The sequence below is a fragment of the Patagioenas fasciata genome, chromosome 16 (assembly GCF_037038585.1).
Source record: "Patagioenas fasciata isolate bPatFas1 chromosome 16, bPatFas1.hap1, whole genome shotgun sequence".
NCBI classification, from domain to species: Eukaryota; Metazoa; Chordata; class Aves; order Columbiformes; family Columbidae; genus Patagioenas; species Patagioenas fasciata.
In genome coordinates this window covers 12,465,737-12,609,915 of record NC_092535.1, presented here as the reverse complement: position 1 = coordinate 12,609,915, position 144,179 = coordinate 12,465,737, and the positions used below count along the sequence as shown (strand labels likewise).

Genomic DNA, 144,179 nt, shown 5'->3' with positions numbered 1-144,179 from the left:
ACGTTAGCCTTTGGGAAAACTCATCACCATTCAACAAGGTATTATAAAAAGAGATAAAGAGTGAATACACTTAGGGCTGAAGAAGTCCTGAGATGACCCTCACAGCTGTGTGCTAAGAGCAGAGCAAGCGCTCTGTTTCTTAATGCACTTATTCTGAATCACATGTGGATGCCTTTGTCAGTGTGTACTCAAACAGCTTTAAGTCACACACACCAGCACTCATACAAAGCTCTGTTAAGGTGTAATATGAACACCTAATGAAGTGAGCGCTAATAGGCCCTCACTACTGCCTTTTCTCATCATAGGAAATGAGTGTTTAGACCGATTCTCCCAGCTGCATCTTTTTGCTGCTTTGATTATCAGCTCACTCGGTATAATGGCCCCTTTGGGGTAGGTTGTTTCTGCAGTGCAGCTTTTGGGAGGTGAAGAGATGCTGTAATTGCTACCCAGTGCTTGTACAGAGTGGGATTGTGTTGAGTGAAATAGCAGGTGTGCACAGACAGGAGGTCTGTAGTGGTTCTGCATCACCTGCAGTTTCTTGTACCTCTGTGAGTATGTAAGTCTAGAAAAATGTTCATTTCTCAGGTTGTCTGCAGGTTTACCTGTGCTTATATTAAGTTAGTGAATTTGAATAGCTGGAAGTGTTTCTGATTCAGGGTATAGGTGTTTATTTAAAAAACCCCACAAGATTTCATCCTGTTAATTTAAACTATGTTAATTGCCACATCAATTAATACCTGGTTATAATATTTGAGTGAATGCAGAATGGTCTTAAGTCAATCATGTTTGGTGTCTGGCTTTACAGCTCCTTTGCAGCTTACCCCCAATATGCATCCTTACAAATGCAGTGATTATATCAGTAATGTGTTGAAAGTGCCTTGCTGCCTATTATACCCATTATGGTGAATGAGGACTGCTCTGTTGTCTTTTATTTTTTTCTAGAATGTTTATTTCTGACCTTGAATGAGTAATAGGTACAGAACAACCCAAAACTGCATCAGTTATGCTTGAAGGTGGATACTGACTGTGTTTATTACTAATGGAGGCAGTTTGAGAGGCAGAATTGTAGATTTATGGATTTTCTAAGTAAATCTCACTTCAGCAATGCTTTGTAATCGCAAGAGAGGAATAGTCTCAAATAAAACCTGTATGTTTTTTTCATAAACAAATACATGAAAACTGTTAAAGTGTTGGTTCAAGTCATCTTGATAAAGTATATACCTCTGGACTTCTGCTGCATTGACCAATACAACATTGCACAAAAAACAAATGTGTTGTGTTCCAGTTGTTCCAGTTTGTGTTTCAGAGACATCTCTAACTTGCCTATGGTATACAAGCCTCCTTGTATCAGTCAGATTTAGGGTTAATTTGCACAGCACTGAATCAGTGAGTGTGATGGGAATATACCTTTTCCTCAAATCAGAATTGGTGCCAGTAGAAAGGGTTGTGTTGGGACCTTATCCAGTGATTTTGGGCTGATATGTGTCTATTATGAGACTGATGAATGAGTGTAGTCCTGTGCTACAATAAAAATGCTTATGAAATATATAATGTCTGTGATGATGTTAAGGTGGTCGGTGGTTATGAAAAGTGGATTTGGAGCAAGCTTCCCTGTGCTGCTTATTTCTGGAAAAATTAATTTGAAACAAGAAGAATAAAAAATGCTTGTTTTCCTAGCAGATTTGAAGTGTCAAAAGCTATCTTTTTCTCTTTGGAGTGAATTGATACAGCTTATTTTCATTCTTCCCTGTCAAGCCTGACCTGAGCTGTGACCCCATTAGGTGGCAGCCCAGGAAGGAGCACAATGAGATGTGCAGCTGTGTTGCTCCCAGGGCGCTGAGCTTCCCTGTGCAAATGGGCTTCACCTGTAGCTCTGGTATCAAGAATCTGCTTTCTCTTCCTTCCTCAATGCCTCTGTCTGCTTAATGTACAGTATTAATTGAACCACTTGAAAACAAGGCTGTATTTTAACCTTTTAGGTTTTAACCTTCAAAACTGAGCAGAACAGAACCATCTGAATGTTCTTCAGAGGGAAGGCAGAAATTTTTATTATTCTCTGTAGTGTTCTTTAAAAGCTGTTTCTTTCCTCTGCCTTCCACCTTGAAAGCCTATTGAAAATGGGCTCTATGTTGTTGTGATAAAGACCCAGACCCGCACCTGTTCCCAGAGCTCTTCTGCAGAGGGAACACCAGAGCGCCCTGTTGTGACTTGGTAACAACATTTACAGTGATATTTGGATTGCTATTATAATAAAAGCTATGTGAGAACTCCTGCCTTGCACTCACTGAATGCTCTCCAAATTTCTACGCCTTATTCAGAAGGGATCGTCTTGTATCGGTTGTTCTGAGTTTAGCTGTCCTTTGCTCTTGGATGGTGGAGATGGGAAGGAACAAGCTGTTCTGGAACTGTTGCATCTGCTGTACCTGTTATGAGTGTCTCAGTGCCCAGGTTACCTGGTTTCTCTCATACTATCTCATAGCTGTGGAACTGAGATTGGGCTGGATTGCGCAGCAAAGGTGTTTCCAGTGCATGTTGTGAAGCAGTATTCCTTTGTGGAAGAGCTTCAAAATCACTTTAGTGGTGTAGGTATAGCTACCAAACCAAACAGCTAGCTCTGGTCCCAACCGAGGCATCAACAAATAGAAACATCTTATTTCGGTGAAGAGGTAATCAAGGTATTTGTGCTGATGGCCCTACTGATGACCTTGGTGGACGGCAGAATTCTGTGCCTAGTGTTGTTGTGTATCTATTAGGACAAATGCTTTCAATTACAAAATATTTAGACACTAATTGATGGGAAAACTGTGTTGCGTAGTACTGAATTTTATACGGAAGAAGCAAATCTGGCTGTAATTTGCAGAATATACTGTGTTGGCTTGACTTGGGATAACTTGTGCTCCTGCAAATTCAAATATTTGTCTGAATAGATGAGGGTTTTCTAACAAGTCTTTGAGCAAATGGTAATCCCACAGTGCTCGTGTACTGCCTGCTTTTTCTTAAAGAAAAAATGAATCAATAAATCCATATAAAAGGCATCTTTAGATGAAAAAGATATCATCTCAGTCTGACATTTCTCATACTATCTAGGGGGAAGCTCTATCTTGTTCAGCCCAGCACTCTTACCAAGGAAGAAACATTTATTCTTGCGAACAGGCCATACTTTGAGCTCAGTAGTTACAACTTGAGAGGTGTTCACGTTTCACTGCAATTACAAATGGGGGCAGATTCTCAGCAGACAGAAATGTTGCTCTGATTATTAGCGTAGTTAAAGACTGCTGCCCTGTACTAGCATGTGTTGCTGTGATGTCTTTGTTCTGCTGTATGTATACATCTATAGCGTGCACTGCTGGAAGATGATACTGTTTGGGGTGGGGAAGGAGGTGCTGCTGATGTTTCAGTCGTTGTGTGTTGCTTAGATGGGTCCTGACCTGAGCCTGGGCTCTGTTCCTGAGGGCTGGGAATGGCTGAATGCCAGTTCTGGGCCTCCAGTTTTGGCTAAGCGTTAAGGTCTGGCCCACAGCAGCTGATTGCAGTGAGGTTTCCTGAGACTGCGGTCCTGTTCTTCCCTTCCATTTCACCCCTGGAGCTGTTTGTACCCATTCACTACCTCCTATTGTGGGGTTCAGTCCCATGGAGGCAGTTTCTCCCCCTTCCCATCACAGACGGGTTTGTGATGGTTCCCATCCTGGCTCCATGTGAGAGGCTGCACCATGGGTTTCCAAAGTATGAGTTAGAGAGCTGGGAATCTGAAACGGGGGCTGGACAAACCCACCACCCATGTCTATGGACAACCTGTGGGGAGGAGCTGCCCCTTCCCTGGCTGGTACCAGAAAGTGGGAGACAGATTTCAAGAATTTTGTGGATTTTCTTTCCATCATGTTTGCATGTGGGTTGGAGAAGTCTGGCTCTTTTGCTCATATTTGTGTAGCTCTGTGGACTGCAGGGAGACTTACAAGGTTTTTTTCCTGTTGTTAGACTCTATTTCTCGTTTTTTGAACCAGACCCCCAGGACCGTGGTTTAACATGACGTGGTGCTCTGACAGAAGCAAACAAGATTCAAAGTGATGTCTTCAGACTGTTTTATTCAACAGGCATATTTTTTGCTTAAAGGCAAAGCACAGTATGAATCAGTCTCATCTAAAAAAAGCACTTTTAAAAGAGGAGTAAATAGGACATCAGGTAGAAGAAAAGCTAAATACACAATAACCTGAGGCAGAATATCATGGCAAGCAGTACTTCAGAGTATAAAGGTACATAACACTGACAACAAGCAGGGTTTTTTGCAACAAGTAGGTAGAGTCTTTCCACACCACAAAAGGCTGGTTGTGTGGTTTCTTATGCTGATTGGTCTTAATGTGCACATAGATGCTGCAGAAGTAAGGCTGAGCTAACTGTATGATTCTTGTACTGACAAAATGTAATTTGTGAGGCACAGAGAAGGCTGAAAGCATTCAGTTTAACTTTCTTGCCAGTTATTGGGGATTTTCTCTGATCCCTATCTGAAATGTAGGAGAAGTTTCATCTGTGTCTGTTCTGCTACATGCTCTGCGGTGCCCAAAGGACCTTGGTGATTTTTTAGTTTAGCTTTTTAAATTAAGGTTTATGAGATTAGGTAAGTGGTGAAATGGTGAGAATATTGGGGAGGTGGGAGGATGAAATTATGGGAAGAAAAGAGAACTCATAAGTCAAATGAGATCTTCTAGATATTTGAAGGCATTAGACAGTATTTGGTCCCCCTCTGCCCTGAGAGTTCCAGGTTACTGCTCTTACTAAAAGTGAGATACCAGAAAGGTGCTAAACAGATTATAGAATGGCTCAGAGTTTTCTCAGCCTGGCACTGTCTGTGATACTGCCTGTACACTGTATTACGTACAAATCACATCAGCCTTTGCTCAGTTACAATATGCTATTTGAAGGCCACTTACATGGTTTGTTCCTATAAAAAGCAGAGATAAAGACTAAATTATTGTAGCTGGAGTTGCATGTTTACGTGCCACGAACTTGCACACAGAGTTTGAAAATGATTGCAAACAGCACATTGTTTTCTTGCTCCTGATGCAGGTGTATCCACCCACTGAACTCAGTGTAAAGCTCTTTAAGTAAAAAGAAACCGACTTGTGACATAAAATTCTTGATGCATAGAAATCATATCTGCCATACACATCCTACTGCTTTCAGGTGCCTAACTTAGCCAAATGGATATCTTCAGAGACTCCATGTAACATTAATAAAAAGCTAAATTCAAACTATTTTGCATTTTAGCTGTTCCTTATGTTCAGCTCAGTGTAGACTTCAAAATTCTCTAGGGATGGATCTCACTGGTGACAATTTATCAAAAGGAGATTTCTGTGATTTGTTTTGTTAGCATACTGAATACTACATAAATCAGTGCATTTCAGTTTAAAGAAAAATAGTTTGAGGATATGATGCTTATATATCAGAATAAGGAATGTAAATGTCTTCAAATTAGTCAGTTCTATCAGACAGCTGTTTAACTCACACTATTACTAATACAGTAATTGTTCCTTTTCACTTAACTGATTTCTACTGAGAGAATAGTTCAGTGCAAGAGGAATGTTTACCTTCACCCTTCAAAGATTGGGTTGCTTTATAGCAAGCAGCATGAATGTTAATCTATTCTTTTAATAAAAGGTGGAGGCATGACAGTAAGGTTAGAACAACGCTGTTACCTGTTGGTGTTTGATTTGTTTTGCAAGTGATTATCTTTCCATAGGTGTAACTAGAGAAATCTTTTTGAAAACACTGACTTGTTGATAGTGGCACAGAGATAAAGCAACAGGTACAAATGAGTGGTAGAGACAATGTTATTTCAGTCTCTATAAGGTAGCATTCACTTTCATGATTCATTTTTCAAGTAAATTTCTTAAGCTATTTTGTAAGCCACTCTGGATTTCCTTCTGTGACAAGTATTCAAATAACTTCATATTATTTAGTTGAATCTGGTTTTCGTTTTGAAAAATATAAACCAAGAGATCAAGGACGAGGTTACTTTTTCATTCCTGTGCTATTCCTTCAAGCTCTGTTTTTAAAGAGGAGTTCCTATGTATCCAGACACGTGTATATTTGTACACCTGTCATATGTATCCTCTTCATTCTCAGTACAAAGGCTGAGGTTTACAGCATGCACTGTCCCGCATTTATGCCATAGCAGCAACACACTATTTCTTTGAAAGTCTTTCTCATCTCCAGGCTCCGGAAAGCATAAATGAGTGGATCAATTACCGAGTTGCACATTATCAAGACCAGATAGGTGTTAAAGTGTGAGGTGTAGCAGGCACAGTACGGATTCATCGGGCAAGAAATAATGAGAATGAGGTGAAGGAAGAAAGGTGCCCAGCAAACAATGAAGACACCAAGTAAAATAGTGATGGTGACGGCTCCCTTCATGCAGGTGCGCTGGTAGGGCACCCCGTCCACGGGCAGGGCTGCGATCCGCTTGACGTGCAGGCGTGCAAACAAGAACATGTGGACATAAAGGGAGGCCATGAGAAAGAGCATGGTAAAGAACATGGTGATGAGACAGACAATGACAGTTTTGCTTTCTGAGTAGGCAATGAACATGATGCCACAGATGATACAAGCAATCCAAATGACCACAATCAGAGTTAAAGCTTTCTTCACAGTCATGATGCTGTGGTAACGGAGAGCATAGAAAATAGTTATGTACCTGTCAATGGCTATAACCAGGAGGTTGCAAATTGAGGCTACTAAAGAAATACAAATCATTGAGTCAAAAACATTGTCCATATGCTGAATAAAGTGGTCATCAATGATCAAGTAGCCGTTGCTCAGGATTGCAATCATGACAGTCTCCAAGGCATTTGACATGCTCACCAGCATATCTGCCACAGCCAAGCTACAAAGGAAGAAGTACATGGGAGAATGTAGGTTTCCATTCTTCAGCACTGCAAGAATGACAAGGATGTTTTCCAGCAGGCTGATGATCCCTAAAGCCAAGAAGACCTCAGCTTTTATGAAGACCTGCTCACAGAATCCATTGCTGCTCCTGTTGCTCAGAACTGAGTCATTGAAGTCTTCGGTGACATTGAGCAGCACAGGCTGAAATGAAAATGCAAAGTGTGTAGTATTCATTGTCAGCAAAGGACTCAAATTCACAAGTGCTTACAGACCTGATAGATCACAGGTTAAAAAAAATAAAATAAAAAAGGGAGGAAAAAGGAAAAGAAGTCCTTCCAAGTTGTTGCTGTGCACATGGGATGGAATCAAGCAGGACTTTTCTTTAGTTGCTTTTACAAGGAGAAGCAAAATCTGCATTTACAGTGAGTTTTGTGTCAGTCATGGGCTGCTCTTTTCCTTTATAAGAAAGTGAGCTGCAAACCTCGCAGGTATCAAACAGTGTTCTCTGAAGGGAAAAATCAGCAGCTGTTTCTAGCTCTCCTGATGCTGAAAAGCAGGGACTTGTCCCATCTGCTCTCGTCAGCTGGGGCCAGCGCAGGTTTGCTGCCAGTATGTTGCAGGCTCGGTGGAGTCTCTCTTGCTGTTTCAGTGGCAAGAATGGAAAAGAGAACGGAGGGATTTATACATGTACGAAAGAACAAACAACTCCTACTTCATCCCCCGAGCGGAGCCGCGGCCACTGAGAGCGAGCAGCCCGTTGACTGACAGCGCCGCATCCGCGCTGCTCCCCGGCACATGGAAGCTCTGCCGCCCTCTGCAGACAGCGGTTAGGATCAATTTGCCTTAAAATTCACCTGAAAAATGAGATTTTTTTTCACCTTTTTCAAACTTTGGTCTTGTCAGCCGGGTCCGCCCGGGGGAGTGACCAGGGGCAGTACTTTAGAATCAAAGCAATGCACTGTCGCATATACTGATATGTGGGGTTTCTATTACAGCTCAAAATGTTACAAATAGTTTCCAGATTCATTTTGAGGCCACAGAATTATCATCATGCACCCATCATTCAATACCAAGAATCAAGAAATCTCAAACTCCAGGTTATACCTTTACAAGGACAATATCCAATGCAGTAATTTTAATCCGAAAAAAATAACCAGAGACTTGCTTACTGCGTTATCCAGTTAATGCTTTAAAGATCTTAATTGGTGTCTCAAAGTCTCTCCCAATATTCACAGTGATGTGTTTCAAAGCAGACTGTTTGTTTAAAGCTGTCTCTCCCATACCTCTAATCCCATGGCAGGGAAAAGATATTCCTCTGTTCAAGTGAAGCGCCTATAGATTTATGCCTACAGCAGCTATCTTTATTTTTGTAGAATCATAGAATTGTTTCAGTTGGAAGAGACCTTCAGGATCATGTGGTCCAACCACAACTTCACCTCATTCTAGCACTAAACCAGGTCCCTGAGCACCTCGTCTAAATGCCTTTGAAACACCATGTGGGATGGCGACTCCACCACTGCCCTGGGCAGCCTGTTCCAATGCCTGACAACCCTTTCCACGAAGAGTCTTTTCCTAAAATCCAATCTAAGCCTCTTGGGTGAAACTTTTGTGCAGTGAGCCCCTGTTGCTTCTTGCCAGCTTTCTTGAGCTGACGAAGTTCACTCAAGATAGAGATTTCAAGGCATCATGACTATCACTGGCCTTGCAAATCTTGTCTTTCTAACTGAGGAGGATCCCATCTTTACAAGGCTGGAGAGATGTCCCTTCCTGCCGGCTCTGTCCTTGGGTACTGTCTTGTGAAGTGGTGGATGGAGGTTGTGTCCTCCCAGGGTGCAGACAGGACAATCTGTCTCCCATTCTTGGGAGAGCTCACTAATGGAAGACCAGCATCCCTCTGGCCTTGGCTCTGGATTCCCTGCTGATGGAGCAGCACTTATGTTTTAGGCGCTCACATGTAAATCAGCTAATGGGAGTGCGTTGCCATTAAATTTCCAGTCCTGTTTCCTCATCTGATTAATTTCAGCATCTACTGCTGAAGTCCTGTAATACAGACTCCAGAATGCTCCGTCCCTTGTTGCCACACTATTTCAAAAGACCGCTACAGATTTCCCCACCTTTCAGCTGAATCTGAGAATAACAAGTCATTAAATATGTTTCATTGTGAGTTTCTGGATGTATCTGACAGCAGGAGTCAAGCTACCATTTGCACTGAGGTGCAATTTGAAGTAGAAATTGAATGTTATATACCAAAGTGGATTAATGGCACTATTAGCTTTGCCATTAAGTGCTAAAAATAGTGGACTAGAGCCTCATGTATCTGATTGCAAGCTCAAACTGGCTCTAAGGCCTTTGCAAAAATGGGGAGAAACTTTGCGCAAAAGACAGCGAGATGTTAGGCCTTTTTTTCAGAAGGTGTAAGGGGATTTCTTTGCTCAGCGTTGGAAAAGTTACATGATCTGAAGTTTTGCAAAATATTTTGTGATAACATATATTAAAAAGTTGGTGCCCCTCAGCTGTCCATTCCTGCTTCATGTCCAGAGATGCAGCCAGTGATAATGTCCATTGCAGTGCAAAGCTGACAGTGGTGCAGTGGATTTATGTCCTGGCAGCTGCTCCATTATATCTGAGGAATGGCAGCTTATTAAAGTGTACTAAAATGACAGCAGACATTCAGATCCTCAGTCTCCTAGAGAGTGAAGTCCACTTGTCTTGGGTATGGGAGTGAAGCCATGGCAATTGTTACAACTCAGGGCATATAAGATGAAATAATAATTGGTTTATGTTCTTCCTCAACCAAAAACTGGTGAAGATTGGAAAGCTAGGAGTATGAGACATCTGTGTGCAGTCCCTAAATTTTGCGTTGTGTATAGCTGTTTCCATCTCTCATACCCAAGGCCTCAAGGCAAATCATTAAACTGGTGCCTGGGATGGGCTCAGGGCTGTTGTTCAGAGGAGATCCATGGTGGAAGTTGAGCAGGACCAGTCAAGGTTTTGAACGATTGGGTTTTACTGGGTCATGGTGAGTCAGTAAGCTCATTGTGACTCTGTTAATGTCCAGAAAGTGACATCTCCTATTTTAAATCAGTGAGTAAAATACTCTTCTCACCTCTCATCTTGGGCTCTGCAGTCCATGATTAGTGTTACATTACAAAACCTTCTCCAGGTGTTGTGAGAGCACATTTATTTCACACCCAGGGAATGGTGGTGTCTTTCTGCCGTGTTCTTGTTTATTCCCTGACTTGAAAAAAATCTTGTTGTTGAAATTATGGACTTTTTTTTTTTTTTTTAATCTCCTGGTGTGCTGAAGGAGAGAAATCCTTGGTTTGTGTCCCTGTAGTTGCTATGCAACTGTCACCTACTCTCTGTGTAGTTCATGATGCCGTGTTTAAGTCAGCAGCTGGGACCATAGGTCAGAGGAGAACAGGTGCACAGGAAGGGAAAGTGTCTCTTGCAGCATTAAGCTCAGTCCCCTTCTGTATCAGTTATCACTGATAACTGTATCACCTCCTTCTCATAGTTTATTTTAAACTCCGGCTGCAAATCCCAGAACTGTACTGTTTCTTGTAGATTTAGAGGAATTCCTCTGTTTCACCAATTTGGTATGACTTGGATTCAATTAGACTATCCTTTCTGTAATGATCAAATAGGTGGAAATCTCTGGTTTTAGCCTCCAGAATTACTCATCTCCTTTTCTGATTTTTTATTAATAGATTTTCACATGCGTAAGAGTTGATAGAGGTAAGGGGTCATTTTTATGCTTGTTTTACTATGAGGACTTCACCTTCTATACCCTGCTTCTGAACAGAGTGGTGCTTTTCAGTCTCCAGAGTGATTTACTGGTGGTGTCGCTTAGCAGAGCAATAGAAATCTTTCAAAATGCACCGAGAGTTCAAATTTTGTATTGGAACTATGTACAAATACCAGCACTTGTGTTGACTGCTACAGTTCAAACCAGTTCTTTAAACAGGTTTGAACCTAAGACAGTTTTTACTGAGGAAAACACCCTTCCGCGCTTCTATAAGCAACAATTTAAAACCACATACAAATGAAGTTCTAGCAGCTTGAAGCCGAGATTGTAAAAATGAATGTTAAATTTCATTATGAAAATCTCTGCCTAAGTCTGGAGGTATTTGAACTCAGCACCAGCATTGTGACCCTGAGTGTTTCTGGACACCAAAGATTTCTGTGTCTCAGCCTGTGTGTGGCTCAGGTTTGGCTGAGCAGCTCCCATGCCTAAGCCTGACCAGGGTCTGGGAGCAGCAGGTTGGCCACCCATGGGTAGTCTCTACCTGTGACCAGGTTTCTTTATATTGTATTTATAGTTAGCAGTGCCCACCACTTTCTGTTAGAGAGGCTTCAGAGGAAACATCTTTGCTGTTTTGTTTTCTGAGCTACTGATTAGAGCTTCTGTCCACTACCTGCAAGATGTAATTTCAATCCCTTTACCTGAAAAGATGAGATGGTTTATCTTTAGGCTCATGTTTTCACATATCACCAGCATAAGCCTTGATTTGTCAGGGCTTTGCTCTATACTCCCAGGGCAGCATAGAGCTCTGTGAACCAACAAACCATTTATTTAATGGTATCCTCTAATACCCACCTGCCATCATCTTATCTGCTGGTCTCAGGGTCTTCCTGCAGTATCTGGAGCTTCCAAGCTTGAAATTATTACCTAGTCCATGAATCTGTAGTGTTGATAATGAATATTACGTATGCTTCATTTCAAGCAGATGGATCCTTAGAAGGATCATGAGTAGCCTAAAATGTCAGGGCAACCTACTCAAAGTACACAATGATGAAGTGGGTAAAATGTGGAAATGAGATCTATCAGGATGTCTGTTACTGAAGGGGCTTTCATTCATGTCTTTATCTCATCATTTGACCCTAAAATAATTCCCTTTCCAAGACAAAAAGCTATAAGAAAGGTGAAGACAGCATGATTAATGGAATATTGGCTGCGATAAAGTTGAAGAAAAAGGTTTAGCTGTTTTAACTACCAGCAGAAATAACCCTTTTTCTTTTGTTAAACACCTCAGTCATGTTTTACAAAGCAGTTACTATCGTAAGGTTTCTTTTTTTGTTGGTTTTTTTTTTTGATATGTTGTTATTACTCAGTTGTTTCTTCACTAGGTGTAATCTACTTGGTCTTCAGGGAAAGATGAAGTAAGTGTGAATAATGGAGTTTTCCAGAGAGAATTCCCTTGTGAGGTTGTTGAATGAAAAACCTTGTTTAGCTTGAATCTCATGCCAAGTGTTAAAAATGGCCGATAAATGCATATAATTTTGCTTTGTTTTCACTCTTTTTCAACATTAGTTTGTGTCAGTTGAAATTGGAAATTTTAAAGGAATTTAGAGGATATCAGGCAGTTGCTCCCATGCAGCAGGTAATTGCTACCCTCCTGTGGTTCCAAGTAGCCAAAACAGTGAGTGAAATACTCTTGAAGACCTCTCCTCAATTTTATCCTTGATAGGAAAGCACTTAGCAGATAAAATATTTGATCTTAGCAAAGCAAAAGCAAAGTACACAGTTTTTGAATTCTCTACACGTTTCTGGAGTGCCCATTACTTTACAGGCTTTGATTTGCAAATATTCATAAACATGTGCTTGAATTTGTCATCTGGGCACTCAATGATGGCTACTCAGTGTTCTACTGACATACAGAGTTATTCTGTCCTGAAGAGCTGCCTTAGCAAAGCTTCAGTTTTTCATAATAGAATACTTGACAAATGCACTACATTAAACTTCAGATCTTATTCACCAAATGATCATTAACCTCTTGAGTATTGACTTGGTTGAAGAAAAAAAAACCTGTTTGGTATTTTTCATTGGAATTATGAAGGTGTCACTAGTTATAATGAATAGTGGAAATGCGGTTTGGGCTGTTTTTCACTTGAAGGTTATTAAACTCCAACAAAGCTGGAAGTAGGAGCCTCACAAGGATCTGGCAAAGAGAATGTACAACTACACCACTTTGAACACTCAGATGATCAAGCTCTGTCTACTATAATGCTGTGATTTTCATGAATGCCTTATTATCAGGTTTCTAAGAGCACTTTTAGTCCTGTCAGATGCACAAATTGCAGAACTACTTGCAATCTTAAGTATCAGATGCAATATTGGAAAGATTTCAATTGCATTCTTCCAAGAACTTGTAGTTCATACACTTCACAGTCATGTCCATAGCTAATAATGTTATTTTATAGTCTGAGGCTCACTGTGATCTGTGGCAAGAATGAATCTGGCATCAGCTGAGATCAACAGAAGTTGCATATGTATGTACCAGATTAAGAGAGGAGATTTTCAAATTAGAAGAGTAGATCCTCACCTGATACAACCAACTGAAACCTTGTTGAAGCAGAGCACTAGTAGTTTGCATCATTTAGGATCAGACACGCTGACTTTTCCTTCCACCCCGGCTGGAGCAAAAAGCACCAGTATTGCGGATGAAGAGGTGCCAGCCAGCCTTTGTGATTAGTGAGGAAAAGGAATGTGTAATAGTGATTGTGGTGAGATGGCTTTCAGGTGAGTGTTTCTATAATTTCAGCCAGTTAACAGGTTAATTTAAACAGACTCAGTTTTTGGACTTGATATGCAATTTTTCCTTCTCATCCAAGGGTAAAGGGAGACAAAGAAGACCTGATTGCAAAACCCTTACCAGCACCTGCAGGTGCTTTGCCATATTCAAGGGATTTTAAGTGCTTTAGATTAATAATGCTCAGTATCAGTTTTGTCCTCTCGTTTACAGAGTGAAAGACAAGCGGAGGTGATTGAGCCAGCTGCATTCTGCTATTCAGCTTCATCAGTGCCAAGAATCCCTGGAATATCTTCCTCATCTAGCTGGAAGCCCTTGTCTTCATGAATGTCATTGCCCTGTGGTGCTGAGTAGTGGGTGCATTTGGCCTTTTAAAGCCTAATAACCTAATGCTGCTGACTGCCCTTGTTCCTGGTGTTACAGATAACTGTGAGACTTTGGAGATCAGCACGCTTTAAAGATGATTTGATGGAGTGGTCAGATGCTGTGGGTGGGTGGATTTTGGGAGAAATTTTTCTGCTGATACTTAGGGCGCCTCAATTTGTTGCTGTGCTTGAAGTACAGTGTTTACTTGCAGACAAAATATACAAGGACAGAAAAAAACCCCTTACAACCAAAAAGCTGAAGCTCTTTATTTCCCCTGATGTGCCACTCATGTGCCAGAGCTGGACTGTGTTAGACCTGCAGAAGTACTGGTTGCAGCTGTTTAAAATGATGTCTGCTTGTGTACCTCCTTGTGTGTGTGGTCCCATGTGAAGACTGCAAAAGAAACATCCTTGTCTGACTAAGCCATATTGTAACAACAACAAAACAAAACAATCAATCAAAAAAAAGGAGGAAAAATAAAGGGGAGGGGGAGGGGAAAAGTCCCACTGGTGTTTACTTGGTTGTACATTCCCATTTCAGAGTTTGGGACTTCCCTGAAATCATCTAGAAAGGCCATGGGATGGGTGGTTTCCTTTCCAGCTTTGGAAGAGAGCTCCTGTAAGACAGCTTCTCTCACTAAGATTGTGGTAAGAACTATTAGAACCTACTCCTTAATTATGAGTTAGATCTAATTTTTACCTTGTTAATTTGGTCCAAGGATTTCCTGTTCTGCTCTTTTTGTGTTTGGAAAATACTCTGCTATGGTTGCAAAAAAAAAATCAGCTTCAGTGCTTTAATCTGCATTGCTTTTTGCCAATAACTTGTAGAACAGAGTGAGACAATCTTTATTTGTTTCTTGTGGTTTAGGGGTAACTGGGAATAGCAAAGGTCTGTGTCTATATGTTAAACCAACTGCGCCTGTGCAGTCAATCTGCTGCCCTTGGAGATGTTGTCCTTTGGCAGTAAAATGGGACTTAAATGCTCTTCAGTGTTGAGATTAACTTTTCTGGGCTCTGGAATTTGTGATATGAGCCAGGTTTGGGTTTTTTGAGTAATGTCAAACTACAGTGTGAATATGGAATATTTTCTGTTAGAAACAGAAGCTTCTTGATTCGGAAGGCCAATATTGTTCATGAAACCTTGTACCGGTTTATAAAGGAAAACAGAAGTGACAACTAGCTAGTTTCATAGCATTTCTTGTTACTTTTTTTTTTTTTCAGTTCAAGTGCACAAGGTTATTTACGCATCTTTCTTTGTATTTAATAATAATTCATGGTTAAGTGTTTCTGAATAGCACGTTTTCCCATTTAACACAAGAAAACAAGCTGATGTTTATGTTTTTGTTTGTACGGAGTATTGTCTTGGCAAGAAAAGGCGTTGTCATGAAAAGGTTACATGGATTGCTCATCTTACACAACTTCTGATGGCAGAAATAATTACATTTCAGCTGAACCCACCAGAACCGCTTTTGTTGACTGCTTAGAAACTTCTCCAAATGTTTTGTAACCTTGATCTTCTAGGCCGGCTCCTCAGAGGGTGCAGGTGCAGGAACCCTAAACCAACGAAGCCTGAGCTCAGGAGATCCCTTTTCATAGTTATCTGAAGGATATTGTGTCACTGCCCAACAAACTTTTGCAGAGGGATAGAGCGAACCTTCAAAACCCTCCTGCTTGCCCCTCTCCAGTCACTTTGAGTCTGTGCTCTATTATTCCCTTTGTCTTCTGGACTGGCTGGTGTTAATTACTTCATATATGTATACACATACACATTAAAATGTGTCTAAATACAATATATTAACAATATATAGGCATAATATTACTAAGAATTTTCTACGTGCGAGCCAATGCTGCCCTTCCTCCTCCAGGCAATGCCAGCTTGAGAGGCTGGTGTGGACTGTCTGGAGCGACCATGTGCTCAGGGTGTCCAGAGATGTGTCACTGCTATAAATACACCCCCTGCCTGGTGGGTTATTGCTCCTGCACTGGCTAATTATATGTCAGATCAGGGAGGGGAATAAAATACTGCTTTTACTGTTTCATGGGGGAGATATGAGATTTAATGCCAGCTTAACCACAATATTTTTTTTTTCCCTAGGTGTAGTTCTCCTTTCCCTCTCACTGAGAAAAGCAGAGAAGCGAGCTCGGTCAGTCTGTGACCCTGAGCTTCATGTTTTCTCCTCTGTAGCTGGGCAGGTATTTTGCTTTAAATCTTTTTTTTCATTTTCCATATTAAGCGAGAAGCAATAACTGAATACGGCCAAGCTCTGCAGACTTCCCCTTCCTCTTTCCGTTGCCCAGCAAATAGCCCGATGATGAATAACTTGGTGACATCGAGGCTGGAATTTCAAAAAGATCTTAGTAATAACCTGCCACTGGCAAACACTGGTAGCTGAGGTTTCTAAATAACAGCTACGGCTAAAAGTACAGAAGAGAGTGCAGCTGAATGCTCCCTGCATTGTAAAATAGAGGATAATGATGAATACTCCCTGGAGGGAAAATTGGCAAGGCAGGGGCTTGATTTAGCCTGTTTCAGTGTTCTGTTGCTGCCGCTCAAGACCCTGCCTGCAGCCTGTTTTCTTGGGATGCTCTTTCAGAGACTGTGCCGAAAGAGCCTGCCCAAAGGCGAGTTTTATTGCAGTAACATTCCAAATTTGAACACCAATTTTGTCAATCGTTTTCTTAAGCCAGCGTCTAGGAATCTGGCTGAGTTTAGTGACATGTAATAGCCCCCTCATCAGAAAAGCTGGGCTTGCAAATATACTTGTTAGAATTCGTGCCTTGCTTGAGATTAAAATTACACCACTTAGCGTGTAAAGAAGGGTGAGGATTTTAGTGAACGCCTGGTCATTATGTTTGTAACACTTCTGTCTAAAGCCTGCAATGGGTTTAACTGTGTGTACAGCACAGATGGACAGCTGCATGTGTAGCTTCGGCCAACAGTATAACTTATGCTGGACATAGTTGTGTGTGGAAGTCATTTGCTTTATTTTGCTTTATTTTTACCCTGTCATTTGTTGACCAAGACCAAAAACAGGGGAGGTAACTGCATTAGAGCTGTCCTGGTACATGGTGCAGCAGTGGCCAGAATGAAATTGGAGGGAGGCAGCTGCGATCTCCGGTCTTTTCCTTTTCCTTTTCCTTTTCCTTTTCCTTTTCCTTTTCCTTTTCCAATATTTGCTTTTGTCAAAAACAAAATATCTTTTTAAATTGATGAAAGGTCCAGAGTTTCAAAAGGAGGTTGCAGGAGAAGAGGCATCCTTTTGTCATAGAGCTCTTTCCAGGATGAAAAGGCCATCCCAGAGTACAGAGCACCCTGACTTCCCTACCCTCTCTGCACCCCATTAAAACTGGGGGAGCAGCTGTGTTTCACAGCCTTCAAAGACTGATCCCATTGTTGCCCTCCGAAGCTTTCAAGAGCCAGGATTGCTTTAGTTCTCTGATCGCAGAGCCAGTTTGATGCTTTTTCAAACCCTTCAGCTTTTACCACTTGCCCCTGCTGTTCCTCAGCCATTCCCATGAGCTGGTGGACACCCTGGACACACTCGAGAGTCCACCGTATCCTGACTCATCCCATTTAAAGCTGTACGTATGGTTCTTCAATTTTAAACTGCTTTGATGTTCCACTTTCCTGGTAGCCTTAAATTAAGGTAGTGTCTGATGCCATCTTGTGTCACAGAGGAGTAAATATATAGAGCTGTCATTTCTTGTAATAATGTGGGTTTTTTTAACTTACTTAGCTTTAGGGTGCATCACTGTGTGCTGCATAAGCATCAACAAGGCGAGATCATCGGTGACGTTCAGAGGTCTAGAATTTTGCATGAAATACGTTGTAGGCAGTTGAAAAAATGAGTTAAAATGTGAATTGAGCAGCCAGCTGGGATGTCAGGTCCCTTGTCCCTGCTGAGCAGAACCTGCAGAATGAGCCGGGATGCACGGGCAGCGCTGCTCTGATGGTGCCTTTATTAATGGCTGTTGCACACTGTGGAAAGCTCAAAGGAAATTGTTCAAGTAGATGAAGAACTGTTATTTTTAGAAACCTGTAGGTTGTTTCTTTTATTTTCTTTTCTGGATGGTGACAATGAGCCACTATAAAAGGCAGAAGACTGCTGGAAACATCCTGTTGTTCAAATTCAGCAACTAAGTAGTTTGTGCATTACCAGTTCACAAAGGAACAACTAATAGCTCTGTTGCTAATTACTGATTTGCTTTATTTATTAATGTATCAAGCTGCCACTCTACATTGCAGAATGTATTGCACAAAGGATAAGAGTATTTGCTTTTATAAAAGAAGCCAAAAAATGACACCTCCATCAATTAGGCACTGTGCACCTACCTCTTTATTTGAATGAATAGATGTATTATCTCTATCTTCTAATTCCTAACTTTTTTTTTTGTTTTTAATTTTCTAGATTGTTCCACTACTCATTCAAAATGTGCATATTGAATTAATTAGAAAATTAGAGCCAAATTACCTGAAAAATTTAGCCCCACATTTCACGGGAAAATAAGGCTTTTACAGTATTTCTGGTGAAACACAAGGAAAATGTTCAAGTTTGCCGTGTGTTCAGCCAGTGTAGCTGGCACGGGCTGCCACTGCGCTGTGGCGGTCCCTGGGAACCTGAGTGTCCTGTTGGGTTTGACATCCAGCTGTGCTGGAGTCCTGTCCCAGCCACCTTCTCCCTCCCACCTCTCTCCTTTCTCCCTTGGGCTTTATTTAAAAATCACGGCTATGAGCTAAACAATAAAAATAAGATTCAATTGATCTGAAGCGTGCCTTTTATTGACCCCGCCAGAGAAGGTTGGACTGGGTTTTGGAGATAAGAGTCTGATTTCAGCAGAAATAGTTGAACATAAACTGCTCATTTTTCATATTGAAATAGATTTTCTTCTTACAGTTTAAGAAGAAATTTACAGACACATTAAAGAAGCTAAGCAGCACGAAGCTGTGTGCCTTGGGAAGGATTTCTGGGTAAGAATACTGAAAAAACTGGCAGAATTTATGCAGAAAACATGTATCAAGCATCACTAGATGTCACTCTTGACCTGAATTTAGTTTCACAGGCTGAATCACTTGACAGAAGTTTTAATTTTAAATTATTCATCTTCTCTTCACACCCCCCTCCTTTTATTTTTTTCCTTGCACTTATTGCACAGGGGATCTTCCAGTTTGGTGTAACATAACCTATCATGCAGAAATATTTTTCTTGCTTAAATCCAGGATCAAAATTCGGTCAAATAGAAATACCTAAAGTTTGCAATACCATCAGTTTCTGTGCTAGATATTCACTGGGGAAATAGAAAAGGCAAAACCCCCTGAAACAGGGTTTCCTTCTAATATGTTTGGTTAGTTTTCCAGTTTTGTTCAGAACTCGTAGGGATAGTTGTGCCATCCATCATGTGAAATGAAGTGGAGGGTGTCTATGTCAGCACCAAAGATCTCATTTGCTTCAAAATATTGGGGTTTTTTGCTTATATTAAAAAGTAGAGGTGACATTTAGGTGCTTTGTGTGATTTAATTTGATAATGTTCTCTTTTGAATTGCAAAGGGTTTCTATTTTGATACTTCTTGACTTCGTTTTTAAATGAATTCAAAGAACATTGAGGGAAATGGCAACTTCAGCTTGTTTCACTCACCTGCATCACCTGTGGAGACAGAAAAAAAATCCCCTCCCTGCACTTCCTCTGTTTCTTGTAAGTTCTTGTAAATACCTTTATTTCCTTGTATCCAGTCCAACGTTCTCTTACACGAGTGACTGCTGCTGTTTGTAACCCTGTTTGTGTCACTGCTCTGGCTGCCAGGACAGCCCCAGAGCTCCTGCTGCAGACTCAGACCTTGAAAGTGAAGTGAGGAAGAATGAGTTGTTCATAAATGCAAGGCAGTAAGAAGCCCTTCTTTACTTTCTTTTTTGAGCTGTAAAGGTGTGTGATATCTGTAGAACCTCACACCTTGAAATATTTCCCGTGGCTTGCTGTTCTCAGCAGTTATTTAGGGGAGAGGGGAAGAAGAGGCTCTATTCATCCTGAAAATATAGAGAATCCAAATGTTCTCTGTCTCTTTAAAAACAAAGGTGCATGTAAGGCACTTAGCACTTTCAGGTGTGAGAAGGACCTGGATAACCACTCCTCCCTTATCCCCTGTCCCATCAGTGATTCCCAGCTCTGCTTGTTGGCATCACTGGATTCAAAGGAGGATCTGGCTGAGGGTCTGGAGCACCCTGGCAGGGCAGCTCGTGATTGAAAGCCCCCAAACCATGAAATTTCTGTGGCCGGAGGAGTGAGCAAGTGCATGGGAGGAAGGAAGGATGTACGGATGGCCAAACGCCAGTGCTCAGCCACAACAATTTAATGTAAAGCGCAAGCCCAGCATCCTACAGGTTGGTTATTTTCCTCCTGGTCTCCTCTGTGCCCAGGAGTGCCTCTCAACCTGCCCTCTCTCCTCTCACCATGGAGATCCAGGCTGTGCTGAAGGCACCATTTTTCTCTGTCACGTTTGCAGTTCAAGGCACCATCTCTCCTGTGGGCACTGAGTAGCACATGTGAGCCCTTTATCGTGGCAACCCTTAATGTCAGGATGTTTTTTATCCAGTATTTCTGTTAGTTCCTTGATGTACCCATTAACCTAGTCCAAGAAATGACACTTACAATTGCAGTATGTTCCCTTTGGAGTAGATACTCTACCCTTTCTGGTCCTTTCAACCTTTTCTTCTGTTCTTCCTCTTTCCATTAGAAAAATGAACTGTTCTCTCTTCAGTTACTCATCTTTTTTTTTCCCCCTCAATCCTTTTTTCTTGGTCTACTTTTAGCATGTCTACCCACATCACTTTCTGCTGATGAACACCCTTGGTATGCTTGCTGTCGTGTTAGGTCAAAACCCCACGTTACAAGATGGAGTCATTAGGAGCTCTGGCTTCCTCCCTTCTCCAGCACAGAAAAAAGAAAGAACCCGTTCATAAAACGGGTTTGGGCAGTAATTTTGAGGTGAAACAAGTTTCCAGTAAAAGGCTTTGTTTTTCAACTCTGTGAGGGCATTCCATCTCTGCTGAAACATTTGTGCTTGAATGAGAGGCAAAAATGTTTCAAGGAAGTTAATACTTTTATGTATTTTTTAAAAAAAGCATAATTTCATTCAAACTAATTTTTTAATCTGAAGTGACTTATTTCATGATGTCCTTGGGTATGAAAATGTTTAAGAATTTTTTTAATGCAATGAAAAAGGGACACGCAAACCTGTTTTGGACTTTTGCCTACTAAACAAATATTTCAGGTTGATTAAAAACATACTGCCATAGCATTTTTTTTTTTTAACTTCCACAAAGAGAAACAAGATAATGAGTTCACACAGGGTTATCCATAATACGCTGCTGGAAAACCCCGTGGTATTTAGCATTTTAAAAAGCAGGTAGGGAAATTTCTGATTCCTGGCACATGAAGTCACTCCCAGGGCTGAGAGGGTCCCAGTGAACAAGGTTTATGATATTCTGAAGTAAAATACACGTTGCTGGTACAACACATTCACCTTGTGCATCAGAGAGACAGTGCATGAAATGTTCTTGTTCTTCCATGTTGGTTCAAGCCCCTTTTCCCCACTCATTCAGTCTTCACTCAAGAGTATGTTTAAGATACCAACTTTTCCCATGTGTTTGCTGCAGCACAGGACTCTGGCATATGTTTGAATCGATTAACCGAGAAGAAAAAGAGAAAATTACGCCAGAGACTTTATTAAGGGAAGGTGTAATTAATGACTTCAGATTAATTGAAAATGTTTGCTCTAAAAGTAGCAATTGAGCTCCATTCTGATTAACTGCTTTCTCACAGACTTTGTAACCTTGCAGAACGTGCTGTTCAGCAGGCACTGAAGGGGAAAAAATGCCTAATATCTCTGCAGAGCCTTTCTAAAAGAAACCTGTCATTTTCCCATTCTAAAGTGTTCTGTGGTGCTAGAATCAAATTATAAAAAGAAGTTGCTTGGGATTCTTTAATTTAAAAAGAAAATCATAGTTCCTCAAGGGCTGAGGACTCTGAAGGGGAGAACGGGTCAATACTAGAAATTTGAGTCTGAGTGAATTAGTTGCTATTTTATTTTAACCAAATGGCTTAATATGGCTGCCAAAGAAAACATGTTTTTAATGATTTTTTTTTTTTTTCCACTTCGGTGAAGAAATTGCCATCTTGTCATGCTGGATATAGAATAGTCAGAATTGAGAGCATTGAAAGAAATACAATCTTTTCTTAAATATTTCTTTGTATTATTTGCCTTTGTTAAGCTAATGTTCTTTCGGAGAATAAGGCTCTTTTTAAACAGTTCAAATTATTTAAAAACTGTTTATAGTAGCGTATATTTAACTTTTTCATTTGCATTGTCATAAGTAATCTTAGGAGAATCCATTCCTAGCCCTTTCCGTCCCACACATTAGCTGTTATGGTCTCTCTTGGGTCCATCTACGATGTTTAGCAAGTGTGAGCTTAAAGGCTCTTGGCTGTGTAGCTGGTGGGTCCTGTGTGGCTGTCAGAACCTGCTCTTAGGCACCAGTTCCAGGTCTGTTTGGGGTGTATTTCAGATCTGCAACTGCGTCGCGCTGCTCTCCGCAGCTTCTCTCTGCTGTCCAGCCTGAACTCGGGCTGCCTGCGCTTGCCTCTTACTGTAGTAGTGCTGTGTTTTTGCTGAGCTCTGGCAGATAAATCAGCTGAGCTCCTCAGCAAAAGCTCCATAACTACAACAGCTTGAAGAGCAGGTGGGTTTTATGCACATGGATACGTGGGGCTGGGCCTGGGGCTGGGTCCTTGTGCCCAGAGTGGTCCATCGACACCTTTTCTGCACTGAACTTCTCAACTTCCTCTCCATACGTTGCTTCTCTCAAAAGAAATTGCTTCTAGTCCAGTAGAGGAAGGAGACCTGTCATCAAAACAAAATGTTTCAATTCCTGTCACTTTAAAAAAAAATTGCTTTCCATGAGATGCTTAATATCTTTTGATCTTCCGTTTCACCTCTATTTGGAGGAGAAGAAATTTCAAAATACGAAGAGTCTACCTTCCAGTCTCTTCTATTCAAAACTTTTGATCTCCAAACTAATTTTGATATGTTTTTGTGTCATAAGAGAAGTCTCCATATAAAGGTGGGGAAACTGAGGTATATTTAGCTGCTGAACAACTTTTGTCAGTCAGGGTTAGATTTCAGGAATGCCTTTACTGATACTTCCTCCTTCTAATCACTTGTCTCTTTCCTCCAATACAGGACTGAGTTTAAAATGCTGTTTATAGGAATCTTGTATATGAACCTGCAGGTGCTTTTGTTCTTTCATCCAATACGCACCTATTCATGCTGGAGTTTGAAGACATACGTTAATGATTGCTGCTGCGCATAAAAATACTGCTGAGAAAATTGTGCATTGAAGTTGCAGTTCCTCAGGGAAACTTTGTTACGTTTAATATGAAATTTGTTTTGGTAACTAACATGTTGGGTGTTCAGGTAGATCCAATGTACAGTAATAAATGATAATTTCAGCATTCATGGCTCAGTGATTGGAGGAAGTCACTAGAACATAAATATCAGTTCAGGAAAAGCAAGAAAACAACTTCTGGATTTTTTTTTTGTCTTTTCACAGAGCTGCTGTAAAGGAAGCAAAGCATCATTATTGTTTCTTTCAGTTCTCAGCATACAAGGAAGTAACACTTAATAAAAGCCATTGGCTGCAAGATTTCATAAGAGAGAGAAGCAGAGAGAAAGAACGAGAACTGTGCTGTGGAAAAGCAAGTGTGATTCATGAATAAACTCTAGTTTGCAACCCTATGGGATACTGATGAAACAAATAGAATCTTCACCAACATGGATAATACAAGAACACAAGACACTTTTTCACAGGTAAAGGCAGAAACTGTTATGGCTTCTGTGAAAATGCTATTTGTTGTGTGTATTTGAAGAGATGGTGTATCAGAAACTGAAAACGACTTCGTATTTTATTGTCAAGGAATTTGCAGTAGATTGTTTAATGTAATTGATTATTATGTGATATGAGCTCAGACTGGTCTAATATATCAGAAGGCGTTTGCAGACAATATGTATGAAACAATATTTTCTGTGTTTTATTCTTAAGAAAGTTGAAATGTATGAGGTTTTTCTGATACAAAAAAGGGACAAAGAGAGAAAAATTAGTCTTTCTGTTGCTATGTTAGAGAAGATTTATTAATACTGTATATTATCTGTGCTGAAAATTTCCATAAGGTAATTGGAGTGGAAAAAAAAGTAGTTGATATTACAGGCAAATACAGTCTTTTGATAATCATACTGGAATTTGAAGTGATTGATATGCTAGAATTGAATATACATCAGCTTGCAGCGGTATTGAATTTGTCTGAGAGTGCCTGTCAGATATATAGTCGTAGCACTCTGCTTGTTTCAATACTTGCATGTTTGGAAGTCTGTTATCTGGAGATTTAAGCACTGGAAAACTCCCTCCTAACTAGAGCTGCTGATAGCGTGTGTTGGCGGAGATTCCCTGGTGTGTGACTGGAGTTAAAGAGCAATGAGGAGAAGGGATGGTTGTGTTATGTGTCGGCTGGGTGGAGTGGTCTGAGTGAGCCCTGGGCAGCTACCGAGCGTGGCTCGGCTTGTGATTGCTGCGTGTTTTGGGCAGAACCCAGCCCCGTTTGCTTGATTCTCCTTTTTCACTGAGAAGTACAAGATGTTAGTTGTAAAGACTTTTCTAGGCGAGGCTCTAGACAAACCCTGAGCAATTTCATAAACCAGGGTGAAACTTTCTCGTCGCTCTTTGTTTTGCCAGAGAGGGAAAAGGGCACCAGACAAATCCCTGCCTTTGGTTACCTCCGTACAACATCAACCTGCTCGGCCTTTGAAGATCTTTGTGGAGGGCAGTGTAACAGGTGATGCAAGGACAGAGTCATTTAGCTTGACAGATACTTTTTACGTCACCTGAAGTATAAAAAAAGTCCCCGCAGGTCCCATCTGGCAGTATTCAGTATAACAACATGCCGAGGTGCTGGGATCTATTTGGAGAAGTTGTTGATGATGGTGATGTTGAAAAGGCACAAATCCAGTCTGGAAACGTTTTCCCTTTCTCTGTCTACAGCTCATGTGTTTATTGCTTGGCATTGACGCACAGGCCTGAGTTGCAGCTTATGAATCACTGCTCTTATTTCTTCAGGTACTGCTGGGGGGGTCAGGGGCAGCACAGATGTGAAATAACCAAATGTTTGCTGCCAAGAAGGACTTGAGTGAATGAGAATCAGAAAACAGGAAACTGTAACCAGATGGTGCCGCTTTTCCCTTTCTTTCACTCCCCAAGGCCTGAAATAAAACATATGCACAAAGCTTGTGTTGTAAGATCACCAAAATACTTGCAAAGCTAAATTGCACCTGAGAAAAGTGTGTTTTAAACTTTTTGTGAACTCCTTTTAAAACTTGCATGTATGTTTTCCCAAAGCCTTTCATCTAAGTCTTTGGAGAGCTGATAAGATCATGGTGCAAGGTGGAATGGTTGTTGGCCCTTCTGCTTTTCCACCCTGCTTTACTTTAATCAACGACTTTAAAGTACTTTATCCCTATGGCTTTCCCAAACAATTTTCGTTAGACTTCTCATTTTAATTTTTACCTCTCTTAGGGGATTTTTTTTTTTAATCTGTGTTCTTTTCCAAGGCAGCTTAAAGGGGTCAATTCCATTTAAATAAGGCCAAATGATTTCATATCTTCTGATGTGTATATTTGTGAACCTGTACCCAGCCTAAGGAGCAGCTCTTGTAGCCTCCAAGATGGGCTATTGTTGTCAGACTACAAATTAGAAGTTTCATGTTCTGCTTCTGATGACTTGATTATGCACATCAAGTGGTCAGTCCAGCACAGATGTGGATTCAGTTAACATTAAATATGACCTGGTGCAGAGGACCTGTGAGATGGTTCAGCTTCCTCGGTCCTCCTGGTGTTCTGCACCCGGGTGTTTGTGGGTTCTGCAGAACTGCGGGGTGAGATGTGTTGGATCAGTGCGTGTTACTTTAAGACTGCTCCTATGCTTGAAGCCAAAATCACCCATAGGCAGAGTATAGCATCAATATAGAAACAGTTTGTGTGGGCATCAGAATGCACCTTAATCTATCTGAAAAAGCCTCAAAACTTGGGAATGTGTTTCTTGTGTAAAAGATTGAAAGACCCAGGGAGGCTGCACTGGATTTTCTTATGTTTGCTGCTTAGTGGGCAGTAGCCCATTAAACAAAGAAATGCCTGTGGGACAGGGATGAAGTACAGCCTGAGATATTTCTTTCTTATTAGCTGGACAAAGGTGAAATCCCGCAGTTAAATTTCCTGCTACTGAGCCATTTGGAGCTCATCTGTCTTGTTTCATTCTCAATACTGTCCAAGTTCCTGAAACTGGGAGTACAATGAATATTGCCGAGCCTCTTTTTGAAGGGAAATGATTTCCTTAGTTTAAGGAAGGACTTAAAGACCCAGACTAGTTAGATCTCCAGCTAAGTGATCCTGAGGAAGCTGACTCTGTTTAGAAAACGTAGTGTACTTTTGTGGGGAAGTATTAAGAACACAGCCAAAACATTTACACAGACAGGGATTATATTATGCTAAATCTGTCAGAGCTTAGGAGGAGAGTGGCAAGGAGAAACAGCCTCTTTTTACCTAAATATTTTGCCAGGGTGATTTACTAACAAACCAGAATCCTGGAGGATAAAAAAGCCAGGTCAGAATGGTACATCAGCAGATGGATGCTCACTGGGTTTTTTCCTTAAGCTCTCAGACTGTGTTTTGATTAGAACATAATGAAGAGTTTGTTTATTAAATGTTCCAGCAAATTAATGTAGAATTCATGGAGACCCTGGATTCTCACTTAAACATCCGTGAAATCAGTGTTGCGTTCTCTATATTGTGCTTCATATTTTTTGCTTAGCAGGTGCTAACTAATGTGATCTAATAAACCCCAAGTATAATGAAATGAGTCGTGTTCAGCATTTAATAATTTTAACAACCCAATTCTTGCCTGATATGTATCTTTCCTCTACAAGGCACAAGATGAGATCGTAAGCCTGTGAACAGAAAGATGCACGATTTTCTCCAGAATAATTAGATGTCACTGTTAAATAGTCTGGTAATCTTTATTTCTTTGCAAGATGAATTGGACTATCACATTAATAAGCAAATATGATAATCCTTGATAGTTCTTATTACTGTGGATTATTTTAATTACTGTAGCTAAAGGCATAGAGTATTTAATTTTTTAGTAACAAACTGAAATGCTTCCATATGAACCAAATTATTTATTCTACTTCAGCCCATTTTATAGGATAGCATTTAAGTTATATCTCAACACAAGAAGAAATGGCTAGGTAAATTCACACTTAAGTGTGAATACATCGTGCTTTTAGATAACCAAAGTTCTCACTTATAAGCAATTGGACTGAGATATAAAAGAAATTTGAGTAGAAAACTCATAATAATACTATTTGGAGGCTGCTTGATCAATGTGCTTGATTATATTTGATCTCCCTCAGTATTGAAGAACCAAAGCACCGTAGGCTTGGCTCTGCACAGCTGAGAGCTTCTACATTCCTGTGCTTTGTGTGAGACAGACATATAATCAGTTTTCCAAAGGGAACTTTAAGAAATATTTAGGCATTGAGATTCCTCAGTATGGTGATATTTTCAAACCTGGAAGTGGGTAGACTAGTTTGTATTGTATGCTGTATTATATGCATGTCATGAGGCACCAGTTTATATTTTAGATTCTGAAATATTTTTGAGACTATTGAGTTCTTTGAGATCTTTGTTGTTGTACTCCATCACTGCATACCTTTATACCAATAAAAAAATAATTATAAGATATTTTCAGGCTCTTTCAGCTCCTATTGAAAGTGGCAGAATTTCCAGTGTTTTCCAGGAAATCAAGCTACTGTTTGATGAATACCTTCTTCTTTGAATAAATGTTGACAGATATTATTCAGCCAGATATAGATCTCAACAAATAATGCAAAACATTATTACAGATGGATAATTTATTTGATGAATAGCAGCTCTGTTTGACAAATAATATTGGTCTATCTCTATGACTGGCTACAAAAGAGGGTATTGCCACATAAAAATATCACATCAGTCATCTATATTGCTATTTCATGTAAATGAGAAGTGAAGGCTTTTCAGATACCCCAATCATAAAGACAGCCACTCCCCTGTAAATATATGGGAGCACTCGGTACACTTTGAGCCAAGTTCAAACCTCGTAAAAGGGAACACATTAGGAGATGAAAGTTGACAACACCAGAGTGGAACTCTTAAGGCAACCCAGATTGTGTTGACTACATTTAAAGTCGCTTACATGACATGTTCAACATGCAGGCAGATTGCAGTTCTGCGTAATATTGTGAGGAAGACAAATATCCATAGTAAACTATACCAGTGCCTTTGATTTAAAGAAAAAAAAAAAAAAAAAGGAAAAACATTGGAAAAGGAAGTTGCTGCTTGAAATTTCATCACAGGTCAATCACTGCATTATATCCTGGCACTTATTTTTAAGCTTCTACACTGCTCTTGCTTTGCAGAATGTGTTGTGCACTGTAGCTGGAAGGCACTGAGTCAACAGAAAATCCCCAGAAGGCTTTACCTCAAAGTTGCTTTATCCTGCTGTCTTGGACAGAAAATAAAATCTTCTATGCTTAGAAGATGAATCTAAAAGACTGGACTCCAAAATGAATGACAATATGACCCTGTGCTGAATAAAGAAATGCCAGGCATGTATGTTAAACCAGCATATTTATTTTTGTGTGGACAATGAGACCATTCAGTCAGATTTATGCCTGGAAAGTCAGGAGATATCTGTAAAGCAATTTGCAGCCACTATTTGGCTCTTCCCTCTTGAATGGAGCCCCCTTGGCCCTGAAGCATCGATCCCAGCTGTGCTGAGGGGGCGATGCTGCTGTGGAGCACGGAGGATGAAGCAGCTGCCCTCTTGGTCCAGCCTTCTCTTCTGGGTCCCCTGGCAGCCAGGAGCTGGTTTGTCACGCCTTGCAGCAAGGAGATGAGAATGTTTAACACTGTTAATGTTTAATAAGGACAAGTGTAAGGAATGCTCAACAGTGAAAAGCTTGACTAGACTTGAATGAAATTTTCTGCTCATTTGTAGGGGGAGCAGGATTTCTGCTTGACTTGGTTTTGTTGTCACAGGAAACGATAGAGCTCAGTGCATATTAGCTATGGCCTTCACCTGAGTAAACTTGAAATAATGTCTCACTGAATTGTACCAGCATTTGTAATAATTGAAATCATATGTATAGCTGACTGACAGCTAGATTTCTTGTTTTACGTCTCCACGGGTGTACGTGCACACATTCTAGGAGTCTTTTTGCATTAGATTGCTGTCATATTATTATGATTCAGGTAGGATGGTCCACAGAATAAGAATAAGTTGAGCAAAAGCTACATAGCTTGAATTTCTCTGTAGGTAACGGAGAGAAAGAGTTGTCAGAGAATAAGACGGATCTTACACATGGTGAATGGTCACCTAGAGAAGCCCAAGTATCTCCATTGCCTGTACAGGAGTCATGGCAACCCAGTGGTTGGTTGGGGAATGTGACCTGGTGTGTATTAGAAGATGAGGGTCAGAAAGAAGAGACACAGGAAGACGTTAACCTGTCTTATCCTTGAACGGTTACCTGTGTTCTGCACGCCTTCCACTGCTCTGCTCTATCAACCATAAATGACTCAGATGACGTGGCTTTAACCCCTCTTTCTTGGGAGATGCTCTGAAGGTCTGGGGACCTTTTTTGGAGTCATGAGTGTAATATTTTCACAGCATGGAGACCACATGCAAAAACTTCCACGCATCTTAGGGCCCCTGTGAGACTGTGCTGTGTAAATGGAGAGCAGCAGGAAGCCCTGGAAGGGGTCGTGTAGAGCACTGCATGGGCAGCCACCCACGAATAAGCTAGAAATCTCATATCTCATCACTAAACACATTTTCTACCATGTCTAGACCAAAAATATAAAACCCTCACCCTGGGTTGTGTGGAGATGTATGGAGAACACCTGGAGTCCTGCACTCTTCCTTCCATTGTGAGCGCTGAGTTTTCTTTCAAATCACTTACATGGCTATATTGAGTTTTGGGTGGGTGATGAAAACTTAATCTGTTTTTTTTAACCTGACAGGTAAATGAATGCATTATTCAGGCAATCTCATGTATTTCCTTCATGTGCATGCTTTATAATGTAAAAAAATTAAATGCTTCTATGTTTTGCTACCCAAGCTTGCATAAAAACATTCTGTTTGGTTGCACCAGTCACTTTTTATTAGGCAATATAGCACAATCTGACATAGTGGCATTTTGGCGGATAATATGACAAAAATGGTTTCTTTTTAAGAAAAGCATGTAACCAAAACAAACACAAGAATAAGCATTACAAAAATTGTGACATGCTGAGAGAAAAGCCCCACAGATATAAAATGATAAAGGTCAGGATCTGTTTCTCAGGTCTTGTTTGCAAGTAAAAATACCATGCTAACGTGTGGCTGTCAAAAACCTAAGCGAGGCAGACAGACTTAAGACAAATAATTTTGACAATTCTCATAAGCTGAAAAGTGCCTTTTTGCCTCTCTTTTGAAATGTTTCCCTCCTGCTTTACAGATGTACAGAGAGAGACTTAACAAAGACATTAAAACAACAGGGTGCTGTTAAAAATAACCTGTACCAAGCACTGTCTTTTTTGGGCTCTCTGGGGAACGCATTAACTGCCAGCAGTCTAACTTAGTAACTAACCTTCCTGAGTTCGCAGTACACAAAATGATTCGCTTCTCTCTTTCAAATGTACGTCTCCATACATTATTAAGCAAATTAAGAGATGTTCCTTGTTGCTTTCATGTCTTGGGCAGAATTTCATTCCAGTCTAAGGGAGACTTTGGTGAAGGTAAGCAGAATGAAGAGTTGAATGCTTCATAGAGTCAAAATGCATTCATTTCTGCAATTTTCGTAGAAAGCAAAAATAAGAACTTTCAAAAATTTTCAGCAATGAAAAAGAGTAACACAGTGAATTACAGGAAAATGTTTTGGTTTTGGTAGAGATGTTGTAGCAAGTTTTCTTGGTCCTAAGTAGAATATTTGGCCAGAAAGATAGACCTTAAAATAGCCACTGCTTGGGGCACTGCAGAGTGTGGACCCTGCTTGTACGAGAACAGGGATGGTGACCCAAATCACCTATATCCTAGGGAAATCCCTGCGGATGTGCACGATATATTGTGCAGCTGGACAACATTGTGAGATTCAAATGAGAACTGAGCTTGTTCATTGAATTACTTGTGTACTGAAGCAAAGGAAATAAATACTTCTCTGGTTTATGTTAATCAGACTCTGCCTTCGACATGAGGCTGTGATGTAATCTTTGTCATCCTGCTGCAAAGTCTTTGAATTATTCTCCATACAAAAGAGCCTAACAGTTGTAAAAAATACTATCCAACTTCTATCAAGAATTGCTATCCTGTATAAATAGGATCTTGCACTTTAAAACTAGCAGAGCTTAGCCTTACGAAAACTATATTTTTCAGTTCAAATATATCCGTATTCTTGTTTGGTTACACAGAGCCTGTTCAGTGAGGAATTATCTTGTTAAGATCTAATCGTATACGGTGTATGTGTGGTGTAAATATATGGCCATTTAAAATTCAAATACAGAATGTGGAGGTCATTGTAGGAACCTTCTGTGCCTCGGCAAGTGTGAATGAATTATCAGACCGCTTTCATTCTTTCCTCACTGTTCGCATGACTATTTGCAGCTGGGAGCTATGCCATAAGTTACTTTTATATTAGCAGTGAAAATTCCAAGGCTTTAAAACCAACATATTTCTTCTTCTTTTACTCTTAGTTTTTATTTGTAGGCTGTAAAAAAATACAGTGTGTCTGCTGATCAGAAACTGCTTGAGATGTTAGAAATTTGGTAAGCTGAAGTGCGTTTGGCGTAGTGTGGCTCGGAAAAAGAGAACCTGGGGATTTACTGGTCCCTGACCTCTGTGGTGTGACTGGTTATTTTAGAGTTGCCCGTCGCACTTGTCCTGTGTGACTGGTGCTCGGATGGTCAGAGAGGATCTCATTCTGCTGCAAAGCTGCGTTGCTGGGGTGTTTGGCAGAGAAGCCGCTGCATCTGTGGGGAGCTGTAGGTGTGGGTAAAGCGGTTGGTTAGGACAGGAAGGTGCTGGGGGTGGCAAAGCAGCTGCAGCTCTGCTGCCTGCCCTGCCTGCATCAGGCAGCAGCTTGGTGGCTGCTGCTGGGGGCAGCAATCCTGAGTCTGGGGTGGCAAAACTGGCAGCTCCCAGTGGACCTGAGTTCTACTCATCCCAGCTCTCCCAGGCAACAGACCTGGTTCTCTAGGGATACCTGTGTTTAGCTCTTTGCCTTCTTTTTCCTATGGCAGGAACAGCAAAACCCACTCCAAATCTTGGTGCCTCATCCTTGGAGCAGCCAAATTCAGGTTTGCTTGTAATGCTGAGATGCTTTGAGCTGCCTTGCTCTGAAGGCGTTAATCCCCGCAGCAGCCCCAGCAATGGAGATGTAGGGGAAGCCCCATTGCCATTGTTTGGGACATCTCCTGGTCAGCCTGGGCAGTGCTGCTGAGGGGGGGCTCTTCACCAGGATGTCCATGTGGAAGAGTTTTCCAACTCTTTCAAAAGACACAACAGAAAGATTTTACTGTAGTAACTGGTGGTGACTTTGTTCTCTGGGGGTAGGAACGTTGGCTATTATAATTAATTGGATATTGTAGCTAAGCTACTGGATAAAATCACAAGTTCCTCAGCTCTGGCTGTAAAACCTACACACTCCTTCCAAATTCCCAGTTCTGCTACTGTTGAAGAATGGATATCACACAAGGGAATTCTGGTTTGTCTCGAAGGGAAGTTGTTTATTCCTTCTACAAAGTCTGTGAAAAAGCTTTAGCAACAGTGTGAGCAACTGTAGTTCTGGGTCCCTGGTTACTCCACTTGCCTTTTGCTTTGCTTGATTCCCATTTGGCATTGCAATCCTCATCTGGTTCACTTAACAGTGCCATAACATTTTAATGCAAGCCTATTGGCAGTGCAGCCTCCTTTTTGGGTAGAAGAAAGTGGCAGTGTAATGCTGGCTCATTAATGTGTTTAGATAACTTCATGTGACAGCTATACCTATTGGTACCCACACCAACTTTCCCCCTTTCACCCTGAAAATGTCAAATGGTCCTGATTTTGCTTTGATGTTGTCTGTGTGCAGTACTTTACACTAAGGGTAAGACACAGACAAGCACACAATATTGAAGTTTTTGCTTCTTGCCAGGTTTTCTAACTAAAAAAGGTTTCCTCTCGGCAGTTCTCTCTCCAGATAATACCACCCCATCTTCTCAAATTGTAAAAACCCCTGTATATTTGATATTTTGTGGATTGTCACCTGTTTTGAAACGGAGATTATATTTACTGGGCATTTTCTTGATAGAAGATAAAGTATGAATGAAATTGTGATTTTATGGCAGACGCCATAGCTGTAACTGTCACAAGTGTTCTGTATCCACAATAGTAAGATGAAAAAAACCCCAGTATCTCAAAACATTTAATTGATTATTTTTTTTTTTTCCAGTTAAGCCAGGAAAAAATCCTCAAAATTATGAACATGGTGAAAAATAAAGAAGTGAGTATTGAAGGAGCTTTGCATTTGGCACAGAAAGAGGTGTTTGCTGCAAAGGTAAGGTCACTCGTTTGATCTATTTTGCAATACATTCAAATGTATGAGCATGCTCTGGAAAGCCTGGATGAGTGTCAGGTACATGGTTCACTGGGGGAGGTTTCGCCTGAGAACAGGATCGGAGTTGAGTGGACAAAAAAATAACATCGTGGACATGTTGCTGATTTCAGTTGTTTTTCAGGATTCACAGGATTTGCTAACTGGCTCACAATTTAACTTCATTATCTACAAATACAAACACTATCGGTGGCAGAAACGAATTTTACAGGTAACTTTAAAAATTCTCACTTTCGAAGAAATACATAAAAATTAGGATGCTTATGTTGCTCAATAAATGTTATGTTATAGCTTAATACATCCTGTGGTTTGGCAACCTGTCAGAGAGGTACAAAATATTGATCAGCTTTCTGCCTTTTACACCAAAGATATTCTGGGGCGTAATATCTGAAAATCCCTCCACTGAACCCCTGGCAGTGCTGTAGAATGGATGTGATTATCTTCGAGGTTATTTCACCTCTAAAACCATTATTTGTCACAAAGATGCCTGATTATAATTGGCTCTGCGTGGGAGTTGTTCTTATTAGTTAGCAACAGTAAATGTGATTTAGAAATACTTAGATATCTGTCCCTCTTGACAGGACATGACTTCAACTGCTATGTCTGAACCCTTGGGAAGCAATGTTCCTGGGAATATGCAGAAAGTTCCTTTGACAGGCTGTGTATTTCATCTCTGGTTACTGTTCTGTGAATTCTTTTTTGACATGATGGACCCTTAAGGCTTTATTGACTTGCTATGTTGTAATGGGACAATACTTGGACCAAACTAAAGCAAGCTTCTGTTGATAACACTTGCTGGTAATTTCCTGATTCCATGAAATCAGTGAAAAAGTTTTTGTACTGTTTCCAGGAATCTGGTTTTCACTGAATTTTTCCTCCAATTTTCACAAAATTTGATAATGAGTAAGTCCAAGTCCATGCTAGATGGTACATACATCTCAACTGTAGAAAGTATATTCTCCTTATTTCCCTCAATATCCACCAGTTTTTGGAATTGAAAGATTATTCATTTAGACATCAAGGTAATGGAGAAAGCTATATTATATGTGGAAGTTATCAGCTTGGGAACCTGGAGTAGTTTAGTTCCAGTTCTCTAGTTACCAGTATCCTTCAAAAGTCAGAGATAATAACGAGAATCATTCTGCTTTGGAGATTTCCTGCTATAAACAATGGAGGGAAAGGCCATGGTGTTAGCATTTGGTTGACGTGGTCTGCGCTATAAGAATGAAAGGTGCCAGGAATCATTTGTGACCAAAGGTAAATCTCTAACTCAGGCAAGATCTGAGACTCTTTTGAATTCGTCTTCTCTGTGGGCTGCGTTCACTGAAGCTGGGCCGCCAGATAATATTCACGTCTTATTGTATCAACAAAGCTGTTTCTGCTCAGCAGGGACTGACACATAGAACAGATACTGGAGTCTGCTGTACCAGTTTTTAACTCTGCAAATGTAGATTATTCTTCCACTGCACAATCTTATTTTGAAGCAAAGAATTTTTAATTGCCATCGCTGTGAAGCAGCAATAAAATCACTTCATTGGCTATTATCATTCCTCCTTTCATCTATAAAGGCACAATTGTATATACATATGTACAGACAAAAAAAAACTGTGTTAGAGAAGATCTAAAATAAAACACAGTAATATTTATATCAGAAAGTAATCTCTCAGTTGTATCCTCTTCCTGACTCAGAGATGGCTGTTATAAAGTAATCACTTTCATTTTAGTACTGGGGCAGACGTTGAACCTCTGAACTGAAATCTCTGCTGAGATGGTCCTGCTACCACTGCTGCTGAATGGGATGTTTTTGCACTGGATTATTTAAGACAGGGAGAATTTAAAAAGAAATAATAGTTCAGGGTGATAAATTGATGCATATTAATCAAAGAGACAAGGAAAGAGTTACAATGAATATCTGTTTGTTTTGTAACTAAAACAAATATAATACAGTATCTTGATGATGGAAGGTCATTTTTTATTCTATGCATCGGCAAGATAGATACATATTCCAAAGTGGTACTTTATCCTCGCGTGGTAATATCGGGGATGCTGTCTTTCCCTTTCAATGAAGAGAAGTGACGGAGCCAAGTAATGAAGAACTTTCTATTCCAGATTGATTTCAACACAGAGACCATTTTTAACATTGAAAAAGGAATTATTAAGAAACAGTTCCCTTTCTCACAAGTCAAAGCCTGTGAAGATACTGAAAGGAGGCGCTTCAGCATTGTGTTTCATGGGCGACAAGATTATGAGCTGGAAGCAGTGTCTCTTGATGATAAAAGGAAGGTAAGTATTTACCGTGTCATAGACAGATTGCTATAAATAACAGTTGATGTTATGGTAGTACCCAGTAAATCTCAATCATAAATGGGACTTCTTATGCTGTGCATTGTGCAAGCAAAAAGTGTCTTTATTCTGTGTATGTTTGTACATAGAACAAAGGAAATGTGAGTTTGTGATAAAGTTTGGCCTTAGGATTTTGCCACAGTTCATTAAGACTGAAGGTGTAAAGCCAGCTCAAGATGTGACTTGAAAGTTGATGCATTTCTTCAACTGTACCTTGAATACAACTGCTCTGAGATTGTATAAAAACAAGCAAAGAAAACTGATGACACACACAGTTCAATCTTAACTGAAATTTTCTAAGCAGTTTTTTTTCTATATGTATTTATCAAAATGCATGCTTTTAAGAAGAATGAAGGATGCCATTCTGATGCTGTGGAAAGAAAAAGACCTAGTAGTCAACCTTTTACCATCAAAATATGCTGAAATTATAAAATTTCCAGAGGAGGACAGCCTAGGTACAACTAGATATTTGTTTAGTTAAATAATTCAATATTCTGAGACTTTGTATGAGCTGTTTCATTTTGAGGTCTCAGCTCCTTTTGAGTTCTAGGTTCAATTAAATATTCCAAGGAGTTAGTGCGAACAGACTCTAAACTGAAACTTGAGAGACCCAAGTCTTGACATGAGTGCTGGCTTTTCACCTGAAGGCAAATATCCCGGTTGTTCAGGGGTGACCAAGTCTTGGAGTTTGTGTCATCCCACTTCTGAGGTGCAGGCATCTGCACAATTTAGCCTGAGATAAAATGTCTTGAAAAGCATGGAAGTGTTTGCATTCAAACTTCTGATGTGACCATTTTTAAGGGTCTTTTTGCAGAGGGATTCATCCATTGTGAAACTTAATTGTTCACTCCATGTGCAGAAACTTATACTCCAGATGAACAGCACCTCATGGTTGATTAACATATTTTTCAAACTGGATTACATTTAGGAGAAGAGCTCAAAAAGTTGCATATATTGTGTAGTAAGAACACTCTAATATGGCCCTGTGTAACAAAAAGAGAGACTGTAAACTTACAAAAAGTGAACATATTTTACAGTAACCTCTCCAGAATAAAATTATGTTACCCTTATACTGACGGGTTTAGAACTGTGGGCATAAAACCAAATCGTGGTTAAGTAGTTTAGCATCATAGAAAGACCCTATTTATTTTATGTTAATTTATGTTACCTATTTGGCTGCTGCTTATAGTATTGTCTATCATTTTTATACTTGAAAAATCCTCCTATTAATGTCTTATTCAAGGGAATTAACATGGAAAATATACTCTCTGCTCCCATTTATTATATAGATAATATACCTTCTGAGCAGAGTTATACAGAGCAATTCACACAAGAGACCAGCGGAGTCCTACTCTGAAAGACCTGCAGAATGTGACGTGATACATGAAGGTCTGCTGGATTTGCAGCAAAACACTTTTACATCCACCGAATGGGTGAAGTACGAGCTGCACTTTTGTAGACCTCTGGGTTATGGATTTTGTTAACATTTCTGATAAATACTTTAAGATTTTAATTTTTGGATACTAACTTAATTATTTAATTGCAAAATTTAAACTTAGATGCTAGATCTGCATGAGATGAAAACATTTAAATTGACTGTTAGTGTAATAGCGGTACCCAACAAAATGAAGTTTTGGGGTGTGCTAGAGGCTGCTTTGTGCATTACTGAGGCAAATATATGATGGTGATGGTGCTCAGAGAGATTTTAATGGTAGGACCTCTTTATGTTTACCTCTTTGCTTTTAACTCCATTTTCAATCATAAGGAAAATGAGAAAAAGACTCGCAAAGCAGACAAGTAGTATTAGAGCCCTGACTCACACTGGCCAAATGGCTGCTCCAAAATTCGCTATTCATTTTTGTAACGTTCTGAACCTCCCCCTGTGGGGGTGACCAGCCATGGGGGCCTAATGGGGTGGTGGTTTCAGAGGCAGGAATCATTATTCAGTAGGAAATGGACTGTCACCATCATTTTATTCAGCCCCTAAACCATCACAGACAAACATGACTTCTGCTTCCACTTATTCTATTACTTAACTAGTGAACCAGCCACAATGATTTTATGTAGTTTACTACCCATTCTACAGATAACCCACCCTTCCCCTGAGCCAGCCTCTAAAACACCTGGAAATGGTTTATACTATCAAAGGAGAAAAAGAGAGTGAGGAAAAAAAATCTGTCTAGCAAAAACTAATGAAAAAAATTCAGCATTGTAATAATCTGTACAGGGCAATTATCTCAAAAGACTTAGTTCACTGAGAATTATTTTAATTGTTCTTAAAAAGGCTGTCACCGTATGTCTTATAAACACTATCCCCAAGTGTGTCCCAGGATTTGTTACCTTGCAGCATATAACAAGTTTGTTAACAAACAAAAATTGATTTTTATTTATCTTGTGAAGCAAAGCCCTTGTTGCTTTGTTCTTGATATTAATCCTCTCTTTTTTTCTTTTTCTGTTTTTTTTTTTTTTTCAAAGTAAATAATGGTGGAAACATCTGGAGATCCGATTAAACTATAAGTCCCTGCTTTAAAGAAAGAAGAGATCAATATAACTGCCAGTTCCATTAAACAATTCTTATCACTTTGACTGTTTATGTGGGAATAGATGCAATTTATATTTTATGTTTAATTCTTCTGGAACCTCTAAACTTATTTAAATTCCTCATAGAACACCTTAATCAACTAGCCACACCTTGGAGGAAAAGAAAGGTCTGATAGAACTGTCAGAATGATAAAGAAATGCAATAACCTTCAAGAAAAATGAGAATGCAAATGCTTAAATAAGAATGAAAAGCACATACAGTAAAGCCCCACTTGTTGAATGGGCAGAGCAGAATCCTAGAAGAGTGACTGAAGCATTTTGCTCTAATAGAAACTGCATACGGGCAAGCAATTTGTGCCAGGATTAGTTTATCATTTAAATAGATAATACCTACACTTTGGCACAGTCAGTTCTGATGGAAGCCTCAGAGAGCAGAATGTTTTGGCCCCTTCCTGCCAAGTGACTCGTGGGAATGAGTTGGGACCAGGATCAGTCCTCATGGAGTAAGAGCATGTGAAGGGGCATTTCCAAGACAGGGAGTTATTGGACTATAAGGTTGGGCACTAACTCATATGGTGGTGACTTTTTTATAACTGGGTGGCAGTAAAACCTGGAAGACACAGAAACTCTGAAGCCTCATTGTATTATGCTCAGTCACATGGTGAAATCCTTCAAAAGCTCAGCATCCAACAGACCCATCATCGCAAACAAACAGGAGGAGTAAATAGAGAGGGACAGAGTGTAGCCAACAAATTAACAGGACTTGTGTGACTTTTAGTTGTTAGTCAGATCTTAGTTTTAGCTCTCTTATTAGGTATGGCAGGCTGGAAGTTCATATTTTGTGTCATAGTTTACTTACATGTCAGATGGGAATAAGAAGCCCTAATCTCAAAGGTTTTATGCTTTGGTATTAATGCTTTTTGTCTGTTCCACGGAAGATGCTATAAAAATGGAGAGACTTATTGGCATTAGAAATTTCTATAACAATGGCAAAGCTTGTGTAAATAAGTAGTCAGTGAAGAATGAACTGTATCTCCGTTCCTTGGCCTTCAGGTACTTGGTACAACTACGTGAAGGAGAATTGACTTTATATTGCATAGGTCTGGGAAGACACAACAAGAACGCAGACCCTACAAGTACAGTTAATTTGTTACGTGGTGATGTGAGTGTCAGCAAGGAGAATGGATGCAGCACCTTTTCAGTCCAGACCAAAGAACACAATTATTTGTAAGTATAGTTGTTAATCATCAATAATTTGTTAAAGCAGAACTCCTGAAAACAAGGTCAAGCAACTGATAATCTCAGTGTTCCAGAACAAAATACAAGAGTGGAAGAATGAGGCCATCAGAATTATATAGATAACCCCTCCCGTGGTGATTTGATGAGTGTTTTAAGGAGGAATCAAATGTACCTCATTGTGGAATTGAGAAGATACATTGAAATACTGCCCACAAAGATTTGTCTAGTTGTCATGTCAGGAGCCAGTGAAGAAATATACAACCCAGCTTGATAGGACAGATGCACGAACAGGTCCTGGCTAGCTCATGCAACAAGCACAGTAAGACATAGCACATTGGTCATCTTTCCCCAAGGTGGAGAAGAGGAATTACGAAGGAACTGCGCCACAAAGTCAATATATGGCAAAACTTCAGCTCTCTAACCTTAGACATGTAAGCAATTAACTCTCTCTGAAAAGGTCAGAGTCAGCAGCACTGGGCTCCTTTGACAAGTAAAGCTGCTGAACATCATTCTGCTGAAATAAGAAATATCAGTGGCTGTATTAGCATGTTATTTACACTTCCTTGCGTTTATATATGACACTCTTAAATTTCAGGTTTCGAATACCCTTTACTGTCCAAAATAACAGGACAGAGGATGTTAGCAAGCTCCAGAACGAATGGGTGTCTCTCATAGAACGGTACTGCCCACCATGCAAGGGTGCCTCGCCGCCTCAGGAGGGATCTCAAGGGTGCACGTCCTCCGAATCAGATTATGAGGATTTGATTGTACCTCTGGGTGAACAGAAAGAGGAGGCTCTCCACTTCAGTGTGAGTTCTGCAACCACCAGCCTGAACAAGTCTTCAAGCCCCCAGACAAAGCTGGCAGAGGTGGATACAGCCCCAGCATCACCATCTCTTCCACTTCCCATGAGTAAGGCAGAGGTTCCACCCGCCCCACCTGCACTCCTGAAGCCCTGTGGCCTCTCTCACCCAACGAAAAGAACCAAAGCCTTTCACTGGGATGTTGTTCCTTGCGATAAGGTGAGAATTAAACTGATGGTAACAATTGAAGAAAAAAAAGATTGTACCCTGTATTAAATGTCTATATCTCAAAAATACAGCTGTGCCACAAAACAACCTGGGTGCCCTTCTGTATGTTTGGATAGAACAAAATGACTCTGCTGTTTTGGCTTTTTGTTCACCCTGTCACTCCTATATTTTTAGATTCAAAAATCTCTCTGGGGATCGTGTGACCCATGCAAGAAAAAAATTGACGTATCCAGACTCTGTGATCAGTTCCAGATCCAGGACATGGCAGTGTTTTCGGGCAACGAATCTTCAGTGAATCAGCACATCATGTTAGATCAAAAAGTTGCACATAACTTCAGTAAGTGTATTACTAAGAACTGTGTACTCCTATCTGGAAGCCTGGAGTGCGTGCAATTTCTATTTATATTTTTTGCCATTCAATAGGCAATGAGACAAGCTTGTGTCTAAATCATCTTTTAAATCAATGCCCCTCTACTCATTTATAAAAATAGACCTCATGACTTAGTAGCTCTTAATGTTGTCCTTAATGATATACCGTAGAAGCACCAAGCTACTCCTACTCTTGTACAGAACACGTGGATATACCATCAAGCTGTGATGCTGTTATCTTAGGACAACCTTAAAATTACATATTATGCCTGCAAAATCAATGTTAAGTCTCTGGTTTCAAAGACTTTTCAAGTTTTGTGGACTGGCCAGGTGAAAGAAGTCAACAGAAACAGCTTGGTAGCTGGAACTTTGAGTACTGTCCTCAGTCTCTCTCCTACATGGAGTTCAAGAATATTCAGGTAGGGGTAGATGGGTTGGTGTAAGTAACCTTTGAGACAGCTACAAACCAGGTGACAGGAATTCTCTTGGCCTTCCTCTGCTGAGAGCTCAGACTGTGAAAGGCTGTCTTGAATGATCATGAATATCCTTGACTCTCGTATCCCAGGTGTGATTCTGCCGAAGGCCTGACCTAGAACCGTATTTCACAGCTAAAGAAGCAGTTCAAAACATGGTTCTGGTCTCACTAATAAAATGATGTAAAGGTCTTTCAGTTACTTTGGTGCAAAGTGGTAGATATTCAAGGATCAAGAGTAATTGTTCTTCAAAGACTAATCTGAATTCTATTATGGAAATGGTTTTCCAAAAAAAGTTCTATAACCTAGCGCTGTTTTAAGAAATGTTACATGTGTAAAGAACTTGGGGCAGTTAATTTTGAAGTTTTAATGATTTCATCTTTATGAATATTGATAAGAAAGAATATACTTTGGAGATTGTATAAAGTTTTAATTTGGAACTGTAAATGGAGATAACTTGTTGAAATTATTGCATCCATTGACTCACAATTTGAAGAGTTAAAAGTGAGTGATATGGAAGTGCTGTTGCAGATAAAAAGAATCCTGTAATAGCACTTTTATCTACTAAATTATTGCAGTTTCTTTGAGGAAATTTATTTCTTTTGGTTTGCAAATAGCACTATTTTTCCTTTTGATCCTATTCCTTTTACAGCTTTTTTTTTCCTAGAGACATTCTACATCCGTTTCTTAATCTTATGCTTAAAGTCCCATCAGTGAGATTTTTGGCGTGTACTTGCTATAATGGACATTACTTAGATCAAAAGTTAATTTGATCCTGAGAATTCTGATTAATCTTGCTGCAAGTGCTGCAAACCACAGTTCTTAAATTAATGAATAAAAAGATGAAGCTCCAAAATGTCAGTAGGTTAAAATTTCTTGAGAATTTGAGTGGGTTTCTGAACACAAGAAAAAATAAGAGTTCTGAGAGAAGATGTGCACACTAAATTCAAACTCAATACATGAGAAAATGAAAATAGCTAGGTTATCTAGAGTCTTTTTGTAGACAAAATCAATTTCTGCCATACAGAGAACAGGTATCAGAAGGAGAGAGACAAGAAAAACATCCTCAGATTTCCAATGAAAAAGTTTTGGGAGACACTATAATGTATGTATATCTTAGTCCAAGAATGTGGGATCTAGTGGGTGAAAAACTGTTTAAGAGCCAAAATACCACCTTTGATCACTTGATCGGTGCCTGTTTCTCTGTCTGGGACCCGGTTTCCCATATTTTGCCTAGGAAAATACTTCAGTGAAGTCTGATGACTCAAATTTGTTCAGTGGCTCATTTCAACAACTGAAATCATTCAAGAAAATATTAAATACTTTGTAGACAGGTTGTGAAAATTTTAAAATCAACATTTTACTATGAGTTATTCACTCTGTTATGGTCTGCAGACATCGCCCCACCTGAAGTGATTTATAGCTTAAAAGGCACAGGGAAGAAAAAATATATGAGGCATAAAAAGCATTAGAAGGAAGAAGAGAAGATTCTGCCAGATTTAGCACTAATGTTAGATCTCATAACAAAATTAAAAGGGTGGAAAGTGTCAGAGGAAGCATAAATGGTATATACTGCATTGGCCATCAGTCTCATGAGAACCATCAGGAGCTGATTGGAGCCACTGTAGGTTCCTAGAACCTGAACAACTTGGTTGTTTTTAAGAATTGGAGTGGAAAAAAAAGTCAACTGTACACATCCTTCTGAGTACCTTCTGATAACAGTATCTTGATAGTCCTGTCTTAAGCATTGACCATGTTCTGACAGACATATACTTTTACTTTACTACTACTATGTATATTTAAAGAAACTACAAACACTGAGTTTTTGACTTAGCATTAGCAGCTACTTTTTTTTCCTTTTTTTTTTTTTTTTAAGTTTTGGTGATATTTCTTTTTCTTTCTTCCCTTGGGCATTTTATTCCAAGTAATCTAAGAATCATTTTCCTCCAGACATTTTTCTCAAAAGTTTCCATGTGAAACCAAGCGAACTGAAAGAAAAACTATACATTATACATGAAGAGAGTGGTGGACTTACAGATGAGCAGCTAACAGCACTAAGAAGGTAATCTTTGAGGTTCAATTGTTTGTTTATAATATATGTTACCTTTTGGAGAAGGCACAATCTTCTGTAAATAATGGGAAGTTCAGGAAAGATGTTACGGAGACATTGGATCTATCCTGACTGTGAATAGAATACTCGAGTTACACACAGAAATCTGGCCTTTTCCCCATGCTGTATATTATAGTAAAGTGGATTGCAAGAAATGGCACCAAATTGTCATGATTTTGTGAACTAGTTACAAGGAGCAGAGTTAGTTGAAGAGTAAGTTGTGGCAGTGAGCCAGTGTAACTTCATGATAAAACTTTACAGTATCTCTTACTACAGCATTACCGTCTACTGTGAGACTTGAAATGAAAGACTCAAAATTGGTTTGGTGAGGAGGAAGGCAGACAAGTCTTAAGGTGTTGATAGCATACTAAGAATATCAGTGTTTCTGAGTGGCAGAGATTTGTGGATTTAAAGCAAAATGCAAATTTCTGTACCTTTAAAAAAAATGAATTACTATGTTGAGAAAAATAGGTTTCCAGGAGTGTAAGCAAACTATTGGCATGTGAAATTTGTGGGAACTGGACTGTATCTCTTTGAATAGATTAAGATATAGAAAGGAAGGAAAGAAGTGGGATCACAGAGTAGTATCCATTATACATTCCAGTTCCCATATGATATTTGGGCCTTTTTATTAAACACATTCATGTGAATACTTGATGTTTCTTGATTCAAAAAGAGAAAATATTTGTGTGTTTTGTTAAAGTGAGCTTGGAAAAAGATGATGCTGGCAAAGAAAGTGAGGAAGTACACAACTGACGTTTCTACTTCTTGTGATATGAGTTTAATTATGGCCTCAAAATCCTGATCTTAATCAGTACATCAACAGTAATTGTAAAGTCTGCAGAATCATGTCTGTACTTAGAAAGTGATGTGAACAAGAAGAACAGACAAACAATACATAGAATCAGTGTCATTCTGTGAGATTGCTCATACAGAACTTGCCTGAAGTATGAAGAAACATGGACAAGACACTGAATATTTAAATGTTTTGTATGTACCAGTGTTCTGGGGGGGGTAGTTTCCATGTTGCCCCAGTGCTTTACCGGTTGTACTCCACGCTGGTGCACAGCAGATTATGAGCTGGTGGAGGGTGTGCAGCCCCACTGAAGTTCATGGAGCTCTGTTGCCTTTCAAAACTGACCTTAAAGGCTTTGTTCAAAAAAAGAAATATCTTCCTGTGGTTCCTAATTGCAGTGATGTAATTGATCAGGAGATAATTGCAGTGAAATGTCTTGGGCATTGAGGGTGTTCCATGGTTACACACATGGCTGTCTCTGAGGAAACTGCTGGTTGGAACTGGTAGAAGTGAGGAATCAGATAATAATAATAATAATAATAATAATAATAATAATAATAATAATAATAATAATAATAGTAGTGAAGCTTGAGAGATTTTTGGTTTTCCCTTTAAGGTTTCAGAGTCTTCCTTTGATAGAAATAATGCTGAGGAAATTTTTGTAACAAGGGAATGTGTAAGAGATATCGGATGCTGTATTGCCATGTAGGATCAAGGGGTTTGCTCTTGGTATTCTTATTTATTGCCAAAATCTAGGAATGCACATACAAATCTTGTAGTGAAAGGAAGCTACTTTTCCACCCCAACAGTTTAAAAAGTGTTACTGAAACACATGAGATGCGTTTCAGAATTGAGGGTTGGATTTCCAAGGCTCCCTTTCAGGGTTCTCATTGAATGAGCAAATGGTTGTATTGAAACATCAGCACTCACAAGTTTCTCTTGCACAATGCACTGTAGTAGACTTGGCATAATACATGTGGCAGGACATAATAGCATTTTTTAAGACCTTTCCACTTGATTTAAGTACCACGGTGGAAAATTTTACTGTTGAAAGCTGGTCGCCAGTTAATTGAGAACCTGTGGTTATGACAGTTGAAACAAGATAGTCAGGGGCTGGAAAATTCTTCTCTGTGCAAATTATATTTGTCATACTGTCTTAACCTGAGCAGGTGGTCTAAATTATACTACTGTAGAATGAAAAAAATCTAAAGCCAAAGCCAAGATTACAGTTTCAAGACCGTGACCAATGGGTAAAATGTTCTTCTCATGTATCCAGTGCAGGTTAGTGGAGGCGGAGGCATATTATTAGAAACTTCAGGACTTATTTTGATATCAAAACCTTTTCATTTAACAGTTCTTTGAATGATTCCTTATCCTGATGTATTAAAGTCAATGGCAAAACACTCTTTGTCTCTATAAACTTAACGTTTCAGAACAGTGTGAGATTTTTCATTGCACAAATTCCTTTAGAATTGCATTCATGTAAAAAGATATTTATGGAATGCATGCACATATTCTTGTGCTTCCTTTTCCATGGCTTCCATTGTTTAGTGATTTAAGCTTTAAATCTCCCAGATAATCTGATAGTTTTGTTTCATATACATAATACATTAAAACAATCTAATGGAAGAGCAGGTTTCTGATTAAATGAAGATATTTGCTGTCAGCTTTAACAAAAACATTCTTTGCATTTGCTTAAAAAGTTAAACCATTTTAAACAATAAATAAAAAAGCTTTCATTTGCCAACAGATAACTGTTATTTTTAAATGAAAATGCATTTTTTTTCCTGATGATGAAGGGTGATGAATGGAATATTTTGTAATCTACTTTAATATAGATTTAATAATTCAGACCCCAACTATTATTCAATTGAAGTGTCATATTAAATTATTGACAACAGCAAGAAAAAACCTTACTGTTTGTTCTCTATTTAACATGCTAAAATATTTGCTTTATTTTTTCCATCTTTGAATAAATTTCCTTACTTTTAATGAAAGCGTATATCTATTCCCATGAATGTTTAATCACACTTGCTATAAATTTAGTAGGTTGTTTGCAGAGAAAGAAGAGAAGCGAGTAGACCTGAATACTTATTTAAGATTCTTAACACTCCTTCTCATATGTTAGCTATAACATCGATTTCATTTTTCTTCTTTAAGATATGCTATGATTTCCCGTAGGGTATCAGTCAGACAGGCAGGAAGATCCCCAAAGGAGGGGAACTGTGGTGGTGTGAGTTTATTTTTCCAAGTGTGAAGGCATGTTTAAAGACATCAGGTTTCTTAAAACCTGCACCTCTGGAGTACTGTGGGAGAATATTCTGTTACGTTATGCAGAAGGATGAAAGTTATGGGTCTGTGTTACGTGCTGTCACAACAAAACTGAGAAATGGATCTTGGATGTGATGCAGCACTTAGACAGAAACGCCTCAGCACGCTTTTGTGTCCTTGGCAATTTAACAAGTTTTAGAGGTAGGAGCTGGTCAGACCGTGGGGCCCACTGGTAAATCAAACCATAGCATGAGTGTGCTCTGCTTTTGTGCTGATTTTTCAAATAAGTTATTGCGGGATACAAGCTGAGCTGGCACAGCCTTAACTGCTCAAAATGTATATATAGTTTCTAGGTGCTTCTGATACTTTGTATCCCCAGATAATTTTTGTATTCCATCGTGTAGTTGGCTCAAATGTCTATTAAGTTCCAATAGTTAAAGGATAAATGTGCAATACATAAACCACACTACACAGCAAGAGATTCTGATGCATAGAATGGAGTGATTGTTTTATGTTACAGCAATATAGAATGAAGAGGAAAAGGACATTTAATTTTGATTTGCTGCTTTACAGATATATGCCAACACCAAAAGACACAGAGAGGTACCTGTCGTTCAAGGGCTCTCCTTCAGATCTGCATGTGGTTGATCAGTTCATGTTGGAGGTAAGAGGGCACAGTGTTAAAGACACCACGTGCTGTTTCTAGCACACTCTCTTCTAGATAAAACCACTACAAGAATCTGTTGTTTAAAACGTAAGTTTACAGTCTCAGACAGAATAGGTAGAAGAGGACTGATCGGATAAAGGGTTAAGAAGGATAGGTGTTATGAAGAGATCTCTTTGGATCCCTTTACTTCTCCAAGTCACACACCCTCTCCTTCCTTCAAAGTAGAAGCTGATTTATTCTGAGTTAGATTCCCACAATATTTAAGCATTAAATTATACAGATTTAACTATTCTTGTTCACAAGAAATGACTGTTGTTGATTTTAATAGTGTCTGTCTGTACTAGCATACAGTATTTTCCTGAATTTGCCTATACAAATGCTGCACATTCAGGTATGCGATTTATATATTTATCATAGTATATCTACACACTTGAGGTGTGGAATAAAATTAATGAATGAGCACAGAAATTAGGAAAAGAATAGTGTAGCCGAATTGCCCAATAAATCATGGAAGATCTATGTGCATGTTTTGGTATAAACGTGAGTTTTGATGCCTTTTCTGTTCTATTCTACTCAGATGTGTAAAATCCCCCACTTAGGCCAGAGGTTGGATCTCCTGCTTACCATACGCGAGCTCCCTGTCAGCATGAGAGATTTGGAGCCTGTAAGTGATGCGACTACTTCATAGTGTGTTTGTAATAAAAATCTACCAGTTGGACAGTATGGGGGCCAAGTGGTCTCATTGCATGTCAAAGTGCTGCAGTTCGGGAGGTGTGGTTTGTTTTTTGTCTTTCCTTCCTATGGCAAAATATCTCACAGTACATAATGTCAGAAATTCATAGTTTAATAATCCAGGCAGAAAACGTTTCATGGCAGTGTTCAAAAGTTACAACCAAAAAGATTAAACAATTAAAAAAAACCCTCTATACATTGTGACTTTGATAGCCAGAAGATAAGACAGAAGTGAATTTCATCATTGAAATTCAATTCCTTTTGTGAGGAAGTTCTTGCCCTACAAGCTGAAAGACTCAACCTAAAGTCATAGGTACTTAAAACAAGTTTATTTGACCAGTACCTCATAGACATTTACTATTTTCAGAAGAAGGATGTTCACCCTAAGGATTATAGCATCAAAAAGGTTGCAAACGAGAATTCAAGTCCCTCTCTGCCTTTTTCAGGATGACTGAGGGGTGTGGGTGGGTGCAGATAAACAGTGTTCCAGTCTCATGGACTGGATCTTCCTGTTCCAATCCACTGCCATACCTGCCAGGGTTTGTACGTGCTTTGATTCAAAACAAAGTATTTCAACACAATCTGTTTCTATGAAAGGTTTTGCTCTCATTCTGCATGGGAATGAAAACAAAATTTGAAAGTTCTACAAGTCTGAGTTGTTATCCTTTGTCTGGCTCTGATTAAAACCATGGTACCAGTGAACAAAACTCGGAAGAGGAACAGATGGAAAGCACTGGGGACATGCACAGATTTCAGACCCTACCTGGTACAATGCTTCACCTTTGCTGTCCTCCACTGAAACCAAATATTTTAATATTTGGAAGTTATTATCTATAATACTGTTTGCTTTGAAGGAAATTTAATCTTCATTGAAGAGCTCATTAGTTGTCTAAGTATTTTGTTACTTGTGCATGGTAACACATGTTTGTAAACTGTAGATTATACACCTAAAATTCTATGGGACAATCTGGCTTTCAACACCCTCTGACTCTGTCAAGCGGTATCAATGTTTTAACAATGGATTTCAGCTCTCACGCATGCTTCATCCTTTCCCTGTTTTTAAATTTGTGTGGTGGTGACTGATGAAGAGAGGTGTGGTGCTAAAAAAGAGATCTATGTTTCCTCATTTAAAACAAAGCTACCTCTTGTGTCTATAGCCCTGGAGGGGAGGTGACTTCCCCAGGAAAACAGAAATTGATACTGAGTTTGATTACAGGAAATTATTCTTCTTCCTTATGGGGAAACTGTGCTAAGAATTTTGATAAGATAACAGTCTTCAGCTAGTTTAGACAGAAGGGAAGGAGGTGAAGGATGGAGAACCTTACCCTGTGCTTCGGGCTATCTGCTTCCCCTGATGCCTGACATTTGGTGCAATCTGGTGCATTCAAACAGCAAAATGCTTTTTCTTCATAAGCATTTTTAAGAGATGAGGTAGAAGTTGTTTTGGCAGCCAGAAAGGATGTGACCTCCACTGGGGCAGGGTGAGTGTGCCAGCTCCAGCTTTATCTTGGCAGGAGGCTTTGAACTGGTCCTTCCTGAGAACCCCTGGCCTGTTCCCCCAGGGAAGGTGAACAGGAGAGTGTCCATCAGTGAAAGTGTCACTTGCTTCAGGTGGGGACAATGAGACTTTTGGCAAATGGAAGGTGTAGGCACCATTGATTTACTCACATTTTCAATTTGAACTGAAGGAAGATTTGTGTGTTTCAGCTAATAAACCAGAAAATCCAAGCGAGTAAGCAGCTGCAATCCAGCCAGAAATTTGTTGCTGTCTTGGAGTACATTTTAGCCATTGGGAACTATTTAAATGAAAAGGCTGGAAAAGAAAAAGCTAAAGGATTTCGATTGTCATCTTTGACCAAAGTGAGTAAATATTTTTCTTGTCATTAAAATCATCCTACTATAAGGTATGTTAGTGATTAATATTAACTCAGTTTATCCCTGAATGTGGGGAAAGGCAATCCTTTTTAATGAGTAGCTAACATTTTAACATCTGCTCTTGGTTACACTAGAAACAAAATCCTGTTTAATAATCTATTCTTTAATGTGTGTTACAACAAGCTGCATTTCCCCATTTTAGACAGCAGCACTGGAGAGATGGGAGCACTGTGGTGTTGAACACACTGTGTTTCTAATGAGATAGAACATCAGAATGCTGACTGCCCTGATATTGAGATCCCCTGGCTAGAAGAGGTGTCTGAGATGCAAGCTCTTTGTTAGATGCTAATTCAGATAAATTTTATTCTGCTGTTTTGTGCAGAGCAGTGTTGTATGGATCCTCTTAATTTCACTGTAACTATAGCATTTCTTCCATGGTAGTTGCACTTTTTATGGCACTTGCAGTGATTTCTTAGCACTTCATTTTTACTTCGATGCAAAGGTCTTGCAACAAGTGGTACAATGCCATTTTAATGTAGAGTTTCAAAAGTGGAATGTAAATGAATTCATAAATTCAAAGGGAGTTAAATTTGCCTGCAATGGTTTTACATGCACCCGTCCCCCAAATTATTGTTCTTCTGGATGACTGAATAGGGGAGGAGGGTGGCAGTCCTGATCTTTACTCTTCCCTGATAGAGACCCGCTCTACAAGAAACATCATTTAGATCTTAATTCTTTATCTCATCACTGACCTACCATTCACATAACATAAGGCTGAGTTTTCCATTAGTTTTAAGGAAACTGCTTTCCCCTCTTTATCAGAATTTGCCATAGGAAAATGCTGCTACTGAGCACAGGGTCTTTTTCCCTCCCCTTCCACACAACAGTGGCTGAGCATCATCCTAAAAAGAAAGAAATAAATATACATTTCCTAAGTTGTCTTGTACTTCTAACACTATTTTAGGATTATGCCTGATCTGTAAATAGAAGAGAGAAGAATTTTTATTTTGTTTTTGTAAGGTATCTTTCCCATCTGGAGATTTTAATATGTGAGTGATTTATAACTCTAGTGACAATTCTGAGACAAAACTTGCATTTTTTTTTTTAGTATATATATATACTGGCTGTAACACTACATCTATCATAATGAAAAATGCCTGCAAAATAATTTTCTGCCACAGAGCACCTTCCCAGATTCCATTAAGGAGCTTCACTATCTTCATGAATACAGCATACTGCTTTAAAGTGGAAAGGAATAATAACTGTGTTTGCAGATCCAAAATCAGTTCAATCAATTAGGTTACCTTAAGTTAAAAAAGACCCCTGTGAATAAGAAGACACAAAAGAACAAGGATGGTCAACAAATATGAAAGTGTAAAGCTGATCTTAATCAAGGATGGCTATGAAATGGCAGATTGAAAAGGAGAAGTTTTATTTCATTGTGTTTTCTATTCTTGTCAAATTTACCTGGGAGCTATCAATATCCCTGCTGTTTCTTTTATTTTCTTTCTTTTTATTTTTTTTATATATATTTTTTAATTAAAATAGTCCAGTCTGTCAATTATTGCTCTTTTCTATTTGCAGTTGCCTTTGCTACGGGGTAAGGAGAGGACGTTCACCTTGCTTCATGCCCTTGTGGAGCAGATCTTCTTACATGAGCCTGATTTGGTTAAATTTTCTCAGGAGTTGACAGAATTTGAAGCTGTTCCTGATGGTACGATGAGGGAGGGGAAAAAAAAGAATAATCAAATAAAAAATGAAGTTCTTCAACTTCTGTGGAAACTCCTATCCTCACAATACGAATGATACTTATTAGCATTTTTCCCCCTCTCTCTTCCTTTCCAGCTTCCATGAAGGGCCTCAGTGCTGAAGTTGATGGTATGTAAATGTGGTTTCTAAATCCAGAGAGAGATTTTCACATGTTGTGCAGTCAATTGGAACTGTCTTTCATTGCACTTCTCTAGTTTGTAAAGAGAGGTAAAGGTTCAAAATATTAAGGTAAAGTGTTGCTATGGTGATATTTTAACCTGTCTTGTTACTGTGAAGAATTTAAAAAAAAAAAAATTAAAGTGTGTCCAGGTGGTTTAGAAATATAAAAACTACAGTGCCCATGGCAAATAGAGTTCATCATAACCTACAAGTGTTGAGCGATACAAGTGCTCCATCAGAGTTACGGCTGTATCAGAGTCTCCAGGAGCAGGTGATGCTGCAAGAGAAAACTTCCTACAGTTCAGTCCTGAAGTTCAAGAATTTCTTTGAACCAAACTGGTGTCCTTCTCTAGAAAGGAGTCCAGCACTAGTGAAGTCAACATGAGGGAACAGAATAAGGCTGTTGAAATGCAACATGGACTTTGGGAGACATTTACAACTTGCCATTGAACAGTATCACAAGGTGACCAGCGAAATCAATGAATTTTAGAGAACTCTTAGAGAAGCTAATAGAGGAGGTGTATGAGCAGATTAACATGACTCGTATTGTCTGGAAAGTTTATAAAAAAGTATTTTGAAAATGTGGCATGGATGTTGACTGTAAGTACAGACCAATATATCTTATGTCAGCCTTTGATGATATACCTGAATGACAGTTGCTCTCAGCTTTCAGTATGAAAACCCTTGTGCCTATTCTGCTGGGCTTTGGGAGTCAGCCAGGCATGGAACTTGAGTCTACCAAAGTGTGGTTTTGTTCTGTTCCAAGAAATTCCAATCAACTTTTTAGAAGACATACATAACTAATAATAACAACACTATTTACCTTCAATCACTTGGGTTCTTTGGGAACAATGTTGGTAGTAGTTCAAAATCACTAAATATATTAAAGCCAGTTTTAGAAAGTCATGGGTAAAGTGATGGAATAGAAACTACTGGGAGCTATCAAAGGAGGTGAATTATGGGAAGTGTAGGAGATTGACTGGCCTCTTCCCTCCATGGATTAGTGACAGGTCCAGAGCAAATCACTTTTATCTTCTGAGTCCCATTCTCCAAAGCAGAGAGGGAAAGAGATGGACCAAATGCCGCGAACTGGTCTTTCTTGCCATGTAGTTCAAGGCACATCCTGGGGCTCATGTGGTGCAAGGGGGGAAGATGCTGGACTGCAGCTGGGGTTGGTTCAGGACTGAGCCCCTGGAGCCAAGGCTGTGTTGTCTTCTCCCCCCGTTCACATCAGGCGGGGTCCCTTTGGCAGCAGGCTGATGTATTGCTTGGTGCCAGCTGACAAGATCTTTTGCTCTTACATAGAGTACAATTTTTTGTTCTTTTATCTTTAAAAGAACCTTGAACTTTCTACGCAAAAAATGTAGGTTTGAAGAATGTTATTTTCACTGCTAATCTCAATGCTCAAAGCCAAGAAAGGTCAAATTTACGGCTACTTCATAACTGTACTATCAACCTCTTCATTATTCTGCAGTTGCTTGTGAGGTGATCACATATTACTTTTTTTTCTATAAGACCTATGCCTCTTTTAGGATTTCTGTTTCAAAACACAGTTAACATTCCTAGATGAATGCATTATGGACCCATATTCTCCTAAATTTTCCAAGCATCCTAAATTAGACATTTACACTCCTTTGGGCACAACTGCATGCTACTGAAGTTTCTAATTTTCTTTCTCTTTTGTTAGTTTTAAGAAAAGAATTGGAGAATGTTACTCAGTGCAGGCGGCTTATTAAACACAAGACAATCAAGGCAACACCCCAGGAGTCACAGTTCTGCAAGGAACTAAAGGTAACGTTATCACAACTGTATTGTGGGCTGGAGGTAAAAAATGAGTTATCTGATCAGTTTGTGGTGAATCCTGCCCTGACAAGGGGGTCAGGAGCATTTGAGGATAGTGATTAGGAAATTTTAGTTAAGTTTCTAACACTTTGTTTCTGACTCCTTAAGAAATAGCAACTGGGAGTGTTTGCTTCAGCTGCAAAATGCTAGACTATGCCAATTGCGAGCGGAAATTAGGACCTTATGTTGCTTCCCTAGTTCTGTCAGTTTTAATAGATTTAGATAGTGCCATTGGATGATACAGTAAAAAATTATCTAACATTGATTTTCCTTTTTTTTTTTTTAACGTCTTTGATATCTTAGTACTTGGAAGGAAATGTGTGTGCTTGATGTATGCTTACCTTTTGTGAAATATGAAATTTTTGTGACATGAAAATTTTGACTTGAATTATCTTGTTTTCACCGCTGTTTGATTTCTGCTTTAATATTATGCTCCTATACCCAATTAAGAAGTTTTATTTTATTACAGGATTTAATTCAGAAATATGAAGGGGATCTATCCCAGCTGTCAAAAAGATGTGATGAAATGAAGAAGCTTTATAGCAACATACTGGTACAAATCATATTAAAATGCAATGAAAAGAAATCTGCATTTCTTCAAAGAAAAAAGGAGGAAGAAAGAAGTGCAAGAAGTTTCCATACTTCCACATGTTTTATAGCTATACTGTCCACAGAAATGGAAAAAAAAACCCACATCTAACAGTGGTGGCATGTTTTGAATGGCTTTTGTTTTTCTTGAGGTCTTACACACCACTTTTTAGAAAATATCAGAATGAAAAGTAGGTGATCAGCAACTTTATAAATTCAAGGAATTCAACTGTTGGACGTTTTCAACGTGTTATGGAAAACCATGTGTTTTCTGGTTCTTACCAGCAATTGTGTCTTTGGCTGGTAGGAGTTTGGGCTGAAGGTTTTTTATAGTGACAAGGGTGTAGTGCAGGATATTGATTTATTTACTGTATTTCGAGTGAGAGGGAGACTGAGATAGAGATGTTAGTAATAGCACAGGTCTAAAAATGAGCAGAGCAGAAAGGAAGCTCCATGGGCAGATTTCCGATAGAGGGAACTGTCTCTTGTTTATTCCTATTATGTTCACCCACACTTGTACTGGAGAAGCACCTAATTTTCTCAGTCATTTTGCCTCTGAACAGAAACAACCCATCTCTGTCCAATACACTAGAAAATGCTTTTTTGGGTCAGAGGGTCACACCAGAAGGAATTACAAAAGCTCCACACTGCACTTTTAAAAAATATTGCATGTAGATTTCTCATTTAGTACAATGTTCTTGGAGTGCAATAGAAATTCAGGAGATCTCTGCTATGGTAACAGTAATCTCCAGCAGAATAGTCACACAAGAGGTTTTAAGGAAAAGGACAGATTTGCTGAAATGCAGTGCTAATCTCAAACTGGAATAAGTTCCTGGTACTGGGATTAGGACACAACTTTAAGCAGTGGTGTGTGTTTGGTTGTTTTTTCTTATGAAGGGGAAGTAGATAATCTGATGATAAGCAAACGTTATACAGAAGATACAGTAGGGAGACCTTTAGGGAGACCTAAACAGACATTGAAGATTCGTGTGATGTTTGACCAAGGAATTTTAATCAGTCATATTTTACTAAAAGTAATATTGTAAGAATGTGCAAAGGTTTCTTTGTATCTCTTGCAACCTTTCACAAGTGGGGAAAATGGTTCAGTGTAGAGTAATGAGCCAAGTTTGTGTGGTAGTAAAAGAGCTAGACAAAGAACTCAGTGCCAAGCCTACAAAAAAGGTTGAAGGACTTGGATAAAGCAAGAAGATGAAAAAGGTGGAAAAATACTGTAAATGAGAGAATTAACAATTGAGTTACATGAGTGCAAATGTTGGAAAGTATTCATCAAATTCCAAAAGTGGAGAGGCTTTTGCTGTAATAGCTTTGAGGGATGCTTTTTGCATGGGGTATGGAAGAGTTTCACCCATTTTACCTAAAAGCAATCTTCAGAAGGAGTGAGTGCTGTGTGGCTGGTCCTATTTGTGGAGCTGTGTCATGCCCAGCGAGTGCTGGACGTGCCCTCCTGCCTGTGCACATTCCATCCTAACCCTTGTATTTGTCTCCAGCTGTGTATGTTCAGCCAGGAGATATTGCACATAGATACCTACAGCATCATGTGAGGCTCTTTGCTTTCCTTTCTTGTATTGGAAACTCTCATCTGAGACTCTTATTTGCATCTGAAGCGGATTTCATTTTCTGTGTAGCTGGAAGTTTCTTCAGGTTTTAACCCAGCTACTTTATGTCCACCCTCCATCCCCTGGTCCCTTATTCTCTAAAGTTAGGCATGTGATACATTTCTCTCATTTAGAATGTATTTTTTTTCTTCTGAATAATGTAATTGCCAGGTAGAACTTTTTGCACGTTTATGAAGCAGCAAAAATGTAAAGCAAATATAACATTATATGGGTGATCAAAGATGAGGCCATCATCTCAGCAGCACTGGGAAGGAATAGACCAGCTTACCTGGGGGAGTATCTGATCTGGAAATGTGTTGTAGGTAGCCATGGAAATCATGTTGCACACAAACCAAAAATCCACAGGCCTATCTTTATGATTTTATATTCTGCTTATAAAATCAATAATGACCTTGGCATGAGACATTTCTATGGAATGAACAATAAACTGGGGATAAGTGCCTGTGGTATAGCTGTGGGCTATCAACTTCTCACAGATGGTCATTAGCTCCAGGAAATGCCTCTCTCATTACTGCGTAACTGATGGTGCGCCATGGGTGAGTGGCGAGGCGTGCCAAAGATCAAGGGCTTGGAGCACCCAGGAGGTGCAATTAGGATCACAACAGGCAAAACTATTAATCAGGTGTCACTGGATAAGGTTAAAGTTTTTGTGACTGGATTATATGTCAGTGGTTTCTGTGATTGTGTTTCTGGTTTCCGTGACTGTGTTTCTGGTTTCCAGGCACAGGGTTTGCTTCTAAGAACATGTTAGATGATGTTCAGGTGAACATGTACAGGTAACAACAGATATCTGCCCACACCTTCCTGTTGCAATCTGAAATACAACGCCGTTGCTGTTCAGCCTTGGGAGGGTTGTATCCCCCAATTACAAAGCTGCTCTCGATTACAGTCAAGATGAGAACTTGTAGCAACACACGAAGACTTTTTAAACTTTTTGATGAAGCCTTCAGAGCGTGTTCTCTTGGTTTGTTCTGCTCAATTAGAAAGCTGTTACAGGCAGAGTTACGTTCTTTAACTCATTGGTCCCCTTAAGGAAGAATCTTTGAAAATGATGACAATCCTCTTGAATTAAACCTTAGAAACAGATTTAATATAAAAAATCCTTTCCTAGAATAGGAGAACTTTTGTAGAAATGATTTTATTTAATGCAGGAACCCATCTCCTAGTACTGAGCTTTGCAGTTTGACTGCCTTTCACCTCTTGGGTTATAGCAGAGCAGACACGATGCCAATATTGCTCACGTTGTTTGCAAAACCTTTCCATCTGTTCACCTTTTCAGGTGAAGGAAAGGAGGTAACAGGGGAAGGTTGCTCTTTGAAAAGTTACTTTTTCTCCTGAAAATGCCGTCTTCCCTATGAATATTTTTATTTGCAAAGGAAAATGACAGAAAAGGGTAACTTTTTAGCTTGAACATGCTGCTACGATGCGCACCGTGGAATATAAACCATTTCCCTAATGTCTGTGTTTTCTTTTCTGAATGGGTTTATCTAACAAACTGCAGAGCCAGGAAGCTTCATGATTTACTGATTTTTCTCCTGTTCAGCTGGAGATCTGTAGTCCAGACAGACAGACGGGGTTACCCAGAAACCCAGGTTACTGAGTAATTCAGTGACAACCCCTGGGGCCACTTTTGCTTGGCATGTTTTAGATCTCAGCTTGCTGGAGTTTTAGGCCAGCTCTAAGTTTAATAATAATCATAATGGTATTTAACTTTTTGCTTGCTCTTTTAATTTCATTAAGATCCTAGACATGGTTTAGACTCCTTGGTTATACTAACGCCAAATATTCTTCTCTCTCAAATTTACAGGTAAAATTTGGAGAGCCACAAGACCTAGACTCTCAAGAACTGTTTGGATGGATATCTTCGTTCATTAGTGAGTTTAGGAAGGCCTGTGGTGAAGTCATGACATAAGGACAACACAAAACTTATAAAGAGGTGAGGGAATGAGAAGTCCAGGAAATGATGTTCAAGTCAATTCCTTTGAAAGTTTCTCTATTAATAAGTAGCACATAGGCAGTATAGAGTCTGTAAAGCAGTATACCTTGATTTTGAGAGATATTCAATTCATAATGTGTAATTTGTAAGTGGTATTTGACCTATAAGATCATAGATCCCTTATGAGCCTCTCCCTCATTTTTTCTGATATATGTGCTTTTGTAACTTGAGATGCCTGGATGCTTAGAGAGGATACACTTTCGACATTTTATAATTTCTCTTTCTAATATCGTACTTTGATACTCAGTCTTCTGAGTTTTAAGTATTACTTTCAATGGATAAGTTTCAGTATGGTGATCTAATTTTTAATATTTTTGTTGTAGTTTTCTAAATGATATTTTGCAAGTGTTATTAATATGATGAAATGGGAAGCTGTTACCCACAGAGGAGAATATCTATCAAAAATTCTTCTTTGTCTTTCTGCTATTAAAGTGTTGCAGCCTTAGTATGTAATTGAGAAAGTGTCTGGTTTTTATGGCTAATGTAATGTATTCAGGTAAAATACTATAATAGTCCATCAATTTGTGAGATTTACATTGGCCAGAGAAGAAAAATAAATGTGTCATGAGGTGTCTAAGTAATGGATACTGGAGACAATTGTCCATGGTTTTCAATAGAGAAAATACTTCTGTTGCATTTGTTGATTTTTATGTATTTTTAATTAGAATAATTATCTGGAGCTCAAATATATGAGAAGAAAAGGAGGCCTATAAATGCAAAGAAAAAATGGATGTGTTTAACCTTGAAAGCAGAAAATAGTTCTAGAAGGTCATTGATAAAATTTGGCATTTTCTCTACCAGTTTTGCAAACAGTGTTATTTTAGAAAAAGTGGTTTACTTATTTTTGGTCTGACTGCTCAGGTCTCACAGTGCTTGGGTTTTGGTAGCAGTGCTGAACTCTCTCCCTGATGTCAGTGCTGAAAGGAGTTAGGACTAGCCATCCAAAAGGCTTAAGCACTCGCATCTAAAAATTACATTATCACAACCCTGTCTCATCTGGCATATAAAATTCCCCTATAGCTAGCATTTAATTTGCTGTTCTAGATGTGGCCACTGCTGAGGTATTTGGAGAAAGGTCCAGCAAAGAGCCCGGGCACTCACCTGCTATGTGCTGCAATACCTGGACTTTTAGTGCTGGTCATGTCAGACAGTAAAGAGCGATCACCAGGAATACAGAGACAGTTGGATACTGTCTGGAAAGCAGAAATAAAAGAGGCCCAAGATGTTTTTCTTGTCTTGGCCTCAGTACTTTAAAGGGCATCGCAAACTGCGGTTCCTGGGAGCTTATGGCTTCTGATGTGCCGTGACTGGCAGCACACCCCTATGTGGAAAGGCAGAAGAGCATTCCTGCAGCTAACGTGCTCATCACAAAATGAAGCAAGGGCTTCATTTTGCGTTTCATGTCAACCTCGATAAATCTGCTGCCCTGCACGGATGCTGCCCTGGTCACGAGGGCAGGTGCACATACCTATTCAAAAGAGTGCGCAGGGATCACAAGAGCTCTGTTAAAATTACAGTTGCCACCTCTGTTTTGAGGAGTCACTGAGGGTGTGGAATCCTGCCCTGAAGGATTCAAATCCTCATAACCCTTCTCTTAAGCAAGTGCTTTGACCAAAAGCTGTGCTGAGCAGGCAGCATCTCACTCCTGGCCAGCGAGCGACAGCTCCAGGGAAACGTCTTCAACAGGAGGCATCAGGTATTAAGCAAGTGCTCTAATGAGCAAAGCAGCAACTGTTCTTCCAGCTTTGTGAGCAGCAAACCTGGCACCAGCTGTGAATGCCAATGGGCCTCACTGCTTAACTTCTCTGCCTTAAATCCATCCCTTATCTTGGAGGATGCCTAAGAAAGACCTTCAAGGAAGAGGTTCAACAAACCATGTATGTAGAATGCTTAATATCATCTATGCACCTATCTATCACATAATATATAGAAACTGTCTCAGGTGAGGCAGAGGATGCCTGAACTAGAGCTCTGCATTGCAGCAGCTGGGTGCCTGGTGGGTCTCCTCGGCTCCGTACCACCCGTGTCGCTGCCTCCCATGGGCTCATGCACGTCTGCACTAACAAAGTGCATCATTTTGGCTTCTCAAGAGGCTTGTCAGGACTCTGCTTCCAGTTGAGTACCTGCAGCCATGTTTCTCAGAGGCAAAAAGATTACAATTAAAAAAACAAAGAGCAAAATTGGTATCCCTAATACTTATTTTACAGAAAATTGTTCACAGAAGCAAATAAAGGGATTGGATTTGAATGAAAACATATTGACTATGTTTGCCCCAAGTCAGCATCAGAGCAGTGCCATCTGGTTGACACTGAAGTCAGTGGCTTCCATCTAGGTAGCAGGAGCTACAGCTGAGATCACTCATTTTTGATTGAAAGAGGAAAATTAAATTAATTTTAAATTTCTTGCATCCCTATACCACAATACCCTATAGAGTGCACATACCTGCACTGCAAACACCTGCGCTTTTCGATAAGTGTTGTTACTGCTCCAAAATCTGAACCATCTTCATTTATATGTGAACCATGTAAAATAATCCTGAATACAAGTGCCATTTCCATGGTATCAAGATCCCTGCATCCCTGAACAGCATTCGTGATGGTCATGATAAGTTTCATGTTTTTCTACCATTACCTTAGCTCAGGAGTCCTGGGAAGTCTCTTTTAACTAAATAGTTTTTTCTCTCCTTTTTTTTTTTTTTTTTCCCCATGACTCACTTTTTTTCTTTTACTCCTTTTTCTCTGTTATTATATCTAACAGCTTGTACTTGTTTTATAGCTCAGCTGGCATGGCCTCTTCCAATTAAAAGTATATTCTACACAGTAGTCGATATATGTGTCTTTGTGTGAATATCCTGGAGCATTAATTTTAAAAATTAATGTCTAAATACCTTCTTGGCAAGAAGTTCTAGCACCTTCAGAGATCATGAAGCTTTCCTATGGAGTGGAAGCTTACTGAGGAGACATGTTTCAATTTTCTTAAGCTATTTCTTCAGTGCTTGTGAGTCTCGGTGACCTCCTGATTTATATGTAAAAATAAATGAATACACATTGTTCCCTACCTCACTCTTTTTTCCCAAGTGTTATTTTGCATAAGACTCTGTTTTTCAGGGCTCTTAGTCAACTGTAGTACTAAGTTTCAGTGGTATAAGGAATAATAGTTGCTACGCCTCAACATTTATTTGGAATTATATAGACAAGCTCTAAGTCTACATGTGGATAACGTCTGTGGAATCCTTCCCTAGCAGCTGATAGTTTCATCCATAAACCTGTAGTCATAAAAGTCAAAGAATCAGGTGAGCCTTCTGTTTGTGAAAACTATTATATTTGGGAGCACTACAACAAATGGCAACCCATAAGAACTGTAGTATTTATACATCTGGATTGTTTCCCTACCTAAGCCACCACTTGGCATATTATGAAATACGAAAGCTTAGTGCTGACATTATATGAGCAGTTCTGCTCATTAAATTTGTCTCAGTATTCGGTTGTGTGGAGTAAAGCTGTGGGTCAAATGCTGTGCTGGTTTTCCTTTTGCGGCAGCTCAGCTGTGTCAGAACTGCTTGCTCCAGAAGGAAACAGGGATCTCTTTTGATAGCTTCTTTCCTTAAAATGCACACTACTGGTAGTATGTGCAGCATTTCAGCAAGAACGGGAGAGAGAATTTCTGGATCCCATAGTAAACATTAATTGTCTCCAGCAAAAATGTGACTGAGAGAAGCCCCACGTGCTGGGCTTGGAGCTCCCCAGAGAAATCTCTGACTCCATCCTCTACCCGGTGTCTCTGTGCATTTGAATCTGCCCTGAGAAATGCTGTAGGAAATGGAGCTCGTGTAGACACAGGTCACAGAGCTGACCTGAGCTCCCAGAGGGGCCAGTCTTACATGCGCACCAGCACTCTCAAGGGTTTTCCGATAATTCAGTTTGAAATGCGAGTATCTGCCCCCAGAGGCAGAAAGTTCCCAGGGTTTCCTCCAACCAAAAATGTAAAGAGCGGAGGTTATCCAGCACTAGACTCAACTTCCATAAACCAACAATTATATCCTAGGACAGTGGCTGAACTTTGCTTTCCAATTTTCATTTTGTTTTCTTTCCTATTTGAACTGCCAGAGAGGCACCAGGCAGAGTCCCCTGCTAATTTGTGTAAATGAACAGTAAAGCAAAAACAAAAATTGTGGTCACTTGGAAGGTGTTCTACGCATAAAAGCTTTGAAGACTCTTATGTATGCTGCTCTTCCAGATTGAATTAGTGCTTTTTAAATACAAACACCAATTGTAGGAGAAGAAGAATATTGCGTTAGACAAAGTGAATAAAAACATGGGATCTCTAAAAGGAAACCTGTTGGGTACTCGCTGTACAATAACTAAAGCCTGAAAATATCCTTAGAAAATACTCACTCCTGTGCTTAAGAAGTTGTTGCTAATGATGACTCAGAAGAATCGCAAACAAATTTCAAGCTGCTTGACTTAAAGAAGAATATATTAAAAAATTCAAACTGAGGGGCTGCTTTGACGCAGGGCTGAGGTGCTCTGCCTCAAAAAGCTCTTGGTGAGATCCTTCCCTGCATCGCTCACAGAACTTTTGCTGTGGATATTCATAGAACCAATATCTAATTTCCTGATTTTAAAGACATTTTCATATTGCCAAAATGCTCAACTATTAAAGTTTCTCAGCAAGCTAAACGTAAGTATTCATTTTTTTTTTTTTTACTGTTGCGTCTTGCTACCCAAGTAGAAGGTACCAGAAATTGAACTGTCTATTCCCAGAGCAACAGAGGGAGAGCCTTTTAATGAAAACTCCAACTCAGACTTGTGCAGGTATGAATGCTTCATGCAAATAAGATTCCATTTTGCATTAACTTGAGTATTTTACATCACAGCATATTACTGCAGCTGATGTGACATGTCTAAGAAGCAGGCTGCGCTTTCTTGGCTACACTTTGAAATGATTGCAGGGGTTGATAAATGGGCTTAAGCCTTATACTTGCTGCCTGTTTACTGAGGGACGAATTTTGCCCATTGAGACTATTTTAGTAAAGGACAGTCAGCAGTAATTAAACAACAGAAAACTACAAAGTAGGTAAATATTGCTTTAAGCTCATTTTGCAAATCAGACATTTGAAACAAAAGGTTTCAGATGCTGGTTTTAAGTCTCGGGGTGCAATTTAAAAATGCTGCAATGTCTTGAAACATAAATAACTGACACTCTTTTGATTGCACAAGGATAAAAAACCTAGTGATATATGCTATGATGGTGTCATTTGCTCATGAGCATTGAACTAAAAAAAAGAAAATAACCCTAAAGCTTTTGTCCATGAAGTTCAAGTACTGATGAGCATATTTATACTAAAATCCTACTTGTAGGTCCTAGAAATTTTCCTGAACGAACTCTATAGGACTTGGCCTGAAATCATGTAATTATAAATAGAAATTTGCTTGACTCAGTTTCAAAGCAGGAACTTTTCTCAGTCAGTAAATAATTCCTAGACAATATCCTGAGTTGCTGTCATTAATGCTTAAATTGAAGTTTGTTATTTGTAATTCTGCCACTTAAAACAATCTGATGTCTCACTTTGTTGTCAGGAGTTAAGCTGATTAGGAAAATTAAAACCAGCCCAAATCCTTTTGAGTATGGATTTACTGAACTTGCCCTGCAGAAGGACAACCCGGCTGGGATGCCGAGCAGACGGACGCTCCTCTGGCTCTCGCAGCTTCTCACATAGAGGCACCGATTGATTGTGCCAGATCTGTGGGGGTGCGCTGGGAAAAACAGACAATTCAGGGAATGACGTTTAGAGAAAAAAAGAGTCGCGATTCATTTCAGTCGCTCCCACCTCTTCCCCTTGGCGCTGTGCAAAAGCTGCTGAGTGTATTGAGCCGCTTAGAGAACAGGATGGGCTGCAGATTGGGACGGTCAGTTGGAAGGAGGGAACCTAAGTGCTAATCACTATTTCAAGAAATCTTTGTATATTTTTATATTGAAAATCCCCTGGTTAAAATAAAGAACCAGCACTGGTACAGAGGCCAGAGCTCTCATCTGCCTCCCTTCAGGACAAGGCTGAACCCCTGATTTCTGTGAAAGTGGTGACTGCACTTGGATTTTGGATCCAGTTCTGGGGACCAAACCTGCCGAAGTGATGCAGAGCCTGTGTTTTGGGTGTGTAAATCCTTTTTATCAATTTGTCTCTCCCTTTCTGTGAGTGGGTGAGGCTGTTCTGACACTTTCCTTAAAGGGCTAGAATACAGGCAAAAAATAGCTGCTGTGTTAAAGCTTTTTTTATCTGAATCCTTTGAGACTTGGATAATTGCTTATGAGCATGCATCTCGATGAACTCATCCTGTAGAGAAACTTTGAGCAGCCACAGAGAAAGCTCAAAGCGATTCAGTCAAGTGAAATTTTGTTTACCTGCTGAAAGAGAGCCAATGTTTCAAGCTGAAAATCCCATAGATTAGTTTTGGTGTGATGCTGGGAAGTTGGGCACTGCAAGTTAAGAAATGACTTTTGGAGTCTCAGAGAAGGACACTCGTGCCAAGTCTTTGACCTCAGAGGGATTAGAGAATATTATCAGGTCTTTGGAAGTACTTACTGTTTGGATATTTGTCTAGTTTTCTTTCTGTTTTCCCTAGTATTTCTTTTATATATTTCAGTAGCTTCATTGGAGAGGAAAAGTATAAGGAGTTTTAGCAGAATCACAGAATGGTGGAGGCTGGAAGGTCATTTAGTCCAGAGCATGGAGCCCAAGACCATGTTCAATGTGGTTTTGAATATTTCTGATGATGGAGAAGATAGAGATTTCACAGTTTGTCAGTGAGTTTAACATTTCTAGAATTTATTAGCTGAGGACCAAAATGAAGACAGAATGTAAGATCAGGACCCTCATTTACTTAAGAAAGTGAGCAAAAAAAATGATAACAGATTGTCACTTAGGAAAGATACCTACCCGGCAAGGGAGAGAAGTTGGTGTGTTCAATGGAATTGATTCCTTAGCTGTGAAGCTCATGTGTTGTTTTCTTACCTGCATCTTTTTAAATCATTCACCATGACAAAGGTAAGTAATAGCTATTTATTGTTCTTGACAGCTTTGCTTGGACAGATCTGGTTAAAAATTAGTCAGTGACATGTCCAGGAAATTATTCAAACTTAATGAAAATATACTTTAAAAATACTTTTTCTTATTCCCATCCCAGAGGTGTCTGAAGTTCATCTACAGGGGGTTCTAGGTTACATGTAGTCAATTATGCAATGCTGGGCTCCTCTGGGATGAATTTGCTTTCCTTAGGAAGTTCAGAGGGGATTTGAAGGAGGACTCCTGACCCGGCTCTTGCAGTGTTGTGTGTTCCCATGCCCTGGCTGATCATCTCCAGCAGTATCGTCTGGTTTGGCCTCGATGGGAAATGCATGGTTTGCAGGATACTTTCCGTGAGTCTGGTTTGTGAAGTACCACATATGCTTACAAATAATAGTGAAATGTGCTATTCATGAGCAGTTATGGGAATTTACCTTTTGGATTAATGGAGAAGCCTTGCAGGACACATAGGGAATGTGTTTCATCTTCACAGTGCTGGCACGATTTCCAGATTAAGAAAAGATGGAAGGATAAAAGATAGAAAAATTAATTTGGTATTTCTGTACTGCAGCGGTGATGCATGCAGAGCACAGGGGTACCCCACAAATGCGCTGGCAAGCTCTATAGAGGGTTGAGACTGCTAGAAAATAAGGCTGTATCTAACATTATCTTAATATTTCATTCAAACTTCAGGATCCGGGGATTTTTTTGTCCTTATTCACATGTGATACATCAACAGGGATATTTGGAGGAGTCTCGAATCTGTCCCAGTTGCCAAGGCGTTTCTAGAGATTTGGAGAGCTGTGCCCAGCATTGGAGATTTGCTCTTACGATGTTTATCCTAAAATGAGAGCAGAGAAATGAGCTACCTGAAGGTACCATGCTGTGACTTTTATAAATTTCATAGTGGTTTGTGAATGTAGCAGGGCTGTTTGATATGATCCATGCTGCAAGGAGTCTGGAAACTAGTCTGAGCAGCAAATGGGTGCCATGAAACTTGGTAAGTTAAAACATGAAACCTACCGTATCTAAAAGCCCAGTCTTTTTCTTTTATTAAAGTTGGCACATCTCAATAGATGGCACTAAAAATCCCACTGCAAAGCCATTCCCAGTGGCTTCCTCCCTGAATATCATCACGAGTCTTCCAGTAAATCCACTCTCTTTAAATATCAAACAAGCAATACAATCAATGGACAGTACTCTAATTCACTATCTTAGACACTTATTTTAATGCAAATTATTCCCTAAGCAATGCCATTTTTAGTTTTTTATTGGTCCTTGCTATGAAACCGCTCAGTGAGAGATATATCTGGGACAAATTTTCCTGAGGGGAGGTAATCTGTGTATTGCGATTGATGTCAAAGGAGGTGCACTAAATTACACCACTTCAAGATCTAATTTTTCTGTGGTTTCCTTGACACCAAATTAGTCAACTATATCCACAAAATGTATTCAACAGTTTAAGCTAAATTGATTGCCAGAAGATTGCTGAAAACTTCGCAAACTCCATCCTGAGTTCGCTGTAACCACCTTGCTCAGTGAAATGGGCTCTGGAGCTTGGAGCAAATAACAAACCATGTTCCTTCCCTTTCCCTCCCACTAAAAGGGAAATGTCAGATTGTCCTGCCTATATCTGGTTTCATTCCATTTGGGCAAAAATCACACTTGCACCACTAAAATGTAATCGAAAAACCTAAGATCATTGCATAGGTCACTGTAGAGCTTTGCAGCATTATTTATTTTATAAAATCGCATAAATGTATCAGGTAAATTCTTGTTGAAAACAAGAAAAGAACAGTTGTGGGTTTTTTGTTTTGTTTGGTTTAGTTTTTTCCTAGACATGGACTGAAATGCAATAGTAAAACAAGAATTAAATTCTACTTTATAACAAGTTATATAGCTGCAAGTACCTGCTATAAAGGCAGTTAATGTATGTAAGTTGATTTTACGGTCTTAATCCACCAAAGCCTTGTTTTTACAAGAGGGTTAAACATGTAAATTAGAAAGAGATTTATTGAAAATACTTTGAATCAAGATAAACACAAGAAATATCGAACAATTTGTGGGTAGCCTAGCCAGGATTAATGATGAAATTTACTGGCCTATTGATGTTGCAAACAATTGACTCCTACCTAGCGTCTACAAGGGAGTAAAAAGAACCTACAGGGTCAAAGCTCTCAGTTATGCACTGATGTAAATCCAGATTAAGTCTATTTGACTCAGTATAACTGTGCAATATTTCTATTGAAGGGTAACTACAGAAACATGCCGCTGTAAGGAGTCACAGAATCTGGCCATGGGCATTTCAGACCCTGATTTGTACTTTGTGCTTGGGCCTGAAGTGTGCTCAGGTTTGCAGTATTGGCCAAATAGAAGGTTGGGCTGTGTAAGAAATGCTGAATAGTGACTGCAAATGCCAGTGCTGTCAGCACAACTGAACAGTTTTACCTTCACGCACATGGCAGACATCCTGCTGACTTCATTTTCTCAATCATCGCCTCTCAAATTCACACAGAATTTTAAAATTCTCTTCCCTGAGATGGCCATCAAAACACAAATCTGTTACAGCACAGTGTCAGGGAAATTAAAAAAGCCCAACAAATATAAGTAGAGAACTGTTTTTCATTGGTTTCCAAGTTCTGTGGCTGCAGAAATTTTTAAAAAATACTAGAAGATGGAATGGAATGAATAGAGGTACATTAGAAATAGGCAAACATACAGAAAAAGCTTACTTAAAAAGCTAAACAAGGTTGGCTTTTAAATTAAAATAAACCAAGGGAAATCTAGGCTTGATTCTGCATCTGCCTGAATTAAATAGCAAAAACTTGCGTTCATTTTAGTCTTTCCAGCAATGTACATACATATGGCTGAAGGTTTTATTATATTCCTATAGGATCTCTTTACATTTTATGCCTAAATAAATGAAGTGAAATTTACTTTATAAAATATTTACAGAACCTTCTTAAGAACCATTAAGCTCATTAGCCAGGTGAATTCATTATGGATTCGGCCAACAAACTGTTTAACTAGCTGAGAGCCACAGGACCAGCTGTCTCGGAGACAAGTTAGTCTGTACAGGAGCCAACGGCCAGATGGAGACGACAGCCAGCTCAATATTTAGCCTGAAAGAATGTCAAAAGATGGTAAAAAGTTTGGCCACTCAGCTCCGCAAACACAAATTTGAATCATCATCAGTTTTCTGCCTTTGAATCGAGTGTTTTTGCCTCCTCTGCACCCGTTCACCTCCCGCGTCCTCCTCAGGGTGAGCTCAGCAAAAAGCCGAGTTGAGCAGAACCAGAGCTGGGGGTTTAATCCTGGGAGGAGCTGATGGGTGCTCAGCCAGCTCGCTACAAACCCGTGTTCTACACGCAGCAAACAGAAAGCTCAGCCTGACAGAAGGGAAATATAATTAGGAGAAAGAAAAAAGAAAAGGAGAGGAAGGAGGGCTGCTGTTACCGAGGGGGTGGTAGAATTCATAAGGCCTCTAGACACAAGCAAGAAGCTCAAAAGCAGGAGAGGAAGTCTGAGGCAGATTATTTCTCCCTTTTGTAAGGCAAAATACTAATTACATGGAGCAAGACGTCTTTCTTTTTTTGTTTTTTTCCAAAGAGATTTGAAAGGTATCATGCAATATTGATACAGAAATTGTATTTAATGCAGGTCTACAAGCCAAGAGGTAAAAGAAATTGTAAATGTAAACATGGTGTTTTCTCCTTATTCTCCCTGCAGCTCTTCCCTTTGTCAGAAGATGCCTAGCACGCCTGCCTTGCTGCAGAAAGTGCCCTGTGAAAGGGCAAAATACTTCCAACTGGAGACAGTTTTAGGCTTCCACAGTATGTGTCCAGAAAGGGAAAGAAACTGTGAACTTAATCAAACTGAATTTCCATTCTTGAGCATCGTTGCTATTTCTTTTACTCATTTTTCTTTCAAAGGAACTAAAAAAAAAGATCCCTGTTGGAGGGAGTTGGATCAATACTAAGAAATTCTTTGTCAGATAAAATAAGAACAATCATTAACCTTGCTGCTTATGAATTAAATGCAAACTTCACTTTTCAACTCTTTTTTTTTTTCCCCACAGCATCCTCAGCAAACTTGCCTCATATTGTGCAGCAATTAAAACACAGCCCAGCCACCCAAAACAAATGCTGCTATTAATGACCTTCAAGGTCTCCTCCTGCTACGTGGGTGGGAAAAAAAGGAGGTATTTCATGATATAATTTAGGTATTTTGTTGTCCAGTGCTCTTCAGTTTGTTACCTAGGCGTGGATTTGAGGCTGGATTCTGTACAGTATTTATAGATCCAATCTCTCTGGGAGGATCACGCAGATGAAACTGAGGGTCGTACCAGTGGGTCGATGTGTGGGCTTCCCCGCTTCATTCATGCAGCTGATGGCGGGGTCAGCCTCAACAACCCAGTTATCAGCTTGGAAATTATTGATAGGAGGCTCCAGTACTGATATCTGGTCTCCAGTTAAGGACTTGATCCACCGCCTCCAAGAATTTGTTTTAGCCACCACTGTGACTATCTGAATTGTGATTTGGTGCCATGTCTGAGTAGTCAAAAAAAATACTTTATCTACAGCATCATTGAGAGTGATGCTTTACTTTTGAATGTCTGAGATGCTAACTTTATTATAGGTTATATTAATTTAATTTCCAGGAAGAATTAGATTTTTATTTTCAGTTCATCTCTCCTCCCTACCCCTACCCCTCATGCACTTTCCCTGATGACCTTTATCTTCCTTTCCTTTTCCCAGAGCAAAGGAAATTCATTAGGGTTTCCTTTGTGCTTGTAGGACTTGGATGTTAAATCACAATGGTGGTGTCACATTTTCTTATCCTGTTATGCTGGTGCCTTTTCTCCATCCTGCAAATGGCTTACTGCTAAGGAAAAGTTTTAATAGTCTTATTCAACTCTAATTCATATTGTTGATAAATGTCATCTGAAATCTGAATACCAGTTACTCTCTGGGGAAAAGGATACTTTACTGAACCATAGTGCCTTCCAGTTCCAAGTGTGGAGTAAAGGTTGTGCGTGAGTTGCTGCTGGTTTGCACAGGGGAGGCAGCTCCGTGGTGCTCTGTGGGTATCAGCTCCTGCAGGTGCTGTCTCTGCTCAGCCCCCATCCTTCAACTCCATCAAAGTTGTGAATTTTACTGAGCTATAAGCAAGCCAGAAACAAATCAGGGTCAATAGCACTCTAGAATACGTTTTAGACATGGAAAATTAAATAATAAAATTATGAGAAAGGTTTGTCCATACCATTTTATAAGTAGGAAAATATAAAGGAACATGTCTTAAGTCAAAAGTGCCAAGACAGGAATAGGAACCCCAATGTCTGAGGATTTCCACTCTCTAACACTGCAATTCAAAGGGTGGTTCAAGTAAAATATGAGTTTCAGACCAGAACCATCTACGAGCATCTGCCCAGCATAGATGCAGGCAAAATACAGGGGCAGAAACTGCTCCCTTCTTCATGTTAGCATTATTAGCAGCCTCATTTAATTGGATTTCCTTCAGATTAGGGTACTACTGATGTCAAATTAAATGTCGTCTGCTAAAACATTTTTAGAACTTGTTGACATTTCCGAAAAATGTAATCCGCGCTGCGGGACAGAGTCCACTTCAGTCTCTTTTTGTGGGAGAGATATGACGTTAATCATCGATGTCGGTCTTATAGTTGTCTGTGCAGACTGTTAGTTCTAAGAGAATTTTACTCATATTTTCTGATTTTGCCAGAATAGATTGTACGACACGAGCAGCACTGAGCTTTTGGGGACTGTGATCTCAAAAAAAAGTTAAAAACTGCATGCAAAACGTGTGTTTTCAAATTTGTTCCTAACTTGCATTTAACTTTATCCCAACTGAGCTCTGAAATTAAGTAGCTGTGTTCACAAATGGCTGTAATTAGTTAGCTGCACACAGCTGAAGTAACCTGCTTGCACAGGAATGTGTGCGCAATTTGGGGAGAAAAGTACGTGGGTGAGAGATGCTCCTCATCTTGACTTTGTCTGCACTTCTGCATCTGCTCTGTGCAAAACAGGTCCTTAGATATTCAAGTCAGAGAAGTGGAATGGGAAGACGGTGTTGCCAGGCCAGACTTTGCAGGTACCTCTACCTGCAGACAAAGAAATAGGAAAGTCAACATTTGAAAAATCTGATTGAAAACTTTCTCTTGCTGATCGGTCGGGTTTCTTCGCTTTCAATTTCTTCATCTGAGTTTTTGCTATTTTCTTGTTTTTCTATTTTTTTCCCCACTATACAGACAGTTGATGTCGTTGTCCACAACAAAATGGAATTAAAATAACTCATCTGAAATGATTGTAAACTTTTTAATCTCTGACAAATGATTAACCTTTCAAAATGGTCAGCAGTTTCAAATTTCAAACTAAATTTATATATATATATATATATATATATTTTGCTGATATTTGTGCTGTGTCAAAAGGTTACTCATCAGCATGAGGTACAGAAGAGTTTTTAAGTACAAGATGTTGAAATAGTGTGGAATTATTTATTCATTTGTATTGATTTAGAAAATATTGTGGCACAAAATCTTTTGCTGTTTTCACACAGATCTGTTTTTCAGGAGTCCTCCGAAAGGTATTCCTACGCATTGGCGTAAATCTTTTAATCTGCAGACATCCTTTCTATGAAACGGACAAAATTTTGCTGCAAGTATTTGCTTTATTTCTTGTTTCCTTTTCTTGTTTCCAGCAAGTGGTACTTCTCAGCTTGACTCTCCTCTCCATGTTTGTTGGTGTTAGTGAATAAGAGAATTTGATGCACTCCTAGAAAACAGGAAAATTTCTGTTTACCTCTTGTCTGACCAATGGGATTCCTTAAAATTTGAGTCTGGCTTTCTGAATTTTGGAAGGTATTGTATTTGTTTCTAGCTAAGAGAGCTTTTGGCTGCTTTATGGTTTCTCAAAGAATTGGCTGAGTTCTGCAGACTCATTGCTTCACCCTCAGTTCTCCACATTAACTGAAAAACAGTCGCAGCTCACATTTGCCTGGAGAAAACGATGGTGTTCAGTAGAGAGTGGCTTACAGGGCTTTTTATCCCTCAGCTCAGTTTCCTGTTGCTGCTTTAATTTCTTTTGTTTGTTAGTGTCCAGATTTATGGTCAGCATCCATGAGTGCATGGAGCTGAGGTGCTGTGTGAGCTGTCTGCATCCCAAGCCTCTTCTTCTACAGAACAGGAGGCAGCAAGATGTGCTGGCATTCACAGCTCCAGAGCAGGTCAGCTCCTTTCTCACCTGGCTTTGAAAGGCAGAAAAGCTGCACCGAGGTAGAGGTGCCTCTGGACAAGAAGTGAATGAAGGCTGTTGGTGGTTAATGGTTAACATGGGACATGCTTGTTGCAAAGCTCTTATAGGCACAAAAAAATTGTTGTATTGAAAGGTATCTACGTAAAAATCATGCGCTTAATTTCTTACAAACTGTGGCACTGCGGTGTTGTTTTGAATGGAAATCTGTTTAGCCAATGCTGCTTGTGGGTGCACTGTATCATTTCTAGCAACCTTTGAAGAGGGCTGTGAGACCATTTCAATGGGACCAAGTGATCCAAGAAAGACCTCTAGAAGCCACCAGCAGCACCAAGCCAGTTGCATTTTTAATAATCTTGAAATATGTGGGAGTAGTAAGCTAAGGAGTCTTCTCAGTCTTCCAGTCCTCTCAGCGCATATTAAAAAAAAATGTATGTATACTAGACAGAGGTATCTAATCAAAACGTTACCAGAAGCTGCCATTTGGCAGCACCATGAGGTGGTACCTGGCAACATTAATCCTCAAAGAGCAGACAGTAAATTCCTATCAGTGATCCAAGCGTCGAAGGGACTGGCTTTGAGTAGAGCTGCTTCGCTCCTGGCTGCGTAACAGGGAATCAGCGGCAGCGCGCGCAGGGTCAGGGTGACATGCCAAAGTGCAAGCTGCAAACACGCGCACAGGAGGTCTGTGCCCTGGGAGACTCCTCTGGGTTTAGATGCTGCCTTTCAAGCAGGTTGCAGTTCTTTACCCCTCTTCCTTTTGAAAACAGGGGCCGTTGCAGTGTTTTGATGCTTTCTGCTTGGCTTTGTAGCTGCTTAAGAAGCTGTCTGGGAAGACAAGTGTGTGTGTCTGTGTAGTAGGGGCCAACTCCAAGAGGACGGTCTCTAGTAATGAAGCATCGTATCTGCCCAGCTAGGTGAGAGCTGGGCAGGTTTGCTATGACATAACTCTTTGGGGGGGTTGGGGAAGAGAGTAGGGGAGAGAGAGAGAAGTGGAGTCTGCAGCACCCTGGCAGTGCTATCAGACACAGGATCTGGCAGCTTGGGGGAAGCTCCCAGCTCTCCACTCCACTGCTCAGAGCATCTTGGATCTCCAGCTCGAAGGGTAGAGACAGCCAGCAGCAGCAATCATGGCAACGTCAAATGGTTTTATTTCTTCGTGACCTCTCTTCCTCTCTCTCAACAATAATCCACCTGAGGGCTTTTTTTTTTTTTCCCCTCTTTCCTCACTCCCCACTCCTCCTTCTCACTCTTTTTTTTTTTTGATGAGGAGAGAGAGGAGAAAAGGGAGCACGGGAAAGTGTTTATTTTGTTCGGCAGCTTTTTTGCGGCATGTTTTAAAGAGCTCATGAAAGGACCCAGGTAAAGGAAGAAGGTACGAAGTGGTGGCTGAGGGGGGAGGAGGAGGAGAAGAAGGAGACGAAAAAAAAAGAGAAGGACTCGGCGGGAAGAAGCCGGAGGAAGGCAGACAGACTTTCAGCGCGGCGTTGCCGGGAGGTGCGGGTGTGTGTCTGTGCGTGTGTGTGTGCGCGGGGGGAGCGGCTGCCGCTGCTGCCGGCGGTGCCTCCCGCTGGTGCGCGGCGCGGTGGCCGGAGCGGGGCGCGGAGCTGCGGCGCGGGCGGCCGCGGGTGCGGACCATGGGCTGGCGGCTGCTGCCCGCCGTCCTGCTGGCCCTGGCGCTGGGCGGCCCCGCGGCGCGGGCGCAGAACGACACGGAGCCCATCGTCCTGGAGGGCAAGTGCCTGGTGGTCTGCGACTCCAACCCGGCCACCGACGCCAAGGGCTCGTCCTCCTCCCCGCTGGGCATCTCCGTGCGGGCGGCCAACTCCAAGGTCGCCTTCTCGGCCGTGAGGAGCACCAACCACGAGCCCTCCGAGATGAGCAACAAGACGCGCATCATCTACTTCGACCAGGTAAGCGGTGCGGCCGTGGAGGGGACCCCCGCGGGGCAGGGGTGCTCGTACCCCCGCCGGGACGCGGCTGGGAGCGATCAACAGGTGCCACCGCCCGCTCGCCCCGCGGGAGCCCCCCCGTTCCCACTTCGCCCCTTTCCTTAATTCCAGCAAAAAGTTGGGGTGCAGAGGGCGGCTGCCTGCGGGGACCCCCAGCGTCCCAAAGCTGGAGAAACGGAAGGACCAGGCAGGTGGCAGCTGGAGGCTCGTGGGGAGCCGGGGACCTCCGCCCCCGCGGAGAGCGTGGCACGCCCCGCAGTAGTTTCCCACTTGTCCCCCGGGGATGGGGAGGGCGGAGCGGGGCGTCGGGGGGGGCCCACCCGTGCGGGGCAGCAGCCGTCGGGGCGGCGGGGGCCGAGCGGTCCCGGCCCCTCTGCACGGCTTTCCCGGGGCCGCGGCAGCCTCCGCGGGCATTGATCCGCGTTCCTTCTCGGCGTAAAGCGGGGCCAGCGTAGGCTATGTAGGTTTTAGACGGCTTGTGCAGCCTTTGGGGAGGGAGAGAAGAAGGAATTTTAAGGAAAAAATAATTTAACTTTTCTATGACAATCACAGGTTCATAGTACAGCCCCTCTCACTTCAGTCACTAATATTAACATATAGATGCCAGCACGTACTGCATATACCAGCTCCTGTCCTCGGGCAGGTTCAAAGTAATTGAGACTGATGGTGATTTTTCTTCCTGTATCGTTTTATAAAGAACAGTAAATTGTCGTGACAACTGAAGCCATCACATAGTTGATGCTAGCAATGTAAATTAGCGTAACTTCGTGGACATTCCTAGTTGCTTTCTGGAGCTGTGTCTGGCATAAAGTAGCCTTAAAATATCAGCTAAAACTAAAGCATAACTAAATGGAAAGCAAGAAAAATTCAGTCATTGAAGAAGATATTTAGCATATGGATGATGTACTCATTTAATATGTTCCCCACTGTTACTTGTCTCTGTTTAATCAAACGGGAATTATTATTAGTGCTTACAAAACCAAATAAAGCAGCAAAGGCTCATAGCCAGATTTTGCTCAGATATACCAGGTATTTCAGTAACTCAGCCTAACTATAAACTAGTGAATGAATTATATCATTCACATACATCCTTCCTCTCACAGCTTGAGACTTTCAGGAAGACAGTATTGAGTGGACCATTGCTTTTTATGCCACTCCCTGACTTAGTGCTTTGATGTCATTTTTGGGGAAAGATGAACAAAAATTCCTTTTCTTAATCTCCTCTAAACATGTCTAGAAGAAAAGTCTTCAAGGTACATTAGAATAGTGAATAGATGTTTTCCACCCTAATTTATTTGTACTGAAGCTGTACTATAAATTAAGTAAATATCTATTTGATGAGTAATATTCCAACTTAATCGAGAGCAATGAATACAGCAACACAGATGTAGATTAAAAAAATTTCCATAGGTGAATGTCTTCTAAGGCTAATAGTCTGTATTTTTTATCTAGCAGTGAATACCTGTACTAATTCCCATGCTGTATTTTTTGTTTGTAGATCCTAGTAAATGTGGGGAATTTTTTCACGTTGGAGTCTGTCTTTGTAGCACCAAGAAAAGGAATTTACAGTTTCAGTTTTCACGTAATTAAAGTGTATCAGAGTCAAACAATTCAGGTACGTTGATCAAGTACGGTTATAAAATATTTTACTTATATTGTTTATTTAGAATAGGATCTTGACTTAACACAGGAATATTTAACACACTTTCAGGGAAAAATAGCTTAGTTTAATGTAACCGGTGGTGTAGAGTTCCTAGCAGTAGAGTGAACACATTTAAGCTGACCAGCTGTAATACAGCAGAATTGTCACCTCAGATATATTGCCATAGCTTCACTTCTGCACTGTAAAAACTGAATATCTGGGGTGATATAAAGTGTTAAGTAGAATGAATCACCCTGGAGTAAAACAGGGCTCTAAATTTTGCTTGATTGCGTAAATTTTTTCCAAGAGTCATATTTTGTTACAGGTTAAACTCACTGCCTTGCACACAGGAGTTCTGGGGATATATACTAGATTTGACTATTTTTGTAACCTTTTGTAACCTGGCTGCCAGCTCATGGGGCCAGGTGTCTGCTCATGGGGTCACTCTGCTGTGGACCACGGTTAGTTACAGTGGTCTACTTGTTCTGTAACTATATGGGAATGTTACACCTCTATAGGGATGTCTCCTAGGGCATCTTCTTAGCAGTTTAACTTTTTACTCCACAATATAATACTTAAGAGATGTGTCACATATTAAAAAAAAAGAGTGATTCTGCCTTTTCTTCTGTAGCTTGATAGCAGCTGAACTACCTAATTAACCACAAATATGTACTAGCTTAGAAGAAAAGCCTCTAAGTTCCTGAACATCCAGTTGCTGAGCCAACAGTAAATTCCTTAAAGTACATTCCTTAATCTTCATGCCAGGTCAGGCAATTTCTGTGACATACATGCTGGCTTTCCAGATCTGGAATAACTTCTGTGGCGTCCCTTTTTTCAACCCATGGGACCAGTGGATTCATAGAAGTATCTGATGCTTTTCCCCTGGTCTGTCTGGCTCCTGAACATGGTTTTTAGCCTACAAGGCTGAGAAGAACTGGATTTGTGCAGGAGGAGAGATCAGCCATTTCTTTGTGGCAGCTCTGTCTTTGGGTTGCTGTTAAAGCTCCTGAGAAAAGTCTAAATGGTCAAGAAGACAGAGAAAGCTGGTGCAAGACACATCCACATCCCTGGTGAAATTTACCTTCAGTTTATAACACGATGTCGTGGTTCCATCCAGGTCAATGACAAAAGTCTTAAATGAAATATTAACCTCATGAAAATATCTATAATGAGCTTATAAGCTATTTAATACACTTAAACTTTGTTCCTTTTGCTCCCTTAAATGCTGAAGGTTGAAAGGGGGTAGAATAACTTCAGCTTCATTGGATTTAAAGTAAATATTGCCAAGAAAGGTGTCAAGGCTTAGATTCTGGAAATCCCGTGCAGACTTTGGTGTTTCATGTACCAGATTTTCAGACTGCAGAGCTGGGGCTCTGTTAGAAAACAGGGAATGCCACAACCTGTGATGTGGCCTGAAATCTTTTGTAGATGGAGAATTTCTAAAGTGATGGATGGGTTTGGTTGGCTCCCTTTTGGCAGAGATACTGCGAGACCACCCAGTGCAAACCCGTGGTGTGCCTTCTGCTGTGACTCAGCTGTAAGATGATCTGCAGGGTAATCTGACCTAGTGAGATGGTACAGAGGGAATGTGTTAACCAAAACCAAGCAATGAGTAAACTCCTGATGCCCTTTTTTTTACCTGTGCAATAACTAGAGGGAGGACCAAAAGCCATTGCAGTGGAGCACACCAGCTTGAGTGTCAGCCACATGCAGATTTAAACAACACTAAATCACCTGAAGGCTTCCTACATAAGAGATGTTACTATGCCCACGGAACATCTGTTAGTGCCATTAAATATCATTAAACTGAAATTGTTTCCCTGGGGACATCTGATTAAGTGGGTTTCCCAGATAGGCGAATCCCAAATAAGGGCTAGATTCTGCTACCCTGACTTGTGTTGAGCACTAATTTATTCCATGGTGACTCCCATTAAAATTAATGGGAGCATATACAAGGCCAGCATACTTGATATGAATAAGCATTTCATAATTCACCCCTCTGTGACTGCATTATAGCCGCTTAAAAAGAAAAAGCAGAAGAAAGCTAATAGCTTGCCATTGGGGAAATGAGAAATGCCTGAATCTGTCCATTCCCCCAGTCCCTGCCCATCTTTATTTACAGAGTGTCTGTGTGATGTTTTCAGAGCAGAAGCTGTGCTGACTTTCAGAAGTGTGTCATAGAAAAATGGATTTGCTACCAAAACAGTGCAGTGGTTCATAAAGCTGAAGGTCTGTTCTAGACTTTAAGCTGCTGTTCATAACGGAAGGGACGTGTATTTTCCTCTCAATGAAGTGTAAGCTCCCAGCCTGCTGCGTGCCTTTGACATCTCATTAGGTGCCTTTATTGCATCTCTGGGTGCACAAGTTTCTTGAAAAATGTCTGCTTTTTTGCTTCTTTAGTGTGCGTCTAAATAACCCGTGAGGTAGGCAGAGTGAAACCAACTGAGGTGTAATAATCTCGCAGTTCCATACTACCAGAGTTACAACCATCAATGTTGTGTTGCCTTTCCCCTGGCTTAGCCCAGACCAGGGCAGCATCCCGCCAGCTTCACCCATGAAACTTGAACGTGCTTGCCCCCTCCAACTAAATGTAATTGTCTATTTAAAATAAATAAATTTAAAAAAAGCAGTGAAGATTGGGACCTCAGCAGACCTCTTACACTGTAGTTAATATTCAGTGATAGTTTTTCTATTTTTCGTGTTTTTCTATTAATTAGAGCTTTTCAGTGTGGGTTTTTTTTTTTTAATTTTTCTCTTGTAGGTTAATTTGATGCTAAATGGAAAGCCAGTTATTTCTGCTTTTGCTGGGGACAAGGATGTCACACGTGAAGCTGCCACTAATGGAGTCCTGCTCTATCTAGACAAGGAGGATAAGGTTTACCTGAAGTTGGAGAAAGGTAATCTGGTCGGTGGATGGCAGTATTCTACGTTTTCTGGCTTTCTGGTCTTTCCCCTGTAAAGTCAATTTTCCTGTGACATTCATCCAGGTGTGGACTCATCATTGCCTCTGTTACACGAAGATCATTATAGCATCACGGGATTGATGTTTCTTTATTGGTTTTTCATGGGTGAATATGGATTCTCTTTATGGATTTTGGCTCCATCTGAACTACTCAGAAGTTTCACAGAATTTTGTGTGTTTAAATACAATATATTTGGATTGAGACTAAACAGACAATAAATATCTATGCTTAATGTCACAGTTTAAAGCTGCCTGCAAGATTTATTCAGATTTCATTTACTGGACTTACTGGATTCGTGAGAGATGTGGATTTTCTTTAATTATGAAAAGACTGGCAACCAGGTCTATAATTTAAGAGAGCTTGAGTTCAGACTTCAATCAAGAGTTAATGTGTTGCTGCCAAAGAACTGTATATTGATATGCTGGTCATACATGTTTTTGTCATTGGGACTTAACTGACATGATCTGTTCCATTGTCTTGAGAAAGGTAATTCTTATTGATAAGTGGTTGACTTTGATTCTCCTCTGCGTGTAGTGTGTTGGATGGTTCACCCGTATATTTGTGCTCCATCAAGCTAAGAGGTTATGGTTGCATTTTAGTTGGATATGTAAGGTGTTCCTCTTTTCCACATGCTGTTTTCTAAAAGGAAGCACAGAGTATGACCGCGAAGAGAACTATTATTACCAGGGTTAAAGGTGATCATTCAGGCACAACCCTGCAAAACAGCTGAAGGAAATCTAGCACTTGTTCTTCAATTTTAATTAACATGATTGATAATTGCTTTATTAAAAACCTAAGGGATTCCTTCCTTAGACACAACCACTCTATTAGCTGGAGATGAGATTCCCCTGTTTGTAATTGTGTCTATTTTTCAAACCTTCTGTTGCGTTAAAGGTATAATCTGGTTTTGCCTTAACTCCACAACTGTATATAATTTTAGATCTTACGTTTAACAAATACTAACTCCAAATAGCCGGTACCTAGCTTGGTGCAATATCTTTTCGGCTTTTTGTACAGGTCATATGAATTCATAAACTTATTTATTATATCATTGTTACGTAATAAAGATTAATATATGCTAGCTGAATTTTTGACCTTTGGATTTTGGAAGTCACTTCATGCTATTTTTTTATTGGACGTAATTATTATATGCAGAGTGTAAGCTTTTGGTCCTAGAGGTAATCAGAATGATCTAGAGATAACCTATGCATTTTATTTAAAAAAAAAAAAACACATTTAGACAGAAATCCTGGCTTCACTGAAGTTAGTGTTAAGAATCACATTGATTCCAAAGGATTTTGGATGAAACCTGTGCTTTAGGTTTTGCCATCAGCATTAAACTCCAGTGCAATCAAACTGAATATCAGTTAAAAATTATTTTCACATAAACTGCTAATGAAACCTTCATCCCTCATGCCCAAATTATACACTGAATTGGATGGGTCTTTGTGCCTTGCATGCCATGAAGGATATGGTTCTAAATTTTAGAATGTTTCTAGATGGAAGCATATCCAGCAATCTGGGACCTTCTTGAAAAGCCAGTTTAGGCTTGGAATTGCTCTAAGTGATTTAAAGTCTAATGCATGGCTCACTGATGCTCCGGATAAAAATGTCAGGGAACCAGCGGCACAGAATTATGCTCCAATTCCATATTTGTCTGGGCTCAACATACAGAAGTTTTTGAGGAATTTCAGGAGAGAAGGTGGGTTACGTTTGCACCCCTGTGATGTAAGTTAGATGAGAAGGCCATTTATTAGATATAGTGTTGTTTCTGTTCAGTTTGGGACAAAGTGGAAAGTCATGGCAAGAAGCAAATGAATCACATAGCTGAAAATTAAGAAAAAGTTTTCCATTAAGACTAATCAAAATGTATCACCACTGTACTCCAAAAACGTGTGTGTGTATATATATGTGTATATCTCACCCACCCCTGGGATTGTAGCACATAATATGCATGATGTTATAAAGAAGTTGTTTGTCATAAGAGTTTATTTCAGAGAGGAATATCAGTATTTTGTATAAAATTGGTAAAATCTGAAAACCCACCTTACCCATGGATATATATTTAATGTAAAGGAAACGTTCCTATATAAACAGAAGAAAAATGGCATTAAAGGTGTCAGTATACTTTTCAGACTGATCAAATGTATCTAACTTCTTTAGTTTGTAAACATGATTTTTTAAAAGCTGCCTTCAGCATTCAGCAATAATACTGAACTATCTTAATATGCTGTTGATTTCCCCTTGGCAAAACATTTCTGATTGCTTCAGAGTCATTAACAGTTATTTAAACTTTAACTAGAGAGTCTAGGAAGTTATTCAATTAAAGAGAGACATTCTGAAGGAAATGTCCTAAATTTTTATTCTCCGCCTCTAAAACCGGAATTACTAATTATTTTGCTGGTTAAAGGGAAAAAAGCTTCGGAGAAGTCACCTTACAGCAGCTTGTGTTATCTACAGGCAACGCTGAGCGCCCATTCTGCTCAGCTGGACAACTGCACACCCGTTCTCTCAGCTCACATTTTAAATGATTTGATAAGAAAAAAACATGGTTTCTTAAACTACAATTTGAGCTTCTTTCCAGACCTGGAGCTTGTTTTCATTGTATTGTCCCACACTTCAGTTATGTCAGAAGAGTTTCCTCCAAAAAGGTGTTCTGAGTAGAAAAGCTAACCTAGGTAGAGCTGGGGCTGTAAACCAGACTGCGGAGCCAAAAATGATACTGAAAACACACCATTTGAAAGAGCCTGGGGTATGGAAGGGTTTTTGGAAAAGGCGCTGAGGTAGCTTCAGAAATTTCACAAGCAGTTTTGTGTTTCCTTAAAAAGGAAATGCTGACTTTTTGTTTTGTGTTGTATCATTCTCTAGTGCCTGAGTCTTAATTAAATCACTTTTGCCAAGTCATGGCAGAGTGAGTATTGCAACCTCAGTGTTACTACTGAGAAAATAGAGCCAGGATTGGGAAATGAGCAGCACCAATCCGGAGTACCAACAGGGGTCCTCTTCAGTTTGCTGGATTGCTCCTTTTTCTCATACAACACGTTTTTTAGAAATAAAATATGGTTTTGGAATGAATGGCATATTGCTATCTTCGTCCGTATTATTTAGACGTCTGTTTCTAGAAAGATGAATGCAGTGAAATAGGATATTTTAAAATGGCCTAAGAAACTCACAATTAGTTCTCTCTGTTTTCATGTTATTTTAATTTTTTGTGCAAACCCCCAAAGGAACACATCTTCGGTATGTGTAGTATTTTTACAAGCAGCTTTTAGGATAGAGAAGATAAATGCAAGAAGCAGTATGTCATAATCACAGCCAGGAAGCCGAACTATTAACATGAAATATGTGCTGAAGCAGAGAAGCAGATCTACGTTCTCCTCCTTTTATAAGGGTTTCTGAGCTGGTAACGTGTTTTACCTTAACAATTCATTACAGTTGCCCTTCATATTTTAAGAGCTCTTTTTATATATGTTCAAACTCTCTGCCTTCTAAAGACAGTGTTAACCAGATGACTCAACGTAAATAAATTAAGATCCCCAGTGACAGAATTTATTGGCTGGCACATGCCACAACAACATATTTTTTGTGCTATTGCTGTCCAGACAGAAAAGACTCCTTTGAGAAAAGACATTTTCTTAGACACTGAGCTAAAGTTATTTATCTGTTGCTGGTTAGGAATAGGGAGGGAAAAACAGCTTCCTACCCTAGAGCGCTAAGGGGAATGCATAGAAAGAATAATGATAAAAATCAGTCATTGTTATATAAGTGATGATGAGAATAATGGAAACGTGTCTTGAATAGTCTGCTTAGTGAAAGCTGCGATCTAAGGCGTTTGACGGAAGCAACCACTCTTTTAATCTCCACAGTTTGGGGGAAGGGAAAATGCCAGTTGCATCATTTTTAACAGATCAGAAATTCTAGGAAAATCATTCTATGATTCTATGAAGTGATCTAAGAAAAGTTCATTTCTGAAGAGGGATGGAGAACTTTTTGTTTGTTTGGGTTTTGTATCTGATGTGAGGGGGGAAACACTAGCAGGAGAGGGAGAGGAAATGACAAATTTGGCTTCACCTAAAGACATTCTTGACCTATTGTCCAGTTCAGTGAATTGCCTAAGTATGTTCTGCTTATATGCATAATACTTTTCTACGATGCATGATGCTGACCCATCCTGTTAAGGCCACCATGTTGTAATTTGATGGCTTTTAATCCTGCTGGAGGAAACTAGATGTAGAAGTGTAGTTCAGAGCACTGGAGATCAGCAAATAAAACAGCTTTATCTCTGTATTTACCCGTGTGCCTGGATTTACTCCTACAAAGCAGGTCTGTCATCCCTGGGGCATTTTGGTGCAAAGGGCAAATGTGTGTATGGACGTTGACACACTGGAAAACAAGCTGAGAGTGTGGATATTTCTGAATTACTGCTGAGACGAGGAAAAAGCTGTACCCTAATGTCATTGTGAGGACATTTAAATGCGCTGCATGGTCCAAATGCTGAAAGGAGGCAAAACACCAACGCACCTGGGCAGAGCGACCAAATCTCTGCAGAAGGGACAAGACCTGCGGTGTGTATTGACCCAAGTGCTGGTGGCCTCTGCAGAAGTCTCAGAGCAGAGTTGTGACAGTCAGGCATGCTGTTAGCTGTCCTGGAGTTTTACTCAATTTAAAAATCAATGTTGGGGGTTTTATTTTATCCCTTTCTTTGCAAACAAAGATCTATTTACAGTGAACATACCAGAGTCTCAGGCAAAGGCAGTCTTTAAAATTAACACTGCCTGAAGAAAAGTAAGAAAAAGTTCTTCTAAGCATATAGCAAGGCGAAATTTCTCTTAAGATGAAGGTATGCAATTAAACAGCAAAGTAAATTAAAGTAAAGATACATCTGTGCTCTACTATACAACTAAACATAAAGGAGCAAAATCGATTCTGGCGTCTATCCCACAAACCTGCAAACCAGCTCAGAAGCTCAGTACAACAGTATAAAAACTCATTATACTGGCTATTCCTACCATGCAGGAGTAGAAACAGCCACCGGGCAGCCTCACCTGGCAATGCTGATCCGGCTGCTGCTAATGAGAAGCATTTAACGAGAGGAAGGTTAGTGCTGGTGTTGGAGCATCTTCCTGCAACCACAGGGCTCGATGTGACTTCTCCAGAGCCTCCCCAGCACTCCTGGTCAGCCTTCCTACAAAAACAATAAAGGCTTCTGAAGAAGATAACTCCAAGACCATCTATCTTAGTGACTTGAATTCAGTATGGGTTAAGATAGTCTAGGTTTAGTCTGTTGTATGATTCAGCTGTCATGTACATTTTGTATAAGAATTTCTTCACTGAACGAGTATGGAAGATACTGAGAGACAGCTGAAGGTATATGACTGATTGAATAACAGTGTTAGAAACAGAAAATATATTGAGTAAAAAAATTCTGGCTTTCTGGCTGCAATCCAAGTCCACAATTTATATAAGTTCTATTGAATATTATGCACATATATCTGGTGGAAAAGGTTGCAAAGATTTTTTGTGCTTGTCAGTGTTAGTTCTGGCAAAGACACAGAGTTGGCTTAAGTGGGGTTTTCAGTAATGATGGCATGCAAGATAACAACTGTGAGTATTCCTAAACCCTGATGATTTGTAAAAAACTTACTCTGAGATGAGAAATTTTACTGAGCGCATAGTCTAAGGGTTTCAAGATAAAAGACTGCTCAGGAGAGCTGGACGAAATGTAGCCTCTACATTTTATGGAGAAAAAAAAAAAGATGGCTCATTATATTGTTTTCCTTTAGAGGCAGGGGAAAAAAGCCCAAACCAAAACCCTGATGTACAACAGTATCTGCAAAACCTTAAAAACCACTCATCTGCCTCTTGGAAGGTCACAATATTATCTCAAGTTAGGGCCACCCAACGGATCTAAGGAAGAGTCAGGTAAGACTTTCTGCTTTTCCCTGAGTTTGTGCCTTTCAGACCTCAAATGTAACCTTAAAGCTGCCAGATTATTTGGTGGTAGGTAAAAAGGGGAAAAAAATCTTTGGAGAAGGAATGTCCATCCAGGTCAGTGGAACATTCACCCCAGCGTGATGTGGAATAAAGTTCCAGCCTGTCCTGGTGCTCCTCTTGGCTACTGGAGCACACACTTTGCTGGAGGTTTCTGCTGAAGGTGACAAATCTGGCTGCCTTCCCATTATGGATTATTGTCAATAGAAACGTCCTCATCTCGCATATTGTTAGTGACAATGGAAACATGTTTTTTAAGTAACAAATAAATCAGTAACTGTTTAAGCACTGTGGATTTGTGTAACTTCAGGGGCAAGCCACAGATGCCCGTAAGCTTAGTCTTTTCCTCTATCGTAAATCTGAGTTTAAGGTGTTCAAAAGGCATTGTTAGATTTTTTTTTTCCTGTTTTCTTCTGGAAAGCTCAGCTAAGGAATTTGCTTTTCATCATGCCCCTTAGGGTTCCCACAAAGTAATAAGTCAGCATCATTTTCTAGCTGCAGTTGATAACATTTATTGCTAATTCTTTAAACCCTTCTTTAAAAGAAAACAAGTCTGCAACCTGCATTGCACCCACAGGAATAATCTTTCTTTTCCTCAGTTTGGTAATTCAATTGTGACTTGTAAACTTGTGCAGTTGTAGCAAAAAAAGTATACAGTCAACTCTAATCTATCTCGAGGAAAGTAAAAAGTGCTTACCGCTACTGGTGTAGTAAATCCTGCTTGCTTTATTAAATAAATGTAGAATTTCACTCAGAAGCCATAAGGAAGAGGAGTTTTAGAATATATGAACAATTTAGTACATTTTGAAGCTGAGTAAAGATTGATTCAATTTTGGAGTGAGATTTAAACTGATGGCATACCAAATCCAACTTAAATTAACTGGAAAAGCATAAGCATTATTTATGTCTTCTGAATTGTGAAAGGCAAAGTGGTCTACTGGAGAAATTCTTGAATATCATCATCTTTCTGCTACTGAAAAAATAAAGCCTAGAAAAGATCCCATAGTTATTTATTGTTGTAAATCAGATCTTAAATAGTCTTTTCATAATCATTACACAAGCAAGCAGGACAAGATCCAGCAGATAATTAAGCACACATACAATGCTAAAAGCTGAAGCGATTTCACAGATTTTGGTATACTTGCTCCCATGTCTAAAGTTACGTGTCTGCTTAACTCTTTTTTGCACCAACAGAACAGACTTTACAGGAATAGGTAACGCTTTCAAAGGTAATTCGACATGCAATCAACCAACCAGATTTCTCTTGCTGTGCTAAACTAAGGACATTGCTCAAAGACTAAATCTCTTCTCCTCTTTAAGGAGTCTCTGACTGAACTGTAATAGTGTGGGGGGATATGGGCACCAGACCCCAGCTTAGAGAACATCAAAGATGAACTCACGTTAGTATTCATTAAAAAATTTGCTGTCTTCTAGAAGAGGAAAGGATATGACAAGATAATAAGTATTGGAAAGCTATACTTGTTTTATCATCTCTAAACCTTCTCCCAAATAACCAAGGCTGTTGCCAGTGCAGAAGTACCGGCATGGAGTGGGTTACAAAATACATATTTTCCTTTAATGTATTAAAGATGCTTTCTTAAAATTCATACGGGCATCAGGAATGCACACATTCCCTTTGGCATTCCATCTGATGTCGTCCACACAGACCGAGGTGAGTGGTTGGCATTTATATTTGAAATGGTTTGGGACTGGATCATTTATGTATTTATGCATCATGGTTTCTAGATGCTTATTCTTTACCAACAGATAAGGAGCCCCTCTTTAGACTTCTAAATGTAAGCCTGGGTTAAGTTGTGGCACTGCAGAATATGACTACATTGCTAGGATCAATTTCTGTGACAACGAGCTGCCAGGTCACTGGCCTGGAACATGGCACTGTGGTTAAAATGTAGTTTAAAAAGTACTTTAGAAACAGTTATGAATGACTTTCAGTATTGGTCATATGGCTGCGTTTAAATGACCTGCAATGTGAGTTTTTGATGGGAGGAGGCTGGGTATCCTTGTTAGCTTCTTAAGTGAAACCAGAACTGAGGACCTGAGATGAAACAGGGCTAAATAATCTTAATTTATGGTCAGTCTCTAAATTCAAATCTCCACATCCAGAGGAGCTGTAATAAAACAATGTGTTAAACATCGAGTAATCCAAAGCAATGCAAAATATAGTACACCAACAATATTTTTTTTACTTTGAAGGTGGAGAATTTTGGAATTGGTCACAAAGGAAGTGAGAACCAGACAGCACAGGGACATTTTTTTGCTCCCAGCTTGCTTCCCAGCTACAATGTTTCACAAATATTGCAGAATTAAACAGTGCCGTTTAGCAAAGTTTTCCTCAGCTCTGTGCTCATTACCGTCATTCTGTAGGCTACAGAAATGCCTGTAAGCCACATAAACAAATTAATGTGAGGGTCAGAACTCAAAGTGCTTAAAACCTGGTTCTACTTCAGTCCAAATCAGCTCACAGGTAGGGGACTGATGGCTCCAAAAGCCGTGGGTGTGAGGGGAGCTGGGGCAGGGACAGCTCAAGCTGAGAGCAGAGGGATGAACTCAGACTCACCTTGGTTGCTTAATTTGCAACCCTTGGAGGGTTCTTGACTGTAAAAGGAGAACAACTGCTGAGTCTGGGAGTGGAAATAATGCAAGGTGAAGAAACGCATGAACGAGGTGACAAGACCCTCCGTTACTATTTTCTTTTTTTTTTTTTCATAATATGGCCTCAAGCACACACACACAAAAAAAAAAATAGGAAAAGTTATGCTTTATTGCAGTGCTCTGGCCAGAGCTGACCTAGTCAACGAATGATCTACGTGCCTAACAGATCCTTAAAACACAATGTTTTTACCTGATATAGTAAACTCCCTCTAGAAAGTGGTACACATATTGCAGAGTCGTGTGCAAAGAGTTTTCTAAGTTGCAATCTTGAATTTCAGATTTCTAGTGATAGGGGAACAGAATTCAGCACTAAGAGTCCTAATTCACCTCTGCAATTTTAGTAGAAGTCATATCCAAACCCCAAAGGGAATTACTTCTGCAGAAACTGTGGGAAAAAATAATGCATATTTCATACCGGGACTTCAGCTTGATTCATTCTTATTCCAGTTTCTGCATATTTACAGCTTTGAAAAGCTCTCAGGGTGGACTGGATGATTTGTCTTGAAATATGTAGGATTTTTCAGCAACGATGTGTATTTGAGATGTTAGTAAGTATGTCCATTTACACTGCCTTATGCATCCCATGTCTTTAATGTGAAGCAGCGTGCTGAAGTCTCATTGTGAATGCTCTGTTTAGGGGCAAAATAACCTTGAGTGAATGTAGCTGAATTTCGGAGGAGTATCTGGAAGGTTTATGCTATCCCGTACTTCAGGCACTTTTCTCCTCAGCATTAAACATTTTTAGTGCACTCTTAATCCATATACCTACTTTATCTCCTTGGTTGAGTCTTTTAGACTGTTTCTTTGGTGAAAAAAAAAATGAAAATATGTATCCGCAAATACAGAGGTTGATTCGCAAGAGTACAACTTGCTGACCTGTGAGCTAGGCCAGCTCTGCTTATTTCTGCTTTATATTTGACATGGCTAGAATCACCTTACTTGCTTTTGTGAGACTTTGGCTAAAGCCTTTCATTTACTGGGTCTGCAATTTCTCAGGAAGCGTGTGAGATACTTTCCATTGAATTTGGATCTGAAACCTATATAGACTCAGCCTATTCCTAACCTGGAACTGAACTGTATTTTCTTTCTCCAAACCTAGATTTGATGACAATTCAGCATAAAAGATTTTTCTTTTAATGAGAAGTACTGCAAAGCTTATACAATGGAAATTAACAGGCTTAAAAACAAAGACCCAGAGAAATCTCTTCTAACTTCTTTCTGTGTAAGGGAACTGGCACTTGCCTTCATTGCATGGTGATAAGAAATCTGTTTGCCTTGTCCTTTTTGGACACTTCAGGCATTCAGTATGTGCCGTAGCTTAGAAAAGCTGCATTTCAAGGAATTCTGTTGATAATTCTTTGTTCTCTAAGACAAAAGAAATCACAGGAGCAAAATTAGTCCTGATCATTAACAAAGATATATTGAGTCATTGATGAGCTCAGCATCCCCCTTGCGTCCTGCTGGTGGCTTTCAGAAAGTTCTACTCACTGCTGTCTGCCAAGGTTTTCTGAATTTGTTGTGTAGGCACAGATAATACAGTCTTAGGTAAATAGATGACTGATAATCTTCAGCCTATTTACTAAGGCCACTCTCCTTCAGAGCTGCACACTGAAGGAAGGACGGGGAGGAAGAGGAGGAGAAGGCGAAGACTGTGGTGGACAGGACAGGAAAGGTGTTCCAGAAAACTGGCAACAAGGAATCCAGCTTGTTTCACTATTTGCATCAGCTCATTGCTCAGTGTCTTCAATGGCTAAAGTAAAACCACAGGTAAGCGTATCAGTACATGTTTGAGTTCAGACAGAGCTGTATCTACTACCACATGCCCGACAGTAAGTAATTGAGGCTAAGGTAGCTTATAAACAGCTCTACTTGCTTATGGAAATAGATATTTTCTTATTTGAGAGGGACTGTAAGTGCTCTAAGGACTCCGAACAGACACAGACCTCATATGACAGGAAAAGTTGGTACTCATACGATATTAGGAAAAACTATCTTACAACTAGCGGATATCTTAATGTTGGATCATAATCTGCATATAGTTTGGATATAAATAGAGAGATTAGAGGTCAAAATAGCAGACTAAAAGTAGAAAAATAACATTTCAGGGTAAGCAGCTAAACCCCTTTGTTAAGAACAGCTCAAGGTTGTAAATATTTTCTATAAAAACCTCTGTTAAAATCCAGATTGTTAGAAATTTTCAAGCCAGTGTCAGAGAAACACCAGCCAGTGAGAATCTAGAAATCTGCATCCTTTGGAAGTCATTTATTCAGGTAAAGGCTCGAGTTTTCACCCATTTTCTTCCTGTCCTCACCAGCACCTATGGATTTAGATAAGATCTTTAGGATTCAGCCCCACGTTTGAAGCTGCCGCCTGTCTCAATTTGGTTAAAAATAAACCGCGTCTTATTGTCTTTTATAAAGCAGAGCAGCAGCAACAACATCTGGCAAAACAGACACCGGCATGTGTTGTGTCGCAGCTTTTTCACGTGGTGCGATCTCACCCTTCTGCAAGATGCAGAGAGAAGTTCGTTAACATGTAAACTCTCCCCTGAAAACCCGATTAGACCTTGTTTTTTCTTTGCAGTGCCATAAACTGGGCCATAACCAAGTTCAGCCATGCAGCTGCCTAATAACGTTTAATTGCTTTATAACTCGGAAGCAAATTGCGTGGATTTAACTGTGTTATAAAAGAAGGCTTTGCTACCATTTCTTTGCAAAGGGCAACCCCCTGGCTTGCTTTTTGGAGCATTTGCTGTCTTTTTAAGATTTCTGAAAAAATGTAAAAGAAAAGTATTTATGACATTATCATCTCAGTTCTCATATACCTCAATCTTAGAATGTGTCATCACTTTTTATTCAAGTGTTTTCTTTTGTTCTAAGTTTTCCTTATTCTAGTTTTAATGAAAATTTTAAGAATGTAATGAAAATATAATCCTGATGCTTAATTATGGCATAAGCCTAGTACAATTTATGCATAACAAGAATGTCAAAGCCTGTATATTCTGCTAGAAGCCCTCAGTTTTAAGCAATGCAATTAATTATTCTTGAACATCCTAGGGGTTTATTGCTTCAGATAAAAGAATTCAGAGCACCTTCTTTACTATTATTTCCAGAAGAAAAACAATGTAAAATAAAGATAATTGAAGTATCATTGACAGACAGGTTGTTGGTTTTTTTTGTGTGGTTTTTTTTTAAGGAATTATGTTGCTTTAGCCAAGAACCTTCTTAAACAAATTTATGAGAAGCTACTTTGCATACAAAATTTTGGTTTATGTCAGCCTAGGTCATAATTTACTTTATTCTCTGCCTTTAAATACACCGCCGTACATTTACACTGGTGATCTGGATGCCAGTTTAGTTATCTAATGTCAGCTTCTGTAAGACCGATAAAACTATTAAACCAGAAATTCAGTGCTGGGGTGGAATAGTGCTACTAAAATTGAAAAATAGCCCTTTAGTTCTGTCAGCAATACTGGCACCGCTAAATTTCTTCCCAATGTAAAAGGTGTTTGGTGTAAGTATCGCTGAATGGAAGCCCACGACCATATTATGAAGACGTACAGAGCTAAATCTGAGGGCTGTGCCTTCAAGAATGGTACTAAGCTGGTTATTTTATTGTGGTTAGGATTTTGACACTAATTTGATTGACTGCCATACACATCTTCTGGAAAAGGGGAAAAAAAACCACATCCATTAAGCTGTTACAGTTAAATAAAAGCCCCCAGCAAATTGCTTGCTGCAGAGAGCTGTTTGCATGAGAAAGAAGCAAGGGCATAAGAAGCTTTTTCAAACTAGTGGCATGTGTTTTCTTGATAAAATGTGTAATTCTCTGCTCCTCATTGTGCATTTCAGTCATCGTGTCTAGCTACAAGAAACTCACACTGATTTTTATCAGTTTGATTTCAAAACAATGTATTTTTCCAACAGCCAGATTTAGTAATACTTTCTTATGGAGCAGCTTTTATTTTGTTTAATCAATGATATTGATTTCCCTTTAAATATAAAGATTGCGCAGTTCAACACTGAATGCAACAACAGTATTTTAAAGACGAAGTGACTGCCTGGTTTGTTAAGGTATCTTCTCAATAAATCACTCATTGTTTAACAATTTTGTTTAGAATTAACTTTCAAGAATTAGTAGTTTTTGATAGTGAAAGCTCAACTCTAAGTTAAAACAAAGGTCTTATCAGTGTTCAAGGCCCCCTATATACATTCTGAATTATTTTTTTCTAATTAACTTTTATTTAAGTAAAATATCACTGTATACATGTATTTTTGGGTGTGTATCAGCAAGTCCTAGTTTTCACTGCTTGACCCTGAGTTGCAATTTGTTGTCATCGGTCTCACTTGGTGTGCCAACGCTTCTCAGAGTGATTAAAGGTTATGGAATCCGGCTCACTACTACGTGTAAAAATAACAGACACTGGGCTGAGGGAACTTTTGCTTTGAAACCCCCACTTTCCCAGCTATTCAAGAGAAATACCTATTGCCGTTTTGTTTTATAAAACCTATGATCTGGAATTTCTGGGATTTTTTTGGGCTTGTTTCTCCTGTTCTTTCAAAATATTCTGTCTTTCCTTCTTTCTGTTCTTGAGGGAATGATGAACAACTAAGAGCCTGTGAACAACTAAGAACAATTAAGAGCTCCTCCTTGTCTCACTTTTCCAAGCCTTTCTCACAGAAAATGTTGGAGGATAAGGTCTAAAGAAAGCAAGCTCCAAAAAACCCCAGACCTACCCTCTTATTATCTGTTAAGTGTTTTCATTCAGAGTATTTAAAAATATTCATAAGTAAGAATGCATTCTGAGCCAGTCCCAGTTCCTCTGCCCTTTTTGCTTTCTGCCAAGTTTTTCTGCAGTAAAAGAAGATGCCGAAAAATAAAAAAAGAAAAAGAAAAATATCTTTACACTCTCCTTGTTTCTCTTTGTTACAACTTTCTTTGAAAGAATATAAGAAATGTTAGAGAGTGATAGCAGTGAGGGAAATCTGTTCCCCAAATAACTTTCATTTTCCTATGTAAGAAATTGAAAGGACTCAAGTTTTTAATTCAAATTATTAGACTGGAATCCAGCTGAAAGAAGAATGCCTATTTCATTCTGGATTGAAACTTTTGAGAAACCTTTAATGGAAAATTTCTGACCGGATTTTGATCACCAAAAAGAATTACAGGAAAATGAAAGCGAAGCATTTGACCATCTGCAGCATGAAATATTGAAGTCTGATCTTTTTATCCTCCTTGTAAAGAAAGGCTGGTGGTTGTCGAGGTGAGGCTGTTTCTCAGTTTTTGCCGTTCACTGCTGCTGTTTGCTGCTTTTACCTGAGCACAAAAATCTGCAAAGCTGGTGAGACTCATTCTTAAAACATTAATATTTATTAAATGCAATTAATGCTTTCACACACCGTTTACACCTAATAGAAAAGTTCTGTAAGCTTGCTACAGTGTGTGAAATGCATTTACTTATAGTATCCAAAAATATCCTAATTTCTTTCTCAACATAGTCAGTACCAGAAAGCAGCACCTATAAGAAACTAAAAAGCCCCTTCCAAAACTCTTGATTGAAGTTCACTCCTGTACAGAGGAGCAGTTTAACTGGGGGTTCAGAAACACAAAATCCTTGCGCTGGTGCAATGCAAAAGGGTAAAATTTATGACAGGAGAATTAAGAGGAAAACTATAACATGACTTGAACTAATGTATAGGAAATCGTGCTATGTCATGGAACGTTTAAAATCCAAATCATAATCCTAACATCAAAAAACCCCAAATGAACCAAAATATCTGTTTCTGACAGAGTAATATACTAACAAATTATTGCAACATGAATTACTGAATATTTTGGGTGGAGATAAGACTGGTACAGAGGCTGGTCTGCAGGTTATCCTCCTTTCTCTTGTGGGTATTTTTAGTTTGCTCAATATGCTTTCTCTCGGTCCCTATCCTCTATTATGTCCTATATAGAGCTGAGCTAATTATATTGATCTAAGAATCACTAAAGAAAGCTGTCAGTAAGACATGAAGTGGGAGTTGGAAATGTTAGCTCTCCATACACCTTAATTTGAGAATATCTTCAAGAGGACGACTGTGAGCGAGGGCTGCGCTTTTGGTCCCAGTTATCACGGAACACCGCCAGGAAAGCAGACTTACAGGATGAATGGCAGACACTTATTAGAGCAATTAAGCATGTCTTCTTTCACATTTAGTGTTCTGCCCATTTATTATGAAATAAGAGAGGAAACCTGGGGCCACACACTGTTGTACAGCCTCAGGAAAGAGACCGAGATCCTGTAGTGAGGAGTTTCTCTGGTTCTCAGTTCATGCTGGTGGTTTCATGCCTTTTCGCTTTGTCCCGAGATCCTCAAAATTGTCTTTCCACCACCATCAAACTCTATTAGTATTGCCTCTATAGCATAACACTTTTGAGATCCTATAATGCAATAAAAGTAAACTGGTCTACATTTGACAACTGAATTGTGTTAAGAAAGGAAAATCATTATAAAATGAATATGGTGAACTTCCACGGATGATACTCTACTGCTCATGTGTCACTGAAGCCAAGGAGAAAGAAAGGACATCATAAATGCCATCAAGTTTTTTTTTTGCTTCATTCTTTTCTTCAGTCACAGTGATGATGGAATACGAGCAAATTCTTATTTACTTTGTTCTGTGCCAAAATTAGTGAAAATCAAAGTGTCTGTGGCTGCATTCTATACTGTAAATTATTAGGTAATTAACCTTAATTCACCCTGCTAAGAATCTCCAGCTTTCCAACACAGCTGAGAGCATTTTTCAAATGCAACAATACATATGACTGCATCACTGCTTAATTATAAATAAAATGAGCCTCTAATGCAACGTGAGGGATTTGAATGGTGCTAATGGAGAATGTAGAGGAGGAAGAGAGAAAAAGAGAGAGAGAGAGAATTAAATAATTTTTCATCAGAGCAGAAAGGCAAAGATTCATATCACAAAGACACAAATATAAGAGCAGCCCACCAAAGGATGCTTTACTTGCACACTGATTCATTTCGCTACATTTATTGTCTTCCACAAGGATCATGTTTGTTCTCTTTCACAACAAAAAATGTTTTATGTTTAAAAAACCAGAGATAATTAGTGACTAAACCAAATTATTTATAAATAAAACTGAGATTGTTGGAACCTATATTAGGGGTACCCTTTCTGTTTCTATGGCAGAAGCGGGCCCTAGCAATGTCAGGGACCTTAAGATCAAACCAGTTCTGGAGCTCTAAGTATTTTCCACCTCAGTATGACAGCTGCGTTCAACAGGAGAAAGACTCTATTAATTCTAACTACCGGAACACGTAAATACAGGTGTTAAATATTATGAATTATTAAATATTACTAAATATTAAATGTTATCCTCTGTGTTTGAGGACACATAACTGTTGGCTATAGAAACTTGATTTAGGTTTGAGGCCCTGAAGTTGCAGAACTAGAGTAGAAACCTCAGGCAGGACAGCTTAAGGCAGCTTTCCTGGCAACAAATTCCCTCCACCCTGGGACAAGATGGGGTTTCTCCTCTAGATAATTTCCCTTTGCATTTCCCATCTGTGTCGTTTGGAGAAGTAGATAGACTGGTAATGCAGAATAACCCGGAAAGGCTGCATAACATACGTAGGAAAAAGTGTTGCAGATGAGGTTAGATAAGTTCTAGATTAGGCAGCAAATCACTGTTGGAGCAGAGTCCAGGAAAGCAGACCCATGTTCTCCTACTGCAACCAACGTACCTTATTTTAGACACACGTTCCATCCTGTCTGTGAGAAATCTCATCTTGTTTTGTCAAAAGTGAGTGTGTTGCTTTTCGGCTTCAGCCTTGCAGCTGTTAGCAGAAAGTAGCTAAATTACAACTTATTGCCTAAATGATATTAATGTGAGAAATGTATTATTTTCACAGTGAGTGAAATTGCTGTGACATTATATTTGTATGGAAAAAAATAGAAGGAAAAAAGGAAAAGGACACATCTAGTAACATATTGGCTGATTATGTGACTGTTTCAAAAAGGCAACTATGAATTTTGTATCATCTGAAGGAGGAGGGAGGGGGAACAGGTCTGATGACACATGTGAGATCTGTCATTAAATTGCAGCAGTAGAATAATACTTCAAGATTTCTATGTGCATGAACAGAACTGAAAGGGCTATTTGTCTCTTCATGGGTGTGAATAGCTCCTATTGACATTAACGTGATAGGCTTGAGTTATGTTGAGCTCAGCTCAAGGGATGAGGTTCCTTTACTCTGCATTAAAGTGGTGAAGCCTATTGGAGGAGTATGCATAATCTGAGAGAAGCTTTTAAGTTTAGCAAAAACCTTCAAGTCCTGTGTGCTGTGAGCAATAAAGGGCTATTTAAGCTCTCTAAAGCCGAGCAAGAAGTGCAAACTTCTAAAAACAAGGGAGTTGCGGTGGCATTTCTCCCACTGTGAGAGCATGTACGTATGCGAGTGTCAACGCAAGGGTACAGGGCCGCAAGAAAACGGACAGAAAAGAGCCTTTATACTTGTAGCTTTCTACCATGTGCTGGCATTTAACATGACTGCAAATATTGCACAGTCCGTGCTTGAAAAACACACTGAATAACATTTATAAAACCGTCAGCACTGAGAGACAAAAAGGATCAGGGATAAACTCAGGGCTGTTAGATGTGGATCTGCTCCACACACATGATGTTGCAGATGTTGATGCTCTACATGGCAGGAAGAGCAACACAAACTGGTGGCCCTGTACCAAATAACAGAAGGGATGAAGGCTCCCATTTTCATTGGGAATTTCCTCTGAAGTTCAAGGAATATTTTGATCCAAAACAAGCACTGTTGGCAGGTGAGAGGGAGAAGTGGGGTGGAGGAGCTTTGCCAGTTCAGACAAACAAGTAAAACTACACAACCTTGCAGGAAGCCTCTTACAACTCAATACCAAATGGGGATTTTCCTCTGTCTTTCAGTTGTCACTAAAAGCCAAATCTGACAAGCAGAAGCACCTTGTGAGTCATAACTAAAACCAGCTTGATAGAAAACAGCTATTTCTCTGAATGCTGAGCAGCAGAGGTCAGATCCAGAAACTGGGACTTTCAATGAGAAGGCAAGGAAGAAGAAAAGAGTTTTTTTCCTTGTTATCTTGATCCAGAGTCAGGTGGATTTTTGCTCTGCATAAAAAAAGTACCACACATGTAATCTTTTCCCTCTCCTGCTTCTTCCTCAGAGGCTCAGCATCACCCTCTGTATCAAACAGCATCCTCCCACCTCTAAGGGGAGTATATTTGTTCACCTATCTCATCCACACAAAATGTTTATATTTTCTGAATGGCTTCACCAAGACCAACAGCTAATATTTCATTTAGAGGTGAAGAGGTAGGGGTTCACAACTGCCAGGCTATGTAGCTCTAACAGTCCCGTCATTTTACATCTATGGAATATCTGAACCTGATTTTCCCTAATCAGACACCATTGACTTTCAGCACATATGAATAGATTTTTTTCTTTAATCCCTTCTTTTTATTTTTTTTTTCCCCTTGTAAATAAGGTGTGGCTAAAAGTGTCCCTATTTATGAATGACAGTTCAACACAAATACTTTATATAGCCACCAGATTACAGATCAATACAAGAAGTAGCATCCTCCATGCAAAACAAGGAGCACAGTAACCCTCACCAAGATGAGTCACACTGAAAAAAAAAAAGCTATAGAACTTTGAAAATAAAACATACATATTTTTGATAACAATCACCATTTCGTGTTTGCTTGTAATTATAATTTAATTATGAATCCAATTTTATAACAATTTTTTCAAGTAGGTAGTTAGCATTAAAGTACTTTATATGCAATTATCTGCTATTAAGCATCCTCATTATACGGCAATTGCTACATAAATTTTCCTGTTGTTTAAGCATATTTTTTGCCATTTGCAGATTTCACTTGTAATCTAATAACACAAAGCATACGATCAGAGATCAACAGTCCTGTTTTACATGTTGGTTTCCAATAAAACCGTGTTAAATATTTGATATAATACATATTTTTCTCTTGGAGGTAAATTAACAAATAGCAAAATTTTGGATGTTGTAATAACCTTGCCCACTGCCATAACCATCCATTTGAAAAAAATAAATCTATTTAATGAATCAAAGGCTCATCCCATCTAAAGTCCCCTGCTCTTGAGTTAAACTTCTACCCTGGCTGAGCAGAGAGGAATCCTGGATGAGACAGAGGCCGACTGGAATAAATTATCTCAATTTCACACACTTCCCAAGTGGTGCAAACAGACTGACTTCAGCAAAATAATAGGGCAATTAATGTCATTTGAGAATCTGTCACCTGACTTCAAGAAAGGAAATAAATTTCTGCCTCTCACAGTGGTCTAAAATACCAGCAGAGGCTCCCAAGTCAGCAGTGGATCTCCCTTGGTGAGAAACATTGCCTTCTTGTGGCACAGGTGATGTTCTGGTAGGTAACGTAGTACATTCAGTACATAGAAAAGGACTTGACGTTTCTTGTGAGCTCTGTAAAAATAATATTGTGTAAGGCCTTTCATATGATTACATATCGACTCTTTCACAATATGACAGAGAAAAGTACTTCATTTGAGCTCCCTGAGAGAAAGGGGTGGAGATGGAACACAGATTTTTCTCATCAGGTTTTCCTGAAAAAGTGTCTGATTTCTTATTGTATGTATGGTAATAACTTTGGACAATTTTAGAAAATGGCATGAGGTGCACGTTCTGAGCAAAAGGAGGAAAGCAGGCTTTCACAAAGAAAATTGGAACATATCAATATTTAAGTGTTTGGGGACATTCGTGAGCATATTATAAAATTAGGTGATTTTGCCTAAAACTGGCACATCGTGGTCTACAGGTCTGGAAGCTGCAGTGGCCTTGGTAGGTCCTGAGTGTGCCAGGGCTGCCGGGAGGTACCTGAGCTGCACTAGATGACAGAGCAACTCCTCACACCTTTCCAGATGTGCAGCTGTGCTGGGAGAGGGTTTGGCAAGGCTCCCAGGCATGTCTGCGCTATTGTGGGAAGACAGAGGTAACCTGCGACAACAAATGTTGCCAGGTTGATTATATTTGCAAGTAGAGAACGACAAGGGAGAAGGGAAAGGGTTGGCTTTCCATGTGGCCTTTGGTCTTCAGGTTTTCTTTACTAAACTGTCACATAGGGTGATCTAACAGTATTGCAAAGACTAAAAGAAATTGATTTAGCCATTATAAAAATAAGAGCTCTTGGTGCTCTATCAGATGTAGCTGGAAGGAGAGTTCAGGCTGGCACTAGAAAATTTATTAAATTGTTTGAGTCCACAGAGAAGATGAACTTGCAAAAACTCAGTGGTTGATCTATTTTAGTATTTTTGGAGAGCAGCATAGCGTTCATCTCCTGAAGTAATACCAGCAAAGTATTCAGAGAGATTTTTATACAACCATAGCTCTGCTTTGGCAAGATGATTGATACTGATAATACAGTTCTATAATTTTCTTTAATGCAGACTATGAAAGCCGTGGTTATCCTGGCCTCAGACTGAGCTGCATCCTTTGGCTTCCTGGAGTGGAGGAGGAATTGCTCCTGAATTCCACTGAATTCCTGAATGTACCACAGAGCAGTCACTGGCCTCAGATTTGATAGTTCAAGAGACTGATTTCTGTGAAGTTAAGCTGTGCAGTTCATAAAATGCATGTGTAATTGCTTTCCTAAACTCATTAAGCAATTCCCAAGCTTGTGCATCTCAATCAGGTAATTGCAGACCTAAATTTCCATTTGCATATTTTCTGTCACCCAACTGGCATATACAATTACTGTGCACAGAAACTAAGAGCACTATTTTACATCCTAACAGGCTCAGAATCCAACCTCTAGGTCTTTTTCTTATCTAAGTTTTGTTATACATTTCACATTGTTGTGTTTAGAGTGGGTGTTTGCCATTCCTCATTCAGAACAAATAATGTAAGTTTTTCACTGTAAACTGAGATAATGTATCAGGCAGTTCCTGGAGGTGTTTCAGATAGATATCTCATATAATCAATAAATCTAGAAGAATACACATTGATCCGGTTACTTCTTGTCCACCACTGATAACAGTAAAATATAAAGTTTGTAAGGAAAATGAAATATTTATGTAGGAAATTAATAGGAAAAAAGAAGAATACAACCTTCCTTGTTTTTCATTCTTTTAATGTCTATGAGCTTCTCTTCCTCTCCTACACTCTTTTATTGGCTTTTTCAGATTCCCCTTTTTTTACTGAATTGATTATTAGTTATCTGTATGGTTTATCAGCTAAGGCCTCAACTGTACCTGTGCCAAACTACTTGCAGATAAAAAAGAGAAGGTGGTTTTGCAACATGATTTGGAAGCAGAACTCCTCTCCTCAAGGTAAGATTTTACTCTATCTCATGTAAGCATTAAATCTTTATCCCTTTTTGAAAGGCGAGCAGCTTCAGCAGGGATAGCGAGGTGAGCACAGGCCTGGGAACAAGGAACAAGGCTCCTGGGGCTTTGTCTCAACTCCCCAGGCAGAGGGTGGACATGAGCTGGGTGATGGTGCTCCATCCAAAACAATGCAGATAAAAACAACACTGTGTTTTTTGGCCTCAAGAAAAGCTCCAGACTTGAGACCCTGCTTCAAAATTGATGTTAAAGTGTTGTAGCATCAGCCTTTGTACACACAGGCAGGAGTCAGGTTCCCACCCTTGCCATCATCAACCTAAGGCACAAGACTCTGAACTCACATCAATCAAAGCCGCAGGAAATTTTATACATTTCTAATTTTACCAATCAGATTTTATGGACAGAATAAACAAATACCATCCCTTTTAAAGGGTTCTATATCACTGAGATAGGTAATGCATAAGCCACATTAGTGTTAATGGAAGTAGTGTGCATGCATAGCAGAATAAACACATTAAGGGCTGTTAATCATCACTTAAATATAGAAATCTCTTTGAATAAGAACAGTGTTGGCAGCTCCCCTGACTACAATGGTTTGGGATAAAGAGCCAGAAATGTCTTTCACTTTTTAATGATTTCTGAAATTATGTTATATTTTCATGGATTAAACTCTTAGAAGGTACAAAGCAACAAAAACTGCTTTAACTTTTGTGGAGTAGTCCCAATTCATTCCTTAAGGCAATCTGTCTCTGTATAAGATCAAGAAATAAGATTAAATATAACTAATTTTTTTTTTTTTTTTAGATTTGTTAAAATTATGCATGCTTTCTCACCATTTTAATGAGAAAGTAACATTTTGTGGTAAAATAACCTTTTTTTCCCACAAAAATAGATTTTATAATATCATAATTGTATAGAATTAAGACTGCTCAAAAATAGCTTTTATATCTTTGAAAGTAGCTGCCATCTTGAGTGTTCTTTAGACAGAAAAGTTGCTATGGACATTTACAGCTTGAAAAGTTCAGTTTCATGGAAAACAGTCTACTTAATCCAAAATTAACCTCCTGAAGCACAGACAAGGAGCATCACAGTTCTAGTGGTTATGGTATCTGGGAGCTGCAGGTCAGGACAGAACCTCTCAAGCCATTGCAAGAGGAGCAGGGACTTTATAACTGCTGGCAGCCCTGAATTCTCTCAAAAGCCATATCCCACTATATGAATTTATACTTCTAATCTTACTTGTTTTGCACCATACAGAATCCTTTTGTGACCAAGTGACAGATCCAGTGACCAGCATCAAACACCAGAGTGCGCACTGGTTCAAACGGGCTCTTGATGTCCCACCCCATATTAATGTCCTTCGAAAAGCTGGAGGTAATGGTGTAGCTACGGTGATGGTTAGTAAAAATTCAGAGTTGGTAGGTCCAGTTCCAGTTTTTGCATAGATTCTTATACCACATATTATTTGCCACTAAGGCCTGAACTATGGAGACAGGGTTAACTTCAGCATCTTGCCTATGTCCATGCTGCAATCTGCTTCACACAGCCTAGTAGGACAGGACATTTTTTTAAAACCCATAGAACCACTTTAAAAAAATGCTTTTTTGGTAGCTTACTTATCTACTGGACATGTACTTTCTCCTGGTTTCTCAGCATTACTGGCTAAAGTCCTTAGGAAATAGGCTAGAAGAAAGGTACAAGACACCATCCACAGAACTATTCATCCAGCTCAGCCTGTATCTTCTTTGCTCTTGAGCTATTTCTGGGTGGCTTATAGAAATTTGTGACAGCAAAATTACTTAGGTGCCCAGCCTATGTGTTCAAACAAAAGAAATGATACTATTTTGCTCAATTAATTATACTCTTCTGGGTGAAAAGATGATTCTGTAATTAATTTATTCGTACCAAGCTGCAGAAGTTCAAATTACGCAGACCTTCCTGACTATTTCTCCCTGTTTGAGGTTCTACAAACTTAAAATCTTTGATGTGGTCAATGTTGATTGGTTCAGACACTGCAGAAAGAGAACAAAAAATCTGGTCTTCTGAAACACTGATATCATCTGGAGGCATCAATTGCCACTGAAGGAAATACATTCCCAGATAAAATATTTAATTCAGATTTACCACAGTGTGCCAAGCTGAGAGCTAGCTCCTTCCAGACGAAATATTTCCGTATTCTGTGACACGTTATCAACCTCCAGCTCTTTGAATGAGGTTCAAATCAGGCCGAGACTTTGTCAAATGTGGAAAAATAAATGGAGTTTCAAACTCTGCCTTTCTAATGGGGCCCTGTGCTTGTCAATGGCAGCGCTGAATTCTGTCGCTTCCTCCTGCAGGTCAAATTGTCTCATCTCCAGTCTCAGAAGCTGCTTTACTTGGAGATCAGTGCATATTCGGAGTATAGCTGGGCATCTTATAGGGCTTTAATAATAATCTATTTATTTTGAAGAAAAAATACAACCTTAATGAGCTCTTACTTTTCCTTTTTTCATTCAAAAGATAAGCCTAGCTAGAAGATTTTATATGCAGAGATAGGAAATAATTCTAATGTTCCTTTTCCTCTGATGCCTTTGGTGATCCTGATGAGCAGAACCAGAGCTGCTGTTGTGAGTCTGTATCTCCAGCAACACGAGACGAACACACCTTTGATACACGTGCTGTTTGGAACACGCTTTATTGCCAGTCTCCACTGTGAATTTGCTTGCCAGAGAAGTTATAACACAACTGGGAGCACCAGATTGACTGGTTTATGAGCAACAAGAATTCAAATGTGGTTCTGTTCCACTGGGCTGCTAAAGAAAGAAAGAGAAAGAAATGCCTGCTGGAGTGGAAAGCCAGCATTTCTTGTCTCATACAATCCATTTATTTCTGTATCATTTGTAGGAGGTATTTTAAAAGGACAAATATTTTTAAAGCTACAGTCAGCATTTTATTGCCTTCTCATAACTTATTTAGCGCCTCAAATCAAATGCTTTATCCTACTACTTTACAGAAATATGCAGAACACAGCTATATATCATCTGTAAAAATGTCACCCACTATTAGTTTCTTCTATTTAAGTGCATCTTTATTACCTACTGTAATTATGAGAAATTTAGGCCGGTTCATATATTTCCCAAGGTACAGAAATCTACAGCATCTTATTTTTCCAGTAGACAGCAATGCAATGTGCCTTTCTCATGGCTAAGACTATCACTATATACTAAGACTAATCACTGATGTCAAATACAGAATTTAATTTTAATGAGGTTCTTCTAATTTTATTATTAACAGCTCGAACGATCACAGCAAATTCCAGATGATGTGTGGTAGTAAGTGCTTTTCTGGTTCAGAAATGAACCATCACTTAGCCTAAAAATTCCTTGCAGCTCAGCTGTGATTATATATACAGAAGCAGAGAAAATAGTACTTCTATTAGAATTAGTGACAAGCTGGCATAAGTCATTGGGACACAGGAGTGAAGATCACTCATACGAGTAAAAGCTTTCTCAATTGAGTCCTAAATCTTTAGGATGAAATTCTGGCCTCACTGAAGTCAATAGCTGATCCAAATTGTACCTGCATTGGACAAAGCAGCATCTGCCTAAGGATATATTTATATGAAACCTAGTTCGGTTAAAAGTCTGTGTGATTTTTGTCAACTTCATGAAGCAGATTGAACAGAAAAAAAGATTTTTTTTTTTTAAATTAAACTATTAAACTTTAACACCTTTTTGGTCCTCATGCAAAATATAAATAAAACAATACCACGGTAACTCTAAATTTTGTATTATAATAAAGTCGCTTTCACTCAGTTCACAAGCCCAAGGCAAAATACTGCTCTCAGTGATCTAAACAAGAATCCTTTCAATATACAAAAAAGGTACTGTCCAGGACCTAAACTCATATTTTTGATTGGACAAATCTGATAAAAAAAGCTGTTTTTAACCCTCATAAGATTAGACAAGACCATCATGGAGCTGTCACCTGATAATCTAAAAATATTTATGAGCATTCTGTCTCTCATGCTAGTACCGCAGAAGTACTCCCAAAAACGTTCTCAACATTTTTGATTTAAAAAATACTTGAAAATGTCTTTTCTTGACTGGCATTGCCATATTTCCTGCTTTTTCTTCAGGAGAAACAACATCCTGGAGTGGACGATGTTCAGACAGTCTGACACACTTGTGCAATAGTTGAAGGATTGCTCAGGAATGACTTGCAGCTCACCCTGGTCACGGTGCAGGAGGAGGAGGAACATCACCCACATCCTTGGTGGGTCTGATGGCTTCACGAATATTTCAGGTAGGAGAAGGGGACGGCAGGAGTCTGTAGCACTTGATCTAAGCCTAAATAAAGCCATGGAGAGTTGCTAAAGCATGGAACTAATATTAGCATCTTACAACGTTGACCAAACCCATGTACTCTTGTCCTGTCTAGTAAATACTTCATTAGTCCGCTGTGTAGGTTCTTTGGAATCCCATCTTTGATGGCTCAGATATGTGCTGTCACTGCCATCTACCCCAGAGAGATAGACCCTCTGCCAGAGCTCCCCATGGGTGGGAGATGGGGGTCAGAGAGGCTGGCGCTGGGTTTGGGGGTGCCAGGTACAGTCTGTGTCCAGGACATGGGTCAGAGTGATGAGAGAGGCAAAGCCCATTAGACCAGCAGACATTTAAATGGACCAGACGGTGTTTCCAAATAGAACTTGTCTAGTTAGCATCCAGGGAGGAATCTGACTGCAGCTCTGACAATTTACTAGGTCCTTAATTACGTAAATAATTACTTGGTGATTAATTCAATTAATTCATTCTATCTGAAATCAAGGTGTTATATTATTTTTTAATTTTCCTGGAATCAAACTCAGCTGTGATAGATTCTTCCACTTTGCATTTCTAACTCATTGCATTCAATTTAAGAGAGAGGCAAAAGTTATGTTAAAGCAAATCAGCCATATCCCTGATTTCCTTTTTAACTTTTTCAGCTCCAGAGAAAAAATGTTGCCAATCATCAGGAAATGCAATTTTGACTGTGTGAAAACTGCCTTTTGCAACTCCAGGCAATTATAACAGTCTATTGAAACATTTTCGCTCTTGTGGCACTGTTGAAACGCCAATATTCTTAAAATTACACACTAGATACAAATACTGTATTGAGCAGACTTTTCCCAGTACCTTGGGATGGATTCTTATACCCTTATCCTTGCTGAATAGGTATTTTCTCCAAGAGCGTTTCTATTGACTGCAGAGGTGCTATTTGCAGTATCAAGTTTTAAGAAACTCAGAAAAATCACCCTGAAACTATTTTCTCCCCTTGGTTTCAGCTGGCTATTAGGCAGAACCGAGAAGGGCCCCAGGACCATAACACCCAGAACAGTATCTAGAGCTCCCTCAGCTTCTGCCTTTGCTAATTCAGAAAGTATTTCAGTCAGCAAAACTCTTTTTTTTTCTACTTTTCTGAAGTCAGTATGAAAGTTTTCACACTGGCCTAGAGACTGAACTTCCTTGGCTGTGGTTCAGTAGATACCAGAAAGTGGTGTGTGGCTGCTTTTCAGTGCTGTGGGTACAGATGGGGGTGATGCTCTGGGCAAACAGAAGTAGGAGTAATCCTGTGATCGCTGTGCTCTGACACACCAGCACCGAAAGAGAGGAACCAAACTACTTTGCCCACAAAACAGTGTCTTTAGGCCTGAAACAGGGTGGGGGGGGAAGCTGAACCACTCTTCTCCTTGTGAATAATTTTCCTGATTTTAAAAAAGCTCATTTCCAATGTGATTAGTTTTAAGAATATGTTCAACTCTCATTGCATTCAGTGAGTGCTGAGCGCATACTCAAGGATTTCTAGATAAAGACGGACTTTGCTACCACCGAAGAGGTGTGGTTCGCAGTTGTGATAAATTAGCAGATTTTCTACAATCTCACTGTCAAGCTCACTCCAAGTTCGATGAGCACCAAATTCAGCAATGCTTTTGCAGGCAACGTGCACGCGCTGCTCGGTCAGCACACACCAGCTACTGCTGCACTGCCCAGCTATGAATCACGTATGTTAAAGTGGATGCTTGGTTCATCATAATGGTTGGGCTGGGAGGTTATCGGTGTTAGGACAGAATTTCTTAAATTTCTTAAAATTATGGTCAGGCTGAGATGAGAAACAGGACCAGGAGCTGAAGTCCTGTACTCAGAGTTTACAGGATTAACTTTATCGGGATGTATCTCACTGAAGACAGAGTGGCCTTGGGCCTGTCCTTAATGTTCTTTGTCTAAAAACACCATTTCTGTTTTGCCACTCAACTCCTCTACTGATTTCCAGTTTAGATGTTCATAAATGTGATACAGGCATAGTTTGGATAGGAAAACTATGTTGTTTTTTTCCCCAGTACCTAAAGAGTGGTATTTTATTTCAGAATATCCTTTCAATTAAAGGAATACTTGGATATAACCCAGAATCTTATAATGCAATTCAAGACTCCTTAATCCTCCCCAAGTTCTTTTTTCTGGCTTCTTCCAAAAATTGTTTTAGTTTCTTTTCTTGTATTTTTCCTTTAATTTTCAGTCTTATTCAATTTTATTCTGATTAAGCTCTGAAAAGCCTTTCTTCATATCATATTCATATTGATAATTAGTTTGAAGGTATTCGTTAGCCAAAAATAGCTTTTGTTATTGTACTTTATTTATAAAAAAATAATTAAAATATTCCTACATCCTCACTCCTGAGAATCCTGTAATCCAACTTCCACAGAAAACAGGGAACAGGGTATGAGTCGTGCTTTTATATCTTTTGTGTCTTGGACTCCAGAATAAAAATATATATAGATTTAAATATAAATGTCTGTTTAGTCAAACACTGACACATTTACAGCAAACAAGGGTAATTCTTAATGCATTCACTTAATCTATGGTAGTCAATACTAATGTCCATTCTTACTGCCCTTGCCTGGTTTGTAAATGGGTAATCCAAGAAGGATACAATAAGCTCTCTCCCGGTATGCTATTGTTTGTATCAGGTCATTTTCCCTTCCCTCAGTCTCTGGACAGAGGTTCCCCTAAAGTTATGTGACCAGGATTGGACCCTTGACAGGAGAAGTAAATCGGGTAATCCACCACCTTACTATGCAGCAGCTCAGATACTTTTTCACGTGTTCTTACTACCTTACCAGGGCTTGCCAGAAGACACACTAAAGATACTAAAGCCATTCAGGTCAGTGGGAGCACTGAGGCACTAGGGTTAGATGAAGCACCCCGGTAGCATCACTCAACACCTACCACCTGTTAAATCCCTTTATACGCTGCCATGCACACAATTCCAATTGACTCTCTCATAAGCTAAACATCACACAGGCACAGGATGAGGATTTAGTATTTTCTTGATAGAAAATAATACTGAAGCAGATGGTAAGGGAGGGGGAAAGTATCAAGAGAGATTATTGAGTTTTTATTTTACAGTGTGCCAATAATCAGGATTGGTGTCCTGGGATGAAGACAACGAAAGAAAGCAGGAAAAGAAATCAGAACAACAGGTGAAGTCAGACTTATGAAAGCAGATGGGACAAAAGAAAGGAAAAAAAGCTTTTCTCTCCTCTTCCTGACACTTTAGGAATTGACTTTTTGCTCTGTTTCATCAGAGAAAAGACACAGCAAAAAACAATTAGCATCTAATTTTCTTCCTATCAAACTTTTAAAGAAGCTCCTAATAGCTATTCATTTGGTCAGCTTTATGAACAGCCAAGTGTTGCTTCCCCTTGTTTCATACAGCTCCTGTGGTTAATGCTGAGGACCCAGCTCTGCTCCTGAGAAGATGCTTACAACACTACACACCAGGTGCGTTGTGCTCTCGCTCTGCCAAATTGTCTAAGTGCTGGTGGAATTGGAGCTTCCTCCCTGTACCTTGATTTTGTCCCAAAGGGAGGAAGAGCTGTACAAACCTGGGTTCCCTCTCCTTGTCCCAGCATGGGGGAGGCCATGAGGCAGGACTGCACATGGAACCCAGGTGTCAACGAGTGGATCCACTTGTAGATATTAATGAAAGAATCTGACTTGTACGAAGCTAAGAATAAGAGAGCCTGTGGATTTCATCTGTCCCGATGCTGGCACAAAATGTCAAAGGCTGCTGTGATCACATAGTGAGGAAACTTTGAAAGTAATTATTGCCTGGCCTCTTGAAAGATCAGGGAGTAAGACACAGGAACATACTGCAGCTCTGAACATATGTAAGAGCCAAAATTCTAGCTTCCAAGGGTTTGGGATGTGCTCTAAATCTAGAATAAGAGGTCTGTGTTTTCCCCTTCATGAGAAGCAGATTCTTAAATCCAGCCTGAACGAGAGAAAATGAGAAAAACAGGCAGGTTACTGAGCATGAGAACTAATGAATTCTGATTCCCACAGATTTGTGTTGTCTGATTAACTAATTCTGCCTGAATTCTACTAAGATTTCCTGTCACCTGCATCTACTGGTTTCTGCATGTAGTTACCATCTCCCGAGGCAGCTATAGTGATATCTGTTGATTGTCTGCATTATTTTCTAGCATAGACAAACCGCTGGACGCTGGTGCTGCTGTGCTTACCGAGGAGTCCTAACCAGTCTGGCTTTATCCAGCCTCTCCTAAGTCCCTATCAGTAGCGATTTCTGAAGGCTAAGAACTAAAGCAATCCACTGTCTCTTCCTTCCCTCCATCCCACTGGCCCCAAACATCGAACAGTCCCCAAGCTCACTGGTTTAGTACTTTTCCAAGCCCCACATGTATCTCCTGGTGTGTTGAGAGATTCAAAGCTGTTTTCTCACAGGTCACAAATTCCCCTATGTAGATCTTCAGAGCTCGAGAAGTTGTACGCCCCCACTAAAGCTTTTCCAGAATTTTGAATTGCTAAGTGTTTATAATCCTGCTGGCTAGTGTAGATTCTCTGGTGTCTAATAACCTGCAGACTACCGCTGCAGCTTTTCTCGCTTGTTTGCCTGAGAAAAATGAAATCAAACAATGGGACATTTTAGAAGGGAATTCAGAGGGACAGATGAATATGCATAAACCTTCCACTCACCTCCAAAACCTGAGGATTTCCTTAGGGTACTAGGCTAAAAATGAGAGAAAATATCCTTAAGAAAACTCCCACTGTTTGTGTATCTCTGCAAGAGACTGTGCTGCCTTGAATATAAAAATGGATGTCTACCTCAAAAGCCGGAGGATTCCTTAGAGATTTAAAGGTATAACATACAGTGAAGGAATTTGTAGTAGTTATCCGGCTCAATACAACATTCAAGCCTTTTTGGCAGGATGAATTTTTCTATTTCTGCTATAAAAGCCGTTGGAGAGCAGAACAATCCTTTAGCAAATGTCAGCAGCAAAAAATATATATTCCAGTTTTGATTAAACTAACCTGTGCTAATCTGTTTTAGACACTGGTTTCAAATTGTGTAGCCAGAGTCTTTTTGTGTGTGTGTATTGAGAATGGGTTGATTTGACATGCCAGGTGCAGAAACACCTTTTGCATACTCAGACACAGTCTGAATCTCTGCCAGCACTTAGAGAAGGTCCTGCTGAGACCATGCTACAAAAAAACTTCTTCTGAAGCTGGGGAGTTTCTCTTCCACAGCTCATACAGATGGTTCGGGCTCATCTATTTGACTTGTCAGCACCAGGCACTGTCAGCAGCGCACTCACCTGGAGCTTCCCAAGGATCAGTAAAGGCTGATTGACTATCTGGCTCTTGACTGAGCACACAAGGAAAATTCCTGACAATGTGAACCCACTACCATCTCGTTCCCTCTTTTGACGCGTGTGCATTTTTTCCGGGGAAAGGTGTTTCAGTGCCAACAGGCACAGCCGGCAGCGAGCGAGAAGCCTCAAATTAACTGGAGATCAGAGCTGCCCTGAAGCCAAGTGGTGAGTTCAGTGACCAGGACTGCGCTCCCTGGAAAGCTGGCATAGGTAACAATGGCAAGGGATCCCTATTTCTGTACGGTTTTGAAAAAGCTTGTGATGCTTCTTTTTCCCATCAGGGAGGATGATGATGCAGGGAGCTCAGAGGTGTGATGGGGGTGCCTGACACTCCTCCCCAATGGGTCCATTTGGTGTCTGTGTGACACTGGGCAATCCATGAGGGACAAAATCTTTGTGCAGCTCTGAGGATTCACATCTGTGGCTCTTCATATAGATCAGATAGCTCGGCACATTGCTACAGCTGCCAGTCCAACGGATCTCACCTGCTGTGAATATGCTAAACCTTACTGAAAGATTCACAGAAAATAACTCCATGTTTTCATGACTTAAGACATGAAACTGTCATTCTAAGCAGTCAATAAACAACGTGTTGGGGTTTTTTTTTAAAGTATCAGCCCAGAGCAATGGTTTTGGAAGTAAATGTAAAAACGCTTTAGCTTCTGTCAGATTAAAGTAGTTTATGCTGTGATACAAGGCATTTGTAAAATTCCCCCAAAAATGCCAACTGTGACACAATCTGACTAATTATAGTTTGGAAAATTGGAGAGATTTCTGTTTGTTTGGGAAGGGGTTGCTTTGTATTTTGTTTTTCTTGTGGTTGGTTATTTTCCATCCCATATTAAAAGCGAGATAAAAGTTATGTTTTCTGGCCATCAGTACTGGCTGACTTATGTATGTTATTTATTTTTCTGATTCTACATTCCGTCTTTTATTGCCAATATAGACGCTTCCATTACTGTTGAATACAAACTAAATGAAAATCTGTGGTCCATTGTACATTCCCTTTTCATTGCCTAGGAAACCATGAAAGATTAGCAAGGCAAACTTGTGAAGACACGTAATATCCATCATCTGTATGGCTGTACAAAAACGTATCTCAGGTACTAATACTGCTGTGACAATGAAACAGTAGATTTTTATATCCAGGGCATAAAGGTGTCGACAAATTCCTACTGATATTGTGAAAGTGAATAGTTTAGGCAACAGGGCCTCGGGTCTGGTCTTTATTCCCAGCCTTGTAGGTGTTAGCGATGGCAAGCTGCTGCATCATCCTGAATGTGATCATCTTCCACTAGAATTCTTTTTATCAGAACTTAAATGCTCAGGACTCTCTGTTCTCCTGTGCCTGTTTGCCCCTACTGCAGGTGGACCCTGATTGCGGTCACCTGGAATATCAGAGTGTATTGATAATACTTTGATATGCAAGCACTTTTTTTTTTTCCTACTGATTTCCTTAAAACCTCCCTCCCACTATAGGCATAATTTCAAATAAATTACAGGCCATCTGTCTCAACCCAGCCTTCATCTCGCTGAACTTCTTCATTGTGCAGGGGATCTGGTTGACCAGGGGTCTGTACCAGAACAGCTTTTCCTCTGCCTCATCCTACACTGAAACATGCCATGGGAGCTATTAAAGTCTCCTAAATTATAGTATCTCCTTTTTCAGGTACACAAATATTTATAATTACCGCTAATGCCTAAGGTAATGAATTCTGAGTTTTTAGCAGCACCCATTATATTTACTTCTTATTATGTGTTTTTTGTTGTTGTTTGTTTTCTTTTTTTTACAAGCCAAATATTTGATGGAATGATAGTTCTGGTGTCATGAAAGGGAATGGTTATCTGATACTTTTTCAGTGTTTCCCAGCCTGGGGCATCTGACTTTGCAGATGACAGCAATAACACAAAGCGTTCTCATCCCAGTAACCTGAAGTGCTCTGGATCTCAGACACATTACAGATTTACATTTACGCTTTGTTGGTAGCCTGGCTAAAAAGAACTGCAAACTCATTGTTATAAAGAGATATGCAAATCCCTCTTCTGTTTTCAAAGAAGCCATTTAATTGTCTATTTTTCATCCTCAGATTTTTTCCCAGCAGTTTCATTAGCTGACATGACAAAATGCCAGCTCATTTCATATTTAAATATAGGACCAGTTTGAAATAATATATCTTTACTGTGGGAGCAAATTCATCTGTTATTATTCCATGAATAATGTCCAAAAGAAGGAACTTAAGCCCTTTTCTCCTATTTGCAAGGTTGACAGAAGATTTGTATTTTCTGTAATAAAATAAGGTGCTTTTGGTTGATTTTTTTTTTTTTTTAAATTTTCTGCAACTGTAGATGCTTAAAAAAAGATCAAAGAAACTGAAAGAATCCTACGAAGTCTGGCACCTACATTGAACGACTGCTTCAGTGATCTATGTGGAAAGTGGGCACATCTTAAACCTTAAATTTTGGACCACAGTCCCCTACTGAGGGATATAGGTAGGCACCTTCCTCCATCTCCTTTGTTCCTTAACCAAAAATCATTCTCAGAGGCCCTTGCTACAATAAAATCAGATCTCAATCTTTTGTTTTGAATAACTGTTTCTGATCAGCCACCAGTTCAGCCTTTGACCCGACTTCTGTACAAAGGTATTAATATTAATCTAAAGTGCACATCTAAAATAACTCAGTCATCATCCTGGCACTCATTTTTTTGTCTGTTCAACTGCTTATAGCTGCAAAAATATCTCCATGCAGTGTGACTGATGGTACTTGGGCTTGAAAACAGATGTTGGCAGCTGATTCCCCACTGGTGCAGAATGGTAAGGTAAGTGAAGGCACAGTCACCCAGGACTGGCTGCAGCTCCCAGCAGCTGCTCACAAGGTATCTGCTTTTTCCCAGCCTCTTTCCCTACATCTACTATGGTTTGGAAAGGCTTTGTATCCTCCATTATTGGAAATGCTTAATTCACTCATCCTCCCAGCTTTAAAAGTTTTCTTCTTTTTCACAGCTCCTACAAATATGGGGGGTGTGGATCCTTGGGCTTCTCCCTGCAGAATCATCTTCCCTTCCTATTTGTAGTTCTCTTTCCTATTTAATATAAGTATCCCCTTTTCACGCATGCAAAAAGTAGAAAAGAAATGTAATTACATACATTGCTGCTGATATTTCCATTGAAGTAATGGATTTTTTTGCTAATAATAGACAATAAATGAACACAGTAACAGTGGATCCCATCTGAATTCTCACGCTAAACTAATAAAAGCAAATTTCAATTCCTTTACTACTTTTATAAGTTTATGTCCATGTAAGTAACTCCTGTGGTGGATAATGGTTTCCCATCCTTGCTGGGAGATTAATGCCTTAGCAAAGTCCATGGATTTATAGAGGACATATTTGTAATGTTTGAAGCCTGGTTTTATGCTTTAGATGGGACACAGAGGGCACTTCCAGGTTCATTTACAGTTCCAGTATTATATAAGTACTTAATTATTTATTTCAAAAGCGTTAAAAAGGAACGTGGCAAGCAAATAGGAAACCTATGTCCTCACCGTTTTACTATGAAATTCATCCTGAGACAGATGATCCACAAAATGTTTCCAGGACTCATTTAAACTCTGTGTTGAATATGTAGAATAATTGGAGTGAGGGTCTCTGCGTGGCAGCATTGCCATTCCTTTAAAAAAAACCCAGGGTTTCCAGCCCTAGCCCACATCCTATTTAATTCCCTGAAAACTCCATTAAGAGACTTCTACAAGGAGCAGAGTGCAGACTCGATCTTCTCAAATTCCCTTCCAAGCTAAGCAGGTTTTTCCATGGAAACACAGGTCAGACAGATATATAGCAAGTATAAAAAGTATGGAAAGCTGTTGCCTTGGTTCTGAAAAATCACACTCTTGGTAGTGCTAGGCTAGTTCACCCAGGAGCTAAATATGAGAATTTTCTGTGGAAAGTGAAATAATCTCTGTTCCTCACTATCAGAACACTTTACTTATTGAAACAGGAACATTTCTGAGTTCAAAGTAAAATATCTAATCAAAACATGAGAGAGAAGGAACTTACATAAGACATGGAAAATCTGAGGTCATGTTCACCCTGTCCAGATAAATGTCCTAATTGCACAGCTCTGGGTATCTGGGGCAGATCTCACACTCTTTCCCAAACAATTTCAAAAGAGCTGAGTTTCATTCTCCCACAGAACAACAGTCTACTTCAGAACTCATACTATTTTACAAAATCCATATTCCTAGACAAGTATAATGTCTGAAATCAGGGAGCTTCAATTTATCCTTCTTCAAGGAGGACTCTAAAGTACCAACTACTCCATGTAGTCTCCTCAGTTGCAAAGACAAATGGCATCAACGCATCCAGCCCAACCCCTCATTCACATCGGTCCATTGCTGTGTACATTGCTTTTTGTGTTTGTTTGTTTTTCATTGCCAAATTCTGATAGAAAGGCAAGGTTTCATGATGTAAAGCCCCATATTTAGCGAAGGGAGGCCTGATTTTTTCAAAAGGGTTTGGTGACAAACAGTATTAAAGGATACACCAGACAGTAGTTAGCTTGGTCCTGTTACTCACTGGCTTAGCTTTAACACTGACTATTTTTGTGCCTTCAGTAAGTTGCTGGGAAATGTCTTTCCAGATTAGTTTAGCCTATGGTTGAGGAATGACTGAAAAAAAAGAGGGCAAAAAATCTTATGGGAGCTGTAGAGCCACAGACAGTAACATTTGGGGAGAAATCGAATGGGATACAGCACATGGAAAACAATAAAAATACAATGGCTGTAATAAAAAGGCAACAAATGGTGGTAAATCACTGGAAGGATTCAAGGGAAAGCCCTGCCTTGGTGAGAGGTAGGTATGTGGCATCTGGCTTTGCACAGCTGAACATCATTCTTGGCGGTTCTATGGTGCGTCAGGTCTTGCTTTAGCAGGTCACTGTAGAACACGCTTCAGGCCAATCATGCAATCACGTACTTCCTCGAACGAAAAACAGACCTCCTCCTGACCTAGTAGTTTTGTACCAGAAGGGCTTTTTCCTTTCATTCCTATCCAGAAATGATTTTTGTGTGTGGTGCAGCCTCGAACATATAAATTGTGCTCTTTGGTTTTTGTTCTGCCTTTAATCCCATTGTCATTACCTCAAGCACCTTTCACGATGGCCTTAACCTTGGACACATCACTGTCAAAAAACCCCCGGTATTTCTATAAAAGTGCATTGTCAGTAAAAAAAATGTGCAGCTGTTTTCCTAAATATCTGCAACATGTTACTCCTGACAATGACTGACAAGAATTCCTCTCACTGAGTCTAGAGCAGTGAGACATCATTTCACATTAATTATGGAGAATAACATTATCCCACAGTTTGACCCAAATTATTTGGTATTTGACCAAATATCTTTCTAAAGTATACCCTCTATTTTTAGGGGAAGAAAGCTCTTTCAGGATTGGCATGCATTGAAATTCACAGCTCATTGGCAATGTAATCACAGTTCTGCATTAATTGATCTTACTCAAGATGACTCCTGCATGTCATGCAGGCTGTCCCAGAGCTCGAGTAGACAGTAGGATGTTCCTTGATATATTATTTAGGGCAGGAGAATTCACTTCTGACAATACAAGATTTTATTCTACCTGAGTTTCAGAAGCTCATGTTTGGGAGATATTCAACAATAAGGCAAAGCTTTGATCTCTTTTCTCATGAATGATGGAAGAATTCTTAGATTTACTGCCTAAAATTTCCACTTTATTAAGCTGTCAAGTTTTGCTTGGTGGCCTACTACAGAGTGAAATACTAAATTTGATTTAAAGGTCAGAGGAGATGTGTGGCACCTACAATCTGCCTCTGAATTGTTTTTGTAACACTAAATAGAGTTTACAAGGAGAGAAAATTGGAACTGGTCAGCATAAGTCATTCCAATCACAGTGTCTTTGAAAAGACAGCTCTACTTTTAACTACGCTAAAAGATAAAGGAAACTGATACATTAGCGTGGTACGCTGGGATTTATGGAACTCCAAGCAGAGTTCTGTGACTGTAATTGTTACAGCTAAACAAGGGAAAAGCATCAGGAAAACGTTTCTAACATTAATGCAGCAGCCATAATTATAAGAAATCTTAATTTGGGGAGACACTTTAATTTGAATTTACTAGAGGTCTAAATAAACTCACAACAATAGGTTCTGACCACGCTCCCAACAGACCTTGTTATTATTTCTGTATCGCTACATCTTTTAATTCACAACTCAAATAAGGCCCCAGAAGAAATTACTTTCTTTTAAAATAATTTTACAACTGCAGCCAAATATATTATCATTTTAATTAAATATATGAAGTATAACAAGGGCCAAGATATAAATTTCTAGGAGACTGAAGCCTAATTTAATTTCCATATTTAATATATAAAACTTATGACATCTAGAAACTCCTAATATCCTCATTTTCCTCTTAGTACAGTCCTTTATCATGTACATTTCATTAGTCACACTGACAAAAAACAATTACAAACTAACTGTTAAGTCTATACGAGACATTACTTGGTAACAAAATCTGGTGTTATATTAAGTGGAAATTTCTGTTTCAGAAAAAAAAAAAAAAAGAGATAATTTCCATCTACCTCATTAAAGAAAATAGAAGTCCACTCATAATCACCACTTGATTCTCTATACGGTGTCTGACATTGGTTTCTGATTTTCTTGCTTGGAAACTTAGAAGGAAATAGCTCTTCCCTTAAGAGTCCTGAAAAAGAGCTAAGCCTTCGAGAAACCATTCTGTGACATTGTTCCTCTATATGGAAAAAGAACTTCACCCTAGGCAAGACTGAAATGAATGAAAATATTGACGTTCAGCTGAGAAAGCAGCTGGGAAGTCAAATGGTCCCAGACTTGCTAATTCCACCTCCTGACAGTGAAACACAAAACCCCCCGGGCTGACTGCCTGGTACCGCATTGCTGGGATTCAGCATAATCCAAGAACAGGGGAAGCAGAAATGTGCTATGGTTGTTCTCTATTTTTTGACCTGACAGTTGCCATTTGGGCTGCGTATATAATACTTCACTTTGGAAAGCTCACATGTACCCTCTCCCTACCTGTTTCCTACAGCTTTCAATAAAAATACCTATGTCTCAATTTTTATGGCCTTCTCTCTTACATTAAGGGTCACTGAGGATTAAAAGTACAGTTTGAAGGCAGAAAGTGGCCATGGTTTCCAAGTTTTAGCTTTTGACTTTTTCTTTGAGGTTTCACATAAAACCCTTACACTGAAAGAAAACCTGAACCTTTGATCCAAAAAAGATCCAAGTATAGTTCTAGTTCAGGTCTGTTCAAGAAATATGACATTTCAGAGATAAAGTCAGATAAAATTTAGGAATTCCTTAAACCAAATAGATTTGGCACTTTTTTTTCCCTGTTTTCTGAAGGTCCTTTATAGACTGCTTGGCAGATTAAGACAAGAAGTGCAATATCTGAAGAAGTTGTGCATTGAATACTGAATGATGTGGTTTGGAAATGCAGCGTTTGCATTTGATTCATTTCTACTTTTGTCTTGGATGCCAACCATGGACCAAAAATTCTTTCTGACCCAGCTCTCGACAGACACGCTGACCTAAGACCATCCGGTTCTACTGATGTTGACAAACAGCCTGGGTTTGAGCTTTCCTTCTCCACTTTTCTATTACATATTTTCTCCAAACTCAAACCTGGGTTCCTATCCATGCAACATAAAGAGGAGGTTCATGTCTGAGCACGTGGGTTTGCACTACAAATACAAAATATGAGCGTCTGAGATGGGGCGTTACCTGAGGAAATATTACCTGGGAAAGGAGGAAATCCTGTTGCCAACCACGTGAGATTGGCAAGTCATCCCTGCTTTTCAGCCCAGAATGATACTGTTGTAAAAAACTCACTAAATGCAGCTTTTCTGAAGGTGGTGCTGTGGCTGGAAGAGGTCACCCCACTCAGTCTGCGTGGCCAAAGAGGTTTTTTCCACATACTTTGTGTCAAAACCAAGACACCTTTCAGTTGGGTTGAAACACCTTCAGCCCCAGTTCTAAATATGACCTGCTGACTGATCAGCAAAAGCATTTTACATCTGTACTTAACTAAATTACAGAGAAATGAATCACTTGAAACTGGTAGAGAGCTCTCAGAAAAACAAAACAAGCCCCTCAAAAAAACCCACATTCAAATTAAGCAAGGAAAGCTTGAACTTGACTGCAACATGGCATATATTAGTGGGGTCTGAACTTTTAACAGTAAAGAGGTTGACTGACAAGTATCACAAACAGTGGAGAAAGACAAAAAAATACAAATATCTCTCTTTCTGTTTGATCACTCGGTCACTTGAGATTCTTCTCTGAAGCAGCAAATACAGTATACAATATCTAGAGGGTCCGCGAGAGTTTAAACGACAGTGAGTGCCCACAGTTTCTATTGATCACAGTTCTGTATCTTCGTAGAATATAAATGATGAATTATCTGATTCAGTAGCTTTAAACAAAGGAAGAACCTAGACAGAAAATGTTTAGCAGGATCATTTAATAAGATAGCACAGAAAAGATGGCAAGACTTTCTTCCTACAGATACTTCCAGCTTTAATCATAGAAGCATATCCACAGATTTACAAACTCTCATTATTTTGATGTATTGTTACATTTCTGCCTAAAAATAAAACAAAATGTGTTAAGTTTGGCCCGAGATGAAATACTGAGTTTCCAGTACTAAAATGTTGTAATTATTCATACTGAAATATTAGGAAACCAGCAAGGAGATAAACATTGTTGTTCATATACTGACAAAGCGTGCCAACTGTTTCTACATGTGCTTCTATTTCAGAATAAACTAATTAACATTAGCACAAGTGTCAAGTCATTAACATAGTCTTCTGCACAAAGTTATCAGGCTCTCATTTAAACTTGACTTTCACTCAATTAAATGTATAGCTACTTTTCCCACTGCTGAAGCCATATAATCTTGAAACAAAAAAAAAAAAAAAAAAAGAAGAAGAAAATAAAAGAAAGATATAGAGATAGTCACCCAGTAACTAGCTCACAACTTCAGCTATCTCTGTGATTAATCTGTTTGCATAGGCAGGAAAACACACAGTGAGTAGATTACAAGACAAAGCTGGTGGATAGTATTTTTACTGCACAAAAGTTAGTTACAATAAATTGGAGAATGTTCAATAGATTGGATTTATCAAAACAACAAGAAATAGACAGGTAGAGGCTTCCTGAATGCAATTTTTTTCAGGGCTTAAAGCACAGATTTGAGACTGGATCCTGTTATTAAAGAGAAGGAAAATCATACACCTGTGAGTGAAGGTTTCAAATGTCTCTACCCGCACACTGGTTTCAGGAGCTTCTACCTGAGGTTTTGGTTTGCAACCATCTCCGCACAGGAGTGAGTGGGTGGGAAACAGCCGTGTTAGAGATAACCCTGTGAACCCACTCCAGGCACACACTTCAAAAACATCTCCACGGTGAGTAGCTGAATAACTAAGATTAAATGTGTTGGGTTCTTGTTTAAAGTAACTTTGGGTCTGTCTGTTTTCTGGGGTCTGCTTGGTTTTTTATGTTCTTACTAAACTCAGTGAGAAGAGCCGCTTTCCTTTGGGCAGGGCCACAGAAATTTCAGAAGCAAGATGTGGTCATTACTACTAAATCTAAAACAAAAATAAGATCTAGCTAGGTGTTAAGTTAGCACTATCTATACTAGAAGACAATATTTTCAAAACTTTTGAAGACCGATATTCTCACAGTATGAAGGTATAAAACAAGATTGTGAGGTGGCTGCAGTTAATGGTTAGTAAGCAAACTTCCACGATCAACAATCCAAACTTGTTGAAAAACACATTTACCTGTCTATCTCTATTTATTTATTATTGATATTCAGTAATTATAAAGACACTGACTACTGCAATATCTGACTGATGATTTTTCATTTTTCATGAAAGTCATTAGCTTCTTAATGCAGATATTGCAAACACTTTGAAGTACCATAACTCAACTGCCATACAGATTATCTAATTATACAGCACTTGCCTATAAAGAAAAATACCTCAGATATGAGAACTGTACCAATAAAAGCAAAGTTTGATAGGAACTTCATTTATAATTTGCAGAGATTGAACATAAAACACAAACTTTAACAGCTGGAAATTCAAAAGCAAAGTCCCCTGTAAACTGCACCTGCAATTCAGTACAGCAATGTCCTATCTGCCACCTGTGTTTCGGTATGTGCGATGAGCAGACTGTGATTTTCCTTGAAGCCTGAGTACGGATGCCTCTTTAAATCAGAGTTTGCACACAGCTTTTATGGCAATATCTCAAGAAAAAACAGTGGGGAAATGGGATTTTTTTTTTCCAATTATCTCATAAATGCCATTGATCAGTTCTAGTCATGACTAAGAAGCGATTCAATCTGCAAGGCAATTCCCCCGCAGGGCTCAGAGTTATTTGAGGCATGGAGACTCCCAGCAATTGCACTCACGGGCCTTTGAAGCTTCTCAGTGCCACAGTTATTCGTACAGCAGTTACAGCACTGGTCTGGTTTTCGTTGCCATCATCTAGGACACTGAAGTACAACAGTACGTGCTGTGACAATACTCTCTGAACCTGAAAAGCCCTCGCTGTGGGTACCCGTCATCATCGCTTACCTACTGCAGTCCCTACAGAAAGCAGCTTTTTGTTTGGCTCTCACGCTTGGTGAGATTCTCAGGTAAGTTTGTTATCTTGTGCATTGCTCGTCTTTCTGATGGGACATTTTGAAACCATGCAGTAGCTTCAGGATCCAAATTAAAATTCTCCTGCACTAAATGTATACTCCATACTTAACCAGATGCTAGTTAGGTAACACCTCAAACAGAGAATGGTTTATCCAACCAATGGAGCTCAACCCCTTTACCCTCACTAGTTTGTTTCAGCTAAAAATGTCCATTATATATAATAACATATGCTTTAACTTGCAGCTTAATAACAAGTGACTGCTATGAAGCTCAGCCAAAAGAGCAACTGTAAACCAGTAAGATCCCTATCAAACTACTGAAGCAATGAAATCAAATATATCAGATTCCCAAATGACCTCCATAAATCCTTGTTCACTGACACCGGTATTTGTTAACAACAGAATTAACTTTTTATTACTTTCTTTCTGCGACTGTATTTGCCAACCCTGATTTTTGAAGCTCCTCAGATCAACCAGACCAGATAAATTAGATTAAATTAGGTTTACCGGCCATGATGCGAAGACACAAACAGAACACTGAGGCTTATATTAAGCCATGATCTGAAGAACTTCATATAATGCACTGTACACTAGAGGCTAATAAAGAGAAAGAAAAGGAAAGGAGCTGCTACCTCTGATGCTTACACAACATTCTCTGGATATTTCACACACAAACGGTTACCTCCTAGCCTGACATACAACATATAGTACTCTGTGTGAAGGAAATATATAACCAAGTAAAATTTGGTCTTTCAATCAAGGGGTGTCAATAGAACTGTGTTCTGAGCAAATGCTACGGACTAGTTTCTAAAATGGAGACACAGGTGGGATTCTGAGGTGACAAAACAGCAGCAGGAATAGCATTCTCTTGGCTCAGATGAGCATAAAAAATGCCTGAGGTGCAAAAACGTGCTTACTGTTTCAAATAGAAGGGCAAAATAAGGGTAAAGAAGTGATCAGAAGATGGGAACGGCAACGTCAGTCTTTCAGTAATTACAGATCCCAATTTTGTAAAACATTTTTTTTTTTCTGTCAAAGTTCTGCAGGTGGCAATAGTAAAAAATAATTCCTTTTGGAAGCTTTTGTTATACTGGGCACTGACAGCTGCTGGAACAGCCACAGCCGCGAGCCCTGGGAGTCCCTGTGATGCTATCGCAGCGCTGGAATTGCATCCCTGCAAAGGGTTCACCCAAGGGAAAGTCAGAGCATCTTCTGGGTTCCCACAAGGAGTAATTTCCTGATTTTTCCTGAACCAGGCTGGTTTGTTTCGTCTCTGCTTTTCACACTGATATCTCTGTCTCAGTGCCAAGGAGACAGACTTCAACACAGGGCCAGTGAACACTCACCTTGGCTCTCACTGTGAAAAATTTGCTAAGTAAGATATAACAGGGAGATATGATTCATTTTCATCCCATGAAGATTGTCTATAGGCAGCAGGCAATATGTTTTTATAAGACATTACCTTTATTCTGGAGTTTTCCTTGACAAGTTTGTACTGTTTATGAAGGGGGAGGTTAGCAGCCGTGGCAGAAATGTAAATTACTTTAGTATTTTCTTAACAATTTTTTGGCTTGAATTTATGTGAGAAACTAGATGTGAGGATTTATGAAGGACACCTCTGACAGGTCTACTCTGCAAAAACTGAAGAGGGGAAAAAATAAAAAAACAATAAACAGCATTAAAATAAATAAATAAAAAAGAAAAATTTGAAAGCATCCCAGAATTCCTCAGATTCATCTCTAAGCAAGTTTGCACCAGCATCTCCCAGTGCCCTGGAAGATGTGCATTAATCAAATGAGACCTGACCTGGAGATGTGTTTGCAATTTTAGCTGAGAATGTGAGTGTGTAAAGCTTCTTAAAGGAGCTCATTCCTTAAACATAACTTCTGAATGTGCAAAGGCAAATTATCCTTGAGTCCTTAATTTTAGTGATGGGTGATTTCTGACGTAAGACATGATCTTTGAGAGAAGGAAGTCATTCTTTAAAGAGTCGATGACCACATGTCCTATGTTTTTGCGAGAATCCCAACCTACAGATAAAGGAAACAGAATCCTGCCTTGTGTGCTAGTTACCTCTAAAATTTCTACTTCAGAGTAGCTCATTATTTGTGGTAACGTTAGACCCAGAGGTGTTCTCAAATGTGAAACATTGGAGCCAGACAATAGTTGTTTAGAGGAGAGAAATGTGTGCTCTACACCGAGACTGCAAAGCAGCAGCTGCACTTTTAATTAAAACTTACATCCTATATATATCTCTGTGTGTTTGAGTGTTTCTTTGTTTTTAATGAAATTTCTAGATAAAGGGAGCTTTTTTAATTATACTTCTGCCTCCTGGTGCACTCCTTCCTTATTCACTTTTGCTATCATGATTTTTTTCAATTTGCGTTAACAGATTAGGCCATATCAGAGCTTCTGAGTATATTAAAGGTGACGGCAGAAAAACACAGCTCTGTTTCTTGATCTATTCAGTAACAGTTTCTTCAGTCAACCTTCTTTATCCCCCTCCTCATCATACACACTTTAATTACTCTGACACATACGGATCTTAAGCATATTTGACAAAAAGTAATGAATGAAGTCTCACCACTCATCAAGCAAATGCCTCAACATTGGCATAAGTTAATAGTATTATCACTCTGTGGATCTGCAGGTTAAAATTAGGGATTTTGGACTTGGTGAATTTGACTGGAATAGTGATTCCTGAAGAGCTACTGTTCCACACAGGGCAGTTTGCATTTTGTAAGTGTTGAACTACACTCAAGTCGAGCAGAAGTCAGGGAAGGATTTTTGGCTGCTAGGAATGAAAATCTTAGATCCTTGTGAATGGGCAAATATGAGGAACAAGGAAGCTAAAAGAAAACTGTAATGAGATCCAGAGGTAACGACGAAGGAAGCCAAAAGCTCTAAAAGAAAAGTAAATTATTAACAAGAAGAGTGAACGGTTTGATTTAAGGAAAAGTTACTAAGTTAAGAAGCAAATCACGCGAGGTTTGAAAAAGATGGCATTAAACACAATGCACCCATCACGGCCCAGGTCTTCAGTGGCAAGGTTTTGTGTTCAGTATTCAGATGAAATATGAAAGAGAATTCCCTGCCATTAGCTTGATAACACAATACATAGAGATAGGAATTTGCCTGCTTGACAATTAATAAATAGATACAGGGAAATAACTCTTCTATCCTAAAATGCTGGCAGTTAATTTTCCTGCCATTGCCTTGGTTGCTTCTCCTTGCTTACGCGGAAGACTCCTTTAGTTTTCTTTTTTGCAGGCTACAGCACAGCACAGATTTTCCTCCACATGTAGAACAATTTTGGTAATGTTGGCCCTTAAGAAGCAAGAAAATTTGGTTTAAATTTGGTTCCAAGAAATCAGCCAGGAAAAGGGATAATTGAATGAAGGAGGTTTACTTTCAAGTTCCCAGTCCTGCTTTCAAATTTTGTCTCATAAGCTCCTTTTCTGTCAAGCCTCTATTTTACAAACTGCTTGCTACAGTTTTAATCTTCATGCAAAATAACTGCTGAGCATAAAGTGTGTTTACATCAATCATACTAGAAAAGTAAACAAAATAGAAGCAGTAGAATTATGAATGAAGCGTTGATTAAGAAGTGACAGCAAAGATTTGTGATAATGAAGGGATGAATAGTGCTTGTTTGGAAATGCGCCAGTTACTTGCAATTAATTTTGCCAGCTAGTCAGCAGGATACCTGCTGGCTTGCAAACAGGATGGGCATTTTCTACCCAGGCTGGTATGTATCTGCAAACTCTTGGGTACTAACATGTTTGCAATGTTCCATGACTTTGGACTGGCATAACAAGAGCACAATAGATCTAACAGCCTTGACAGCATTTGATGTTAAATCTAGATGCTCTAATTGTAGACTCTTGTTTCCAGTCCGTAGAGCTCTGGCTTGCAAAAGAACTGCTCCTACCTGCCTGCTGATGGGCACGTCCAGAGCCACCTCTTCACAAGGCAGACAAAGCAAGACCTCAGTCCACAAACTAGTTGGAGGGTGTTCACCCAGCTAAACAGCTAAGAGGCCATCCTAGACTGATCAGTGCTATTTGCTGGAGAAGGGGGAGATGTGGATCCCAGATCCTGCTCCATAAAATGTTGAGTCAGGAGCAAGAAGCCACTTTTCTTTCCCTTGAGCATATTTGCATATAGAAGCAGTTTTCTATGGTGAATTCATTAGTTCTCCTTTATAGAAATGGGTTAACTGAATGGATAAACAGACACAATGTCAGATGTAGTGTGTTTTCTGAAATCATACAGCAAACAAGTGACTGACTCTGACATCATGGCCCTGGTGTAATGACAGTCTCTCTCTTACTCAAATCACAAGTCTGTCTTGCAATCTGCTTAAATAAAAACAAATAACCCCAGACCAAACTTCTAGAAAAATAACTATCACAATATATCCACAGGGTCAATGAAACAATTCCCTTGTGCTCCTTAAACTGTACAAAATGCACATTTTTATCTACTAGCAGAAGCATTTAACTAATCCCAAATGCAGGCTGATGACTGATCAATCCCCATACAGTCAAGCTATTGAATTCAGGAATAACCAGCATCTCACACACTTTGTAATAGCTACTGTATGAGAAGAATTTCAATATAACGTGCAAATCTGAACACCTCAAATATTTCCCTCTATTACAGACAAATTACTTCAACAGATTACAAAGAAAGTTTCAAGGTAGGACTATGGAAATGCAAAGTTTTCGATGGTTATATGATAAGGAGCATGAAGAAAAACCAGGAGGTGAGAATGTGAAGGGAAAGTAATAAAAGAAAGCCAAACGATTAATTTAATTAAAGGGTTGGTTAAACTTGAAGACTTGTTATGCCTCATATTTTTCATTAACAAACATTTCTATTTAGTGGAGGTTTTTGTTTTTTTTTAATTTAAGCTCTTCCAGATGTGGTGTGCAATTCACTATGTGCAGTTTGTGTGCCCAGCCCTGCTCCTTTTGAAATCCACAGGAATCTCTGCATTGATTAACAAAGTCAGTCACTATGCAGGCAAAAAACTTCTTTGATGAATCCTCACTTCAGCCACATTTTTGTGAATCCTAAATGATCTTATGTTAAAAGCTGCTGGCGTCACAAAATTTTAGGAATACCATTAGTTTTTTGCTCTGTGATATTACTCAGATGTAAAAAAAATATAAGATCTACCAGCTGGTATCATAAATTACCTTCCCTGTTATGTGTCCAGGTTCTGTGTCATTGCAAACGCTGGACATAGTCACATTATTGAGATGTCTCTCAGAGGGTCAGTTAATAAAACCATATCTTCTGGCTTATCAGAACAATATTAGAAATTAATGAAGTTGCATTTACTTGGTACCAAGTAATTAAATAGATCATAATGAAGTGCTAAATATATCCAAAACTTTAAGATTTGGTCTTTTAATATAGAACTGTGTGTGAGAAAGCAAGAGAGAGTCAATATCATTTAATCTTTTATGCTTCTGTCATTTAATTTTCAGCCACCCATTGTAACAGGCTAATTTCAGATTTACTCTGTGGTTGAGAACTAGAGAAATGAAATATTTATAAAACATTAGTGGTTACAATGTGTCCTGAAACTGCCCCAGAACCTTGGAGACTTAGCTCACCTAAAACTTCAGTCAATTAAAACTGTTAAAAACAAGGTTAAAACTGTGCATGCACAACGATGATCACAACCATACAAAATAATTGCTGGATATAAAATGAATCTTTCCTCAGAGGCACCTCTGCACACAAAATTTGAAACATCAAAGTCCAGTTTACTAAGTGAATCTTCCCCAAAATCCTTGGTCTGTCAAATTTTGCACAAAAACTGCGTATAGTGAAGCTGTCTATCTTTTACAATTTTCTGACAGGTACAGCCCAAAGACATACTCTTTCTTGGTCCTCAAAACTCAAAATGGAGCAAGAGAAAATCTGGTTCCTGGGATGGTCTAATTCCAGAGTCACGCCTGGCTTTTGCTGGGCAGAAACTGGAAATTCAAAATGCTTAACGTGTTCCTGCCCCAACTGTTGCACATTCCCTACCTGGTCCTGATTTAACGTCTGACAGGGATGATTTACTCCTCACAGTCGAACACCACTATTTAATGTATGTGAGCTATACAGCATCCAAGTAAATATATGGCTAATTGCAGCCACGGAGAAATTCCAATACCCACAGTTCTGTGTTGATTTCAATGAGGATCAGTCCTGCTCAAAGTCCTGCTCCAAAGCCCTAGCTCTAGTATTTGGGAATAAAATGACTATCATTCATCACTTGTTAAAATAAATGCATCAGTAAAGATTCATCAGCAAGCAAAATTTCACAGGTTATATGTGCAAAAATGCACATATACCGGAAGATATATGTTGTATATTAAAAGTGTTAAATAGCACACCATTTTATTGATAAAAACACTTAAATTCTCTCTCTGTCTCTCTCTGCGTGTCTCTTGGGAGCTTTAAACTCAAATGACTCTGATAAAATATGAAAGCTTCCATTGATTTATTGTTGATAGCAAATAAATAAATTTAGGGGAGAAAATGTACTTTGAGACATTATTGTCACTGAGGGACCAACAATATACTCGGTTTCCATATAACTGTACAGAAATCTGTTGAAAATCTCTTTTGCATATTCATGGCCATGGTCATTCTAGTGGGCAATAGCTATAACCAAAATTTTTCATTATCCTGTCTAGTTTACAGGAAAAAAAAAATAATCATGAGTATTTAGCTAAAAGGTTAATATTAAAGGTATTGTTCCTGGAGTGAAGCAAAAGGGATACTTGTACAAATGATTGAATAGGTGTAGAAAAAATAGCAACAGATTCAAGATCTTTGGTTTAGAGATTCTCTACAACACTCATTTTTTTATACTTAATATACAGATGCCTGTTGTGCCTATTTTTTATGGCTACTTTGCTGCTTTTGCTCTTAACTGTTGTTATTTCTGTTGGTCCCCTTGTGCCCCCATGGGCATAGCGTGGAGTAGAGATGTTGCACAGTCCTATGGTGCACTGATGTACCGAGTCAGGTGGGCAGACCCAATGCAGAATGAAGGAAAGCAGAGTCCTCTTGAGCACCTGAGGAAATTATCTCTGGCCTGATTTTCTGAAATGGATGGCCAAAGCAATCCAAACACTATAATTAGTACAGTAAGAGCATGTGGAATGCTGCCAGCTACATGAGATCTGGAGCTAGCAGGCTTTAGGAATTAAATAGTGACTGCTGGAACAGTGTAAGAACAAAACAAAACCAAATCCAAAACTCATCCCAAATCGAGAAGAGACAGAGGAACCTTACTGGCGTAAGCATATTTAGTGAGAGTTACTCAGTTTTCCTGGGCAACTGTTTTTTTCCTACTGATTGACTGATCACATATGACAAAATAATTTTCATCAGGTGAACCTTTGTATGGCAGATGTTCAACAACACATTTTGGCGAAGGCTGGGTGAAGATGACCAGTCCCTGTTGGTTACTCAGTACTTAGCTTGTGCATGAGACCAATAACCAACCCAGAACTGAAGTTTTCCTTTGCCTAGGTCTGTTGAGGAATCTAATCAGAGCAAGGTGTAGTCAGAGCATAATCACCACGCACTATTAAAGCCAGGATCCTGCAAAATCCACTGACTGTGAGAACTTCCTTACTTTTTGGATAGGAGCACTGATTTCTTGGTACAACATCAGAGAAGAGCAACAGCCTAAGTCAGGTTGGTTTCAAGTTGTCTTTGGTCTTCTCTGGCTTTGACACTTTAAAAAATGACATTTAGTATTTTTGTGAATTTGAAAGGATCAAAATATCTTTGAACTTTTTGCCTTTGATGACTATATGCCCCCACTTACCTATCTGTGTATTGATAAAGAGTATCTTTACCTTTGCGGTCTATAGATCAAAGAAACATTTTGAAATGATCCCTAAGAAAATAATTCCCTACTAACTCTAAAGTTAAAGCCCAGATAAACTTCACATTAAATGTGATATTTTTATGATTTATGCAATGCTGGTTTCTTTAAGGATTTCCTGTAATCGACCTACATGTGCTATATGTAAGTCCTCTACCTCCAAACAACCAGTACAATCCAAGGATGTCATAATTCCATACTGCAGATGTGCTCTGCCACGTTATGTCCTGTAAGATGTATCAGATTAAGATGATTTGTGTTATTCACAGGCAAGACCTGCACGCATGGGATAAACCAAGGCAGACTGACAACCTCACAACAGCAGATATTCATTCAGGAGCTGGAATTTTTTTGTAATTCTAATGTTAATAAAGAAGGAACCAAGAATAATCTGAGCAGCTTTACTTGTTAAGGGTATTTCTGACAGTGTATTTGCCTTGATGACAAAAAACCAATACACTACCACGAACTTTCGTTTTCCTTTTTCTTCTGTTGTTTTGTTTATTGCTAGAGCATTTAAAAATATTTTTATTGCAGATTCTGTGCTCAATTTTGGGCTTAAAGTAAATATTATGCTCTACCCTGCTACTAAAATAAACCTTGTAGTATAGAAACTACTAGCATTAGACCATGATTTATATTTCGTATTTCATGAATGTTATGAAGTCTTACTTAACAGAAAATCATGGTTTCACAGCCTAAAGCTTATTATTTAAAATCAACATTTTTTCTTTGGTAAATCAAGCTCAGCACTACATGGTAATAAAAGTTTACTTCCAGTACATCCATAATTCCCTACAGTTGCTGTGTTTTCCAAGTGCTGAATAACAACATGCTATTGAAATACCATCCAGCTTTGCCAAACAGAGGAAAATGCCTCAAAAAGCACTCTTCCTTTCTAGTTTCACAGCCTGTAAATAGAAAACACTGTAGAGATTTATAAGCGAAAAAGAAAAAATAAAGCCCACTCTAACACTTTTTGCAATTGAAGGCTTGTTTATAAAAATGTGGTATTTGCCTTAGATTATCATTTACTGTAAGCAGAATTATTTCACAGCTCTGTCAAGCAGATTCACCGCTGCACATTTTGCCACGAGCCATTTAAAGAAGACTATCATTGCCCTGGTCTAGACACTTAGGCTGCGATTTGGTTCATCGAATTGCAGCCCTGGAAAAACAAAATAATCCCATCTGTAGGGAAAGTCAGGCAGCCTGTCTCCCTTTGGAGCTGGAAGATGGAAACACAAACCCCTTGGGAGTAATTCCTCAGCCTTGGTGTGGGGCTGATGTGGGTGGGGAGCCCTGTGTTCCCTCCTGCCTTGGGAAGGAGCCACGCGATGCGCTGAGCTCCAGAGCTGCCCACCCAGCGCAGCCCAAAACCCCCGTGCGTGCCCTGCACCAGCAGCGCTTTGTGCCTGCGTCCCCTCCGTCACCTGAAGAGACTTCACAGAACTGCCATTATAATAAGTCATTGACAAAAAGCAATAGCAATTCATTTCATTAAATGATCAACAAGAACCACAGGCAAGGACTTATGATTTCCAGAATCCCTTGCACTGGTGAGCTGAAGCAAAGCACTTACAATAAAATCCTTGGACAGAAATTTAGAGCGGTTTGCAGTGCAGTTACTGCAGTGAGGTAGTTGATGACCTTGGATGAGGTGCCAGTTCAGAAAAATAGTAAGTGGAACAATAAACTTAATGGTTCTTTTGAAAAATGCAATGTGGCTCAGACTGTAATCTGGTTTGTTTAACACTGAAAAACATTTTCCCTTATAAGCTTCCTATATTTTTCCCCTTACGTGGACTTAGTTCAGTCAGAGACTTCTCACTCTCTGCTGCTGAAATAAAATGACTTAATGTGTAACTTTAAACTGGGTCCTTAATCTTCCATCATTCACCTCCTGTATTACGCTTTAGCTTAGAGTTAATGGAATATTTAACTGCCTTAAGAGGAACAATAAATTGAAGTCAATGCTTCCCTTCAAGTTTTTATCCATAATTTCACCCAAATAAAAGAAAAATTGTTGACTGGTAAACATTGTAATGTTTTCTTAATAGCATTTTATTTGTGAGTATACAGTGAAATTTCATTTTAAAATGTGCTAGTGAAAAAAGAATGGCTTATAAATCACTCGGCTTTAAACGCTACACAGAATTATACACAGAAGGGTATTTCTTTGATTATCCTGGGACACGACATGGCTTTTAGTGCTATCTGCAGCGTTCTAAAAACAAAAGCTTTCCTCGCTTGATTCTGAATGATTTATTGTTTAAAGGAAAGCATATCTTCAATGGCAGGTCTCCTCAAAACAGTTACTAACAACAATGAAATCCAAAATTCCCTCACACATTTCTCTCCCCTTCCTGATCAAAACTTCAGACAATTTTTGAAGTCCGTTGTGTAATAACACAACAAGTAGAAAACAGACTCCAACCATTTTCTGCAGAAATTTCAGATTTATGGATTGTCGCTTCGGTGCCAACTTTACGTGTTCTTTCACAGGGATGTCTGCGGAGTTTGCTCCGGTGAGGAACAGTGAGACACTCAGCCCCACCAAAATATGCACAGAAACAGCACTACCAACATATTGTTTGGTGGAGGTGCAGGATGAGATCCCTACAGAAAGCATCTAATTCCCCTCCGTAATTGATTGCACACAGCGAACCTCTTTAACACTGGAACTGCCCCGGGGGCCCACCCAGGCTGCAGCTGTCCTGCCACTAACCATGGCACAAAACCCAACAGTGGAATGTTTCCATACCATTACACATGCCAAAATCATGCTCATTTAACTTCTATGCTTTTGGTCTACCCTGCCTGACCTTCCATCGTGCCACAGCTTTCAGAAAAATGAAACCAATGAAATCCAATACGTCTCCTAATCCAATGTCTTCCAAAATGTTGATGTAAATACACGAACAGCTCACAGGCTAGTTCTGCAATGTGCTGGGGAAACAGCAGTCTGCCACAGACACACACTGCCTGCCATCTGCCCCCCTGCTGAACACTCCTTTGCAGACTGACTTCTTATGATCTGTGTATTGGGTTACCCATAACCAACAGAGACTCTTACATTTTATATTTCAACTACAAGAATAAATGACCCTCTTTGTTCAATTGAGTCTTTCCAGTCGGGGTAAGTCACCCTGATAGCTTGTGAGCAGTTGCCTGGGAACCTTGATTTGGCTGGAATTATTTAAGAGTACACCTGATCTAAAGGGACAGCTGAGCAGCAATAATAGAGTGCTGCCACAGGGCTGAGGACTAGGGGTTGTTCTCCTGCACCAGCCCAGCATCACCATTTCCAGTTGGCTCAGAATAACATGCCAGGCAGCTGCCCATGGCTCACAGGGTCAGCAGAGCTTGTCCCCAACTGTCTGCAGGAGCTTTTTCATGGGGCAACATAAAATGTGCCAGTTGCCTAAGGAGAGAAAGCACTGTATAACCTAATGACCAGTGGGCCATCATGCCCAGTTGGTTTGTAACTGACCTCTGAGGGCAGATATTCAACCTGTGCCCTGCCTGCAGCTCTCTGCCCATTTGCTCGTTAGATTTTTTGCTGTGTAAGACTCTTCCTTGCCTAGATACGTGCAGGCAGCAGCTCCCTGTTATGAGTGCTTTGACTTTGCCCAGACAGCCTTCACAAAACTTTTCCTCATTCCTCCAGCAAGTACAATTTCTGGTGGTGCTCACATATGGCACAGTGTGGCTCCCACATCTCACGAGGGCAGAATTCCTACAGAGAGCCAGGGCAGTTGCACCACTATGCAGGCTTCACATAAATCACAATTACTGGTATTTACCCTCTAAGGAGGGAATCTGGCAACGTTAGGAGTGGGCCCAATGCCTCTGAAACAGATGGCCTTGAAGAAGTTGTCCAGGAAACCATGTATTTGTATCAAGTGCATTTGAGAGGATAAACACAAGCCAGAAATCTCAAGTACCTCTCCATCCTTTGCTCGCTCATCCATCCCATGGGGTAGCTCCCTTTCCAGTCCTACTTGAGAACAAATCAACATTCAAAATTACATTAACAACAACTGGCTGGAAACTTCAGGTTTTCTGTTGGCTTCAAGCAATAGGAAGCAACATTACAAGTGTGCGTTGTGGGTCTTTTTGTTTGTTTTTTTTAAATCGAAACCTCTGATAGATTCCTTTACTGCATCCAGCAGACATGATTAGTTCTTAGTATAAAGTGCTGCAGATGGTAATGCAAAAAGCAGTGCAACCTCAGTTTGTGCCAGGCACGGGGTCGCTGTGCTGCAGTGGCATACGTTGCTGCTCATGGTGAGGCTGGAGCCTGGAGCCTGTGGCCGTGGAGCTGCAGTTCACATCTGCCAGCTGCTGTGCCAGACCCTGCAGTCAGACCTGGTGATGCCAGGGTAATTTGCAAAGATCACAGAAACCCTCATTGCTTCTGCTGGCAACCTTTCTGATTGCAGGTGTCTAGAAAAGGATGGAGCAGGGTGGGAGATTGTCAGGATGCCATAAAAAAGGTCAGGACAGATCATTAGAAATTGCTTTCCTTTGTCTCTGGTTTCTGTACATGAAAATGCTTCACCTTTTAACACTGAACTCTCCGTTATGAAGGAGTCTGTGGCCCCTTTAAGGGGCCACCAGGGAAGGATTTCCAGGGTAGGTATGGCTATTATGCTTTTTTAGATGTGGAAAACCATGAAGACATACTACAGGGCTGCAACCAGATTTCACTCTGTGTGTTGCACTCCTGCGTGAACAACCGAAGTTACACACCTACTACAAAGAGAAATGGTTAGAGATTGTCCTGCTTTTGTTAAAACACAAGACCAGTTGTCTTTTAGTGATCAAAACAAGCTCATCAACTTGCACAGTGTGGTGGCACATGGTCTGAAAATCTGCTTTTGTCCACATCTCCTGTTTAAAGAGTCAGAGGGAGGTACTAAGCCATATGCCTATATGATTTCATGCTTTGCAAGTGTGAGTCAACATATTGTCTTCATAGAAAGGAAAGAGCAGAGCCCTACTGTAAGGTAACATGCCTGCCTAACTCCTGCACAACACTTGCTGGCACAGGTGGGAGCACCCAGCAAATACCATGAAGCACACATGGTGCCTCCCACGTGTGGGGCTCAGATCTCTTCCCATCAGGATATTCTGGTACCCCAGAGAACCAGCATTTTTCCCTTGAGAGTGTCTGCTCCAGGTCTTTGCTGCTGTTATACAGTAGACTTTAAGCTAAGTTATACGGAAACCCGATTAGGAAAATATCATTATTTTATTAAATCATACTAATTATCAAGGAGGCGTAAGTTACACAGTCAGCCTGCATAATCTTCCTAGAGAAAAAAACAACATAACCTTGACTTGATATTCAAAGCAGAGAGAAAATTAATCTGCATAATGTGAAATTATTTAACGTCCAGATCACAATAATACTTTGCAGGTAGTGAAAGTTATTCAGGTATCAGGCATTAGCAAGCTAGCTTTAAAATGGTTTATATATTAATCCTTGAAAAGCAGTGATTCTACCTGAATTGATATTTTCTCTTCACAACTACTGTTCATACAAAGTTAAAAAAAGGAAAACTAAGAAAGAACAAAGGCTTAGATTTTTTTTACAGCATTGCAAGGATCTGAATAGAAATATTGTCCCTTTCACCAGCTCTTAAAAGTGTTTTGGATTAGAAAATTATCTAATGTCCTCCTCTTCTTCCTCTAGATTTTGAAGGTTGTAAATGTTTGAGTTGGCAACAAAAATCCAAGAGCCATAATGGATTTTGGAAATTTCTGTTCTAAGCTTAAGGATAGTAATCAAAAAGTGCTATTAAAACGGTCAAATACTTTGTGATAGTTCAGCTCATTGGAGACTGACTAGTTAATGGAAACCTTATCCAGTTTCTGCACATTACACTCTTCCTTGGAAAATTTTATTTTTAACTCCTCTTGCTCCTGTGACATTCTGAGAATAGGGATTTGCCTTTCCTCCAGAGCTTAATGAGAGAGAGAATGGTAGCAGGGGACGAGGGTATGTGACATGGGTAAGGAAAGTATTGGTATACTGCTCAATATACACAGCAGTGAAGGGTCAAATGAGCTAATACACGTTGCCATGAAGTACCAGCGTACCCAGCATGTATACAGTGCTTTTCAGAAGAAGGTGGCACAGACCTTAAAGCCTCATGTCTGTGTTGCCGCTCTGAGCACTAAGAGCAATCACACAACCCTGACAGCATTTTGGTCGGCATGGCATGTTGTAATGAGTTGTAACCAGCACTACTTTATGGATAAAAAGAGCTCTAAACTCAAGGACAACAGAAACTTGATTTTTCCTATCAATTTCTTGCCTTTTGTGCTCCTAAAGTGGCTTTTTTTTCATTTCAGCCCAGGGAGACCCCAGCTACGCTTCACTTCCATCGTGACACAGCTAGAAAAGAACAACTCATTTCAGCCAAATCCTGCTCCTCCTGGAGGCCCTTGACACTCAACCCTGGTAGTGCTTGTTCGATGGATAAATCAACATTATGCCAGTACTTACTGCTCAGGAAAAAAACGTTCGTAGTAGATTTTACATGCCAAACTGCTGATTCTAATCTCTTACTATTGTAATTTAGTGATTGTAAAGGTAATAAGCCTGTTAGATGCAAGCATGCTGCAGATACATTTTGGTTTTTAGAAATTCCAGCCTTATGTTCTGCTCACCCGGTACGGAGCAACCACATGTTGAATTTGGAACTAAGTATCAGATTTCTATCAGTCAAAATAAACCAGAATGCATTTCTCTAGCTCTGAGCCCACTGCCAGTTGTTCTGTATGTAGAATACAGTTATTGTAAAAATCTACAAAAGCACTTATAAAACAAAACATTGAGCCTTTCTAAACAAGCACCAATACTCAGTAAGAGCCTGGACTCTGACCTTCTAAGATACACTACCAATGAGATACCTTATAAACCAGCAAAGCACCTGTATCCATTAAGATTAATGTAGTTTTATTTAGACCATATACTGTTCTTCCAGCATCAGTCAGATGTGATGCCATGGCAGCAGCTTAGGAACTGGTTTAACTTTTAAAGATATAAATGGCCTCACTGAAACCAGGGAGAGCTAAGTATGCACTGAAATAAAACACATTCTTAAGTGGTTTGCTCAGTTAGGGTTATAGCTGTGGAAGTTGGACTATGAATTAAGGCTTCAGTTGTTGCCAGCAGGGCTGTACAGGAGATCCAGCCCAGAGATGTATAACAGACACAAGTGAGAAAAGAAGGGGGTGTTCAGGGCTGCACCCTCACTCTGAAGGCAGACAGAGAAGGAACAGGGCACAATGTTAGAGGTTAACCTGGAAGTAGCATTTAAGTGACTAATGTCAGATGCACAACTTGGTTTAGGTCCCCAGATTGCCCACCTGTAGACACCACGGGACAGGTAGAGGTTGCCTCACCCCCAGTCACCGCAGGATCTGTGTGTGGCCGGAACCCCCCGTTTATCCTGCCTGCTGGCATCAAATTAACAGGTACTTTCAAAGCAACGTAGCAGAGTGGTTTCTGGACAAAACAAAGTAATCTGGGGAGCAGAGAGCAAGACAAAGATATTGCTCTTATATCAAACAGATGATGTTTTGAGGACCCTGTTACTGTCCCAGTGCCACTATGGCCCCAGTCCACCTACGGTCAAGGGACAGCATGCAGAGGTGGCTGGGAAAATGGTCACTTTGGTAATTGTGCTTTATTACAATCACTTCATTGCAACATCCCTGACACCTGAAGAGCTGCAATTGGATCGGCGCCCGCACTGATATTAACAGACCTACAGCCCAAGACACAAACCGCGTTTGAGAGAAGGAAAATGTCCAGAGGCTTTCTCTTTAAGGGTTATAACAGTTTTATTTCTCTTGCACAGATTATAGAGCAATTTCAGTGTCTCAGGTTTATATGGTGAATAGAAAATTCAGTTTCAAGTGACTGGGTTTAGATTTCTAAGTAGCTGTTAAAATAGAGCCCAAATTTAATGGAACATTGCTGTCATCTGAGGGCTCTTTGGTGTTCTTCATGAAAGGAGCTCAGTTCAAAAAGGAATGAGTACCGACAACCTAAAATATCTTAGCACATTTGACAACCTAATTGAAAACCTCAGCAGAGAGACCTGTTCTCGATTTTACAGGTGACAATTGAGGCAGAAAATGTGGGGTTGGGAGGATGCTTCTTCCACTGATGTTCCCAACTTTCTTTGAAGAAGTCTTTGCCCAACAGTTTTGCTCATACCCCATAGTGGCAAAGGATTTGGGGATGTGTTGAACATTAACGGTGTGAGTTTTCCCGATTAATTCTTTACCAGTTCCCCACAGGACCCTCTGCCATGTAAACCTTTGAAGATCGGGGCTTGGATTCACACAGAATGTGGCACATGAGTGAAAAAGAATATGATGATTTCTTATATTTGTGTCCATTTCAGTGACACTTTATAGTGCTTTATTAAAGTGCTCATTAGCACAGCCTTGTCTGCCTTGTCATCTGCTGAGATAAAGAAAAACATTCATATTTATCATGAAAAAGGTAAATATAGGACCACCCTCAAGGTTCTTCATAGAAAAACCCAGAGTATTGCACTACTGTTGCCCTTTGTTGGTTTATGCAAAGATTAAGCCCTTCATGTCAGAAATGGTGTGTGAGGTATGAGGAATTAATCAAGAGAAGCTGCTGGAGACAGTGCAATACACACAGTACTTAAATGGTACCAAGTTCCAGAGTCTCACAGCATAAATGGAAATGTCTCATTGAAAAGACTGTATATATCAAATCCTTTTTATCAATCACCTCCTCTTTCACTGTTCTCTTTTTTCCTCATTGTTGTTTTGGTTTGCTATCTGCTTCCAAAAAGGTCAAATTCTCTACCAGGGAAAGCACAAAATCAAATTTCAAAGTTAATACCTGATTCTCACCTTTCTGTATATTTTATTTTGCCATTTTCATTTTTAGCTGCAGTGTAATTTTTTTGCCTCTCCCTTGAGAAATTTTGCTTAGAAACAGACCTGAAACTTCACAGCTTTTATTCCTTTTTCTCTGGCTGTCCTAATCCTTATAATACATAATTCTGAATTCTTTGTGGTTGTTGAATTGTTTCTCTCTTCATCTTTGAACCATCTTTCTGTCTGAGAAATAGACAGCAATACTGATATCGAGTAACAGTAAGAAAGGTATTAAAATGGTTATCACCCAAAAACTTGCCAAAACCAATCTCTGTGTGGTTACCAGAGCAAATTTTTATGGTGGAACATCTTCACTTTTGCCTGACCCCTACCTACAAACTATTCATAACAAATAAAACTGCGGAATAAATGATATCTTTCTGCTTCTGATGTAGATATATATTATCATGTAAAATCACTCCTTCCTCTATGAAAATTGCCTTTCAGTCTTATAAGAGATATGTGTCCATTGTACCTCTTTCTTGATCAGATATTATTTGAATCGTTATCTCTCTGATTCACAGTATGCACCCTTATAATTTTTCCGTCTCTATCTCTTAGTAATATCTCCAGAGAGAACTAATTATGCATGCAAAGGTGACTCAGTAAAACCACTGCTAACAAATCATCCAAAATCCCAGTTCTAAGTGAGTTTTTCTTTCCCTTCCTGTACTGTTGTAATAATTTTGTTCATTTTAAACCTCTACATTTTAATTCCTTTACCTCCAGTTCCTGCCTCCTCAGTATCTTTCTAAAGGAATGATGTTAATAACAAAGGAAGTTCTGATCATTTCTTTCTTTTTGGCTTAACTGAGTAAGAGAAGCATAAGATTTCAAAACCTGTCTGGTAAAGATACCTTCGCCTTCCTTCCTCAGCCCTGCCAAGGAATCAAGTTAAAGAATGTGTAATAGAGGGACTAGGGAGACAAAATTAGAAAGCTAGGATCAGATTTTTTTTAGATTTTAAAAGGTAGAAACCTTCATCAAAAAAACAAAAAAAAAAGGCACTACCATCATCACAACCTTAGCATGATTTATTTTACATCTGGTCAAGAGATTGCCCAGAGATCACATACTAGCGTGAAACACAGAGTACTATTATCATCAAGCTACAGAGGGAGAAATTCCTGTTGCTTGGATTATCAGTCTTTCAGTTTCCTGAATGGTGCACAATAATTTATGGAATGGGAGATGATTGCACAGTGTCTTTCTTACACAAAGCTTCTAGCACTGAGCCATAAGCTTAAGGGCAAAGTTCTAGCGAGCGGTTGCCAAAACATATAAGGTAGGACCACCCTTTGCCCCTGCTCTCTGCCTGGACAGAGATCCAGGGTCCTGCACTCTTGTCCTTGCACTGGGTATTCAGAGAATGATGCTGCACCAGGCTGCTCACTTTGCAGACGCTTTCTGAACCTCTTTTTTTTTTTTTATTATATATGTATTTTTTTTCCTCTTCTTCTTCTCCATATGTAGGACCACAGATCAGAAAGATTGTCATAATTAGAGGTGCTGAGTCAATTATTCAGTTTATGGACTTCATTAGTATAGTTCATGTTTATTTAACAGTTAATGGTCATTTCAAGTTACTTAATTAGACAGGAGTACCCCATGCATTCAGTGGTCACACAAGTACCCAAATACCTAAGAACTTATTTACTTAAAACTAAATGCTTAGACTGGAGCTCTTACTGAGTGAATGTGCAGATCTGACTTCCTCGCAATGCCGTCCCAGCAGTTTTACCATCAGTTTGGTCTCACATTTCTCTGACGTTTCCTGATAGGGTTTCTCACATGGTGCAGTGGTTCCTCAGATGGATGAATCCTGACTGCTGATATTTGCAAATCATATTTAACAGCATTGTGCAACAATCATTCAAAAATGTGTTCACATTCTTCCTTTCCTAATCAATAGCTAAAGCAATTGGCAGTAAAAGTCAAATAGGAAATTATGAGAGTATAAAAGGTAAAATTGCTCCACAATGCCACTCAAAAGTCTATAAGAGACTGATTTCATTACAAGTTATTTCCCTAGGTTTGAGCTTTTCTCAGTTGCTGATGATTGATGCGGTAAATTTTATTTTCACATTTAACAGATTTTAACCTGTGAAACATTTCTGTATCAAAATGAATCTGGAGATGCTTCTTATAAGGTTTACCTCCCAATAAACTTGTGTAGACTTCTCCCAAGTTGGCAATGAGCCTGTCATTTCAACTTCAGCAGCAGATTCTCAGCAACAGTTGGAACTGCTGTATCCCTGTAACAACTTTACAGTGCAGTAATTTCACTTTGTCCATAACCTTGAAGAAGCTGTAATCCAGGTTACTACTGTCGCAGCGGATTTCAGGGCTTTTCTTTTTTCCCCTATATTAAGTCTATAGATCTACCAGTGAGAATAATTAAACACAAAGTTAAAGTTTGGGAGCACAGCGCAATACCTGGAATAAGTCAATATTACTCACCTGACATACGCAGCTCTGCGTTGCTTCTCACCTGCCAAAGCTGTTGCCCTTAGTACATTAAAACCTCTACAACAAAGTGCGGCAACTATTGAGACAATCTGTACATATACTACGATATCACTTTAAACCCCGCAAAATAACATGCCACTACCATTCCTAACTCCTGACTCCTAACTCCAAGATCTTGATTGTGATGACACCACCATTCAACAAAACCTTTCAACGTTGCAAACAAAACTGAAGGTATGAAGTGTTTGGACCAGCTCCAGGTTTTTTTGTTTTCAATCACTTGGCTCTGGAGATTTCCACAGTGAAAGTCGGTGTTTTAGCTTAAAAGCTGATATTTTCTCCTATTAAAAAAAAAAAAGCCTAATAATAAAAAAATTTATCTGGAAACTGAATTGCTCTTTAAAAAAGTTTGGATATCAGCAAAAATGGAAATCCTGACCACAGCCATTTCTTCTGGCTGCACATCTCTTCCCGCAGAATGATGTGGTTGAAGGACAGCAAGAATGTCAGAGATCAGAGGAGAATTCACCGAAGTGGTTGTGAGCTATTCCAGTCTCATCTGCATACAAATCTGCCTAGAAAGGGATGAGAAGAGCTTCAAACATGCAGTTTTCTCCAGTTTTGTGTTTTACCAAACCGGCTACAGATGTGGCTCGTTACTAACAGAGAGGAGCATCTACATGTCTGCCAGCAACTGCCTGGACCCTCTTTGCAATCCCTTGTGCAAATAACACCGAGTGATCGCAATAGATACAAATATTTCCTTGGATCCGGCAAAAGTGGAAACTGCAATTAAAGACACAGTGTGGTGAGAACGCAGAGAACATTACACGCAACCCTGGTGTCCAAGCCCTTGGAAATACATGAAATTTCCCATGCTTCAAGCAGTAGCTGTTGTTACTCTATTACATAGCTGATAAATGTAACTAACTTACATCTGTCATTGCAAAATAATATTTTGAAAGCCCCAAATTTATAACTCACATTTCCAAATTATTCTTAGCAGCCCGAACACCAAATGGAATACTGCCCATGTTCACCTTTGAAAGCTGTATTGCTCATCCCCTGAAGATAAAGGAAAAAAACCTGTCTCCTTCAAGTTTGCAACATAGCTGAATATGGGGGAAATGGCATTTTAAATCAGATGCATTACAGTTTTCATGGTTAATGCAAGTCTTTAAACTTGATTTAGGTAACGCACGTCTGTGTTACTGCAGCAGGCTTTGCTGTAAGATAGAAAGGGCAGTATTTGATTGAGGGCTTGTAGCTTTAAATAAGAACAATTAAACCATATTTGATGTTTGAAAACACACACACTCGTTCTCTGTATTGACTTTTAAAATCTGCCAAGCTGAGACTATTGAACCTGTCAATGGGCTCGTGTGATGATTATAGACAGGAACACAATGACTTTATTTTGAAAATATACAGAAAATGCTCTTGTTCTGGTAACTCGATTTTAAGATCAATACCATTCAATTATTTAGTGTTCTGTTCTCACTGACAGTACAATCAGTACTATTGTGTGGAGTGGATGAGGGAGGCTCTGGGTGTATTTGTGAGATCCCACACACTGTGTGACAGACCAGGGTTTGCACTTGTTAGGAAGCTTTAAATACATCTTGAAGGGATCACCCTGACTCAGACTGGGCACTTGGGCTTCCCTTTAACTGGTGACAGGATGAGATCCCAGCCATTCCCACCAAGCATCGCTGAGACATCACAGGGTGGAGTGAGGGAACCTCAGCCTCATCACAGCAAGGGGACAGCGTGGGGCAACATCTCACACAGATGCTGCTCCCAACAGCTTTTTGGTAGCATCGCCTCAGCTAAACAATATGCTGAGGAGCTGGAGAGAAAACCAGGACAAGCAACTAGTAGAGAGATGATCCATGAACAGTTGGACTTGGGAATAAGCTTGGTAGGTTTTTATGGGAAGCAGTAAGAGTTGACCCTTCTCCTCTCGCTTACATTGAGATGAAAGCTGTAATGGGAAGGTCTCTGCAAGAGGCTTTTCGCAGATGTTTTATGTCCCAGGGATTTTCTGCAGGACAGCGTTATCACTTGTCGCTAAATATTTAAGAACATTATGCAAGAAAATACACACTGCCATTACAACTTAGCACAGCAGCCTCCATCAACATTTCACAGGCAAACTCTGCATAAGCTGGTGCTTGAGGATTACTTGACTCTTTCTTTAATTTTCTCTAGCTTGCTGTTCATCATCAATGAATTAGAACTTGTCACCTGGAAATGAGTCTTATTTAAGGGTACACGGGAGCCACGGGTACTAATAATTTCATAGTCTTGTACCTCCTTTTCTCCAGGGGTGCAATATTCAGAAGAATATTTTATAATATGGGAGATGAGAGCTGAGTTTTCACCAGTATTTTGAATAGGATGATTTTCTATATATTAACTACATCTCATATTTGTAGTAGCACAGATCACTGAGTTTGTGTTCAGTGCTGTAAAAAGTAGCATTTAATTTTAAAATTGATTGTTCTTACCACTAAAAAGGCAAGAGTGAGTGCTCATGCTCTGGATTAAGAGCCCCTGGAAAGGAATTTGCTGCACTGTAATTTGAGAACATGGCATAAGTGGGAATATATCGATATTATGCGCAGTGTGTACATCTGCCTTGTTTGCCTATTCAGCACCAGACTGCTCGTACAGAGCAAAACCCACTTGGGCTCATGGGGAGTTCTCTCTGGAGCCAAACGATACTTCGTTCCACAGATGCTGTGTTCTGTGGGAACAGGGGACATGGGTCACCCTGCCTCACATCAAAAATCCTGCCACTGTCCATGCTGCCTCATGTTTAAAATTCTCCCATTTTATTTAGATATAAGTCAATTTAATGTGTGTTTAGATCAATGTCAAAAACTCCTCAAAAAGAGGAGCCAGGACTTCACCCTCTGTGACACTAGCACTGCTGTGCAGTCGCCTTTTTCCCAACTTTACTTTATGTTAGCACTATATGGGATTTTTCTCCCCTCCTCAAGATTACTGCAAATAGATTTTAAATAGACCATAAATCTACAATGAAGGCCTCACAGCATTTTCTGTAAGTGATCAGACTCTGAATTAGTCTAATTCACCCTGAGAATTCATTCCACTGTAAAACTTTCATTGCTGAAAACACCTTAAAGATTATTACTGTTTCTCCATTGATTTTACGGATGACGAAATCCTTGAAATTCTGTGGTTGAGGTCTGGAATGGACTTTTTCTCTCCTTTGGTTATCAACAGCTACAAATTGTATAATTCACGTCTGAGCAGTGAATAAATATGATTGGGTTGAACAGCAAATTGCAGTTATTAATCAATACGTTATATCCAAGTGTGTTTATGGAGAATGTTACCATACTCTCTGAAATGATGTAATATGGCTGTATTTCCTCCCCATTCTCAGATTTACTGCCATTTGCTGGCAGTTCGTTACATGCAATGGTTCTGCTGGAATTTGCTAAGGAAAATTATTAGGACATTCCTTTTTCTGTTGCTATTGTACTAAACTGCTCTCAGTGAAATCCCAGGGCTGACAAATTGAATACGTTTATAGATGTCAGTAACGTCTGTCTAGAGACCACCAATCTCCCTCCTTTTAAGCCACAGTACGCACACAATTAATTGATCAGTTAAGGACGTAAAAAAAAAAAATCAGTCTTGCAGTTCACTCAATCTAACTTTTCTGATAAGTACTTCATGCAGACTTAAAATAGAAGGAAGTAATTTTCTAGTTAAAAACCTTCCCAGTGCATTCTTCTGTCAGCTACTACAAGAATATCAGTAACTTTGTTTAAAAAAAGAACACATTTAAAGCAGTGTAAATTGGTGTCACAGGGTAAATATAGATTGTACAGAGCTATGGAGTGAAAATAAACTAAAATTAAAAAGTGTTTTGTCATACCATTTGATCTAAGCAAACAAGAACATATTTTCTATTTGTAATATTACTTCTGAATACTGTTTCATATGCAATGATCATATAGAAGCATTGCATAACTGAGCAGTAGGAGAGAGAAAAGAGACAGAAAATATGTCAAAACAGATGAAGTCATGAAACCCTGCCCCATTGAAATAATTGTGATTTCTGAGGTTTATTTCAGTAAAACCAGGGCTGCCAGTACTAATCTACATGTGATCCAGGAAAAAAAGAAAACATTCCTACTATCTTCAGTTGAGCTGAATCACTCGCCTTCCTAAAGGGAAAGTAATCCAGTTTTGACAGGGCCAAAAAAAAAATTTGAGAAAAGATTTTGACAAATAATGACAATAAGTTGAGAAAGAGATGACGAATGTGGTGTTTTGTGTCTAATTGTATGCCTAGAGTACAAAATTTTTCAGGAATAAAACGCTATGATAGCGACTAACTATAAAAATCTATGTGCTCAGAGCATCCCCCAGAAACCTCCATTTTCAGTCATCCAAACCTCTCAAAATAGCTGTCAGGTTAAATGAATTATTATCCCTAAGACTAGAAAGTTCCTTGCCTTTATTACTCAAAAGAACTATTTTGTCTTGTTTAAAGTTATCT

General features: G+C 39.5%; 3 protein-coding genes across 5 annotated transcripts; 2 read left to right on the top strand and 1 right to left on the bottom strand.

Moving 5' to 3' along the window:
- Window positions 1–5,954: 5,954 nt before the first annotated feature.
- MC3R (melanocortin 3 receptor) lies at window positions 5,955–7,521 on the bottom strand. Its single transcript, XM_065849903.2, has one exon. The coding sequence runs from the start codon at window positions 7,111–7,113 to the stop codon at window positions 6,136–6,138; it is 978 nt and encodes a 325-aa protein (XP_065705975.1). The 5' UTR covers window positions 7,114–7,521; the 3' UTR covers window positions 5,955–6,135.
- A 15,878-nt stretch (window positions 7,522–23,399) lies between these two features.
- On the top strand, window positions 23,400–61,021 carry LOC136108068 (disheveled-associated activator of morphogenesis 1-A-like). 2 transcript variants are annotated; one of them, XM_065849559.2, is made up of 17 exons: window positions 23,400–23,636; window positions 33,374–33,478; window positions 33,660–33,746; window positions 35,645–35,818; window positions 37,168–37,316; window positions 39,473–39,646; window positions 40,254–40,680; window positions 40,864–41,026; window positions 43,482–43,593; window positions 47,282–47,372; window positions 47,953–48,039; window positions 49,815–49,967; window positions 51,567–51,696; window positions 51,828–51,860; window positions 53,599–53,702; window positions 54,223–54,306; window positions 57,786–61,021. In XM_065849559.2, exons 1-17 carry the CDS (start codon window positions 23,601–23,603, stop codon window positions 57,888–57,890), a joined length of 2,214 nt encoding a protein of 737 aa, XP_065705631.2. In that variant the 5' UTR covers window positions 23,400–23,600; the 3' UTR covers window positions 57,891–61,021. The 2 variants fall into 2 exon arrangements, with proteins under 2 accessions (XP_065705631.2, XP_071671722.1); XM_071815621.1 differs by lacking the exon at window positions 57,786–61,021 and having other exon boundaries at window positions 54,223–57,778.
- Window positions 61,022–63,804: 2,783 nt separating this feature from the next.
- On the top strand, window positions 63,805–79,949 carry CBLN4 (cerebellin 4 precursor). 2 transcript variants are annotated; one of them, XM_065849892.2, is made up of 4 exons: window positions 63,805–74,218; window positions 75,756–75,872; window positions 78,661–78,796; window positions 78,887–79,949. In XM_065849892.2, the coding sequence occupies exons 1-4, from the start codon at window positions 73,943–73,945 to the stop codon at window positions 79,078–79,080; spliced, it is 723 nt and encodes a 240-aa protein (XP_065705964.1). In that variant the 5' UTR covers window positions 63,805–73,942; the 3' UTR covers window positions 79,081–79,949. The 2 variants fall into 2 exon arrangements, with proteins under 2 accessions (XP_065705964.1, XP_065705965.1); XM_065849893.2 differs by having other exon boundaries at window positions 78,661–79,025.
- The last annotated feature ends 64,230 nt before the right edge of the window (window positions 79,950–144,179 follow it).

Excerpts from the sequence above, each read along its gene's own strand:
- MC3R (XM_065849903.2), bottom strand. The coding sequence starts at position 7,113 with ATGAATACTACACACTTTGCATTTTCATTTCAGCCTGTGCTGCTCAAT.
- LOC136108068 (XM_071815621.1), top strand. The coding sequence starts at position 23,601 with ATGGATAATACAAGAACACAAGACACTTTTTCACAG. Across the intron at positions 35,819-37,167 it reads CTCTTGATGATAAAAGGAAG|ATAATATACCTTCTGAGCAG; the intron begins GTAAGTATTTAC and ends TTTATTATATAG. Across the intron at positions 49,968-51,566 it reads GATTGTCATCTTTGACCAAA|TTGCCTTTGCTACGGGGTAA; the intron begins GTGAGTAAATAT and ends TTCTATTTGCAG.
- CBLN4 (XM_065849892.2), top strand. The coding sequence starts at position 73,943 with ATGGGCTGGCGGCTGCTGCCCGCCGTCCTGCTGGCCCTGGCGCTGGGC. Across the intron at positions 75,873-78,660 it reads ATCAGAGTCAAACAATTCAG|GTTAATTTGATGCTAAATGG; the intron begins GTACGTTGATCA and ends TTTCTCTTGTAG. Across the intron at positions 78,797-78,886 it reads TTACCTGAAGTTGGAGAAAG|GTGTGGACTCATCATTGCCT; the intron begins GTAATCTGGTCG and ends ACATTCATCCAG.